Source organism: Gambusia affinis, linkage group LG16 (genome assembly GCF_019740435.1).
Source record: "Gambusia affinis linkage group LG16, SWU_Gaff_1.0, whole genome shotgun sequence".
Lineage (NCBI taxonomy): Eukaryota > Metazoa > Chordata > Actinopteri > Cyprinodontiformes > Poeciliidae > Gambusia > Gambusia affinis.
Window position 1 is genome coordinate 18382026 of NC_057883.1, and position 134529 is coordinate 18516554.

The 134529-nt window shown below is 39.1% G+C and overlaps 8 protein-coding genes across 28 annotated transcripts in view; 3 read left to right on the top strand and 5 right to left on the bottom strand.

Moving 5' to 3' along the window:
* otx2b (orthodenticle homeobox 2b) overlaps positions 1-728 on the top strand; it is a 6653-nt gene extending 5925 nt beyond the window's left edge. Inside the window, exon 4 of the mRNA XM_044143635.1 lies at positions 1-728. This exon is cut by the window's left edge and continues 2133 nt beyond it. The gene's annotated coding sequence lies outside the window, so the exon portion shown is untranslated.
* A 20859-nt stretch (positions 729-21587) lies between these two features.
* tmem260 (transmembrane protein 260) lies at positions 21588-52432 on the bottom strand. 3 transcript variants are annotated; one of them, XM_044143274.1, is made up of 16 exons: positions 52045-52432; positions 47312-47343; positions 45773-45924; positions 34463-34640; positions 34247-34360; positions 33983-34162; positions 33822-33862; positions 32080-32166; positions 30088-30196; positions 29754-29926; positions 28082-28253; positions 26637-26776; positions 25917-26093; positions 23256-23309; positions 22920-23004; positions 21588-21970 (listed from the first exon to the last, which is right to left on the bottom strand). In XM_044143274.1, exons 1-16 carry the CDS (start codon positions 52151-52153, stop codon positions 21710-21712), a joined length of 2064 nt encoding a protein of 687 aa, XP_043999209.1. In that variant the 5' UTR covers positions 52154-52432; the 3' UTR covers positions 21588-21709. The 3 variants fall into 3 exon arrangements, with proteins under 3 accessions (XP_043999209.1, XP_043999210.1, XP_043999211.1); XM_044143275.1 differs by lacking the exons at positions 47312-47343; positions 52045-52432 and adding an exon at positions 45621-45668 and having other exon boundaries at positions 21602-21970; positions 45773-45859; XM_044143276.1 differs by lacking the exons at positions 21588-21970; positions 22920-23004; positions 23256-23309 and adding an exon at positions 23321-24783.
* A 6793-nt stretch (positions 52433-59225) lies between these two features.
* peli2 (pellino E3 ubiquitin protein ligase family member 2) lies at positions 59226-79419 on the bottom strand. Of its 3 annotated transcripts, XM_044143086.1 has the most exons (7): positions 79335-79419; positions 79025-79160; positions 70987-71116; positions 66652-66753; positions 63892-64089; positions 63599-63787; positions 59226-62611 (listed from the first exon to the last, which is right to left on the bottom strand). In XM_044143086.1, the coding sequence occupies exons 2-7, from the start codon at positions 79099-79101 to the stop codon at positions 62033-62035; spliced, it is 1275 nt and encodes a 424-aa protein (XP_043999021.1). In that variant the 5' UTR covers positions 79102-79160; positions 79335-79419; the 3' UTR covers positions 59226-62032. The 3 variants fall into 3 exon arrangements, with proteins under 3 accessions (XP_043999021.1, XP_043999022.1, XP_043999023.1); XM_044143087.1 differs by lacking the exon at positions 79025-79160; XM_044143088.1 differs by lacking the exons at positions 70987-71116; positions 79025-79160; positions 79335-79419 and adding an exon at positions 68853-69028.
* A 5779-nt stretch (positions 79420-85198) lies between these two features.
* Positions 85199-107776, bottom strand: ktn1 (kinectin 1). 10 transcript variants are annotated; one of them, XM_044143021.1, is made up of 35 exons: positions 107624-107776; positions 101836-102509; positions 101466-101621; positions 101262-101375; positions 100124-100254; positions 99878-99982; positions 99655-99795; positions 99457-99563; positions 98970-99114; positions 97762-97858; positions 97486-97670; positions 97310-97399; positions 97163-97200; positions 96975-97065; positions 96169-96237; positions 96025-96062; positions 95846-95936; positions 95664-95732; positions 95535-95572; positions 94723-94813; positions 94511-94617; positions 94325-94421; positions 94207-94247; positions 94024-94114; positions 93267-93353; positions 91114-91203; positions 90924-91010; positions 90761-90850; positions 90591-90683; positions 89395-89478; positions 89149-89232; positions 87236-87319; positions 87055-87147; positions 86864-86974; positions 85199-86127 (listed from the first exon to the last, which is right to left on the bottom strand). In XM_044143021.1, the coding sequence occupies exons 2-35, from the start codon at positions 102500-102502 to the stop codon at positions 86098-86100; spliced, it is 3732 nt and encodes a 1243-aa protein (XP_043998956.1). In that variant the 5' UTR covers positions 102503-102509; positions 107624-107776; the 3' UTR covers positions 85199-86097. The 10 variants fall into 10 exon arrangements, with proteins under 10 accessions (XP_043998956.1, XP_043998951.1, XP_043998955.1 ...); XM_044143016.1 differs by having other exon boundaries at positions 100124-100257; positions 101262-101378; XM_044143020.1 differs by having other exon boundaries at positions 101466-101624.
* Positions 107777-108694: 918 nt separating this feature from the next.
* msh4 (mutS homolog 4) lies at positions 108695-118398 on the bottom strand. 2 transcript variants are annotated; one of them, XM_044143026.1, is made up of 21 exons: positions 118338-118398; positions 117600-117818; positions 116792-116863; positions 116537-116700; positions 116350-116460; positions 116144-116259; positions 115363-115536; positions 115102-115274; positions 114947-115014; positions 114768-114842; positions 114614-114678; positions 113718-113887; positions 113497-113633; positions 113250-113353; positions 112681-112805; positions 111306-111506; positions 111100-111218; positions 110850-110978; positions 110454-110628; positions 110282-110370; positions 108695-109173 (listed from the first exon to the last, which is right to left on the bottom strand). In XM_044143026.1, the coding sequence occupies exons 1-21, from the start codon at positions 118396-118398 to the stop codon at positions 108976-108978; spliced, it is 2745 nt and encodes a 914-aa protein (XP_043998961.1). In that variant the 3' UTR covers positions 108695-108975. The 2 variants fall into 2 exon arrangements, with proteins under 2 accessions (XP_043998961.1, XP_043998962.1); XM_044143027.1 differs by lacking the exon at positions 118338-118398 and having other exon boundaries at positions 116792-116926; positions 117600-117722.
* Positions 118399-118459: 61 nt separating this feature from the next.
* On the top strand, positions 118460-120255 carry vcpkmt (valosin containing protein lysine (K) methyltransferase). 2 transcript variants are annotated; one of them, XM_044143029.1, is made up of 5 exons: positions 118460-118719; positions 118831-118944; positions 119037-119109; positions 119790-119909; positions 119989-120255. In XM_044143029.1, exons 1-5 carry the CDS (start codon positions 118460-118462, stop codon positions 120091-120093), a joined length of 672 nt encoding a protein of 223 aa, XP_043998964.1. In that variant the 3' UTR covers positions 120094-120255. The 2 variants fall into 2 exon arrangements, with proteins under 2 accessions (XP_043998964.1, XP_043998963.1); XM_044143028.1 differs by having other exon boundaries at positions 119769-119909; positions 119989-120254.
* Positions 120256-128129: 7874 nt separating this feature from the next.
* arf6b (ADP-ribosylation factor 6b) lies at positions 128130-130734 on the bottom strand. Of its 3 annotated transcripts, none has more exons than XR_006373269.1 (2): positions 130388-130734; positions 128130-130028 (listed from the first exon to the last, which is right to left on the bottom strand). XR_006373269.1 is itself a non-coding variant. In XM_044143848.1 (2 exons), the coding sequence occupies exon 2, from the start codon at positions 129546-129548 to the stop codon at positions 129021-129023; it is 528 nt and encodes a 175-aa protein (XP_043999783.1). In that variant the 5' UTR covers positions 129549-130025; positions 130388-130562; the 3' UTR covers positions 128130-129020. The 3 variants fall into 3 exon arrangements, 1 of the variants encoding a protein (XP_043999783.1); XR_006373268.1 differs by having other exon boundaries at positions 128130-130156; XM_044143848.1 differs by having other exon boundaries at positions 128130-130025; positions 130388-130562.
* Positions 130735-132634: 1900 nt separating this feature from the next.
* The window catches only part of aspg (asparaginase homolog (S. cerevisiae)), an 18860-nt gene continuing 16965 nt past the window's right edge, over positions 132635-134529 (top strand). For 2 of the 4 annotated variants that reach the window (XM_044143844.1, XM_044143845.1), the window contains exon 1: positions 132635-132913. In XM_044143844.1, the coding sequence (XP_043999779.1) occupies positions 132679-132913 (235 nt within the window). In that variant the 5' untranslated portion in view covers positions 132635-132678. The remainder of the gene's footprint in view (positions 132914-134529) is intronic. The other 2 variants (XM_044143846.1, XM_044143847.1) reach the window with 1 other exon arrangement.

The window sequence follows — 134529 nt, forward strand, 5'->3', positions numbered from 1 at the left end:
AAGGTTGATGAACATCCATTTAACTTTTTAATTAAAATAACGGGCTTTCATCTGCACAAACAGTCTTGTACATAATCCTTTATTCTATTCTGATTCTTTTATATCGTTCATCCAAACTGCCGTGTAATCTTTTTAAAGTAAATCTCCAGGGACTTTTTGTACTATGGCAACTTGTTGAAATGCTCACATTTTTATCTGGAAATTTTACCGGGTAGCATTAGATATATTTTCAGGAGTATCGTGCGGAACATAATGTTCTTATTCAAAGAGTGCACTTTGAACTTACGGAGAACAAAAATAATGGTTATCATAAACTAGTGTAAACAAGGAGAATTTACAGAAATATCCAAGAGCATCCATAATATAAAAACGATTGCTGATCTCAAAAGGAGACATCCACTTCTCAAACAAGAAACGCTGTATTTATTAATTAATTAATTGTCATTAAATATGCTCATGGCTTTTGTTTTTTCCAGCGTACACCACTTTTAAATGTCCGATGCTTATTTCCCCGCCTTAATAATCCTATTCTCATCTTATTGCATATGAACAATATGATAGTAAAGTTGGGTAATTAACCATATTTTTTGAAACTGGATGACGTCAAAATAAGCTATCTCTTGAAAGAGCAAAAATTAAACTTTCAAAATAAAAGATGGGCAATATTTGAAAATACTGGACACTACATTCTTTAAATGAGCTTAAAAATTCATATATTTTATTATATATGTTAATATATATATATATATATATCTTTCATTTCAAAGTTAACTTGTAATAAAACTTTTCAATTCCGTTACGGTTTTAGGTTTTAATGTGCTACCTGAAGCTTTTTATTGTTTCTCCGAACAAGAGTGATTAAATTCGTATATTGAGTGGTTTCTATTAACTTTTCATGTAAAATACGTTCCGCCACTTTATTCAGACACACAAAGGTACCTGGATGATATTTGTTGTGTTGCATTGGTGAGAAACATTTGCTACTCCAACTGAGTTTGTTCTTTTCTCTGTTGCTCTCGAGTCTATACTTCAGACTATAAAGTCCGTCTGGGTTTGGAATCCGTAATGAGTCTGCACAACACTGCAGTGCGCTAATTGTCAGAAGTCCAGCATTCAATTAGCATCCTTGACTTTGCCAGTAATCTCTCTTTCATTGGAGTCTCCGCTAATTAAAAGCGTTTCTTGAAATAATCATCGTTAAAAAAAAAAAAAAAACACACTCTGATTCCACTCCTGCGTGGTCAGGAAAAAAAGGAGTGTGTAGTTGTGTGTGCCAAAAAAGGCTAAATATGCAACAGCCGGTGTGACCTATACCAAAGGGTATAGTAGATTATTTTCAGGTGTTGTCCCACTAATTTATACTACTTTTTTTTTCTCAGTTAATGCGCAACAATCAACCATATAATTGTAACAACTCAAGTCTGTGTTTTAAAGCGCACAGATATGCACCGTTATGGCGCTAAACAATGAAAGTATTGAATTTGAAAACAATAGGTTAGACTGAGACAGGTTTGCATATTCATGAGATCACGTCTGTGCAGTGTCAACAACCCCTTTATACAAATTCCAGGAAGAAGAAAAGTGTTAAATAATAGACTGTAGGGTCGCTTTTAAATGTCACCCTGGAAAACGTGGAAAAACAGGAAAACACTTCAGCACACACAAAAAAAATCTAAAGATGCAAAGTGTGATTAACTCTATCTGGATTCAGCTCTCCTTTTCAATCATTTTTGAACATGCAAAATCCACAAATTCCAACTAAAAATTTTAATTAAAATAATATTAACAAACAACTTTTATCCATAAACATTTAAAAGCTGACCAGAATGATAAGAAAACATTGCAAGTGCTCAAGACAAGATAGGGTAACATATGCACTAGTAACAGACACTCAAAGAAAAAACTTAAAAACTTGAGAGTTATGCTAACAGAGTCATAATTCCAGTCTAATCTAATAAGCTAAATTGGTGATAGTCTGCACCAATAATGTTCCAATTGATTATGATTTTTCTTTCATTTTCTATTTGCATGCTATTAAAAAAGGCAATGCAAGGAAAATATGAAAGTGGATGGTGGGCTAATCTGGAAGTGGACCGATTAGGCCAACTTTGTAAAATACATCCTCACCATTTTAAAATAAGACTGCACTCAGTTAGAAATCAGCATGCTGATTATAAAAAGGTCTAATGTTTTCAGAGTCTATAAGTTAAAATGATTGATAATCCAGCCTTCAAACGTGCTTCATTTACACAATGAGTTTTAATCAAGACTAAAAGATGAAGGAAAGCAGAAGCACAAGATGGAGCGTAATGTTTAAATGGGGATTCCTTGCAAAATCTTACAGGTGCAAAGTTTTTTTTCCTTCTGAGCTGTAATAAAAACCCTTAAGAAACAGAAAAATAATTTTCTGAAAATATTTGATTTAACAATTGAAGTAGTAATCTGGGACAGCTTGTTGAAATGAGAGAAATTAATTTAAATGCTATCAATTAAAACAAGCTCAATTAGATCAAAATGAACTCATCAATCTCAAAGCTGCTCCACTAGCTTACTTTAATGTGCTTTAAGGAATAAACAATCTGATAAAATATCAATAAAAGAAACAGCATGATGATATGTAATATGTGCCAATAACTCATAGGAAATAATATTAAAAAAATAATATTCTAATCCTGCAGTATCCCCTTGAATGTGCTTATCCAGGCTTAGTCAACATTTTTTATTTAAATTATTTAAGTTTGTGACATCATCAATGAATCTGATAATCTTGTCAAAGATTACATTAAAAGGGTTTTGTGCAGCCTACATAATAACAGATTTAGATGTTTAAAAAAAATGAAGTCTAAAGAGATTTGAAGTAAGCGCTGTAAAAAGCATGTTATTTTAATTTCTCAGACTGCTCACACAAATCCACGGATTTACACAGATCCAGAACTGATAATGATACCAGCAGCTTGACTAGCTGGAGGTCTGATGAAGCACAGGGGCCACACAGTCACAGACGTAACAACATATCCTGAAAAAACTCTGAATGTTTTAGGGTTTCCCTTTTACAGCATGCAGTTATTTATGGGAATATGCATGCAACTGAGGAGGCAAGATCCTTTGGAAACACTCCTACACTTAGAAAAAGAAATAAAAAAACTCTCTCCAAATATGCCCAAACATTTGGCTTATGATGTTCATAAGCCCCATAGGACACAGAGGGCTTATCAGTTCATTAGCCACTTGATGGCCTATTTCAAGTCATAGCTGGTGGGAGGAGGCCGATGGATGAGGATATGACCATCCATTACTGAGGCACATTTTTGTTAAGCTATTCAGAGTTGGAGAGGCAAAAAAACCTCCAACCAATAAGAAGATTAGTGGACCTTAGCATATGTTTTAATAAAAAAACAAAAAACAAAACAAAACATGATGTGTGGAGTCACAACTCCAACACATCCATTGATTTTTCTCCAAAACAAAGTGACAGAAATTAAATATACATATTTACAGAACATTTGCCTACTTTTAAGCTATCCTCAAAAAGATAACATCTCAGATGATGTCATTTGGCTAATTTTAAGCATGCCATTTTAAATATTTCTCTGCAAAATGTAAAACCCAGATGTAAAATATTTTGAATAATGGATAACACATTGACCTAATGGTGTTGTCCTATGCTGTGCAACATAGAAAAAACAAATGTGCTAAAACACTTAAGGTGTAATCACCACTAAGTGAAGATTAATAGTCACTAATGCCTGTATAGTCCAAAATGTCCCACAGACAATAAATAGACCACATTTAGTTTCTGGCTGTTGTTTTCAATTTATTTTCATGTTTATGTAATTAACAACATTTGAAGCAGGCAGTCAGTTTTCAGAATTATTTTTCATTTAAATTCATTTTCACAGCCTCCTTTGGTCAATGAAGATGAAGATGTAGCGTGGAGATCTGGTGAGTTTGCTCAAGTAACAGCAGCTTCAATCTGCTGAACTGTTTTAGCAGATGGGGGACATTTGTGTGTCAACATCTATAGGTTGAGAACTTTACACAACAAAGGAAATATTTTAGTTTTTAATTTTATCTTCTGCAAAGAAATGGCATGAACAAAAGACATTTGGCATCACAAGATGGCTTTAATAATGAGACTAGCATGTTGATAGACTCAAAGACACTTTCAGTCAATTGAGTCAAATGTCAAAAGTCAAGGTATTTTGCAAAACAAACAAAATTTGAATACAGAAATATGTAACAACTTCAGTTTTATCACACAGACAGATTCAAAGTTTGTGAGTTCAAATTCAATCCCAGTTATGACAAGATCCAATCACGTTTAGCATTTTGTGCCATCTCAGAAAAATCAGCTGATTGCATCATGTTTCTGACTTCACAGCAATCCATTTTCCTGCGAAGAACAGGAAAGCATGTTCATGAAAATGACAATGACAATCAGTCATTGTCCAAAGTCAATGACTGACTGGATTGAGTCATTGACTTTGGACATTCCTATATATGAAGCATGGTTGTGCAAAGAAAAAAAAAACTCCAATATGAAGAATCCCACAGCAGAGCTTCATTCTGACTAGTGGTTTTAAAAGAAGTAGTTAATGATCAATTCCATCAGATTGTTTTTTTGAATCTTGGTTTATCAGTTTTTCATGTCAATACCTTCACCCCCTACTACCAATTAGACTCCAGGTAGTGTCAAGCGATGACAAAGAAATATTACATTTAGCTTATTTCAACATTTGATTGGCTGTTGTACATCAATGAACTGTCTCAGGGGCAATAATGTAGAAAAAAAAAAAGCAATGGTTTGTGGCGTTTGCTTTTATCCTGCATGCATTAAATAAATGAAAGAAGAAATCTTTGTCGTACAAAAGTTCCAAAACTTGGAGCTTTTGCACCCATGTGACTGAGACGTTTTTTTTGCCAGCAGAACTACATCCTTATTTCTTCTGTAGTTTTACATATTTACTTAAAGGTCTAAGTAAGTCATCCTTAAGTAATTTTGACAGTGTGGATATATGGGGTGACCACTCTACTGTTTCACATTTACACTGTGCAGGAGATCAGATGCTGAACTGTCCATATGTTCTCTAAATGTTTCATACAGAAAAACATTTAGAATATTACATAGTAACATTTGCTTTGGATGATCTGTAGGACTTTGTATCAGGATGCCTTCCACACAGTGAACGTCTTCTCATATTGTCACCCAAACCCCGAATGCTGGTAAAACGTAAAGAATCTCCTGACTGACATAAAATCTTCTCAGAATAATCAAGTCTTATTCTCATACAGCCAATTTGGCAGTTTGAATATCCTCCTCTGATGAGTTTTACCTCTTCTAATCCTCCCCGCACCCCTCCCCAGCCTCCACCTGTTAGTCTGGGTCTGCATGCGTGTCTCCCTCTCTCCTGGGAGCATATGGCTGACCCAGGGAGTCGTTGAGTGTAGGGACAGATGCAGCCTCTCCTCGCCTGTCCACCCCCTCCCTCTCCACCCACCACGACCAGCCCTTCCCTCCAACCCACCTGTTTAGGTCACAGACCAGGGGGATGAGTGGCTGTGCGCGTGCCACACCAGCGGCTTGGCCACCGCTTTGTTATCCAACCCAAGACAAAAGGGTGCTCAGGGAGGCCTGCTGCCTGCCTGGGGGGAACACAATGCCACGATGCTGGCAGGCCTCCGGACCCAGGACCGTCCATCACGTGCCCGCTTTATGCGAGTAAGCGTCAGGGGGCATCTGTTGTGTGCATGTGTGTGTGTGTTTCAAAACTTAGGTATTATGCCAGAGGAGAGGGCAGCACACAAAGAGTTTGGATTGTGTATGAGGTGGAGGGTGGTTACTTAAAAACAATTGCCTCTTTTGTAATTAAATGAGGTCCACACTTAAATTCATTGTAGCTTTTGTTAGAATAACAGTTCATCTTCTGCTGCTAATGAGATTCATATGAAGCTACTTATGCAGATATTTTATTTATGTATGTTCCTAACTGAGCTAGTATTGGAGAAATAAACTGTAAACCTGACGTAGTTGCCCTGAAGACATGCATTCACTCAACATAAATTAGAATAGAAATCCTCTTTAAAATATTAACCAACAACTTCCTTGTTGCTGATTATTTATTGCTTAAATGGGCAAAGGATTTGGTTAATAAATCACAACTGTCCTCTGTGGACACAATTGTGAACCGTTTAATTTTAATTCAAATCTAAATGTTAAATTTCAGCTAAATGCAAAAAAAGAAACATAAATATTGCCTTATGAAAGTATTCAAACACTCTGAATCTTTTAAAATTGTGTCATGTTATGTTCACAACCCTCAACTTAAGAGTTGTGTTACTGCCCAACAGAAAATATGGGCAGTAACACAAAATAAGCAATTGTGCTAATTTTATTGTGTAGTTTTTAGGATGATGTAATGTATGACTTCTTACTCTGCTGTGCTGATATTGTCATATGTCTATGGTTTAAAGGTCATGTGGGGAGGTGTATTACATATAGGCTAAAGTTGTAAATGTTGTAGTGCTTGGTATTATGTATACTAAAACTTGTTCCCATTCAAATGAACAATTAACAAATGCACAAGGAAAATAATACCTAGTTTTAAAATGGTTTCAAATCAAACTTTAAAAGTGTAGTGTTTATTTTCACTCAACTCTGATGCCCAAAAATAAAATCCAGTGCAAACCAAAAACTTTCAGGAGTCACATAGTTGATAGAGTCTACTAACGCATAATTCAATCTGTGCAGCTATTCTGTGAAGGCCTCAATAACAGGATGCCAGTCGTAGTAATCTGGTCTTTATGAAGCTGTGACAATCATCACCCTGAACACACAAATCCCATAGTGAAGCATGGTGGTGGTAGCATCATGTTATGGGGATGCTTTTCTTCCACACAGATATTGATTAGAGTTGATGAGTTGCTCCATTAAGCTAAATCAAAGATAATCCTGGTAAAAAAAAAAAAAAAAAATTCACAACAATGACCCTAAACTTACAATCAGAGCAACAGTTTAGATCAAGCCATATCAATGTGTTACAGCCCTGGTCCAGGCCTGTGTCCATCTGAGGATCTGTGGCAAGATTTAAAAATCAACCTTATTTACATTGTATTGCATGGAAAGAATTAGCAGATTTTGGCAACGCTGTTAGAAAGCTCAAAGGATATGTATACTTTTAAATAGAACATATTGACAAGGTTGTCAAGGTCAATTATTTTTCCAAGCAAATCACATGTAGAAGTTTGTACACTTTCCACATACAGTACAGACCAAAAGTTTGGACACACAGTGTCCAAACTTTTGGTCTGTACTGTATGTCACATTAAAATCAAGAGTCAGTCAACAAATTTATTAAACTTTGACTCATTAAATGGCTTCATAAGTCAAAAAACCCTGAACTTCACAAACAAACGGTTTGTTGCCCTAAGGAGGCCGAAGGCTTCCCCTTGACTGGTCTGCAGAGATTTAATGAACTCCAGTGGAAAAGAAACCCACTCACACAGCAGGGACACTGAGCTCAGGTCACCAAGGTCAAGACATGCCTGTCCAGGTCCCAAGGATCATGACCTCCATGTCAACAGTGAAAAATAATGTAACATAAGACATGATTCAATCTGTGACGGGACAGAGATGGCGTCTGATGACCCTTACCAATCTATTAGATTGAGTCTAGTCACCTTTACTCTCAGTTAAAACCCATAACAACCACATAACTGGCAGATTTTTTATGCCATGGTCCTAAATGTATTACAAACAACAAAGATTTTACTCAACATAATAAATAGGTAAGGTACAGCTAAAGGTTTTTTCTGACAGGAGGAAATATGTTATATGCATACAGTAAATCTTTAAATTAAGCAAATACAAACATCTCATAGTATGTGGCGCTAATGATTCAATAGTTTCCAAAATGAATCATTTGAGTCTTCAGGACCATCTTTTCCTCATACAGAGGAGATTTGAGCTTTCTTATTCTAACACATAAACATCAGCCTTCCTCCAATTCTGATCAGCTTTTCTGTCCTTATTGAATAAAGTCATTGTCACAGCATCATGCTTCACCTTCAATGATGCATTGAGGGTGATGTGCAGTGTTAATTTTTCTCAACACTTAGAGTTTTTGCATGTAGGTCAACAAGAGACCACCATAAAGCACATGTTCAATTAGGCTTGAGCCAAACTTCGAATGGTAACTTCCAGAGTCACCATTGGTAAGGGCTTCAGAGAAAAACTGATTTATTCTTAAATTTAATTACAGAGATGCACTTTGGATTTATAAACAAGGTGACCTTTGAAGGCAATTGGCTTCAAAGGCCTCCTTGTTATTTAGAGGCAACAATATCAATATTTGCAAGCTTGTTGTAATTCTCCTTTCACTTTACAGTTATGCACTGCTTTTTGTTGGTTTATCACCTTAGATTTCAATAAAATACATCAATATTTGTTGCAAGATAACAAAATGTGAAAAATGTCAAAGTTTTTACCACATTAGTGATGCACTGTATCTGACCTATTTAATTTTCCGGTCAAAACTGTATCAGAGTCTTTGATTAAAAACGTTTTTGCTTTGAGAAATATCCATGTGTGTTTTTGTTTAGTCTAGACAGCGTTACATCATGCTGGCAGGAGTGTCTGCATGTTATTGTGTGTATTGTGGCTTACTACAGCGTGACATGCTCTCTCAACAGGCACGGTTACACATGGCTTGTGGCACCCTGACCTACAACTCCCCCTCTTGTTTGTCAGCGGTTGTTTGGCCTACTTTCATAAAGACAAATACAGCCATTTGCTTTGTTTTGTTTTTTGCATTTCCATGAAAATGGAATAAACAAGTGGCAGGGAGGGGACACCTGGCACTTCCTTGTTGGTGGTGGTGTTTTTGTCTTAATGGAAATGAATAAATACATGAACAAAGGCAAAAAAAATGAAGCACTAAATTTTTATTTTTTTTTTTAAGTTAAAATACTCCTAATAAAATATTACTTGTTTTTAAGTAAAATATAAGTAAAATATTCATGTTCTCTTTAGTTTTATTTCAATAAAAAGATGATGTGAATGTTATGTGTCTGTTTAACTGAACTGGCAGACACCCAAACTGAATCAGCCCTCCCGTTTTTAATCAGTCAATGGACAGTAAGGAAGCTACAGTTCATTAATGAGTATGCTTCATAGCCCTTTAAGAGTCCTTAATTAGTGGCACATGACACTAGTCCGCCCACAACTTGAAGCGCCCTGCTGGGAGGAAGGGGGAGGCTTACTGGGGGAGGGGAGTAAGGTCCTACTTTTACAAAAATCCATCTTTATAATATCAATAAGAACCTCTAACCCCTCACGAATTATCAGTTCAACCACTTCATTCAAAGAAAAAAGAAATAATTGTCTGGACACAAAGAACTCGATCAAATAAAATTGATTGGGTCTTTGAACGAGTGTGACAAGGACAGCCTGTGGCAAACACACGTGTGATTGAAACACTTTAAACGGGTGTCAAACAAGCAGGGACATCGTGTTTGACTTAAATTACCAGCAGTCCCACAGGAGGCGTGCAGAAGCGCTCCCCGGGGCCCGGCGTGCGTGCAGAATACAAACAGAGGGATTCACCACTGACCACCGGGTCAGCGCTGGAAGAGAGACGGGTGTTGGTCGCTCCAGTGGGAATTGGCCACATTCCTGCAGCAGCTTTTTTAATTTGCAGGACATGATTCCTCCCTCCCTCCCTCCAGGCAAGCGCAAACAGGACGGAAAACCCTGACAGCCACAGTTGCTTTGACAGTGTGTGTGTGTGTGTGTGTGTGTGTGTGTGTGCGTGTGCGTGCGTGGGCGTAGGTGTGTGTGTGTGTGTGTGCGTGGGCGTAGGTGTGTGTGTGTGTGGTGGAGTGGGTGGGCTGTTGTTGGGTCCCAGATGGAGTAATGGGGAGTTTAGCATCAGGATTACAAAGCAATAGTGTGGCTGTGAATGGAATAGTGATTACCCCACGCTATTTCTGGTTACCTAACGTTCTTCAAGATTATCATTGATTGAATAATGGAAATCTACATCATTATTCTGTTCTTTTCTGGTTAAAATCAAGGAAATCAACAAGTGCATCTCAGTATATTTACATAAAAGTGCATTTATCTCAGTAACATATTTTAAAAAATCTTTGAATTTGAATGATTGCAGATAGGAATATTCAAGGAATCAATCCCTCAAAATATAGAAAATTACACAAGACTAATAAAAATGATCTTAATAAAGAAAACAGAGAAGTTTTTTATTGTAGAAAGGTGCATTATGACGTTTCTCACTACATCCACAGTACCTCAGAAGAGTCATGCTGTAGCTAATGTAGTGATTCATTAGGTCTCTTCCAACCTGGAAGAGGTCTAACCAAATATTAAGTACATGTACTGTAGTACTTGGACATATTTTTCAGAAGACACACATTTCTGTATTAAAATACTTAAGTGTTTAAATTTGGATTTTTACTGAAGACTGTGGTTTCTTATCAACTGTAGGTAATAATCGTCAAAATAAGGAGAAATAAACGCTTGAAATGCAACAGTTTTAGTGGTGTGTTAGCATTACTGTAACGTATAACGTATGTTTTTCAAGTAGGCTCCCCTCCATCTTTCCTCTACCAGGATTCTGGACAAATCAGACACTAGTCTTGCCTCTGAAGTCTACTACCTCCCTTCTTCCTCCCCTTGCAGACAGCTTCCACAGGTCCAGCCCCAGTGCCGTTAGCCGGCTGACCAGCTCAGGCTGATTGAAATGTCAGAGACGACAGCTCCTCTAATTAAATTCTCCAGGTTAATCCCCGCAGATCGCCACACCGCACTCTCCAGCCAGGGCCCTCCAAGGAGACAGGCTGCAGAGGCAACAAGCAAACATTCAGCGATAAATATGATCACAAAAAGTAAACAAATGGGAAAAATACTTGTGAAAAAAATCCCAACTAAACAGACATAGCTTGATGAGAAATTAAAACTGAAACAAACTGTTGAGTGGGCAGGGTTTCAGCAAGATGTGGGCAAACATGTCAGAAGAGGCTGTATGCATAATATTTGACCAAGTATGTTTAATTTTGACTGCAATAAAAATGTCTGAATAGGGAATATATTGTTGATGAAGCATTAAGCTACAAGTTACTTTAACAATAAATTCAGTTGGAGTAAATATGTATGCATGCAACCATATGCCTTAAAGCTGTACAAGAATATTTTACTGATAGGCTGAAAAAATCATCATGAAAAGACAGTAAATCTCATCGACAGAAGAGGTAAATGGATGATGAAGCTGCATGAAAAGCCAGAATGGAGCTGTGGTTTTCTTTTTGCACATGGTGGGTGTGGTGCTGGAGATGTGAGCGTATTACACACTGTGGGCGTGCTGCGTCACAGACACCACGCGCCTGCGTTGTGGCTTCGCTCAGAGGTGTAATGCCTGATTAGGGGATTACAGGAAAGTGCTTCTTTGCAGTTCTGTGAGAAACAATTATTAACATGTTGGTGTCTCTAATCCAGGATAAACACAGCTTTTCAAGAACAACAGAGAGTCTTTCTTTCCCCCCTCCTTAAAAAATTTCAGTCTTTAAACCCTGTAGTCACTTGAACCCCAAAGCCTAACTAATACAGCTGAGGAGACGGGCCGTTCGCGTGGAACGCCATCATTACAGAGGTTCTGCTCATGGCGAAGACACGGCTGGCCAGCAGATCCTTCAAAAACTACGAGGGGAATCCAAATTTAGCTTGGGGAGAGGGAAGCATTGTGCTGAGCACTGCATGTTGAAAGGGCATTAGACTGAAACATGTTCACAGCCTGTAATCTTTTATTTGTCTGTACACTTGTCTCGTGTAATCTGCTTTCTAGTAACACAGAGATGATTTTCTGGGTTTTGACGGTGAACCAGTGGATAATGGAGCCAGGTGGGCTGCCATCCCACTGGGTCAGGTCGGTGCTGCGCTGAATTTTAACGTCTGCGTTTGTCATACATATTTATTTAAGCCTGCTAACCTGACTGCAAGGCCATAACAACAGAAATGCAGATTTCAGTCAGGCATGTATTTCTTTAATCTATGAAACCAGGGTTTGAAATTTGGATCGATACAACAAATGAGCAAAAAGATATAAATTATGTCAGTATCAAAACTACTATTTAGTGCAAATTATATGTGATAAAAGTCAAGCAGGAAGCAATCTACCCACTGCTGATGCCTGAGCCGTTCCTGCACACATGTACTTTATCATTTCAGTGTTGCCTGTGGCTCTGAACTACAGCACATCAAAACAACCTGGAAGTTTCATTTCTGATATCCCTGCCGAAGCTGCTGACTGTCCACAACTGTCCACATCCCCACACTTTGAAGAGGTAACAGCCTTTCCGTGAGCTCCTCCGAAAACACGATGGATCCACCCATGAAATGACTGAATTAATCAGACCTTTATGCAATCTACTCTGAACTGTGGATTAATTGACAGGTCTGAAAGATTCAGAATGCAAAATCCTGATCAACATCAGCTGCACACATGGAGACAAAGAGCAGAGAGAGTTCACACTACTCAAGTGTCTTCATTGGACTTTTAAAATGATTTACAGTCATATTTTCAGGCATTTGTCAGATTTAATTTCATTGTACAACCATGCAGATCCCTTAGGTTTTCTGATAAAACCAAAAGTAAGAAGGAAAAGCAATAGTGAGGAATCATTTTATTATCACAGCCCGGATCTGTGGAGCTTCCTAGAAACCTGAAAACAGCCGAGAGCACAGAAAACCAACCTGAGGTGTTCTTTTAGTTTGGATTTTAGCTGATGTTTAGTTTATTCTTAGTTTAAATCTTACTAAGATTGGTTTACCCATTCCATTCGCAAATTTTATTGCTTTTACTGCAACAAGTTATTAAAATTTATATTTAAAAAAATGCCCTCCCACTGGAAATAGGATATTAATTCTCTAGTTAATTAAATTAATTTGTTCATTTATCTATTTTTCATATTTTTGATCAAAAGGTTTAACACAACCTAAAGTGCTCTATAAACAAGATTTGCGCTCATTGACGTTAATTTTTATTTTTAAACGTATTTGTTTATTCATTTTTGTGATCTTGGTTTCAATACGATGAACATCAGCTGCACACATGGAGTTGTATTAATAAAAACTGATTTATCGGTTGTTCGATTATTGATTATTCTCTGATTGATGTGAGAATGCTCCAGCTCACCTTTCCATGTGTTTCAAAGAAGAAAGAGGGAGACTGCGAGGTGTCCTAAAGGTGCTGATGTTGTGCCCATCTGGCAAGGCTGGGTTTAGTCCTAATCCCAGACTCCTAGCAGAGAAGCCCAGACTGTTGATCACCGGCCCCCCTGCTGCTTCCTCCACACGCCTGACCTCCTCATAGGGTCCCTGGTGCGAGAAAACGAAACATCTGCAGATAAATGCCACAGCACTCTTCAAGATGAGTTTCTTCCTAATTGCTAAAGCAAGAGTTTCGGTTCAAAATGTGTGTCTCAATAGGAGACACAAAACCGTAGAGAAAGCCAGGAGAGGGCCATGACCCTGAAACCAAAATGAAAATACATAACCACACACATGCAAAGCCATATGAAATACCTCATTTATCGCACACATGAACTAAAAATAGAGTAAATATATACACACATAATTACAAAAACATAGACAGATAGGCAAACACACAAAGACACCCAGAAGCAGTCACCTAGCCATACACACCACACACCTAATCACTGATAATCCCCCAGACACACACACGCTCACACACACATACACTGAGCATCATTATGTTTATCACTGTGAACCAGCCCACCGACACCCATCACTCTAATTCCATTTGTCTGTTTAGATTTGTTTTGCTTTAATCCTCCCTTGTTTGTGCACATCTGCAAGCGCTGCAGCAGCGAAGACCCAACCACGGCGGCAGCGACAGGAGCTCGCAGGGAGCGCACTCCCTCCTGACATCCTGCTCCCCCGTAGCTCCAGCCGCAGAAGGGGCAGACAGGCATATCTCCATGCCCAGGGAGGAAGCTCCCTGTCCCAGCCCCGGAGTCGCCGCCAGGCCCGCAGGCCTCCATAATCGCTGCAAACAGTCAGACATCCAGTCACACAGGCTCTTACACCAACACAACATTACAGGCTTTTTACACAGTATTACACCACATCTTATTATCCCATTCAAGTCCCTCTATTAGCTCAATTGGATGGTGGGATTTTCATTTGTAAATTGGGGGGATTTTAGATTAGCTTGTCTGTCAGCGATGGAATGCCCCCTGAGACTGAATTATGTGACCAATCACAAATCGACACAGAAGCTAGCAAAGCATGAATGGACAGTGTCATGCAACAACTCTACCCAGACATAGGTAGAGTAAAAAACTTATCTTAATCTGGTGGAACAATGTTACAGCACTGAACATAACTATCAACCGTGTAAAAATATATATAAGTAAATACATTTCTAGTGGGGCAATTGGAGTGGAATTTAAAACCAATATAATCAACCAATGCAAATACATTAATAATAAAGTTATGTGTTATAAAGTAGAATGACACGAGGAATAAGTATTGAAAGGAAGAAGAAAGTTAGGAGGGAAAATGTATAGAAAGCCAGGAAATCCAACACTATTCAGAAAAAAACCAGCCCCCTGTTAATATAAACTAGTTTCTCATTATTTAACTATTGTAGTATTGGATCCGAATTTAGGGAAGCAAAAAAGCTCTCTGAATATCTTCTTGCTGCAAAACACCTGGATGGTGTTGGTTACCGATATTTTTCTTAATGTTTCAGATGTCTATGAACCCAAAGTGGAAAGAACACTTATTTCAACATAATGCGCTGAGTCACAGTTATCTCCACTCACACTCCCTGCATTAGTCTCCACCAGTGCAGGAAAAGCAGAGTAAACATTGTTTAAATCCTTATAGATCCAAAATCACCTGAAACTGCTTAAGCTGTGGTTTTACGGTCGATTTTTTGTATTTATAGTCATGTCCAATTTGAATTGTATCTAAATAAAGATATATTTTTATGTTACATTCAAGAGAACAGAATCTACTTAACCATCATGCTACTAGCTTCTCCACATGAAAGAGATCTTGAAGTTTTCATTAAAAAGAGTTTAATAAATTTCAGTAGGTCTGTCAAATATTCCCACACTATTGCGCTATATTTTATGTAAATTGATATATGGATTCATTTGTTTGGATTTATTCAATTATATGGATCAATTTAGTTGCTAAAGTTGATGTATTAAATACTTTCTCCCTCTGCAAAAACACAACTAACTGCTAATTATTGATAATCGAATTAATCCTGATGGTTCAACAACACTTGACTTCTAGTAGCTCCGCAGATGACAATACACAGTGTTGGTTTCACATAGCATATAATTTTCAGGTCTAATGGGGAGCTAATAAAGAGATAAATATTTGCTTGTGTACACACCTAGCAGCAACATTATGCAGAACTGATGCTGGTTGGTTGAAAGGAGACGAATGAATTTCCCCTTCTTGCTCCTCAGGCCCTCCGTTCAGATACAGAGTGAGAAAAGGAGGGAAGAGGCACCTCGAGCTAGCCGAGACACCCGGCAAATTATGAAAATGTCTCTATGTGTCCTAAATGGAGGCCGAGCTCTTTAATGTGGCACAAAATTAGAACCTGGGGGAGGAAGTGTGGCCCGCTTGATTGGCGAAACCCCTCCTGGCCCAGTGGAGTACATCACCCCTCCCTTCTCAAAGCACACAAGATATTATCCCATGCCTAGTGGCGCTCTCTTGTACTGGGAAAAGTGGAAGACCCCGGAGAGACCCCAAGGGTTTCCATAAAGGTGTCTAATTTGTCAGTTTACTCCTCAATTATTTAAATAGATCTAAGAAGGGAGCAGAGAATGAGTTTTTTTCCACCTCTTCTCAGTCAAAGCACAGAGAGACCTTTCTCCACGGTAGCCATTTTCAATTACGCTCCGCACCGCTGTCTTTGATATACAAAAGTGCTGTAGCGGAGAGGGGCTGTATCAAATAAACAAATGTGTGTACACAAGATAACAGCGGGAACTTGCGGATAATATTCGGTTTGCCATGAAGAAGTCAAAGTTATTTCACATTTCAAAATTGGCAGATTAAACAAACTTTATGCATGCACACTGAAAGTACACAACACAGTACACATGCGGGGAGGAACTCCAGACTAAAATGTTGAGGTTGACATGCATTTGCACACATCTGGTTGAGGATAAAGGATGTATTGTACTCCTCTCTTAGCGCCTCACACCTCTCCCTCAAATCAGCTCCTCTTACCCAGCAGGAGAACCCACTTGGCAATGCCATCTCCCAGTGAGGAAGACCACTGGAGGTATGCGAGGCCGGCGGCCAGAGATTACCAAGCGCTTGAAGATTGATCCCGGAAAAAAAACTGGATGTGGCATCCCCCAAACCCCTGACCTCTAATCCTTCAGACATCAGCCACTGTTGTTTGATTTGATTTACTATAGGGGAGAGGTTGTGTGGGCTGAGAAGGATGAGGAGGCTGTGAAGGTAGAGGAGGTCCTAAGGTAACCTTATCACTTAAAAGCGTCTGGTGCAGGTAAGCAACAGACTGTGCCCATGTCTGAAAGGTTTTCCATAGAGATACACCATAAAGATAAATATATATATATATATAATAAAACAACATAAAACAGGAGACAGTTGTTAGCTCAGACAAGTCAGAGCTGAGGTTGTAGAGAAGGGAAAACACAAGGAAATGGATGATTGTCATTGCAGTTTGTTTAGTGGGATGATAGTTAAGGAGACCAAACCTTTTTAAGATGATTTTTTTTTCAGGCTAGGGCTCTGTATCAGTAACCAGATGGGAGTAGAGTGAAGAACCAGAAAGATGTGGGGATAGAGGGAGTAAAAGGGAGGATAATTCTGGCAGAAGACATGCTAAAAGCTGCAAAAGAGTCTGAACCATAGATTCACTTACAGCCAATGCTGTAAAGCCCGGTATGTGTTCAGAATGCTCCAGATCTAAATTCATTTGGGAATTTGTGGCAAAACCAAAAAAGATATCTAATCTTATGGAGCAAGAGGTACTTTAGAAAAGAGGATGCGAAGCATGCAGACCGGGGGTCCTCAATTCCCTTTAACTACCTCTACAAGAGGCTATGCAAAGATATGAGCTGTTGAACATTAGCATAGCCACTTAAATACAGAAAGAACACTTGACAGGCCCAAAGTAACCCAAACACAAACAGATACACAATGGAGAGATGTGCAAACACCTGTTCAAATAAACCTGAACACATACCGGGCCTGGTATACAAAGACCATCCACAACACAAACAAGAACATGTAACTGGAGAGTGACAGCAAACTGAAACTTGAGACAAGTCAATCAGGACAACACAGGCTGGAGTTAATAAGCCTATTTCTGGCCAATACACATTGATAAGTTGAGAAAGCAAACATTCCATTCAACCAAAGAACCAATATGACAAAGGTTTTGGAAAATCCTGCAGTTTTGTGAGAAAGAGTAGAATACCAGTGAGCAACCTTTAGCTAAAAATATGTGAAGTTCAGCAGAAGTAATTTGCAACCTTCACAAAGATGGGTGGAACCTGGTAAACATCCTTGAAACAGGTTTCTCATGCTTAGAAAAGGGATCTTGAGGCAAAGTTTTTCAGAGTGTAAGATTCTGTGAAATCTGTTGCCAGCTTAGTATATCATGCCTCTCACACCCCCTATTCTTTTCCCAAACACTAACCAACACACCCGACCCTCCGCCTCCCTCCACTCCAAGCTTCGATCCAGCCCAGCCAGGGAGAGGAGTGGAGATAGGCCCAGTCGCTAAAGCTGTCTTTTCAGCCCCTGCTCCCGCTCGGTCTATCTGAGATACACAGCAAGCGGAGGTGTCGCTTTTCTGCTGGCATTTCGGACAGTATCTACTTATAGACGAGAGAAAAGGAGAAAAGAAAAACAGAAGGGGTATTATCAGGGAGGGATGAGAGCAGCAAAGGCATTTTGTCTTTTTATTCCCCTCCTAAGCCCTGGGCTTTGCTCCCAATCCGATTGGTCGATACGGCCAAGGATGTAAATGAAATGCAAAGAGGAATAAGGCTGGCTTCCCATCTCCAGTGTGCCCCCCCCCCCCCCTCACTCCCCTCTTTCTTCGTTTCACTCCGTCTTGCACTCTGGTTGTTTACGGTGTTGTGTTTCTGCCTCCCCATTCACAGACATGCAGCCGCCCCTGTTTCCGTCTCACCCTCCTCACTCTGCCATGCCAACCCCCCGCCACCACCAACTCTCTCCACCCTGCCTGCTGCATCCCTGTTCACTCCTTGGCTCGGGCTCGCAGCTCTTATCTCTTCAGACGCCCCACATTCCAGCATTGCTGTGGCTCCCTGCCTGCATCCCTGGTCACGGCGATTCCACGGGTTCCCACAATCCTCGGCAGCTTGCTGATTTAGGGTGGGCAACTGACTCTCGGAAACAGGGGAGAAGGGAGGAACGGACGGGTGAGAGGAGAAGAGGGGCAGGGAAGGTGGACAGGAACAGAGCAAAGCAGAAAATAATAATTTCACACTTTCCTTTTCTTTTAGTGTCAAATCTGCTCCGTTTTAAAGACAATAAAGAGTACATAAGAAATGAATCTCTATTCAAACATTATCAGCTTTTTGAGGAGTGAAACTACTGTATTCATGCAACAGCACGTCAAATGTCATCATGCAATCATTGACAGACACTAAACTGACCTGCAAGTAGAAACGGCAGATTCCATCTTGAGAAAACCACTCTTGTACTTGCTGTCTGTCGCTTTCCAGTTGTATCTCAAACAGCTGGAGAAAAAATGCAGCGCTGACCAAGAACACAAACATTAAACGTAAACTGAGGAGATTGATCTGTAGATCACATCAGAGGTCATGCAATGATGCTTCTATATTCTCTCAATATAAAGAATCTAATCTCTATATTCTCTATATAGAGAATATATTCTCTATATTCTTTATTCACTAAAGCTGTATATTCTTTATTTTCACCAAAGCATTTGCTGGGTTTGAGTGGTGTCAAGCCGATCTGAGCCTGCCATCTTGGTGTACTACCATGGTTTACAGCTTGTCTTTAGTGGGGCTTTGAATTCAAGTCAACTCCCAGAATAGATGATTTAAGTAAAATACATTTTTTGTAAGTATTTTTTATGATCTGTAATTCTTCCCAAGAAAGGAAAGGGGAAAAATATTACATCTGAAAATTAGATTTAGTATGAAAACACGTAAGATTTTCTTTTTGACAAAAATAAAAAATATTTGTCATATTTATGTGAATAACAGTACATGCAAATAACTTTTTATTAAATAACTGACAACTGGAAACCAAGATTAGAGAGTTTCCACATTGTGTTACTGTTTTAAGCAAAAACAGATTAACTAAATACAGATGGACTGCACTGTGCTGCAGCTGCTGCCTTGCAGCAAAATGGTTGCGGGTTCTCATCCCGTCCAGGAAGTTTTTTGTAACTCCCTTTTTTTCCCCCCAGCCTCCTCCAGGTCAAAAAATATACCACTTGAAATTGCCCTGACGTAAATGAAAAAGCTGCTATCATATGAATCAATGTGCTCAAGCAGAATCCTATGTACAACAGCAGACTATCTTAATGTATACAAAAGTAAGTCATCAAAACAAGCTGACTGCTAATTTTTATTTCAATTAGAAAAAACTGTTTTCAACCATACTTGTGATACTTCTACTGCCATTCATAATATGGCAGGTATACTGATGTTTATTCTGTGGCGTCTACTTTTATATGTGTATGTTTTAAAATGTGAAGCCTGTTATCGTTTGTCTTTATTTTAAAATAATAGCAAAACCCCTGCTGTACAGCAACTGCTTTCAGGCTGTGATGTGATGTCTCCTCTGGTCCCAAGATAGACAAGTAGTGACTCATGGCAGGAAAACAAATGTTGTACTCCTTACATTGCAGTTCTTATACAGAGATCAGAGTCGGGTAAAACCTATACCAGAAGGTCAAAGCTTTACAAAACCTAGACTTTGGAAACAGACTCGTTATTCAGCACATCTGTAAAAAGAGTCTTGAAAAATTGACAAATTTATTTTTTTTTATATCCTCTATCTGTGTGTTGGCTTTAATAAAAGTGGAGAGCAGCCTATCACACTGTTGATGCATGTCCCTGGAGTTAGCATGAGTGCACCTCTCTAATGATCAAAACATACTGCTTTTCATTGTACCAATCTGTTTATCAAATTTGTTTACGTGCCTCCCTGGCAGCTAAAACAGCTTGAGAGCAGATTTAAGCATGTGTACACGCAAAAATCAACACACAGGCACACACCAACACACCTCTAAAAGGGTCTTTGGCATTGTGACATTTCATATTTCATTTAAATCCAGAAGGGATTAAAGCCCCCTGTTAGGAAGGAAAAGAGGAAAAAAACACTTATTGAATCCATTAGTTTTAAACATTTAAAGGACCATCGAAGACAAACCGATGGAGGGATAGAGGGGTGTGTGTATGGCTTGTAATGTGTACCGAACACTGCATGGCATGGCACGGTGTAAGTCTGCCCTAGATTAAACAACCATTTTAATCCCCCATTTCTGCCCCTTAAATTGGGTTTCCCTCAATCTCGGCCTTGGCATCCTGATGTGAGAAAAAGAAAACTAGAGCAGAAGCCGAGGCAATATAATCTGCATGTTAAAAGCTCTGAGAGCAGAACAGCATAGAGAAAAAAAAAAAAAGACAACAGAATGGATTCAGGATTGATTGAGGTCAGAAAGGCTTCTGCAAGTCCAGCTCCTTTTTGCTGTTGGATAGATGATATATTGTAGGAAATGTGGCTGTGAGTTTTTATGCAAGAGTTATGTTTAAGTAGGCAAGAAATTATCTATCAGGATTTCTCTAGAGTGCATTTCTGACTCAACTGGTAGCATGAAGAAGAAATTTAGCCACTTGATTTGCATCACATTGACTCAGATTTAACACACCATGCAAAAGTCTTGAGCCACCCTGCTCTTCTTCATAATTTGCTTCAAAAGGTTGACTGGTCTTGATCCAGTTTTTTAGAATTTCTGGGGAATTTTGCCACCTATAAACTCCTGTTTAAAATTAATCTGTTCCAAATTTTAGATACCCATCGATCTGTGCATATGTGTATGAATGTATGTGAAATGTGGTTGCAATATGAATAACTCTCATTCACATCTAAAACTAACAATGCATGTGACCCTGAACCTTCTATATTTGTGGTGAAACAAGGTAGTGGCAGTGTCATGCTATGAGGATACCTTTCTACAGCAAGGACAGGGAGTTGTCAGACTAGATGGAGGTAACTGAGTACAAATGCACAATACATTTTCAGATCATTTCTAAGAGATTTTGAAAACCATGCTATCATTTATCTTCTAATTCACAATTTTGCAACACTTTATCTGCCACATCTCAATAAAATATCTAGTTTGTTGTTGCAATATGAAAACCACTTGAGATATGAATGGTTTTGCAAAGCTTGCATCAACTTTGATAATTATGAAAATAACACTAAAGCCTATTTTTTCTTCTTTTTGTTTTGCTAAGGGACAAATTTGAAAAACTCAAAATAAAGTCACAAAATTAAAATTTAATGTAAAAAATACATGATAATTCCCATAACAGTGCACTTTCGTCAAGTTTGGAGCAAGCTCTTGGCATCTGAGCTCCATGAGGGTTTTCCAGGACTCCATCATAGAGTTTGCTTCCGGCTCTGGTGCAGTCTGTCTCTCTCCTTGAGCAGGTGGGAAACGGCTGAGCGTATGGCCGCCGCCTGGGGATCGGTGGGCTCTTTCTCCAGGTAGAGACTAAAGTGTTGAACGCTGCAGGTCAGCAGGTGGTCTGGACTGTAGCCCCGTTGGGCTGAACGGAGCAGCCTCTCACATGCCAGAGCCAGGTTCTTGTCCCAGTTTGGAGGGTAATCTGATTGGGCCTCAACAATTTCTTTATACAGCTGCAAACAACAAAGAGGTGTGTGAAACTAATGCAAACACTATATGTGCAAACACTATCTTCTGTCTGATGCATGTTTAATAAGCAGGGTTTGTACAGTCGTCCCACAGTAAAATTCAAGCACTTTCAAGGTACGTTTTCAAACATTTCCAGCACCATACTTTGAAGATTAACATAAAATGGTAAATGGACTGAACCTATATAGCGCTTTTCCAGTCATTTTGACCACTCAAAGCGCTTTACACTAGAGTCACATGCACCCATTCACACTCACAAACACACACACATTCATACACCGATACGCAGATTGGTGGGGTTAAGTGCCTTGCCCAGAGGCGCATCAACATGTGTCAAGAGGAAGCTGGAATCGAACCTACAACCTTCCGATTGCAAGACGACTACTCTACCATACAGCCACAGTTGCCCATAAATAACACAAATGGACTAAAAGAAAGACTACTATATTTCATTTATTACTGTGACAAATAATACTTTGTGATGGTATTCTGCAGCAAGGATAAGGTAAATTAAAATTAAACAAAATTTGATGTATACACCTGGTCCAAGAACAGAACACAAATTTCAGTAATTCTCTTAAAGGTATAAAATATAAGTTAACCTTTATTTAAATTACACAGATCTATAACTCTTTATTAAATATTAAAAAATAAAGTTGTTGTTTGGTAAATAGAAATAATTTTGATAACTCTAAATAAGCTAAAACAAAATAAGTTTAGTCTAATCTAATTTCAAACAGTGAGAAAAATATCTATTTTTATTAGATGTATAAAAGTATTTGGTTTCAATTTTAAGTAATGTTTTCTAAATTTAGGGTTTTAATCAAACATTAGGCTGCACTTCATTACAAAACTGTCCAAACCTTGAATGCACCTAAATGAAATTCAAGCATTTTCAAGGATCTCAGGCACCCTGAATAAGGTCAGACTCACAGTGTAAGACAGCTCAAAGAGACGCACTTTCCCCTCTCCCTGCGTCCTCTCTGCCAGGTCAAACAGAAAGAAAGCCGTCTTCATCCTGAAACAAAGCACGCCGGCTCAGGGCTAAGTGCTGGATGGATGAGTCATGCAGATCCACGCTCTCAAACGCACCACTACGATGGAGTGATTTATGTAGATGCAGCCACCGAATAGAATGTACATGTAGATGCTCTACCGCACAAGACTGGTTTATGGAGATGTCGTCGGGACCCAGCATGCATCGTGACGCAGCTTTTTATTTGCACTATACTGAGACGTCCATATATTGTGTGAAATGTTTAAACATACCTCGCTTGCCACATCTCCTCGTTAGCAACGCGCTCCCAGGACGCAGGAGGAAAACTGTTCAAAGTCAAGCAGATATAGTTTATTTAAAACAGCTTCAGGCAAAAGTTTATGCACAATTCCTGTAGCGATAAATGATAACGTTGCAGGTTTTAAGAATACATCAACATGAAATGACTGAGCAACAATACCAGCTAACACATTAGACATGGGGTTAAACCACGTCTTTCTTCGCCTTCCCGAGTGCAGACGCTTGACCTCTTTTTCAAAAGAATATTTTAGCAGTAAGGTCTCTCGGCTAATATTTGGCTTGTGGGCATCTGCGGACACGCTTGTAGTGAGGGCGCGGGAAATAATGTCACAGTATTCAGCCGTGGATATGTGAGTGAAAGAAGGGCTGCTGGCAACAGCAACAGAATATGGAGCTTTGACTAATTCCAGTTTTGACACAGTTATTGACAAAATGCAATAAGGAACTCATTATTTTTCATCTTCAGTCTCATTTCAAATGGCTGAGGGCCTAATGTCTTGCACTGGTTGCATTCACAAAGAGGAGGATCGCAGCATGGAGAGTGCTGAACGAAGTCAATGTGAGGAAACCCTGCATGAGTCTGAAGAAGGGAGACCACAGAGAGAAAAAGCAGCAAGCAGATTTATTTCTAAAGATTTGTCTATTTTTTGTCAGCAGCAGCCTTGCAAAAACTACACTTTTCTAATATTTAAGCCCCTAAGAATCTCTGACACAGGTACTGACTGGCTTTATGGCATAAAAAGGTTTCAAAACTGAAAAAAACTTTTCATTTTACCATTCCTGCCGATTTCAAACACATGCTTCGTTTCCACTGAGTGGTACGGCACAGGTCGGTGCTGTACGGTATTTTGTCTGTTTCCATTGTAAAACTGACATGTAATGCAGCACTCCTGGGTCTGTAGGACAATGGTGTGGTACGGTTCGGGTGGAGGCATTTGGGTTAAACACCACCTGCCCAGTCAACTATCAGCTGGATTCGCACTCCTAAATAAAAAAAGAATCAAGCCACACCGACACGCGCCGTACTGCTTAGTAGAAACGAGGACTTGAGTGATTCAGTGTTACCCCTCCCCCACCTGTTGCTGTGGACTACTGATCAGATGGCTGAAAGTGGGTTTCATTATCTTTACCAAATTCAACATGTTATGGATTCATATACAGATTGACATATTTTAAGCAGTGATTTCTGTTCATTTATAATAAATATTATTCCTTCCAATAAATGGAAACCTAAAATTAAATGTCTCAGAAAATAACCAATAAAAAATATTTTAATACAGAAATGTTGGATCATTGAAAACTATACTGCCAATATGTTTAGAATGTGGTTGGAGCTTCTTTTACATAAATTATTGCATCTGTGCTGCGTGGCATGAAGGCAGTCAGCCTGTGGCTCTGCTCAGGTGACCTACGACCTCCAGCTCCTCTCCATTGTGGGCTCTGGTGTCTCTCATCTTCCACAGATTCGCTGCTTGGTTTGGGTCAGGTCAGTTTGCTGTCCTATCAAACACAGCGATGTTATCGTCACTAAAGCAGGTATTGCTTCCAGGTCCTGCTGGAAATCAACATCTACATAAAGTTTGTCAGCAAAGGGAGGAATAGTGTGTTCTGAGATTTAGTGACTTTGGACCACCAGCATCAGATGACATCAAGCCTGAAAAATCCACCGAATCTTGGAAACTTCATACTCGACCTCTGGCACCTTGCATTCTGTGACTTCATCTGGTTAAGTGTCCTTTCATCAACTGAGAAACGGACTTGGAACCAACAAGCAGCAGTCCTGTCATCCTCACTACACCAATTTAATAATTTGTACATGGTCTGATTCGGTCAAAGCTTAACACATGGATGATGTAGCTTTAGTCTCTGATACATCTGTGTGTGATGCTCTTAGACTTTGTGAAACTTTCCCAAAACTTCTATTGGGTTTATTTCACAATCCTCTCAAGGGTGCAGATACCTTTTTATTAAAGCATGTGTTTTCCTTCCACTCAACTTTCCATTAATTGCTTAGATATAGTACTTTGTGAACAGACTGCTTCCTCAGTAATGACTTTTAGAGGCTTACCCTCCTTCAGGAGGGCAGTGGTGAATGCTTGACAATGGCCAGCAGTATTTCCAGTTATGGGGTAAGACGTGCTATGACATATATATCATAAAATAGATGCTTTTTATTGGCTTCATAATATTATAAGCTCCTAAGAAATGTTGTTTTCTGAGAATTTGGGGTTTTCAAAAGCTGTAAGTCATCAAATTTTATAGAAATAAATGCTTAAAATATATGACTCTTTGTGTAATGTTTCTATACGCTTTTTTAAACTTACTGAATAAATAATAAGTAATATCATTTGTTGATGATCAGATTTATTGAGATGGAATCAGGCAGGTATTTTTTGCTTTAGTCTGAGAGCAACAGAGTAACAGACAACATTCCTGTAACTACTATTCAACATGTTAAATTAATTTAGCAGCAGTGGAAATAACTACTGCTTTTTGTTTCAAATAAAAGCAATTAGATCATATCATACAAGTATGTCTGACTTTTTGTGTAAATACAGTGATGCAGTGAAACTGTGGTACCATTAGAACAAACCCTGTGATCATAAACATGGTTTTCTGTTTTTAGTGGTCACCTGTTGTGTGGCTCACTCCAGTTATAGAGGCTGCGGGTGCGTTCTACCCAGCGTTCTGGGTGAAACTGCCTCTGAAGTGGAACCAGGTAGTCACACACACCCAAAGGCCAACGAGAGAAGCTACGTTCCCAGCTGGGATCTCCATCAGTCAGGCCGATGCAGGCAAACACATCCCTCCTATAACAGTGAGGAAAAATAGGTGACTTATATTGAGAAACAATATACATAAGAGTATTTCTTCACATCCCAACACCTTGTGGCCTCACTTTATCCCTATGCTGCTCACCAACCCTGGGGGTTAATCCCAGAGGTCAGTATTACCCCACAAAGAGAGAATATTATTGCCTGGCAAACACTGCCCCCTGGTGGGCTTGGTATTAACCAGACACAAAGCAGTATAAGCAGTTTTAGGGTTTTAGATCCTCATGGGGGAGGAGACATAAGAACAGGGAGCAGCATTGAGTCCAGCAGAGATCCTGAAACCAAAGCCAGCTGATTAGTTGACTTTTGTAATTCATCAAACTCTTTTCCAGCCTTAACAGTTCTGTGGGCTTATCTTCTCCCTGCACTCATGGCTGAGTGGACTGTCCCCACTGATCTCTCCCTTGTTAGATCACCCACTTGTTCATTCGGACCATTGTTACCCTCCCAGTTCAGTCGCTCAATTTAACATCTCGCTATTTAGCTTTTCATGTCTTCCCTATTCTCTCAGAGACTCACAGTTTGTTGTGGGACAGGAACCGCTCGAGACTAAAGGTGTCCTTTTCTTCAGATTGGACCGTGTCCCACCTTCGGCCAGGAAAATGTACTCCAGGAAGATGCTGCCCCAGCTTGGTCACATACCAAGAATATGTCATCATCTAGCAACAAGAAAGATCAACAAATCTTCATAAAAAACCTTTGAATAAGTAGCAACAACAAAGAAAAAGATTACCAAAGTGTTGTTTATTTATAGAGATGCACCAATCAGAGATTTTGTGGATGATTTCCACTATAAATAACATCAAAAATACTTGTTTGATACTTTCTGGATAATTAGAAAATTTAATTATCAGAACAATAAATTTTAATGTAATGATTTCCAAATCAAAGTTTCCCAACACTGCATGTCTATCTGTCTCTCTCCACCAGTGAAAGTCTGTAAATTCAGAAAAGTTGTCCAGGTGATGACTGAAGAGATCTCTCAATAATATAAGTAAAACCAAATTAATAAGGATTTTAGTTCTATTTCAAAATAGAGACAACGTGATTAGAACTTTCTATTGAGCGGTTGCTATCAGCAATCCCTGCCTTTATTCCTTGTTTTTAGTGAACCCTTAACTCAACAGAGAGGCTCCCAAAAGACTGCCAGCATTTCCTTATTCAGCATGTTCCACCATGTTCTTCTTTAAGAAGATGAAACAGAGTAACTTGGCTGAAATAAGATTAGCTTCCTGTTTTCAGTTGTAGTAGCTTGAATAACCAATCAACACATCCATCCCTTTAGAAACTTCTTAGATTTGTTGTGCTTCCTATGACTTCAGTTAACCTGCTTTGTTCAATAATTACAGTGGAAAGTGATTTTTCTCAGTGTGACCTGGTAACCATTCACTGATCAGGACAAAGATTGGATATTTATTGACTGACCATCTATTCAAACATCAGAGATGGTCCAAAAATTTATATTTTTGATTAATAGCCAATTAATAGATGCATCTCAGTTTCTTTATGGTTATCAAAAATTTTAGTAAAATCTCTATGGATGTTTAAACACAGGCACATTTAAATCTATGTTCATGTCTAGGAAGACATTTTAGTAACCAAAAATAATTTTTACTTGAAAAAAGTAAAAAAAAAAAAAAAGACTTGAAAATAGTAAAAAAAAACAAGTGAAAATGTTTTAATTCTTAAAAACTTACATTTTAAAAAATAAAATTTTTGTGCTGCTATACATTCATCATCCAAGATTTCATAAAATCCTCTCTTGCTTGTATACTATTAAATAAGAAACAGCCCTGATTTCCATACTTCAGAGAAAACTTTAAATCTATTTGGTTTGTGTAACTGAAATGACTGTATAAACAATTAAAAATTATCTGCACCGACTCTTTGATTTATACTGTTATCAGAACCATAAGGAGAACAGTTGGATAGTTAATAGAGGCAGCAGACATGGAGGTCCTGACCTCCTGGTCGACCAGGCGGATATCAGGCCGGATGTCCTGGCAGTAGTGCAGGTAGCGCAGAGAGTTTCCTGGCAGGTCTCCTCTGGTCAGGATGAGTGAGTCTTTTGGGAAGGAGGCCAGCAGCTCCCTGCCGAATCGCTCCACCACATCGTTCCTGCTCTGGTCACACTCCCTGAAATAATTGTCACGCATTCAATTCACAAACAAGTACAGCCTCAGAGATCTGTGTTATATATACAGATGTGTACATGTGTGCATGTATACTTTCTGGGTGCTCTAAGGGGAAGTCGTTGGTTTTTACCCTCTACCCCTTTGCTTCAAACAGCACTCTGACTGCCTATCTAATCGTAGGGAGACAGGTTTGATCGGTTTGACAGCACAGGCCATGCTCTCCTGCTTGATCAAAGCTGCTCAGTGATGGCTGTCTGGCACGCCGCAGCGCCGCGCTGGTGTAATCTGCCTTCTCGGACAGCTAACATCTCAGACTGAGCCCTGCGAGTGGAATCTGCATGCTAACCGAGTCTCTCTTTAGCCTTTACCAACAGCCACAGAGGAAAAACCTGACAAGTGGAGTTCAGACCTGTGGGATGAAGTGCAGGAGAAACAAATCAGGTTGACTCAGGAAAAACATGCACCTGGGTAGGGATTTTAGACAGAAGTAAAAGGGGAGTTTTTGTTCTGCCCGAACTTTAAAAAGCACAAGGCTTAAACTTTGAAGTTTTCCACATTTTACAGATTTGTCTTCTACGGGCATTTTAGCTGCAATTAGAGCTGCAAGTCTTTCAGGGTAAGTTTTTATCAACTCTGCACATCTAGATTAGTCTTTTTTATGATCAGCCTCAGTCTGGAATGATGGAGCACATCAATAAATATGTTTTTTATTTTCTTTTAATTTCAGCTTATACTAGATTTTACTTAGGTGTATTTGATTGAAGCAGGCTGAATAAATATGTTTAAACCCCTTTTGGAACCTTTTCAGAGTTTAATTCATGTGTGACTTTACCTCCACTTCTCAATGATGCTCTACTTTGTGTTGATCTAGCACATGAAATCTCAGTAAAATATATTTATTTAGAAAGTTAGTTGTTGCAACTTGATTAAAACTGAAAAAAATTATGGGGCAATAAACCCTTTTTCAAGGCAATGTACTTGTTTGGTTCCAGAGTAACTTCTGCAGCAGGAGTACTGTTTAACTGACAGATAAATGCTCACAGATTGTGCAGAATTAAAAAAGCCTGCCGCTAAAACACAATTACAGCTTGGAATTACTAATAGCCTGTGGAAGTGCAATACAATGCAGCTATAATAATTATGTCCACTGTGATCAGAATCTTTGCTGTTGTAAAATTGGTTCTGTAATTGTCTGCAAACTTGAATGTTACAAAGCTGAACTGGAGTTTGAGCCCCAACAAAATAGGAGAGTTTAACAACGAATCTAGAGGACAGAAGTGATGCCGAACAGCAAACTCTGAAAGGAAGCTTCAAATGCTGACTTTACTTTTATTCTTGTCCTCTTTAACTAAAAGGCAATAAATTTAATCGCTTGTAATGTTTAATCAGGATTAAAGACTGTTATTTCACATCCAATAAAATAAATATTACCCTGTTTCATCATTAGAATATGGCACTGTTACATATTTGTTTGTCTCATAAGTCAATGATAAATGTTAACCTATGGTTGGTGCGTCCCATTTGTCCCAGCAGAGCTAAAGTGAAGACCCAGCCGATGGTCTTCCACAGCCCCCCGTGTCCCAGCCACCTCTCCATCTTACTGTGAGCGTGGCTCAAACCGAGGCCGGCCAGAACACAAACTGCAGCATCGCTCTGGAGCCAAAAACGCTCCACCTGCAGGAAGTCAAACAGCAATTAGCAAACACACATGTAAAACATGCATCAAATGTACTCATAACAATAACATTACATTTATTTAAAGTGCTGCTGCAAAACACTTTAGGCAGCTGATATCTTTCAAATTTGATGTTGAAGAGAGACGTGTTGTTACATACCACTCCAAGCAGTAACGGTCTGCTAATGTCCAGGTTAGCTCTCCATGCAAAAAACAGAGAGTAGACAAGCAGCATTGCAGTCAACAGCCAGGAAACTGAGCAGCAGGTCCTAAACAGGAAACAACCCAGATCATAGAGTCAAGTATATAATCTGCTTTCATTTCCAATAAATCAATATTCACCTATAATGCAAAACTATTCCTTTTTCCCTTCATTCTGTCTTAATATGACCAGCAGCCTGAATGTATTCTTCTCTGATTTTATCAGACAAGTCAACACAAAACATGCATCATTTTGACATGGAATAACAATTACTAATGGTTTAAAAGTGTTTAAAAATGAAAATCTGAAAAGATGCTTTTTTGTTACATTTTTTTAATGAAATCCAATTGATGTCATAAGTAAACAGAGCTGGCCTCAGAGGTTTGTTAAAAACAATTTTGAACAAACAGCATTTTAAAAACCAAAGAACACAACAAACACATCAATTAAAAAAGACGAAAGAAAATAAAACCTCTTAAAGGTTGCAAAAGTCTTGCAAGTGGAGCTGAGGTTTGTTTGTAAAAAAAAATAAAATACAATAATAATAATAGGTAAAAATAATGCATATTTTTTACTTCCGCTTCACAGTTATCCATAACTTATTGCTCAACATAGTGAAATCCACTGAACTACTGAATATACTATTCAATATCATGTTTATCTATCATATTTCTACATTAAAAACAAAAATATTTTTGAAAATGTTTTGAATGACTATTAGTACTAACAAGCTGCTTGCATGTGTTAGCATCCTGAGAGGGGCATGACTGATTTTCTAATGAGCCATAAAGAGCTACTGCCAGCTTCTGAATCACAAACTCATTACAGTAAAAATGTAAAATATACTTAAATTACTAAAAAAAAAATCAGCTGAACCTGAAAAGACTCTTCTCAGTCAGACCAGCAACTAGATGTTGATGGTCTTTTGTATATTAAGCTACTTTTAAAGGGGAAATATTATGCAAAATTAACTTTTTTGAGCTTTACACCATGTTATAATGCGTTTCCCTCATCAAAAACATACTTGGAGAGTTGCCTTGATTCTTTCACGCCTGTTTGAGAAACCCTTTAATCTCCTAAGGCAACCATTCAGCTGTGCCAAACACCTGAGCAGACCTTGCACCACCTTTGTGACACAGCTCCTCCTCATAGAGTAGTCCTCTCCCACCATATTCCCACTCAGATCCTTCAGACTAGCCAGCAGCAATTAGCAAACACCTGCCAAGAACTGTGCATCTGCACATTATATGAGCTACTTCTCAGTGAAACGCTCCCGAAAGAGCAGAGATTTTTAAGGCGTTAAATTACAAAATCAAATTTCTTTTAAGTCATATTTGATGTATATAGCATTTTCTAACAACTGAAGAGAGAATACATAATACTGCCTCTTTAATCATAATTTCCTTATATCTATACAGAGTTCAGAAAACCAATTATTTGCAAAACGACTCTTGGTGCGTAACACAGCACAAACTAAAATTTGCAATGCTTCCCCTTTGGCACTCCGTAGGTTGACCTTGGTCTTCTTCATTTGTTTGTGTGTGTGTGGTTTATTAAAGTGCACCTCAGGGGGAAGCTGAGAACGGCTGGTACCCTGCAGAGCTCCAGGGCAGCACCGGGCTTTTATCAGCACCACCCCACAGACCCCAGCAAAGCCACCCCTGTAATAAATTACTGGATCCCAACACCACGCACACGCACACGCCGACTTACTGGCACACACATTTGAAAATCCTAAATAAATATCAACCCCTCTCAATCTGAATGAGGAGCGTCGTGACAGCCTGACAGCGAGGTGCCTCAGCCTCGTTTTGTGTTCTCCTTTTTCAGGATCAGCGTTTTGTCAGTGGTTTTGTTAGCCATCTTTCACTGAAGGGGATTATATTTTTTTTCATTGAGGAGTGGCTGCTGAGCATTGTGTGTTGTGTGCTGCCATCTTGCTCATTCTACCTGTCCCACAAGGAGAAGAGAAGGCCTATTCCTGCCAGAACCAAAACAGGAGGAGAGAGATCCGCCAGGCAGTGGTCCAGCTGGGCCCTGCACACACAAAACACACACACACGGATATGTAGCATATGATGGACACCAAAGACAAGCTCAATTACCCTTCATGATGCTAAAGTCAAGGACAGCAATTATCAAACCGTATGAAAACAAACTCCCTGGACTGTGTGCTTCCTCTTTCAATCGGATTGACAGATGCGAATGACTGTGTCATCCGTCCCCAGCAACCCTGTCCTCTCCTCACAGCGCCTGTCATTCACAAAGCGCTTGCTCAGTGCAGAGAGATAGTTCCCTGCCTCTTCCTTAATACCCATCTCTATTTGACAGCTTATTGAGTCTCTATATCTCCCAATGAACGCTGTGTGTGATGTGCTGGTGAGTGTGTCTGTGTGAGTGTGTGTCAACGTCTCCGGCGGGTTTACGTCTCCGCAGCGACATGCCTGTCATGTTCGTCTCTTTCCCCCATATTGAAGGTGTGCGTGTCCATCAAGCAGCAGGGGTGATGGGAAAGGGTGGGTGGCAGGCAGAGGGGGGTCTGGTGGTGGGGGGTCCTAAGATGAACATGGAACCCCCCACACACACCCCAACACACCCTCACATGTCCCATCAGTTGGAGAAAAATAGCAGCAGAGAGAAGACTGTAGCGGTGGCGAAGAGCAAAAGGAGGATGTTTATTGGTAGGGGGAAAAAAATACAATTTCTCCAGCTCTGCTGCAATGTTTGTCATCACAGCTTGTCACGGTTCACCACCAGAGCTGAGTGATCAGTTCAAACTGCAAGAGAAACAGAACACAACGTTTTTGGCCCCGTAAGCAGGTTCAGCTCTTTGATGGGAGAGAGTGGAACAGGAAGAACAAAAGCTGCCAGACTGAGCGGCGAAGGAAGAAGGGACTCTTGGCTCTCTCTCGGAAGATTGGCGTGTCTGCAGTTAAACCTGAGTAAAAAACCATAACCATAAAGCATTGAGTGGCTGCGTCCTCCATCTTCAGAAACTAAATGTGCTCTCAGTGTGTCTGAGATCAAAGCCAACACTTTTTACAGTTACTTTTGCTCCATCTTACAAACACAAGTCAAATTCACACAGACTCTACACATGAACCAGAAAAATGTTAATAAACATTTAGCCATATATATGCATATATATATATATATATATATATATATATATATATATATATATATATATATATATATATATATATATATAAAGATGCAAAATGTGAAATTTAAGCATAACAATTTTCTACAATGACTATGACTATAAAATATCTATACATGGACTTGAAGTAACTTGTAAAAACTTTCATTGGCATTGATCTGTGTCACTTTTTGTCACTTTACTATTACAAGTGACATATTATTGGGATTTTATGTGATAAACCAACACAAAGTAAATATATTCTCTACTGGAATAAGGTCAGATTTTGAACCAAACCACTTGACTGTAGCTCTGGCTGTATTCTAAGAGTTTATTTGTTCCAAAATTAGTGTGGATGAGTGTCTAGGATATTTGTTCTGTTGTAACCCTAGAGTGTCAACTAATTTGAACATTGAAAACTGAAAAATGGTTCCCATTTTGTAGTAAGTACTATTTAGTAGGGACATTAACATGCTGGAAGTAAAAGTAAAAAATCACATCAATTACATACTAAGATACTTGATAATTAGGGTAACGTTGATAAACTCACTGCAGCATTGAGCTCAGACTCACAGAGGTCTCTGTCTTTGCCTATAAAACACAGAAAAGTATAGATAAAAACTAAAAGGGCAAATTAATCCAGATTCTACAACAAGATCAAGACGTTTCTTTTTGAAAACATGATGTACAGATTCAAAAACCAGCACGTACAAGGCTAAATGTCCCATACTCTGCTCTCAGCAGATGAGTCAGCAAACCGGAAAGGGTAGTTTGGTCCCCCCAGCTCCAGCGGGCGCTGTTGAGGTAGGACGAGATGGGTAGGTAGAGGTATGGGAAAAAACCAGCGATGAAACAAAATCCCAGAGATACAAGGCCCAAAAAAGACAGCTCCTGTTTAAATTGGAAAATGAAAACTATTTTTGAAGTATTCACAAATATTGTTTGTAAACTGTATGTATATAAAAGTAGTTTTACCTTTAGAGTAAGGAGTCGGTAAAGGACCCAGGGAATGACAATCAGCACATACAAGACCAGAGTGTGTTGGTTGCACAGCCCCAGGCTGCAGCAAAATGCACCCCAATGCGCAATCTGAAAGAAATAATCGCAACATTTCACCAATGTCAGTTTAACGTCCAACACCTAAAGAAAAGGAAGATGACAGATTAGTAAGGATGAGTTTGATAGGACTACCTTCCTCCTCTGCCAGGAGTTTTCAGCACAGTGGAAGCTGGCCATCAAGAAGAAGAGAGCGCCGACGAAAAGGTTGTTGAGGGTGAAGACTTCTGCCACCATCGACCACTGCCAGCTGAGCCTGGACACAGCAAACAGGCCTCCAGCCAGGACCGCACCGGGTCCAGGACCTGTCAACCTAACAATGAAGAAGGGCCTTTAATTAATTTTTTAGACATGTACTCATGAGAGTTTCTTGGCTAATATTTGATCTTGGATTTTGTAAGGCTTTGACCAATTTTAGGCAGAACTGTGATTAACAGGATTAAAAGTTTTTTGGGGGGGGTTTTGTCTATGCTTTCTGAAGTAAATGATCTTTATCTATATTAGGAGGATCTCACATCTTGTTGCTTCCCTTGACATTATTTTCACAGAAGAATGTGAATGGCAGAGACAGGTGTAGTGTGTTCAATAAGCAGAAAAAGAACACCAGTTGGTTTCTTAGTGCATAAATGATAGCTATGAAGAACATTTTGCACTTTTAAGAGTTTCAGAATACTGGTATATTAAAACACACTGACTCATAGAAAAACACTAAATGTGATCTTCTGTGAAGATTTAGTTTAATTTCCTAGAGATTTAAGTTATGCTGAACCACTGTCTAAAAAAGTAAAATAAAAACAACAAATTCAGCAACTTCAAACTGCATACAAATTTTTCAGTGAAATAAGCTCCTACTTCTTTCAGACTAATTTAGGAACCAGCGATAATCTTCCTTCTGCCCAATTTTTGCTTCTCGGACCAGACCTTCAAAAAAAAAAAAAAAAAACCCACACTCGCTGTGGAATGAGGTAATTCATCAGAACTTCGTTCCCAGCAGCCGGTTGATCTCAAACAGAGAAACCACCGTGGTGGAGATAGCACTTTATCCTCCGCTTCTTAAATATAATGTACGCACAAAAGTTTTCCCTTTCCTCTTCTCCTGTGCCGTTCCCATCTCCTCTGCGGTAATTGAAGCAAACTTGGGATAATCTGTCATATGCTAAGACCCACCACTTACTACTATGAGAGACAGAGAGAGGGGGAAGAAATTAAGAGGACAAAATAGTGCAGAAAAGTGTGCATTAAGGGGGGCGGGGGGACAGCGTATGGGATGTAGGATGAAATACAGGAAAAGGAAAGAAAAAAAGTTCATGACGAGAGAAGGGAAAGAAAGGAAAGAAAAAAAAGCAGCCCAGTCCCCAGCATGCTGGCTCTGAAATATGAACAGGCTCGACAATTAGGGAAGTCAGGCAGTATGGCCCTTTCCACTATTGTGTGGAGTGGCTTAGAGTCCTCATCAGCCTATCAGCTAACTGACAGGCAGAGAGCTGCTCTATTCAGCACCGCAGATACAAGCTGCAGGCCAAACGGCTGCCAGGTCCCTTATGACCCCACAATCCCTTGCCGGTGACAGCTTCAAGCTCCATAGCAAATTAGGCGCTCTCACATTACAATCGCAGAAGACAGATTCCATTAACGGTATCTGAAATTGAGTAGAGAGCAGGCCCGTTATCAGACCTGACTCATAAGCACCGCCATTAATCACAAGGCATGATACCATTTATACATTTCCAGCTCTCTGCCTGCCGCTGTGATAGTCAGCCACAAAAGGCCTGATGAGACTTAGGCTAGGGGAACAATGGAGCTTTCTGAGGAAAGCACGGCAAATCAGGGAAAAAAGGAAAGGGAGAGCGAGAGAAGGGTAGGGAAAAAAAACTCCAGCTTGCTGACTACTTCCCATTTTCTCACCCACCCTCTACTATTTTCCCTCTGTGTTCTCTGAATGAGACTGTACAGTATATGTGAGAGTGTGTGCACTTAAAAGGGGGGATGGGGCGTCGAGTCGTGGGTCTTAATAAGAGATAGCAGCGTCTTTCTCGCTGCACCGCTCCAGGAATTAGTTGTAACTTGCAGGAAGGATGAAGAAGGGTGGTAGCGCGAGGGAGGGGAGCAGACGGGGACTTTTGTTGAGGTGCAGAGACCTCCCGCACCCATAATTTTACCTCACTGCATGACAATTAACCCACAGCTCATGGACTTAGCGGGGTAACGGGGGGCTGGTTTAGGGGTATAGCACAGGGTGCAGGGTAGTCATGGGGGGTCCAACAATGTGGTTATTAAACAAAGTCTGCCCATGCTTCTGAAGTTTGTCTGATGGCCACATTTTCCATCCCACACAGTCCTGTTTTCACCTTCTTTCTTCTCTTAAGTGCCCAACAAATCTCTCTGGTGGATCTTGTCAGTCATTAGGAGTGCACTGATGTGAGTACAGAGCAGCTTGTAAATGACCCGTCTGTGTGAGCAGCACCACCTGGGTCCCAGTCAGCCTCCTGGGCGTTTCCACGGCTCACTCCTGCAGGCTGGGTCCTCCCGGGGCTTCTGGGTATGAACAGGACACATCCTGACATGGCTGTGTTCCCTGTTATCAGCAGTCAGTGCAGAGCAGGCTGCTGCTCAGTGACAATGGGCTGACTGAGACTCAGCAGGAAAGTGACAACAGTCAACAATGAGACTATTCTATCAGCAGCGCCGTCCCACCATAAAATGTCTACATCATTTGGGTAATTAACTGAACACCAGATACAAGAAAATCTAAATACAACCAAATATCACCAAAATGCTATTTTATGTAAGTAATTTAATTCAAAAGAGAAACTCTTACAGCAAATAAATTCAAAGCTTAATGAGAGATACATTTTAATGCTTTATTTCTGTTATTTTGATGTGAATATTGCATAAAACCAAGACAAAAAACAGGGTTTCTTCAGGTTTCATCAATTCATGTTTAAGGCTTTTTAAGACCTTTAAAAGACTAATATGAATAACATTTAAAACCTGTTTCACAACTGAAATGTACAAGAGAAAACTGTGTATTTTACATTGTAGTAGTGCCAAGCTTTTTAGCACAGAATGCATATAACATTGCATAGGTTGGCAAGTAGTAAGCCAGCGGAGAAGACAAGTGTTGTCCAGCAAACAGTCGATAAATTTAAGCCTAAACCAACATAGATGCAAAAATAAAAAAGAAAAAATTGCTAACTAGCAAGCAAGGCTATAAGCAGCCAGTTTGTGGGAGCCTCAATCTCTGTTGGTGCAATTTTTTCTACCAGGGATTTCCTTCCACTAAACTTTCCATCAACATACTTGGCTCTAAAAATGTAAGAACAGCAGTTACCTTTTGTAGCTTACCCTCTGTCAAGCCAGCAGTATTTTCCATGATTGTGGACATCAGAACACATTTTTAAATATAGATATTTTTTATTGGCCTTATTTTTATTGGCCTATAATATTCTAATTTTTGAGATTTTTTTCTCCTTAGCAATACATTGTGATAATCAAAATTAACATAAACACTTGTACACTCATTACTATATGTAATGAATCTATAGATCACAAAACTGGCTTCCTAAACTGAAATACATAAATTTTTCAGTGATAAATTTGACGGTCATCAAAAACAGAATTAGATATTTTGCAACGTTTAAAAACACCTAAGTGAAAGGATTCAATTAAAAAAAAAAGTTAAAGTGTTGTAAATTGCACTTAAAACTAAGAACTGCAAAATAAAATATTTTTTTCTTCCCCTCAAGGATGCAAGAAAATCTCTGATTAATCACCTTGAAGAACCAAATGAAACCTGCATGTTAACTCACTCCGTTCTACAACATCGGCCGGACGGGCGCCAGCATCAATCGTCTGCTAAATAACAGCACACAAAAAGCCGACACCAGCACTCTGTAGTGAATGAGGATTTACAATGGAGCTGGCCAAGCAAGCCGCTGTCACACACCACCCAGGGGAGCAGACAATACCACAGCTGTGCTACTGTGGATCAGAGCAGCACTGCTCTCTAACTGAGTAGTGGCAGTGCTGGAAAGGAATCACACATTCCTGAAGAGGGTAGAAAGCCCCGGAGAGGAGGTGGCCAGCTCAGGCTGAGGCCGAGGCTTCCAGCTGGCCCTCGCTCACACACCCCGGGGGCTCCCCTCTGGCCAGGACCCCAGCCAGGGTACTTAGCAGCTATTATATGAAGGGTAAGTGTGTGATGTACTGCTTTGAAGTTTCAAAGCCAAGCAAGACAGACAAACATTTAAATGATAATGTATGTCAGGAAATCAAAGGCTGGGCAAAATCAAAAACTGCAAAGTGTCAGTTTATCATTATTGAATGATGAACTGGTACATGAATATAACACCTTTATACACTCTCATTAACAATGAGTAGCTACAAATTTAGCAAGTTTTCTAGAAAAAAACCTCATTATACTTATTTTTAGGAAATCTATAGTGAGTTCTTAATTCATTTATTTTCATTTATTTCTTTTGGACCATTTGAGTTATTGTCAGAAGAAAAAGATAAATAATGTAGAACTTACACTCAAAGACATGGTCCACACATTTTTAAAATTTTATTACATTTACTTTTTGGTTTTAGAAATGTAAAATTCAAACATTTACCATAATATTTATCTCTACTTCAAGTAAAAGATGACACAAAACATAATATATATTTCTAGATGGTAAACCTGTTTCAACAGCAGCTGAGTATTTACAGTTATTTTTTTAGAACTTTGCCTTTAACTGCTAACTCTATTTAATTGCCATCTGTATCAGCACTCTTCAACAGTAGTTCAATAACATTATGGAGTTCCTCAAGGTTCCATGTTAGGCCAGATTTTGTTCTCTTTTGTATATGTTGTCTCTGGAGTTAATCTTTATGATGTATATTCTATAACATCTTTTCTTATTGCTTAGCGGATAGCAAGCAAATGAGAAGACACTCTATTGTACAAAGCTCTTAAATCAAGGACCAAATAAAAATGCTGAGCCTCAATGAAAATAAAACAGATTATTTTCTTGATGGCATTGATAGGTTTGTCGTCCACCTACCTTAAAAAAACTACCTTACAATGGCTTGTGATATGAGCCGTTCTTGATATTATACTTGCATATTTATTTATCCACAGTAATGTGCCTTTAATTTAATTTCACCTTTTATCTATGATTTAATTAAATAATTATTTTACTCATATTTTTGTTGCTCTCATTGATGCTTACTGTGTGTTCCTTTAGGACAGCAAGAAGTTGTTTGCAGATCTGTTATGTAACTAAACTTAAACCCTGACTTTTGATGTAGATTTAAAATATTTTCTCACAGTTTACAGGTCATTTGAAACATTTGAAAGTTTATTGAAACAAAATAGGATTTTTTTTTTCCTGCAGTACTTATACAATATATTGAACATGAATATATAAATATGTAAAATTCACCTAACAACATGAATATTTTTGCCAATTCAAAACACTTTTTCTAGAATCTGTTTTTTAACACATTTTTCACCAATCCCAGATCCTGGAGCCAATCCCTGCGTTCCTTCTCCTGTCCTGTGTGCAGATGTAAGGCTGAAGGATAAACGAGGGTCCCGGGCTCCTTCCAGGAGAGCGCTCCTAAGCTACAAGTGCATGTAAAATTAATCACCACAATTCTCCACAAACAATACAACCACTGACATGACAATTTCTCCCAGAATGCCATCTTAATCTCCACCCCACACACAAAAATTATGGGAATAATAAAAAAAAAAAAAACAATTTAGAGAAACCCTCCTGTTTATGCAATTCCCTGAATACCATTTCTATTGCTGCGTTTCCAACAAAGTCATTAGGCACACACCAGCAATATATAAATGTTGCTGTATAGATTCCATTAACTAATTCTGGGTGAATTGTAATTGCCGAGTCTGATCTGTCTCTGTGCCTGGTGCCTTATTAAGGCAGCCTGTGGTGGGCGAGGAATGTAATATTGACGTCCGAGACAGACACAATCTCAGGCCCACGGGCGAAAGGAATATTAAACCGCTACTGTATTCTGCTGCCTATCTAGCCCTCCTCTCCGCCACCCCTCAGCTCTATCCTCACGCCGTAGCCAGTAATGAGGAAATAACATCTTCATTAGACATCTGTTTAACTGTATTAGAGGATAAGTCCTGGGGGAACCATTGGTCATGCTGAGGATGGGGAGAGCAGAGGAGGTCTGTTGGACTACAATATGACACATGAGATACAGCAGAAAGAAAACAGAAGGGAACAAAAGGGTCCAGAGGGCTTGGAGTACAGGGGGGTTCTGGTAATACACAGTGACTGGAATCAGCAGGGGTTGTGCTCCGCCGACCCAGATCAGCGATCACCTGGTTGAAAGCTAAAGATCCAGGCTTTTTTTCAGATAGTGAATGTACCATATGAAAAGGTTCCACAGCGCTCTTTTGTGTAGAAGTTGTTACTGAGAGAACAACTTTTTTGTCTAAAACACAAACATTTAGCTATTTCCAGTATAGGAAGGAAGCAAAAAGCTGCAAGAAGCTTCTAGAAAGGAAACTGTCCTGTATTTGTAGATTTTAACTCTAACCAACAATTGTATTTTTGACACTTCAATTTATACACAAAGATTTTTTTAAATGTTTGCATAAATATATGTTATTGAGATTTTAATATGTGGTGTGATGTGACAAATCAATGTAATTAACATAGAATAAAAGACTGGAAAAAAATTTGGCACATTCGATGGTCACTGAGCAATTACCTAGCAACCCCAGCTGAGCTCCAGCACATTTGGTCAGATGGTTTTATTGCTGTATGTGTTGTAGAATGGCTGCTGGAAAAGACAAGTGTTTTGTTGTTGAGTTACTATTCAGAAACAACTTGCTGCATTCTTGTTGGTTGTGCAGGAGGCTCTACTTCTGCTTTTCAAAGATGTACGGTTGTATTATTGCGCATCTCTTTGCAGCCATTTTCACCTGCGAGTGTAAATGTTGACTTAAGGCAGAAGCAACTTATTTGGATTTAAAGTGACAAAAAGGCCCTAAAATAGCTCATTCTGAAAAGAGTTCAAAATAACAGTAAAACCTCATCATCAAGAATGACTTTGTACATAAAATGCCATTTACATGTTTGATTTAGCTCATTGATCTTATCTAACCTGTTCAGGGAAGCAACATAGATCACCTTTAATAGTTTTTAAAAAGGAACTTCCTAAAATCCATGTCGGACGTGGATTTTACAAAATTAGTAACTGGAAATCGGCCTTTATCTCTCAGTGCATCTTTAGAAAAACTCATTTTCTTATGTCTGCTTGGGATAAAGATTTCATCAGAGCGCAGCAGATGTGAGAAGGAGGGGCAGCCTGGTCACCTGCAGGGAGAGGTGAGAAAGGCATCTAACAAAACAAACCTATTCAGCTGTTCACACCAACACGATACACCTTACTCCTGTGGAAAAACAGCCCACCTGAGCGAGGAGAAAATGTGCCATCATGACCATATGGTGAAGGTCCTTATAAGGAGCAGGAGATGGCTGAAAACCTATTCTCCTGTCCACTGAGGCATCAGCTGTGCCACATGGGCTCTCTCTGGAGGGAAAGAGAGGTCAGACGTGCATGCTTCCGCAGGTCTGTTATGTAATCAAGTGATCAAACCAAATGTGCTGATGACTGAGTGTTTTTCTTTGTTTTGTTTTTTTTATTTCCCGATATGATGGGTGTCAGCTCTTAACGCACCCGCTCCGGGTTTCTCAGGATAAGCTCGGGAACGGAAAGAGATTCCTCTCAGGTAGCAGAGATTCAGAGCAGCTTTAGAAGATAAACTGTGAAATGAGAGAGAGCGCGTAATATGGAGCTGTCTGGATTATCCCGCTACGAAGGGTGCATTCCTCCACAAACTCACGGCTGAGACCTGTGGTACTTTACCCAACATTTCTTCCGTGAAAACTCTGAGTGCAATCAATGGTGATTATCATTACGTCCGGCATCCTCAAAGGCTTGTCAGGCCGCGGTGTGAAAACATAAAAAGACATGCAATTTGGCAATCAAACCGCATGATCGAGCCAAGAGGGCTGTAATTGACAAATCAAAGGAAGGCTAAAATGCTGCATTTAAACTTATGCAAGAGAGAGAATTGGCTTCTGAGCCTATCAACTTACATTCCCTCCACATTAACCACGGCAATCTGGCCAACTAATTTAAACTGATACATCAAAGGCTTGCCATGTTGGGTGTATTCCAGACAAATTTCAAGGTCTTACAAATTTATCATTTGATGGAAACTGCCAACAAGTACCCACATTAATTTCAATATTTCTTCCCATCTGAACATAATCACACGACACAATCGTTTGATTGAGGTTGGGTATATTTCTTAGCTGAAGAAAAACTGCATACAAATGTAATAGAAAGAAACAAAAATAATGTTTCTGAATCTAAGTACTGAGGGAAAAGACTCAGAGAATTTGTCACAGAATGATCAGCTGGTCATTTTTCTATTGAAGAAAAGGTCAAAGCAGAGTTTACTGACAGGAACTGAACCCATTTTAAAATTCTGCATTCATCCAGAATACAGGGGTCCATCATATCAAAACTACATAGTTTTCCAGACTCAAATTTCCAGAGTTCTCAGTCCCATCAGTCCATTTTGAAAGTATAAATGCAAGAATTCATTACAGCTGGTTGTTAGGTTGTAGCTCCTTCTTAATATTTAAATAAAGCCTGTAGTTTTCCATACAGCAAAGGAACTCTAAAAGTAACTGGCTTTCTGCAAAAGTGCATTTGACCATTCTTCTGGATCTGTCAATAACTCCCTGGCTAAACAAAATGTTCCACAGAATCATAGCCCAACCTAAACTAGGTCCTGGACAGATAATAACTAAAGCTTTTTATGCTTATTTTTCCAAATTGAAAGCATAGATTATACATTCTCACTTCAGCTTATGTGATGAGACTGTGCTCTGGCTCAAATCTTCTCTATTCCACTGAACCGGGTTGAGTGGAGGGTATGGTTTTAGCTTCTCATAATGACTATTTATTGGAGTATAATCCATAACTGAATCTAAATCCTCAGAGATTACAATAAGGCTACACGCAGAAAGCTAAACATCACCCTGGCATGTTTTCTGCCAATGGAATAAAAAATAAATCAGAACTCGCTCCAATATTGCAATAAATGCATTTTTTATTCTATTGATTATTCTGACAATTAATTAAATATAAAATTCCCACATTCCACAGATTTTTCAAAAATGCATTAAAAGATGCAAATATAACCAATTAAATTTCTTTTTAAATAAGAAAAAATACTTTTCTTTTCTTTTTTTTTACCTAAAATGCAATGACCAAGTTAAGCTAATGCTATGCTATCTGTGAAGTTTTGGATAAAACATATTTACAGAGAAAATATGTTTTCTTTGTATTTACAATAAATTAATTTATTGTAAATACATGCAAAAGGTTTTTTTTCTAAGTGATGTGGAAAAATTACAATAAGGTCACACCTGCTAGTTGTATTGCTCTATGTTTATTCTAAGTACCTGAATATTCCCACCACGTTTTCACTATTTGGGTTACATGTACAAGGTTGGACGTTGTTTTCCCCAGCTGCATAGGAACCAGTCTGTTGCTTCAATCCAAAATAAAATTGCAATGAAAGTGGTCAGAAGGCATTGTTCTTCTCTTAAAGTAAATAGAAGATTGCTGGTGCAGTCTGAACTGAAAGGCTCCCTAATTTATGTCATAGCCTTGCTTTTTGCTGACAAACACACTTATGGGCAAAGCACCACACATCTGGCACCGTCACAATTTAATCTTCGTTTGCTCTCCTGCTGCACGCTCGCAGAAGTTACATCATGCTCCCATCACGAAAGACGCAAATTAGACGCAGAAAACTGGAAATGTTTCGGTTTGCATCAACTGGGACAAAAAAGTAAAATGGTCACACTGAGCCACCACCAACAACGCAATGTGGAAAATGACTGTGATGAGCATAAGGATGATGTAAGGCCAATCACAAGGAGGAAAAAGAGATGCACAACAAACGAATGCATCAGATACTCCTTACATGATGGAGTCAGCATGCAGGCAAAGCTGCATGGTGGGTAGATGACAATGCAGAGACTGTAACCTGTCTTCATGGTTGAGTGAGGGGAAAGGTGGCTGAACAGTAGTGAGAGGGAGGAGCACGGTTAGTGATCCTACTCCCCTCAGACACTGGAGGCAAGAAGGTGGAGATTAGAAATCGTGCCATGTCAGGATTGGGAGCATGCTGGGCAGCACTGGGGCAGGAGAACATGGGACGTCAGGGGAGGGCGGGGCTTCAGGGCACCATAATTGTGATATACATACACACACACGCACCATCACGACGGGTGGTTGATGGGTAAACAGGCAGGGAAGGGCGGTGGGAGGAAAGAGGGCAGCTGGGTTCTGCTGCTGAATACTGAACAGAGGATCAGGGACGCCACTGCATGTCAGTCAGGACCTAAAAATACTGCTCCATGTTACAGACGGCATCAAAAGTAAGCAGAGAAATGTTGAGGTGACGCTTCCATTCAGAACTGGCTAAAGTGTACTTTACAACGCTTTGAAAAAAGATTCAGGAAACTTTTTTGGAGCTTCTCAAATAAAAATGTGAAAAATGTGGCATTTGTATTAAGCTTCCTTTAATATGACACCCCTAAATGAAATCAGCCTCAAAAGTCATCAAATTAGTCAACAAAATCGAAAACAAAATTTGGTTCTAAGAACAGACAACCCACTTAAGTAAATAATAGTTATAAACTGAAATGCAATTGACCACACAGAATAAAAATAATGACCAGGACAACAAACATTAATGAACAAATGCCATTGTTTACAGAAAACCATAAAAAGCTACATTTAAACCAAACATGTGGAAGAAGGTGCTCTGATCAACTAAGATCTAAGTTAGACTTTTGGAAAAGCAATAATGCACATCGCTCCACACACACCATTCCCAACAGAAAACAGGGTGGTGTCAGCATCATGCTGTGGAGAGGCTTTTTTGCATGAGTTTGACAAGATCCACAACAAAGGTTCTGCTGCCAAACTGTTAAGGGATGCGCCAGCAGGACTGCAGATTAAACATGATTGGATGGATGAGATGTTTGTATTTCTATAATTGACTATATCAAACAGGAAAAGATTTTGCTTTTGGTTGTTTTGCTAAAGATGAATCTAGCTCTATCGATAGGAAACTGCATAATAATAAGTTGACTGTACAGATGTAATTTAGAAAGAATAGATATTGTGATATGAAGTAAAAATTTGATTTGTAAATATGTAGAATGCGAGATACCTTCTCTAAGGGAAGAACTCCAAAATTCTTCAGAAATTGTAAAATTTACTGAAAAAGATAAGGAATACATTTACTCTGAGGGGGAAAAAAAAACTAAAATCAATGTACAGTGATGACAAAACCATAGAGCAGTTCAGTATGTATTCTCATACCTGCAGACTGTCAGAGTGAAACAACCACAAGCTGCAGCTCCTAGAAGGCTGCACATAAGGTTGACACTGTGAGCTGGAGACAACCAGGGCAGCAGATACAGAGACAAACGGGCCAAGAGCGTGAAGACTGGATATCCTGGAGGATGAGCCACCTGAGAACGAAATGACAAAATCTTTCATCCAAACAGCTCAAGCTCAGTCAGATTAGCTTGAGTAGAAAAGAAGACAATTTTCCAGAAAGAACAATTCCAGTTATAGCGGGCCAGATTTGGCCCACAGACCTTGAGTTTGACACATGTGGTCTATCACATCTATTAACGTGACAAAATGTCAAGAAGTTCAAGGGGTATGAATACGTAATAAGGCACTGTATGTTGCACTAGCAATCCTTTATAGATAATGCAGTCATATACAACAGAAATAAAGAAAAACTAGCTTGGTATGACGGCTGCTGACTTTACTACTACAGCGCACATCTCCTCCTGCTTCTTCTGGCCTCTTCCCAAGGACAACACAGCTCCCCTGGGCCCGTGATGAAGCACGTGGTGCTCAACAGCCTCAGCCCCCAAGCCACCTAAGAGCCGCAGTCGGTCTCGCCTGGGGGATCTCGGCAATCACAGCAATTAGCCGCTAAGTCTCCTCCACCCAGATAAAGGCTCAGTCATTAAACACAGGCTCATTCCCTGGCACTGATAACACGAGCCATGCAGGCAGGGAGAAGGGACAGCTCCTCACAAATGAGCACAGAGCCGAAAGGTGAAAAAGTGACTGCTGCCACAGTCACCTCGAACAAGGAGAAGTCTCGGTGGGTAATTTCAGCTGTGAAAAAGGGAATAAATCTGAGTGAACATAAAAAGATGGCACAGACTTGAAGATGCATCTAAAGAAATAAAAGAATGCATAATGGGGGATTGTTTGAAGGATGCAAGAAGAGCTACACAACTGATCTAAGTGTCGAGATGTGCAGCTAAAGGCCACTGTTGGAGCAAATGGAAGCGGATCTCTGCAGCTCTGGGGACCATGAGAGGGGGCTCTGGCAGCTTGGGGCAAAGGGACAGCCTGTGAGGCCCTGGGGAGGCCTGAACGGCAGACAGGCAGGCCACACGGACTGCAGCACTAACCGCAGGATTACTGGCATAGTGACACCGACACAGCCTCCCTAAAAGGATCACAGCGGCGTAATAAACTTTATTAAATAATAAAACTTATTATAACTGTTAACCCGATTTAGTTCATTCTTTGCGGCTTACACACACACACAAAAAAGAGGGGTGGATATAATAAGCCTTATACCGTACATAAGGCAAAGCCTACAAAAGCCATCGCCTTACCATTGACTTTAATTGGATTTGAAAAACGGGTTGCAAATTATAGCATTCTCTACTTGCAACTTAGTAAAATAAGTGTATAGAAAAGCAGGGGGAAAAACCTGTGGACTGAAAGTAAATTAATCTGCTTTCTGCCCATGCTTAATTAAACTTCCCTAATGCTTATAAGAGTTAATGAGTGAATTGATTAAACAATACGGCTAATACTTACCCCCAGCTCACATGCGGTGGTGATCAGCTCTCCTGTGGAAGGGAGAAGGGAAGGAAATTAATGTAAACCCAATAATTATTATTAAGAGACAAGTCTGCTCCCAAAGTTTTCCCAAATCAAATACTTGCACTGGGGTTTTGCATTAATTTGCCAGGATCAAAACCTGCAAATCTTCCCAGTGTGACATTTCCTAAGCGGCACGCTCATTCTCTTCATCTTGCGCGTCTCCCCTGATGCCACCCTCCCTTCTTCTGCACACACACACACACGCAGATATAAACACATGCGCAAACCATGAGACTCCCTCTCCAATGCCCTGTCACACAAAGACACACATATGCAGATCTGAGAATAATGCTTCCACTTCCATCCTCCCCGTGCATCAGGGTCCCTTCCCTTCTTCCTTTCTTTCACCGTTCAATGTGCCTCTCTGCCGCTCCCACACTCCCAGTGTCTTAGTGTCTCCTTTAGTCCGTTGGGCACAAACAGAAAAGGCTACGTCGGTGACAGTCACAGAATGAGGTAAGCTTAAAAAAAAAAAGAGCCGGCTGCGCAGTTTTCTGACAAGCTCTGTGTGAGGCGCTGCACAAAGTGAAAAGAAAACCCCTAAAAGCTATTTGAGGCAGCTTTAATGTATCTGGGCGCAAACCCATTTGTGCCAGAATACACCCAGAGCGTTTCAAATTATACTGATTTCTCACCCAATGTTTGCATCTCCCACTCATGGAAATTGAAATTTGGTTCAGATTAAATGACATTGATAAATGCTGGGGGGGGGATCAAGATGGCTCCCTCTACTGGTGCTCCAGGGAAAGTCCTCTTCTCGTCACATTTATCCAGTGAGAGTGATGTTTTGTATCCTTTAAGATTTAGAAAGCATGCAGGTGACGTTTACTCAAGATTTAGGAGTCAAACTACTTCTCAAACTTACCAAAACAGAGAAATGCAAAACCACAAACGTCAATGTATTATTATTGAAATTTTATGTGACAGACCAGCACTAAGTAGTAGGTAAATGAGGTGGAAGGACAATTATACATGTTATTTTTTGGAAGGGTTAAATAAAAATTTTATAAGTGTGGCGTACATATGTATTCAGTATGTATAAGCAGACAGAAGTCACCAAGTTAGAAAATAAAGCCTGCCTGGGAGTAATTTTTAGCACAAATGCTATTTTGGCAGTTCCTGAATCAACCACCCACTAACAAAACATAGTGGTGGCAGCGTCATGCTGTAGGAATGATTTTCTTTAGCAGAAAGGGAAGATGTTAAGAATTGAAGGGAACCAAGTGAACCTCATAAAATGCATACTGCTCTAAGAAAGGAAAATTATGCATCACCAGGGAAGACTTCCCAAGAACAAGCTGCACAACTTTACAGCTTAACAGTAAAATATTTGCATGTATTCATATTTTGAAATGTAAACACAGAATTTATTGTTTCTTTTACGAAATATTAGTGGAAAAAACGTAAAAATTTTTTTTTTAGGTTTTTAGATTTGTAAAAAATATCAATTTGAGTTTTTCCCTTTTAATTACAAGAATCAAAAACAATTACTTTCCTCACAAGAAAAAGATAATAATTGTGTATAATCTCTAAATCGCAGATTTGGACTCGTCTCCAGCTATTTGCCACGAAGAATGTGCAAAAATGTCAGTGTCCAGATGTCCAAAGCTGGTATCTACACCTGTAGTTGCAGTGAAACAAGTTTTTACTCATTATTGACGTCATAAACAAAGGTCATCAACACCTTTCCTGATTTTTATTCATGAAAAATATTCCAAACCATCCAGAATATTCCTTTCACTTTGCAATTATTTAAAATCATACCAAACGTCACTGAAGTTTGTGGTTGTAACCTGACACAATGAGAAAAAGTTCAAGGGTTAGAAATACTTTTCCAAGGCGCCATAAAAACATAAATGGTTATTTCACATGCAAGCAGCTGTAAGTGTGTTTACATATCACAAATAAACATGTGCAGAGCAACAATATCGTCCACAACAGACCTCCATTTTAGAGCAGAATGGCTGAATTTCAGATGGCACTGGTTGCTTCACATATTTTGCAACCCTGCCGATACAGCGAATTACGATGCCTAAAATTCTGCCACACAAGGAGCCCAAACACTTATCAGTCTAATGGACCATGAAGTCAGAACTCCTCCACCTGCACGGCTTAAATGTTTTTACAGCTCAGTTTCACCTGGCATCAGCCGCCAGCTACCAGCCATCATTCCACATCACACTTTCTCATCCTTCATCAGTTTCTCAATTTCACTCATTTTCCCGCAGTAGTGGCACACTTTTACCCCATTCAGCACAGAAACTAGCACTAAGCCAAAACATTCATCTCAGTGCCACAGAGATGCGGTTCTGCAGCCCCAGTACTAAAAAGGGAAAATATTGAGTCTACAGGGATGCAGCACGGGTGCCAAAAGTCTTTGTGATTGTGGAGCATGGGCACCCACATCAGTCTTCCCATAATCCCCATCATTTCCACACTTCACATTCCTAGACAACAGCGTACCCACGGGGCTGCGCTCAAGCCTCTCCAGGGCACATCACACCTAAAGAGATTAGGACACAGAGACGGAGACCTGGAGAATTCGGAAGGGTGTTCAGCTGGCACTATCAGAGCGGGCATCCTGCACCGTCCCTAAACACTGTGGAGAAGGGGCTGGCCGTTTTTTCAAAGACCCTGCTAGACAGCAGCACAACCAGCAGGGCTACTCAGCGCTCCAATTGCCCGCTCCTCTCCTCAGCTCTTTTTTATGTGGTCGAGCTTTCCTTATCCTTTCATTCTCAAGAAACGCTTTCCCTTCTGCAGCTGAGCAGTGCACACCTAACAAGTAGAGTCTTCACGCCTCCAAGTCCACATTTATAAGTTTGTAACCTTGCTATCATTCCTAAATAAATGAATTGTATGAGGCATTACCTCTAATAAAATGCATTTTAGGAATGGTAAACAAAAAATTCTGGACTTCACTTTAAAACATCCTGAGTGAGATGCAACAGAGTTTCAAATTAAATAAATATATTTCCATTACAGAATGTGTCTTTGTTGATGTCACAGGTGTCAATTTTAGCTGAAATAAATAGGCATAGGGACAAAAAATAGAAACTACATCATCTTTCAATTATAGGATTTTACACATCAGTACATAGTAAAACTGATCTCACTTTAAGGTTTAAATCTAAGCGCAAGTGTGCAAAATACACAGCAATTTCTAAATAGTTTTTTGTGAAACAAAAATTAACAATAGACAAGCTGTGTATGAAAAAAAACACCTACATCCTTGCTACTTTGTTGGATTTAAACCATAAACTAGCAGTTAGTTAAATACACTCAATTAATTCATCGTAATTACATTGTTCACCTGAAGGAAAGCAGGAAATTTGACACTTAGTCACTTTCTGCAGCAACACAATGCAAAGGAGGAACGACATTAGAATGACCCACGATAAGCAACATTTCTGCACCAATCAAAGAGAAATCACACAAAAACCAAGTACTCTGTGTCAGGCTGCACAATCAGCATTATGTAACTGGTGTTACACAGTTAGCATGTAAAATGCTAAAATTCAACCAAAAAAAAACAACAGATTTTTATTAAAGATCAAGGGAGGAAGCCACTTCTCGCTAAAAACAATATGGCAGCATGATGTCTGTTCTGCATCTGAATCAAAACTACATGTTTGCTCAAAGTGCACAGCATCACATTTGAGAAAGTATAAACCCATAACATCAGGATAGCTAAAGTTTGATCCAAACTTGGTCAAAACAGGACAAAGAGTCCCAAAACAGCAACACGTTTGTCTTTGCACAAGTCTGGTTGCATCATACCCACAAAAAATTTATTTTATTTGCTATTATGGGTCACAGCTTCAAGAACTTCTGTAGCTAATGTAAAGTATATATAAAAATAATGTCACTGGTCTACTTTTTAGTTGCATTTATAATACAGCAGATGCTTACTGTTCTAGATTAGGTTCAACAATACAAAGCTTAATTTACCTAGATATAAGTAAAAATTTCTGTATGTGTTTTTAAGTTCAAAAATATATTCTACAATAAGAACCTGATCTATTGGATGGATAAAAGGACTTTTACAAGCCAAGTACTTGGCTTTTATTTTGTTTATACCACTAAATATCAACATATTGACTAAATATTTTCTGTTGAGTGAACATATTATAACTTATTAACATTGTTTTACTATCGGCAATTGTTTTATCCTTTTAGTCAGAATTTTCAAGTTTCAATGTAAACAAATTGTAAGCTTTTCTAAACTGTGCAGCTGCCTTATATTTTGAAGTATACATTTTATTGTTTGTTTGGATATACAACTCTTAAACATTTCACATACAACCCATTTAATATAACCTAATGCTGTAAACGATGAAAGATAATTTTATTGTATTTTAACCTAACAGCACTTTAATTATTTAATTATGAGACATAAATAAAGGTTTTTATCCATAGTAGCATACTTCGTAATAGAAACTTTCTATAATCTATATTATTTAAATGTTGTTTGGCTTTTTCTTTATAACTGGAGATTAATAACTTTAGTTAAGAGATCTTCATGACAGACCTATTATTTGAATGAATGTACCTGCAGCACCATGGACAGCACCATCTCAACAAGGCACAGCTCTATTGGCTGCAGCCGGAAAACAACAACAAACCCACGTGACCTCAGCAGCACGAGTTAGCCTGGTAGCACCAACCTGAGTCTCCTCCGGGTACAGTCCTCTGCACACAGGGTACATACACTGCCGTTACAAAGGCGACCGTAGTCCCGGTCAGTATCCAGTCACCCTTCTGTTTCGCAAACATTTTTATGCGCTGTAAAATCCAGGAAGATGTCAGCCGTGTGTTGCTTAGCTAGCAAGTAACACTTAGCATGCCTCCACATTTAGAGCCAAGCATTTTGGCGCATTTCCAGTTGCTAACTACACGACCACACACGAACAACGTGTACCTAAGTTTATATTTTGTCTACATAAATAGTTTTCGTCTTAAACGCATGATCATTAACTAAATTGAGGAGTTTTTGTCGCCTTGGACATAGCATCCGGGGGCTACACCCGCCGTCTAGCAAATCTCGCGATATTACCGAACGGGAAGTAATGAAAGGAAAACTCAGAAAATCTGGTGATATAATCCTATCGCGGGTGGCTCGAGAGGCAGAAATAGCAGCTGTTACTGACTTTACTTCCACTGATATGGAGAAAAATGGTCAATTCATGTTCTGTGTTTATTTATGTTAACTTATTCCATGGTCTTTATAAGAGACTCCAGTAGCAAAATAATTCTTCATGTGTTTAATGTAGTGCATAGATAATTAAAAGATGCCTCATCTGCAATGTTCCAATTACATTTATCGTTTTAATTGTTTCAAAAACATATCTGACATTTTTAAATCAACACTTAAAGGCATCTTTACAAAACATTTTTGCTTAGTCTGAGTGAAAAATTCTGTATTTATTTTTCAAAAAAGGTTAGTTTCCACACATGTGCTCTTTAGGTTTATCATAGAGGCATTCATGTATATTGAGTTTCCATTTGCACTCCTCATCAGTATCATGAAGTAATTGTGCATGCAACATACAACTACCTGAATTTGGTACGCATGTTTGTGTTCATTGTGGGATTTCTTATGCACACAGAGCATAAGAACACATGTTATGCGTACATACATTATGCTCCAAGTCCTACAGCAAGTTGATTGTTGGCGTTGTTAGTCTGCTTTTTCACAACAAGTTTTGATACTGTTTGGGCATGTTTGTCAGATTATCCAAGTGTCCAATTTTCAGCCAGCAATTTGTTGATTCTAGGTGAAATTTTAGAAGGTTTTGCCCATTTATTAGAATTGATGTGTGTACATATTTGAGCCTGCACCGGTAATTTAGATGCTGTGTGGATTTGGGAAATTTCACTAAAAAATTCAAACATTTTCACAAAATTCTTGTATTTAAAAATTCATTGAAGTTGTTTCTGAAATACAAGTCCAGCCTAAAAACCAAAAGTTCAGATTTATCATTAATAAACCAAAATGAATACAATATATGCATGAATATGAAGAATCTATTCAAACATCTGACTAACACAGTATCACTGAAACATTTTGGTTAGTTTTACATATTCATAAGCATTTCTTGACCCACAGACTGCTTAAGAAACAAACATCACATATATTTCAATTTAACTCCAAGCGTTTATTGCAGCTTTTTAAAATTTCACTTTTTTTACTTTATTAATGCTGCATCTTATTACAGTTACTCATTTTCTTTGATACTACACCTGAAATGAGATACTCAATCTCATAAGTGTCTCACAAGCGCCCATATTTCAGAGGTCAAGAGGTGACTGTACGTAAGAAATTGGCCTATTGAACTGATAATAATCCCGGCTCACCATAAATGAGTCTGATCCCCCAGTATGTTGAGCTCTCGATGAGGTGGAGTGGTGTCAGCACCTAACTAACTCTCCGATGGCTCTCTAATCCTCCTCTTCCTCTCGCCGCCACCCTCACTGTCTAATCAGCCTCCAACACACACACATACACACACACAGGCAATGCTCACATCCATCTGACACGCAGAAACCAAGGCACTCACCCTTCCTCAGACGGGGGGTTTGGTGGTGGCTCAGCCCTCTCTTCAGTGTGATGTCACTGCTAATCCACGCTTGGTTATCCGCCGGGCTGCAGTGGCGGCAGAGGCACGTCAGGCAGAGATGGGTGGGGAGGTTAATAAAGCATGCCATAAAGACTTCTATTTTCATTTCCTACATCATATGCATTAATGCTCAATAGAGGGCTAATATAGACACAAACGTGGAGTTCTGATAGCAGAGATAAAACACATTCATCAAGGCCTGTAGCTCCAATTCAAGGCGAAGAGGAATCATTAGAGTCTGCTGGATTAAATCACCCCCCACCCCCACATCCATAACATGCAAGGCCTTTTTTATTGACAGCTTGTCCAAAGAGAGGAATTACCCGAACAGTTGAAACTCTCATTCCATCTGGCACCACACTATTAACATTAATAGCAACTTCATTATTCATTATGTTTTCAGATTGTGTGCGAGGTGTATGATAATGTATGTGTGTGTTTGCATGGCAGTGTGTGTGATTAGAGAGTTGTAATGGTCCAGCTCTGGGGATTTATTGCATAAGATAAGAAAGGGCATTAATAGTAAATCGTGATGGTCCAGTGGAGCAAAACTGTTGGAGAGGAAATGCCGCCTTTGTCGAGACCTTTCTACACTAACAACCAACATGTGGTTTTGTGATATTATTTTAAAAAAAAATTTTTTTGCTAATGTTTCATAACAAACAGAAACAGCGGAGGGATGCATGAGCAAATGGCTTACGAGGCAACCGAGTGAAATTCCATCTATTTGGTTCTGTATTTTCCCCTACTTACCCCATATCTGTTTTAATCTTACCTTAAGCATCCTTGAAATGAGGTGTAATCCAGTTAAGCCCTTTTGAATCTGCTTCAGAGCCATTTTACACCCATTCATCACCCCGCAAACATTCTCTGCTAAACACATGCTCTGGGTCCACGAGCCAAAATGTTCGTATTGGAGACACCAAAAGATTAAAACGCTGCACTATTTGTGAGTGCAAAAAGCCAACCAAACACTTTAAACCGTGCAGCTGAGATTTGTCTCATTAGAAGGTGACAGTGAATAAGCACAACAATTACTCATCACCTACAGTATAGAAGCATATACTATAATGGATTTGACTGTTGGGTCCAAAAAATAATGTAAATTTTTTGTACCCACCAAATCCTAAATATTTGTGTTTCCAATTGCTAAATTTCATCCTGTTAAGTTTTGAGGGCTAATCAATGCTCCTAGCTTCATTAAAAAGTAAAATAGTAATACATTTTTGAAAAACCCAGATTGGACAATGTTTCAACGTCTTACACAGTACTGTTCAGTCTGGTATCTGAAAATGGAAAGTATTTGACACAACTGCAAACCCACCGAGACGTGGTCGTCTGCCTAAGCTTACAGGCTGGGTAAGAAATAAATACACGGTTATCCCTGCAGCAAAATCTGGAACAGGCTGTGAAACTCTTGAGATTGGAGAGAAGGTACATCTTCCAGCAAGATAATAACCCTAAACATACAGTCAGAGTTACAATTTAATGATGCTGATCAAAGGATAAGCTTGTGTTAGAATGGCCTAGTCAAACTACAGACTTAAATCTATCTGAGGATATGTGACAAATATTAATATCATCAACACTTTCCATCCAATCTGATATAGATTTGTCAAAACTGTAAATACGTGGGTGGGCAAAGCACATTAAGTTGAGTTGGTCAGTTTCCTAAAGGGTATGAATACTTTTTCATAGAACAGGTGGTAAACATTGTTATATGTGTGACTGTTTAGTGGTTACATTCACTAACTTGTGAAGGGTGTTACTATTTCATTAATAATAAAGATTAAATTTTAAAACTTTTGCAAGGCTCGATTTGTATCAGCGCAAAGGACAAAATGGCTCCGTCATCTGTGGAGGACTTTTCAAATGTGTGTTTTTGAAAGAGTTAAAAAACACACACATTATCATTCTATTATTGTGGATAAAAAGGTCCACATAGTGAGGCCTTGAACCAGCGAATGAGACTTCAGACAGATTAATTCTCCTTTGTGATCCTGTTCTCATTACAGGAAGCCGGGGACTCAAACACACATAATAACAGGGCTGACTGCTGTTCCTTTGTAACATGTGGCTACCTAAATGATCCTAAATAAGATAGATGACAGGGATACGGCAATTCATAATCTGTGTTTTGCACAATGGAGTATAATAGTCTGTAGAGAACAAGGGACAACACACAGAGCTCACGTTTCCATGGCCCAGGGCAGCACACCTCGTCGAGAGCAATTAAAATGAGAGGATTCAATTTTGTCAAACACCAGGAACCTCAGATAAATCGTGTATCTCATTTTCCAGCGCGGGATACTCCCTCTCATCGGTGCTATCATGTTTGTTACGGTGTTTTTAAGACACAGCTGGCTACAGAGTTGGTAAAACCACCCCCTTTCGCCGTTTATTGCTAATCCCAATAATTTCTGGGAGACACGGTGGTGGAAAAACGTCAGAGTCCGAGTATGCGGCAACTCAACGGCGGCCTCAAACAGGAAATTTAGCCTGAGCAGAAAAGAGGAGGGGGAGAGCAAGACAGCACGTCGCTGCGTGGTTTCCATGTGGAAGAAATCCACTTACATTAACTGATAAAGATTTAATTAACACCAGACTCTGCAATTACTCCATAATTAAAGTCATTTGGCCCCTTGTTTGGATGAGTAGGCAAGACGCCGCATGTACCTCTGTAAGAGCAGAAGACCACAGAAAGGATATGAGGTGCTTAAAGAGGAACCGCTTTAATATTTGAATTTAATGCTTGATTTTCCAAACCTTTGCTCCCCACCATATGTTCTGATGATGTATTCGTTTCTGGTTATTTGTCTTTTATTCAGAAACTCATTTGTTATTCATTGAGATGTAATAAGCTGAGTGGCATGAGTACAAAGCATCATCAAGAACCACATGAAATAGTAAATAGGCGTGATATAATCATAATCCTCTTCAAACAGCACCGCATACAGTTTCTGATTGTCTTATGGTATAGCTAGAAAGAAATATATGGATTCTGAAACGAAACATGAACATTTTTTTTGTCCAATGTTAAGACAAAAACAACAGGAAACCCAGTTCGCTTACAAACAGCGAATACATTACAAGTCTGAAACAGTGAGAAATCAGTAATAACGTGGGCTTGGATTGTATGTGCCCTGCAGAAGATTGTGAGGGGAGCTGAAACAGTCTTACACATTTTATCCTGGATATAATTCCTAGCTCCTTCAGGAACAGAGCTCCTTCACAGATCTAGAGTAATTTATCTGAATTAATGATGAATAAGTGTTTTTAAGATTGCATACTTGTGATGTCTTTAGTCTGTGTTTTTATTGAATTACTTTATGTTTTGTTTCTGTTATGGAGTATAGTGCCTTGTAAATGTTATGTTTTCAATCAGATATAGGACTGGACTTTGACTAAACCAATTTAACATGAATATGTATGATGTTTAGAGCTGCTATCTTTCATTGCTTTCCAGTTCTAAAGATTTTTTACAGCTTTTAACTGGGTTTCTGTTAGAGGTTATAAGATAAGATCTTGTCTCATCTGTTTGCGAAATCCACTCCATATCTTCCGCCATACTCTAAACCAGCGGTTCTCAGTCCTGGTCCTTAAACCCTACTGTCTTTCTGGTTTTACCTGTTTCCCAGCTGCCATACATTGAGTGAATGGAAGGTTGATTCTTCAGCACTGATTGGCCTGCAGAGGAGACGTTCCTGACATTTGAATTAGGCGTGCCGGAGCAGTAATGACAGTACACCCCGAGTGCTGGGATTTAGTGCAATATATAAAAGAATTCTTTTGCTGTTTTCAAAAAGAAAGAATGCTTAATCATGATTTATATCAGTTTTCTGTAAGAATATAACCAAACCACGTAGAAAAAGTAAGAAAAATCCATCCATCCATCCATCCATTTTCTATACACCCTTTGTCCCTAATGGGATCGGGAGGGTTGCTGGTGCCTATCCCCTACTAACGTTCCGGGCGAGAGGCGGGGTTCACCCTGAACAGGTCGCCAGTCTGTCGCAGAGTAAGAAAAATAATGCTGCCAAATTACTAAACAGCCTTAGTTCTTGTGCATTTATAAACAGCAGCATCAGTCCTGCATGCAAACTTTCTCAACAAAAAAGAAAACCACCACTATTCCACTATATTTGCATAACCCTGCCCTGCTTAAGGCAGAGAAGTCACTGAGTGATCCCAAAATTAGCATGCTGTCACCTTCGCCGTCTCTTCTGTCATTCAGGCAAGTGTGCAGGCATGTGAACCCATTTCCCATCTGCTGGAGAAATGTTAATCAGGACGCATGCCACTGCACAGTTCCAGTCCTCTCCCAGCGCCGAACCGACATGCAGTGTATTTAAATCGCTTTCATGTGCCCTTATTATAGGGGGAGATGGAGTCAAATAAGAATGATTGGAAATGTCATTGTCAGCATCTTGTGTTGTTTTTTCTTTTTTAAGGGAATTTAAACATAAAACCGAAACATGGCAAACCTCTATATGTATGCATCTGGCATTTCTTGAGAACATGACAGCAGTTAAACGGGGAATAAAAGCACTCCGTAATTAAATTAGCTGTAGAAGCCTTGAAAATGCAAAAGATTAATCTGTAATACCTTTAAATATACAGCTGACATGCATCTCCTTTAGTTGCGTATTTGCAGGGTTTTTAGTCATGTGCAGATAATTCTCTTTTTCTTGTTTCTAATGTATTTATGTGATGAATTTATGAGCGCATAAAAACTTTCATCTTTTTGCTGCGGCTGTTGAATGCCTCAGGGCGCATTGCCAACAGTCCTATTGTTGAGGAAACAGTGCCCTCCTGTGGCCTCTGTAGGAAATGCGCAGCAAGGAGAACGGATTCTCATTAAACGAAGAATTGTGCAGAAAACAAACTTCAAGAACATTTTTTTTGGCTTATCTGTAGTAAAAATATCCTGATAGAGTTATCAACATGTAGAGCCAGCACTCACAAGCAAGATAGTAGGTACAATGCTCACACAGACGCATGATGAAACACATGTGTAAGTATGATTAAACATTACTGCTGTGTTGGCTGAGTGAACATGGCACAGACATCTGGAGTTCAAAGGCGAGGGCTGAATAAGAAAACCAACAAATCTTCAAATGCACACAGCCCTTTAAATCAGTGGATCAAATGCCCCACAGCCCCCCGCCATTAACCACAAGTATAAAATACAAACTGACAGTCAGAAAAAGAAGCCCAACTCTCTCCTGTTTGTTATTTAAAAAATATTTTTATTCTTTGCAAAGGAGGCATCAGGAGCTTCGGTGTGTTCTATGGCTTGTGTACAGAATTCCTGCAGGAAAAAATAAAAATAAAAAATACAAATTTCATAGAACGAGCCCTTGGGAGAAACTGCAAGCCCCACCCATGTTTACCAAGGAGGAATGTTTGAGGCGGCTACGCTGCAGCTGTTACAGAATACGGTCTCAAGCAATGGGCACAGTGTTTGAGCTTAAAACTGTTAGAGGGGAATGCTACTGTACAGTTCCAGGCTTAGTGCATCACCCTGCGTGGCAGTTACATGAAATAAGCAGAAACCAAAAGGTTTCTTAGTGGTATGAAGTAATGCTGCTGGTATTTGTAAAGAATTACAAGAATGTTTAGATGGTTTCTATGTGGACAATCCCAAATGATGGAAAAATAAACATTGAATTTTTTTCCCCGTAGCGATACCTGAATTAATTTTATTCTTTATGATTCAGCCTGGAAGTTTACTTGAATGCAGTCAACATCCCACCATCTTACTGCTCTACTACAAGCGGAACTGATGAGATTTTCACATATGGGAACAGTGTTTTCAAGCCATTTCTCCCAAATTCTTCTGTGTTAGTTCCTCTGCTACTTTGTTCTGGACGACTTGACAACAACATCATTTACTAAGTTTGGCATAAAGCAGGATTACATTGTTATTCCAGACAGACAGGGTTCCTACACATTCTTCCACTTTAAAACTCAAGAGTCAGATTATCAAATATCAAAATTTCCAGATCAGGTCAGACGGTTGGTCAGATAATGTCTCCTCAAGTTCATTTTGTAACAATAATGGCTTCATTATCTCGAGGTGAAACCTTATGTTCATCTTGTTTTGGTAATGGAAGCCTAAAGACTTCTTGGGTTTTTCATTCTTAGTTTATATTATCATTTAATGATAACTAGACCTTGACCTAATTGTATTCCCACAATAATGTTGCATTATCCCAAAATAAAAATATTGGGGTTTTTTTGTTATAACTGTCAGGTCATCTCATTATCTCAAGATAAAACTTGATGTTCATTTTGTAACAATAACAGTATGTTATCTCTCTATCTTAATGGACCACTCAGCTCATTTTTGTGCTTCATCTGAAAATAATGAGATATTATTACAGTATTGGAAAACACTGAAACACCATGATGTATTAAAAGTTGGATTGTCTGAAACAATAGATAGGTATGTCAACTTAGAAATCAGAACAGTCATGTTAGCAGCTGGTTCTTATCGCATAAAAGTTATTTTATCAAACAAAAATAGGAGATAGCTTGAAAACTCTAAAAATGAAAAATAGAATGAGTTGCGAGGGTATACGACTACTTTCATACATCTCAAATTTACTCCACTTTCTTTGAGCAAGTCATTACAAAATCATATTCTCATAGTCTGGTAAATGGAACACGGATACAATGGTTTTCTATACTCATTTTGCTCCATACTTTTTCACTTTAAAAGCTAATTTCAGCATTTTCACAGTCTTTGGGAGCGTGTAGGAACCCTGCGCTAAGGTACAGAACAGACTTTGCTGTAATCCCAACCTGTCAGTGGTCAGTCATTGCAGATGTTTGGGTTCACAGAAACACTTTGGATCACTAAAACGGTGGCCGTTCCATCTTGCATTATAATCTCACGATGCTACTGAGAACGTGGCCAGGGTTTAACAGCCTTGGATCAGACCCAGTACAGGATAAAGCTAACAGCAGTGCAAAGCTGATCAGCAACATAGGTGTCAGTTGTAAAGCCAAAATGTCACATTTGACTGTGAGCGGGCCTGACATTAACTGAGAAAGCAGGTCATATAATTAGAGCACCAGGAGAAAGGAGTCGGTGGATTCCCACGCCATCATTCTGAAACCCGGTGACCTTCTTTTAATTCCTGCAACATCTCTGCTAGCAGTTTGGGTTGGCATGTGAGGTCATAAGAAGTGGTCGGGGTGAAATGATGCAGGGCCACACAGTCAAACTCACAAACACGCATACACACACCCACACCTAATCACACATGCATTCATCCTCATACACCTTATATATGAAGGAGAAAAATATATTAACATTTGGGTTACAAAACATTCCAACAGCCTCAGTGTAGTAAAGCACACATGGGTTGTCATCTCTTTCTTTACCTTCCACAAAATATATATATATTCAATTTCTAATAAAAATATTCCCACTTTTTTTTTTATCGGGATCTCAGGCACTGGATTTCATCTCTGTACAACTCAAAGTTTGTTCGGTGAATGGAAGCCACTTCTAGCGAGCTACGTGATTTGGATGCCATTAAGAGTTTATAGCCAAGAGGAACGATTGGAGGCATTTCTTATTTATTTATTTATTTTTGGCTATTTGGCCATTAAACCCAAAGTTCCTCCTGGCTTTTCTCCCAGCCAACAGTCCAGCTGTCTGGCTCTGTGAAAGCTCCATCGCATCAGAAACTAAACGACTGTTTCCTTTCCCAACAGACCCAAAGACATCTGGTGGGAGAAATAAGTCATTTGTTTAAGAGACTCTCTGTAGCAATCTGATGGTGTGGCGAAACACCCTGACGATGAAGCCTTCGTAAAAACAACTGGTTGTCTGGACAGAGCACTCTCTCACTCCATCCGAAAATCTCCTAAACAATCTGTAATGGCTCCCTGTTGAACGGGATACACGTAAACGCCCAAAACTGAACCAAACTCATTCCATTTCGAGGCTAGTTTGCACAAATGAAGTACGGGTTTTATCTGATCAGTTTCCCAGAATGTTCCAGCAGCAGGGATCCTCGGATCAGTCCACCGGGCCCTGGAAGATCAGCTTGGACCAGCCCTGAGAGGGGCCAAGCTGCGTGGCACAGAAGGGGCAGGCGGCGTGGAACGCGTGGGTGCCGTGGGGCAGAGGGATCTCCGACCAGTACTTGACCGACTTCTCCGAGCACACGTGTCCACACGGCACAAAGGCGTGAGTGGGCGCGCCCGTGTCCACGTAGAAGGCGGGCTCGCAGCCCAGCCACAGCGGGACGTAGGGTCCCACCACCCGGCACATGGGGCATTCCCGCTGGGTGTTGGGCTCCCGCTCGGAGCGGTGGCCCCAGTTGTGGTAGCCGTGCACGTGCCCGCACGCCAGGTAGACCCACGGCTGCTTGTCCTCCAGAGAGGAGAGGGCCCGACTGCGCTGCATGCTGGGGAAGGCGAGCGTGTTGAGACCCACGGGGCACTGGGGCCGTGCCGCATTGATCTCCTGCCTCAGGGCCTCCAGGTGCTTCTGGGTGGGAGTGTGAAAGAGACCCTCTGCGGTGCGCCAGAGCAGAGTGGCCCCACACAGGTCCACCAGAGAGCCATCCTGCAGTACGTTACTCTCATTCTCCACCTGAAAAAAGGGAGACAAATTTAAGTTCTATAAAATCCTACTGACAAACTTCAGTGTTTTAAACTAGTATTTTATGTGATAGACCAACACACAAACAGCATTGTGAAACTGCACATTAGGGTTGGGCATTTATTGTATCGTGATAAGAATTTAGATGTATTGCTGTCATGATAAATTCCAAATGATGATATTTTAAATCCCCTCAAATTGTCAATGTTGTTTTACAATTTTCTCAGTTCTTTGTTCAATTAGAGCATCAATAAATACCAATAAATTTGAAAATACGACTAAGTGCAGTTAATGTGTGCAGTTTAGTGATAAAAATCACACATCTTTAGTGACGTTCTAACGAGGTGTATTACACAGTTATTCAGTTACAAAATAAATTACCTAATAAAACTTGTTAGAAGTTCGGGACTGCGGTCAATGTTTGCTACCTTTCCTACTTTCTAGCAGAACAATTACTGCAGCCTTTTCTTAGTTAAAAATGCTGTGTAATTTTATTAGAAATCTTTAATTTTTCTGATTGAAGCATGCAATGTTTTCATGAAATAAAGCAAAAGAGAACAATTCATTGAAAACGGTCTCAGAAGTTTACCTAAATAAAGGAAAGGTGTATAGGTTGCTAACGTTTTTGGTAGAAAGTTTTCCTTTTTGTTGGTTTGATTTTCAGTGTAATCTCAGGAACAGAGACAGGAACTTTCTTCGAAAATCATTGATGTCTGTAGTCATGTTTAATGGCTGGGTGCTCAAGTATGTTGAGCCAGACTTCAATGATATCGAAATCAAAGTAATAAACATGGCTAATAGATATCATCATAAAAATGTATAAAACGTCACCTTATCAGCTTAGAGGGTCAAATTTGTACCATTCTTAATCTGCAGGCCACATAAAACTATTCCAAGTGAGCTACTTTATGTTGGTCTAACACATAAAATAAGAATAAAACTTATGTGATACAAGTTTTCAGGTGTATGTATACCCACCAGTTTTCCTGGGGTCTGCGCTGAGCGGGTCTCTCTCAGAGTGTAGACATCTCCGCAAACGGAGATCTCTCTCCAGACGCCGGGCTTGGACTCTTCCATGAAGCCTCCTTTAGGGTGCATTACAAGCACCCCATTGGTCGTCAGCCCATCCATGTGACCATCAGGGTTCTTCCACTTTGCTGCTTTTTCCTGGTGCACAAATAGGATTTTATTACATTAAAAGAATACTTTCATCCCATGAACTGATGTGGAAGTTTACGAGACCCCATAAATTAACAGCAACTAGGAATTACCCCTAGGAAGATGTTTTTAGAGGAGTCAAATCCAGCTGCATAGATGCGAGCGGTGTAGGGGGGGTTGCGCTCGCAGACGACTCTGCAGGCGAAGCGAGAGATGGTGCTCTGGGTGATCTGAGTCTCCTCTCCATCCTGGCCTCCCGCTACGGTGTCAGTAACCACAAAATCTATGGGAGTTTCCGTGGAACGTCCAATCTGCACAACAAATCATTCATCCAGCTCATTAAAACCCTTAATAAAGTTTACAATTTTAAAATGCATTTACCCCTGGAATTATGAATGAGAAAAATAACCATTGAACATTATGAAACTGAGAAATTGATTGTTTTTGAAAGCTCAGCGTCAGCTTGATGTTAAAAACAGGTTTTAAAAGCATTGGGCCAGAGGCATCTTTACTACTGTGTTGCGTCACCTCTCTCTTTACTAAAGCTGGAGTTAACGTTTGGGATGTAAGCAGGCCAATTTACGCAGAAATAAAAGCAAAGTGTTTCCACCATTCTCACTTGATTCAGGATTTCAGCTGCAATCAAATAATCCTGTTTGTTAGCGTCTGAAGGCACAGCAGTTCAGCATGGAACTGAACATTTATCAAACAAACTCGCTTCTCTGCACAACGTGGCATTCTCGTGTGGAAATAAAGTTTTACAACCGGTGTACTTGTTCAGTTTTGGCACTGACCTTCTGGTTACCCATGCTGCTCTAAAACAAAACCAAACAATAACAGAAAATGGCTTTAGGAGAATAAACCGGATAGTTTATGTCAGGGCTGTCTAAGCCTTTTCTCATGTGGGCCCAGATGATCAGCTCAAAAAATTTAATTTTTAAAACCTAAAATCACCACAATATGTTGTGATTTTTTTACCTATTGACAGTAAACTAAGCGCAAATTATTTTAATTGAACAAATAAAGTAGTCAGATTTTTTTAATTAATTTTTTCAGATTAGTAGATCCTAAACTTCAATTGGTTTTGCAAGTTTTCTTTGTGAAATCAAAGGCATCCAGTTTGCTTATTATTTTGGACTTGACTGACAAAAACTGGAAAATGAAAAACACAATGAAAACTGGATCTAGGTCAGGCTTCATTTGAAAACATTTGCTATAGTTTTAGCCACGTTTTAATAGATCCACTAAAAGCAGATTCTGGTGTACGTCAGAGCATCAATCTATGAGTAGACGTGGTCCTGTTCACCATGAGAATAGACAGAAAACTAAAAGCTTGAGAATGATTATCTGTTTGTGTCGCATTTATCATTTTTGTAAATAGGTTTTGATTTAAAAGTTGCTGCAAATGGCCCCTGGGCCTCACTTTGAACTCCCATGGCCTATATTCTCTTGAGTGCAACTATAATTTAAAAAAAATATATTAAATGTTAAGCTATGCAATAAGATGATGTTTTTTTTTTTGTTTTTTTTTTACAGTTACATTACCTTGCAAAATTATTCACACTGCAATGTTACAAAACCTTTCTGATTTTGTGTGTCCTTTACAGTGTGCACAGTAGCTCCTTTATAGGAGTAAAGTTTTATAATAATATTTTGTGGTACTATTACGATAACAATAAAGATACAACTTATATTGCTAATATTCCAACTGTATTCTCGTAATGTTCACTTTATTGTAGTACCAGTTTATTCCCATAATATTATGACTTTATTGTCATAATTTTATTACTTTATTCTTGCAATTTTATTTATTTATTGTGCTTCTTTCGTCCTTTTCTTTGGTCAATAGGCTCTAAATAATCTGTTTTTGTTTCATAAATATGGTAAAATAAATGTTTCAATTGTTTTTGTTTCTTCTAAAACATAAAGATATATAATATAATTCTTTAACTTAACCATAAAACAAGTCTTAAATGTAGATTGTGTGTGTTTTGCAGTTCTAGAAAAGGAGAAGGAACTTGTTGGATGATAAAGGCTGCCAACCCCTCCTCCCAATAAATTCCTAGTAATAATAGACTGAAGTGTTTGGTTGTGAAGTGGTGGAAAAGTTCAAGGAGTATAAATATTTTTGCAAGGCACTCTAACTTCTATTACAGGCCACCAAACGTGAGCTGTGTAGCGACTTTGAGACAGAAAACATGGTGTTTATATTATAGGCCCACTCGTTGAACCCCACCCGCCCGGCTCCTCGGCCTCTCAGAGGCTCTTTTTATAACATGTTACTGACCTGTAGGCGACTGACCTTTTAAAGTTCCTGTCTCGGCTCCGTTTTTAAACGTGCTGCTGCCGTCAGTCTCAAAATTAGCATCCATTTATTAAAAACGCGGTAAGACTGTCCCAGTTTCAGATGGCTTTGTGCTGTTTCAAATAAAACACTGGGAAATCCTGAGATAGTGCTTCAAAAACACATACTAAACAGAAAGATAGTTATATTTTGTGAAATATAACTATCTTTAGTAATATAGTAATATGACTTCATCACATTTTTTTCTCTGAGAACTTCCAAAATCCTTCGTTTGTGAATGCTCTTGTTTTCTGAAACTCATATTGCCCCACTTTCGAACTTTATAATAAAGTCGGCATTATGCATATTTTTGTATTTATATATTGGCTTTCAAAGGTAAGAAAAAAATCTTTTGCCTCGTCATTGAGAGTTTTAAAACACACATTTTAAACATTACTATATCTTTTTCTAACATTATTTTCAAATATACAAGCTTCTAATTAAAACCCGATGATCAGCTGCAGTGTACATGGGAGATTTAGATGCAGCCTCCTTTACAACCAAGCACGTAATTAAACAGGGTGTTCACCTGAAACATGTCTGTGTCTTTGTCATGGCTGTACTCCACCACCACCGTCTGGTGCCTGGACAGCGTGTAGGAGATGCTGTGTTGGCCTTTACAGTTCACAGCCTGAAAGAAGACAACACATTTCAGACTTAGGACACACTGTGCTGCAGTAATTTGGTTAATACACATTTTAGATATGAAGGTTCCAGACTGTTCCATAATCAGACTTTCCAGATTTCCCCAACCTTCTGGTACATCTTACAATGTAAAACACTGGAAAGGCTTTAAATATGGAAGCTGTGAATACCAGAAGCTGAAGATGAGAAAGAAGTCAGAAAGTAATCAACAACATAAAATAGAAGGAAGGACATGTGAAGGAAGGAAAGACAAAATAGTACGTATGACACAAGGACAGAAGGGAGATGAAAAGATAGGAAGAAAGGAAAGAATAAAAAAACAAAACTGACAGAAGTATGTTAGAAAAAAGAAGGACACAATGAAGGCAAGACAAAACATTTTAGGCATGCAGACAGTCTGGAAATACAAAAACTATTTTCATGTTATTTTATTTTCATACTGAGCTAGAACTTGAAAAGACAAAAATCTAAATCCAAATGTTCCTAAACTGCATATGAAGCCTTCATAATAAAATGAATTCCCATCAACATCCTTAGAAACATCCTTAGTGCTTGTCTTAATCCTTTCTTTGTTGTTCATTTTGTTCTATACATCTTTGAATGTTTTGTTTATTTCTCTGTGTTCAAAGATGTTGCCATATAAGTTAATTTTCTTTGTGTTGAGTTTCTTAGTTTATTCTTGTGTTAATGTTCTGTTGATTTACACTCATATTAAAGTCACACAGGTGGAATATAGTCGACTTCTGAAGGCAACTGATTGCACTAAATTTCATTTGTGTGCATCAGGGGATAAAATGAAAATGAAATGAAAACTAAATTTTTTCATTTGTAAAGTTGAAAATTACACAGCAGTGTTTCTTCAACTTAACAACTATGCACCACTGTGAATTGGTCTATTAATTAAAATTCCCATAAAATAATTAAGTTTGTGGTTTTAATGTGGTAAAAAGTGAAAGGTTTCATGGAGTATGAATACTTTTGACAGGCACTACATCTGAAACGTACTACCTAATTCACAAAGAAGTGAATTCTTTTACTTTTACATCTTGTTTGTGGCTTTGACACCAACAGCCACACAGGAACAATGTCACAAAACATCCTTGCGCAATCCCTCCGTCCACTCATGCTAGCTTTACGACGGAGGAAACCAAACCAACTCCAGTATTGAGACACGAACCGTTCAACAAATGAAAGCCATTCAGCGGTGGAGTTGTGCATACTTTTCGTCCTTGTTTTTTCCTCTTTATAGACAAAAGTACAACAAAAATCCTTCCAATTTATTGCACAATATCTTTATTGAATTACCTTAAGTTGCACAGTGCGGTACAAATTCCTGGAACAGGAACAGAGAAAAGCCTGTAAAGTCACACTCCCATGACAGTGACCATAAACTGCCCGCTGGCCCTCGGTTAGCACGAGCTCGCCAAGCGGCTGATCTGCCAGTCAGCGTGCTGAGGGGAGGGCGCGGAAAGGCCCAGAAAGCAGCTCTCACCAACACTTAAACACATGCCACCATCATCCAGCTCTTATCTGCAAATGCCATTTCCAAAACAACCATCCACCCCCATCCCTCCTCCTTTCCTATTTTGTCACGTGCGGGAGGGAAAAAGGGAGAGAGAAAGTGGGTCACCAGAGCCGCAATGCTCTGCCGTAACTTCAGACACAGACGGGGGACAAATGTCATAATCGCCGCAAACAAACGCTGCTCCACCTGTTCGGAAGCTAAAGGAAAACGAGCGCTTACACAAAAAAGAAAGACGAGTAAAAATAACCGTGTTCCCCTCGACGAAAGACGAGTAAAAATAACCGTGTTCCCCTCGACTTGAGTCAAAATAAACTGCAGTGAATTTGAAAGCTGGCAGCGCCATCATGGGAGCTTCTCATTATCTGTCATGAACACCAGCGTGTGCACAGACATGTGAGCGTTCCCGTTCAGCCACCGGGCATTCTCGGTTCATTCGTAGGCTGCGCCGGTGGGGAGCGTGAGCAGCGCTGGCAGACCGCTCCAAACAGGAGAAAAAGATGGCTTCTTTCATCTGACTCCTTCAGTGTTTGATATATTTAATCACTCCATTGGCTCGGCACCTTGTTTGTCTCTTGCAGATGGTTATTTTTGACTGTACGTGCAGCTGGGAGTGGAGGAGGGCTGGCCGACTGCGACAACATCCTCCTCTCGCTCAGCACTAATAATCCCAGGCCTGGTAACAGGGTGGCAAAGAGGAACAGAGGTAAAGAGGAAGAACGTCGCAGCAGTTCCCATACTCAAAACGCCTCCAACATACACCACTTATTGTTCTTTTAAAGCCACAAACAATGCAGCATACATTTCTGAGAAATTATATTCATCACAGTTCACATTGCCTTGCAAAAGTTAGACTTCATCACATTTTCCAGTGTATTTCTCTTAGAATTTATAACTTACATAAAGTAGTGAATAATTGGGGAAGAGAAAGGACAATGATGCATTATTTATTGTTTTTATTTTCCTAATTAGTAAACAGAGTTCACCTGTGTGTAATTAAATCTCAGAATAAAACCAGATGTTATGTGAAGGCCTCAGAGGTTTGTTAGCAGACATCAGTGAACAAACAGCATCATAAAGCAGGGTCAGGTTAGGAAACAATTTCCTACGCTTTGAACATCTCACAGAGCACGGTTCAAACCATCATCTGAAAATAAAAAAAGAGACTGACACAAAAACAAAGCTGCCATGGAATGGCTCTCCACCTATCAAACCAAAGCCGTAGGTCAAGACATCAGAGCAGCTCAGGTGGAGTATCCGCTGAGAGAGTTGCTGTTTGTTTTGAATTCAATAAATTTAGAGTTTATGAGGGAAGGATCCAGAGAAAGTCATTGTGGATGGAGTTAAACGCAGAGCAGCTGCTTTTTTTTTCTTTTTTTTTTAACAGCGATTCTCTTTGAAAACTTGATTGAACTGAATTTTATTTACGGGTATCAAAGTAAACCAGTGGTGTCCAAACTTTTTGTGACCTGGGCCAAAATTGTCAAGTCAAAATTTTTGAAAACCTAAAGAAATAAAAAAATTTTTATTGTGATGTTTTTTTGTTAGCGTGCTGAAAAAATTAAACTTAGTGTTCAATATATTGGAAAGGACAGGGTGGTTGGAGATTTGTAGGAAAAGGGGGTGTGCAAATCATTGTGGCTGAAAACCTAAAAAAGGTTTTTGCATGTTTGCCTTGTTAAAAGAAAAATTTCCAATAAGTTAATATTTTGGAGGTCGACTTTTCTATTTTCTTGGTCTGGAAAATTATTTTTTTGTCTATTTCTAGCAGTTAAAAGAGGATTCAGGTAACTCTCTGAAAACACTTTCAAGACTTTAAGTAAAGATCCATAAGGCCAATGTGTGGATATTAAAAAGTAAACATGTTGTGTTGTCCTCCTTATGTTTAAGGATTTAACTTGTCAGTAAATAAAGTCTCCACCTGCATCAGTCATCTGTGCTGGTGGGTTAAATTTGAACCACTATCAAATTGCAGTTGGGGGCCACAGAAAAGAAATCCAGGGGTGGGAAATTGGCCCAAGGGCCACATTTTGGACATCCCTGGATTACAGGGAGCTGAACTAAATTTTATCACGTGTTATCTCTATAAAGCAGATTGAAGTCCGAGGCTGTAAACTGACAAAATGTGAAAAATTTCAAGGAGTAAAAATACTTTTTTTAAAACCACTGCATCCCAACATTCAGCTATAAAGCTCCATGTCTGTTGTGAAAGGCCTTTCTCCCAAAAAGAAAACCTTCTGAGCTGATACCAGGACTCATGTTACACAAGGTGACAGAAACCTGAACCTGAGAGCCTTTGGTCGGAGAGCTAAAGAGAGAACAAACGTCTGAATAACAGCAGAGAAAAGCAGCTCCTTGTTTAACGGCCTGGCTCTGAAACCGAGACGAGGAATGCGGGAAGGGAAACATGTTATCCTGGCTCTCTGGTGTGAAGAGAAGCAATGAGGCCCAGCTAGGAACTATGGTTATTGAACTGGAAATGTCAACACAATGGTCAGGGCCAACAGCAACGTACATTCAGGTTCCATGAGGGACAGAGAACAGGAAACCTGAAAGACTCTCCCTTCTCTTTAACTCCACCAGATTCAGGAGAAAAACAACATTTCACACCTTCATTCATACATATTTGGTCCAAAATTTACACCATTCACAGTGACAGTGTGTTCATTAAATCTTAAGTCATCTTTTGTTCTGTACCTTGCTATCCTGGGGTGTGTTGAGGATGTGCACGGTGCTTGGCTTAACACCGTTGGCTTTGGTCCTCTTCAAAAGCGCAAATCTGCTTTTCCGTCTACCCCGATCTCCATTGGGCAGAGAGCCATTGTACCTGTCACAGTGGGGAGGTGGGGGTTAGGATGGGGTGGAGAAAAGGACAGCATTCACAGTTATTTTTTTCCCCCTCTGGATAAAAAGCCATTTTTTGCAGCTCCAAAAAGATGTGTGTAATGAGATTTACAGGCAAAATTCTTGTAATCATATAAAAAGTACACATGGAGATTTAGAAACATTTGCGTGCTTTGAATGGGAGCTTTTCCACGCATTACATCACTGGCAATCTAATACACCATATTAGTAATCTAAGCGTCACCTTGGATAATGTCTCTTATTACATAATGCACTCTGGTGATTTCACTGAGTGGGGCTGCGTAAACTGCAGCTAGAAGCAGGAACACATTTTAAAATGCAGAGACTGTGTGGCAAACTGGGCATATTTTAACATAATTACATAGAAAGCTACTAAGGCTTAAACAATTAATTGGAACAATCGTGATTAATCGATTACTGAAATAATCTGCAACTAATTTAGTAATCGATTAATTGTTTACTGGAGAATACAAACACTAAAACATAATATTTTGTGAAAAAACAACACCCTCACACAGTAATTAAGTCAAAGCTGTACAACTAATATATACACTCTGCATTGAAGATAGGAAAAAAACTTTGTCTGTAAATATGTTCTACCAGGAACTCACGTGACAGTTTTAGCTTCACCTGTTTCAAATTCTGTAAGAAGAAAAACTTGTTAAGCATCTTTTTTCTATCCAATTATTAATTGGCTAATCAAAAAAGTAGTCAACAGATGGTGTTAGAAGTATTTTTTTGGCTGCAGATGAATCCTTTTGCTACAAACAATCAAGCATACACTAAAGAAATGATGTTATTGCATTTTACGTAATGAAATGTTTATTTTCTTATGTAAAAAAGGGATTAAATTATTTGTTCTTTTGCATCTTTTAATGTATTAATAAAGTTGTATAAAGAAGGCTTACATGACTAAATGAAAATCTGCACAATATCCCAACTTTTTATGCGATCAATCGATTAATCGTCAGAATAATTTTTGATTTGACATGATTTGAGAGTCTTTACTGAAAACTACAAGCTCCTTGCATCCTGATCCCTTCACACCAGATTCCAGCTTCGCCCCTTCTGTCCAGAGTGAGGCACCTCGCCCAAGCTCCTCCTCAAGAATGGAGGAGCACTTTCCGGTGGGACTGATCCACTTTCTGTCCACCAGCTGGTTCCTACAGCTGGGTCACCCCATGCTTTACTCCCATCCAACACGCAGACCTTCTGCTCACACCCGCACACGTAACCACAGAGCGCTAAACAGCCACAAAGTCTAGCAGAAATATTTACATCCAACGCCCCGACTTTGCATAGCAGTTCATCTGAGGGAAGAGGTTCAACCGGCCACAGCATAATGGGACTCCTCTCGTCTTTATTACAACATAAAGACGACAGAACCTCCTTCGCCTCCTCCCTCAACTCCCTCCTAAGCTGGCCCACCTGTCCCGTGTCTCCATACGGCTGGCCAGGCAGGGAAACACATGGTCCCAGTCAGCACAGTGCACAAAGCTGGCCTGTAAGACAAGCCACCCACAGAGAGCCAGGAAGGCGGATTCTGTGGAAAATGTACAACTAAAGCAATTTTATGACTCTTTTTGTTCATTATTACTCACATTTTTGATAATGTTTGAGAATGTGCACATCAGTCCTAATAGAACCTCTGCTTTTACAAATATAACATTTTTTCTGAGATTTGAACTAACCAATGCCATAGTATTTACATAAAAACTTCAATCTATGACATACAGCATAACTTAATTCACATATGTCAAACTCAATCCCACAGGTCAAATTTATATATGTGGCCCTCAGGACCCTAGAGGATCACACCTGAAGATATTATTTTATAAGTCAAATCAAATCAGTTTCATTTGTATAGTGCCAAATTATACCAAAAGCTGTAATATACTATTTATTTTTAAGAAGTTCTCAGTGACTGTAGGGCTATAGTATTTTAACATTTTATTAATATGTAGTTTTATCAATACCTTCTGCCATAACCGGTCTGATGTGCCTGAAATGAAAATAGTTTGACACTCCTGATCCAGTTGTGTTCATTTAAATCACTAAAGCAAATATTATTTCTATTGCAGCTAAAGTTATACAGCATAGTAATTATAAGACAAATATTTTTTTTCAACAATTTCTTATTGTTTCTAACATAACCTGAAACTGAAATATGGTGGAATGATTTTAAAAAACTACGTTCTTTTCACCTGTCCTTCCGACAGGCATCTTACATCTATTGGGCAAAGTGACTTCAAGACATGAATAAAATTACCAATAAATATTGCATTCCAAATGGTTTCTTAATCTATAGCACACATATAAATAAAGTTTATGCTGCTGCTTTTTTCAATGTTTGATACAAAGACGTAGAATACACAGCTGTCATCACCTGCTTAATGTCCAACAATGTATGTTTTACAGCAACATGTGGGGGAGGAGCAGCACTTTGTTACAAGACGCTGGAATATCATGAAAACCACAGAAATGTCAAACAACTTTAGCAGATTGAAAAGTTTTACTTTGAAGGCCTACTGGAGGCAAGTCAATCCTTGAGGTTTGTTCTTCTGCCATCATTGTTTTGATTTATTGTTTCAATTTTGCAATAAAATTAAAATTTTAAGGTAACACACACGCTGCACTGCGTTAAAGAACCCCACGATGGATGAGAGCAGTTGACAAATATCCTAGATCAACCGTAGAAACTCCCAGCCTAAATAAAGGCCTACATTGTTCAGACATACACTCAGCACTGGCTGGCTCCTGAATGTCTCACACTAAGCATGTATTCAGCTGACACGAAGCTTAGCATTTTCACCATGATGAATTAGACTGAAGAACATAACCTCTAAGTCTGTAATAAAAAGCTCCACAAGCTTTAAATTAATTCATCATCACGTCGTAGAACAATATCATGTCATCCGGGAGCTGCTACCGTCACATTAGCTAGGACAGGCTCTTCAAAGCGGCTCTACCAACTAATTGTGATCACGTTCCCTTTTGACCTGTGCCAGGCAGACGGCGGATTTACCTTCCAATATTTAGCAGCAGGGATTAGAAGACTGTGGCATATCGCGTATCCTCCAGGGCTGCAGTGAGGAGCCAACAGCACCTCCTACCTCTTGTGTTAATGTCAAAGTGTACCGATTACAGAACACGAAGGAGATACGGTGCTGTGAAAAGGTGTCTGCTCCCCTTATAGGTTTCTTCTGTTTTTGCCACCCTTAAGTTTATAATTTAAATAAATCAAAAAATGTAGTCTTTAAATGGTCATTTTATTTATTAATGGGAAAAAGCTAACCAAACCAACCAGGCCCAAAACGTAAATTAACTGCTATAAACCACATTTGTTAAGCACTGATTCGTTCAATCTTTTTAGGCCTGATTATGCCCTGATTTGTAGAATCCAAAACTCACCTATACAGAACCCATTTGACAACATGAAGTAGACATGACGTAGTAAAGAAACTGAAGAACAGGTGAGAAACAAAGTGACACCAATCAGTCTGGAAAGGGTTTCAGTGTGCCTGCTGGATAAAAATAACATAACATGATCGTCTCACATTTACCAAAAAACATCTTAACAACCCCAAAGAGTTGACTGGCAAGACTAAAGGGAACAAGAAAAAATACACACATTAAACCACAGTGGTGGTAGTGTGCAGCAGGAAAATGGGGTGAAACACACCAGCAAGCCCACCTCTGAATTTACTCACACTTCAAAACCATTTAAAAAACATGGCCTAGTCAAAGTCCGAGCTTAAAACCCAACTGAAATGGATTTAAGTGGCATGACCTCATACATACTGTCTGCTTGAAAACTCTATTGTGACTAAATTTAGACAATTCTACAAAGAAGAGTGGTTCTGAATTCCTTAACCATAAAAAAAAAAAGTCTTTTCAATTAAAGAATTATATTTTAAACATGCATTTTGTATTTAGGAAAAAGAGATCTGCAAAAAAACAAGAACTGCAACTGACGATTATTTTAGTACCGGTAATCAATGATTCTATATAGCTTATTCTGGCAATTAATCAATTAGTCCTAGAATTGTCACATTCTACAGAGTTTTCATTTCAGATCTTACGTTTTTTATGCAATAGTAGAAGATGCAAACAAACCCTAAATAATTAAATTCTTCACTTAAACAAGAAAATAAATATTTTATTACCCAAACTCAGCAATATAGTATTCATTTAATGAATTTAAACTGGGTGAAGATAAATCTACGTTTTGGGTAAAATGTATTTTCAGACAAAGGTGTTTTCATCTTAAATACAAAATCTATACATGTTGTAAAGTTTTGGCTTACATACTGCTCTGATTGGCTTTTTTTGAGTCTGCATACTGCAGCTAATGATCAAGCACTAAATTAGTCAACAGTTATTTTAACAACTGATTCATTATGATTAATTTGATTAATCCTTACAGCCCCAAAGAGAAAATAAAACATGTTCTAGGTACTGTACATGTTGATCCAACAGGGTCATAGAGGATGAAACAAAACTAAACACAAACTTTTAAAAGACAGCTTTCTTTTCTGTAATAAGCTTCTGCTTAAGGCGTAATGTATTGACAATCAGTGGAAGTCTGTAACAAAGCTAAGCTGGCTTCTTTTTACTGAGCACCTTTTCATGGCAAAAATGTAGAAAGTTGCCTCAATGGGCCCAGTCTCCGGACCACAATGAACAGAGGAAGCTAAGGAAAAGCAAAGACCGAGTCCTGATCAATCCGTTCTTTCATTTCCAAGATACCCACCCAGCCCCAGCTCCCCCCTTCCTCCGTTCGCTGACCAGCACCGAGCCAATCCCACCTCAGCAGAGATCGGCGGAGATGGCGGGCAGCCATGCAAGTAATAAGAGCTGCCGCGGCCGTGACAACAAGCCACCGAGCGAAACTGCAGCTCAAACAAGCTTTGTGCCATGCTGACAGATATCTCGTCTACCATCGGCTTTATCAATGGGGATGTGATGTCACGGCAGTGATTATGCACCCGTCACATCTGATTCACATATGTGTCTTGATGTCAGGAGGGAGAACAAAAGTCCCGGCGTCAAACACACCACACGCTCAGCCCTGGGTGATAACCAGTCAGCGCTGCTTTTTGTTCTTTACAATAAGCAGGATGGCTGTTGAATGGACAGCTGAAGGCAAAGGACAAAGCCACCCACTCAACTCCCCAGTCTATAACTTTGCTGCTATTCGCTTCTAGTGCTGTAAATGTGAAATTCGAACAGCATAAACTACGAGAACTGTTAATAATTCATGTCAAACTTCGAGGTGAGTAAAAATACTGACCAAAGTCTAATCACTGACGACGCAAAGCATGACAGAGTATTGGACATGTTGGAGCTTGACTATCCAGAATGATGTTTAGAGCTTTCTTTAAAAAAAAAAAAGTATAGTATACTGGTAATTTTCCACAAATCTGGATTGACGTTTGAAGGATTCAATAGTTCTGAAACAAGATACAGCTAATACTGAAATAATCCATTAAGGTTAATGATTAAGAAAGGATTCCGTTGCAAGAAGTCTCAAACTGAGATTCCTTAAACTACTTCACTAGTTTAAGGTATTTCACCTTTTTTATGTATAAGCTGCAGCTTTACTTTTGTCTATGGACAAATTCTTCTTGTTTGGAACATAAAGAGAAGATTTTCCAATTGTACTTTTGCACAATAGTGTCAAAAAAGCATAAAAGAACAACACGTACCACCTTTCAATTCTCCTACACAAACAAAGATACACAATAACACAAAGATCAGACTTTCATACACTTTTTTAGGGAACTGGTACTTTGGGGTAAAAACTAAACTTCCTCTAAAACCTGGCTGAAAATAGCAGCACAGACCTTCTTCTGCCTTATTCCAAAAATAAATATTGCTTTATTTTGTGAGATCCACATTGGAGTTAGTAATAAATCTGAAATAAATCTAAATTAAAATGGAAAAATATGTAAAATGATCTGTTTTTATTGGAAAGAGGAAGACAGCATTTATTTCCACTGCTGCTCTGTTGCTTAATACCAGAAAAAAATCCAGTCACTTTTGGACTTTCTGAGTCCACTTTGGGACTCAGAAAGTCCTTGAAATGGTCTCATTTAAATTACCATCTTTTCTAAATGAGAGAGGAAATTTTACAGGCTTTCTTGACGTTGCCTTATTGTAAACTGTCTGACTTAAGTCAAGTATTTTGGAAATCCTTCTACAAACAATAGTTTGCTGTAATTTTGGCCCATTCCCCCAACCGAACTGATGCAGCTGAGTCAGGTTTGTAGCACAAAACTTTTCAGCTCGGCCCACAGATTCTTCTTAAGCCATGTTGTAACTAACTTAGAGGGATCCATATTCTCACTATCCATTTGGAAGACTTTTTTGTGGGGAAGTTTTAACTTCCTGGATGATGTCTTGAGATGTTACTTCAACATTTCCACAAAAGGTTCTTTCCACATGATGCCATCTATCCTTTCACCAGTTGCACCAGTTCCTCCTGCAGCAAAACACCCACACAACATGATGCTCCTTCCTCCCGTGTAGCTCATACACACAGTTCTCAGATGGCAGATGAATACTGCACCTTCTGCCATCTGGAAATCATACCCAAAGTTCACAATGTTTTTCCTGACATGTTGTCTTTTGAGTTTCCCATTATATTATGAAAGAGAGTGGTGTGTTTTAAGGTCCCTCTTTAAAGTACATCCACAAATGTTCCCCCGTTTATGTCCAATGTTTGGAATTAACCTATTCAAAGTTTTTAAAGTCATGTCAGTATGACGCAAGTAATGAATTCTCCCCTATTGTTCTGGCATTTAGCATACAGAAATGGTTCAGTTAATCCTAACTGTTAATCCTAATCAGTCAAAATTGAAATCAGGCCAGATTTTTATAGTTGATCGGCCATAAAACTGCTATCGCTGCATCCCTAGTACTAAAACTTATCCACTTTTTAATGGCTTTGTGGATGTTCAATCAGGCCCCTTGGGATGAGAGTCCTAGAATCCATAGATTTTGACCACAGGCATGCAATGCAAACTCTAACATACCCCCTGGCTTTGTTTTTAAAGAATTTGATGACTTGTGTCCTGTTAGTGATGACATATGCACAGTAACTTCCTGTCCTCTGACTTGCACAATGTGTCTTTAGAATTTCACAATGAAGATAAAGTTGTACTGCTTACTTGCTTCATTCTCAACTTGATCCTGTCAGGAGTTAAGCATCCAAGGTTGCTCTGATATTAGTGCCTATTTGTGTGGTGATATAATTCAACTAAACAATGCCATGGGGAGTAATTATTAATCCTTCCAGCAGGAACAGACAATGGTGCGTGTTAGAACAAAAGTTGTGCAGGGTTGGGGTTGTAGCAGCCGAAAAGGAAGCAGCCTGGGGGCCTGGGGGTGGAGACCACCGCAACTTCCGAATTCCTGAAGCCCCGTGAATTCAACTTCCAAGGCAGGGAGGAGCGCCGACTGGGGCTGCTGGGAACCAGGCGATGTACCTAAAGTTGTCCTGAATGTGTTTATTATCTAGTCAGACTTTAGTTTCTGTACCCCACTGGTTATCAGGGAGTGAGACATTATCATCATCATCAACAACAACTGGACTGCATATCTGACTGCGCACGTGTCTGCTTTGAGGAGTAACGTGAGCTCGTAAATTTCTAAACTAAGCCCAACGGCCACCCGAGTTAAATCCGACCGACACCGTAAATAAATAAAAAAGAAAAACACACACGTTCATGCTAATTCAGAGTCAGGCTATAGCGGTTCGGCAAAGCGAGGTAGAGGAACATCCGGGGAAACTTTTAAGACACTAAACACTCGTACGCCTGTTCGTCCTAAACCAGTAAATTTAAAAATAAATATGCCATAATCTTACCCCAGCACCACCAACTCCCCGTACTTCACCGGGTCTTTGGACGGGGCGCAGTGTTCCTCCTGGCTTGACGAAAACATGAGGCTTGACTGTGTTAGCTCCACAGTAATAACAGTGTCTCACAAGACTAACAGATTCCCTTTAAGAGAGAAGGAGAACAAAAAAGACACCAGGTTCCCTCACTACATCTTATGACTCTGACATTATGCGTGTATCTCTATCCGATTAAATCCAATTGTCTGTTTGTGGGGAAAACAAGGAAAATAAACTGCTCTGTAACTTCCTGGGCTAACCACAGCAGAGCGTAACTTACTTGGCGGTTGAATCCGCTCTACAGCAGATACAAAAACAGCGAGGAACAGGGCCGGACTGTACCATTCACTTCTGCTTTACTTTCTGTAGGGGGGAACGTCTCAGCAGCTCTGCTTCTTCCTACGGTGAGTCTGCGCAGACATGACTGCGATTTATTATTTAAAGACACAGACGTTCACACCTACTCATGTTATTTTCATGGATTTAATATTGTGGGGATAAAGTGACCAAAGCGTGTGTTTAGTTTTCCATTTCAATCACCGTACGACATCCATGGGTAGAACCATCTGTTATGTAAACAAAGACTACAATCTGGGAATTCTTAAAGGGGCCCCATGAAAAAAATCTACTTGTTTCAACAAATTAATTTCTATCTAATAATTCAGATCAGGTCGTCATTTTATAATACTTGTGAGAACTGATACTTCAATACAAAACCTCCAACAACATGAGGCTCCTACCTTGTAATTCTTGAATTTAGCTCAAACCAATAATCTAATAATCTACCATTTTTATATTTCAGTAACTGAAACAGTCGTTGAAGAGGTAGGGAGGGGACTAAAAATTAGTAGCACTACTTCAACATATTTTACTCAATTAAAATAAATAGTATCCCACCAAGAAATCACTTATGTAAGGTTTAAAAAAGGTTTTTCTTTTTAAAAAATGATGTAATCAGACAGACCGAAATATAAAAACCAGCTGCTACAGACACAGATAGATTTACAAAAAAAATAGATTTTATTTGTATTTCCCTTCTTGTATAAAATATTTAAAATGTAATCACTGAAAACAAAGTGAAACTTAAATTAAATTCCTTGATTGTGTGCAAAACTTGGCACATAATGCTAATTCAGATTTTTATTTTATCCCAATAGCATAAATAGGATTTTATATTCAACAAAGGGGTTTCTAATATTAACTCCTAATAATACTTCAGATGCACACTGTATGAGTAATAATATAGTCTCATAAAAGTATTTTAAGCAGATCTATATTCATATTTAATATAAATATAGATAATGATGAGGGGGCAGCAGTGGTGGGAAACACATGGTGAAAATAATCCCCCCTGGTTTGTTTTCTTGGGGGATGAAAAGATGGCGAAATCAGATTTCCTCATTTTGTTTGTGATTCCTTTGAGCTCTTTAAAACCTCTCTTTTCATAATCAGGGATTTATGGCAATTTTGCTGAAGCATGTGATTGATTGCACAATCAAACACAATGCCTTCATACCCATTGAACCTGTTCACTCTTTCTCCTGATGCAAGCACAAACTTATATGTTTTATTTAGATTTTGTGTGACAGACCAGCAATAAATTTTGCATAATTGGGAAGTAAGAAAAATTGCTTAGTTATATTCATCTCAATCTTACTTTAATACCTCTAAATCTAAGAGGTGTGTTAGAAAACATGAGTAAACAATAACATGAAGGCCAAGCAACACAGCAGGCAGATCACAATAAAGTTGTGAAGTTTATATCAGATTTCTAAAGCTTCTTACATCTCACATACCACGGCTCAATCAATCATATAAAAATTTTAACAAAGCTAATTAAGAACACCAAACCCATTAAGACAGGGCAAGGTGAGCTTTAATGAGATCTAAACTTTATAGGCTACAATGGACAAAGTGGCAGGAAACTAGCATCACCATGAACACACAAATCCCATGGTGTGGAGAGGCTTTTCTTCAGAAAGGACCTGGAAGCTAGAGGAAAATCTCATTGAAACTGTAAAAGACTTGAGGCCGGGGTAGAAGTTCACACCCCAACAGGGGAATGGCCCTAATCCTGCACACAAAGCTACAACGGAATGTTTTACGTCAAAACATATGTTTGTGTTTCACTGGTCCAAAGTCAAAATCAAAAATGGGATATTTTGTGCTGGAGAATTAGTAAAAACTTTAGATGTGCAAAGTTATAGGAGACAGACAACAAGAGACCTGCAGCTGTAATTGCAGTGAAAGCTGGTTTTGCAACATGACAAAATGGGAAAAGCTTTAAGGAAGGGTTGTAAATATGTTTAAGAGGTGGTGTTAAATCAAGTCAAGTTTATTTGTATTGCAAATTCCAGCAACAAGGCAGTTCAAGGTGCTTTACATGATCAAAACATCACACAGTAATCAATTATGAAACAAGCAGCAGACATTACATTTTGTCAAATGTCATCATCAAATTCATCAAGAATAATTATCACTAAATATACATCCAACATATTAATCAATGTTCCAGTTAAAGCCAACTCCTAACAGGTGGGTCTACAGCTTTGATTTCAATAAACTCAGTGTTTCAGCTGTTTTGCAGTTTTCTAGAAGTTTGTTCCTGATCACAAGAATATAAAAACTGAAGGCTGCTTCTTCTGTTGGTTCTGATTACTGGTAAAGTTGAACCACAAGACCTGAGATCTGGAAGGGTGATAAAACAACAACATGTCTTCACTGTAGTTTGCTGCTAAGACATACAGTGATTTATAAAGTAACAAAAGTATTTTAAAGGGTAAGGTTAGTTACTCAGCAAATCTCTGAGTAAGGACTTTAGTATAATGTGCTCTATTTTGCTAATTTTAGTGGGAACATGTTACACCACTACTGAGCTGCATGCCTGGAAATGTTATTTTCACATCTCATATCACTGATTTACTGCCATACACAATATTTTGGAGACTGACTCACTGACAATTTGCTGAAACTACAACTTAAACGAGACTGACGTCTGACATGTCCAGTTGTTCTCACGCCTTTCTGGTGAATGCTCCACTTCCCCACCTTTCTCTGGCAGTCTCGTCAACACGTTATTGCCTCAGTCTTGTTTTCACAAGAACATCCATGGCTGAAGGTGCTCACCCACTGCCTGGGGCCTCTTTGGTGCCCCCCTCTAATTATGGCCCTCTGTTTGAACTGGTGTTCAGTTTCAAAGCGCAATAACACTTCACGCAAAAACAAAAAGGCAGCAATGGGGGTCACTGGGGTGAGTGAAGGTATTTCCATTCCCACCTTCATGCACTATTGGACATTCATGTATAGGAAAAAGAGCTGAAATATTTCATATTTTGCAGTTTTTCTTGCTGATTACCACCACAAATGTCAGAGTTTCTTCTTCACAAACACAAAGCTGAGTTAGGCCTGTAACTAAAGGGCTCAGGGCAACCCCCTAAAGGAGTGGGTATAATGAATGTTTACTGCTCTTTTGTGCCACTGCCTCTTTCTGCTGTGCTTTTCATTCACTGGGCATTGTCTTTGTAAAAGAGCACTGCAGGTTTTGTTTCCACCTCTGTTTGACTCACATAAACACACACAGAAGATTTGGGGGTGGTTGGGGGTGGGTGGGGATCAAAGGCTCTCCGGTGCATACCACACTGATGGAGAGCAGATGCAGGGAGTGGGCTGCTTTGCTGAAGCTGCGCTGGCGTAGCGTGAGTATAAATCTAAGTTTAAGAGGAGGAGTCCAATGTTACCAGGCAAGAAGCATGCAGAGCTGAGTTGCACAATAGAGAGTCTGTGAGCAATGATGACAACAGACTGGTAAAGTCCTTGTTAACATCTGAACTGTTCTTAGTGAGGATTTACTCAACCATATATGATGTCCAACAGACTCATCATGTGTCTACATTTTTGAGTCAAGGGATGACAAATATGTACGTTGTAAGAGTGGAATGCTTTAACTTTCCTCCTTTAACCCCAGTTTTATCACATGTTGCAGGTAACATCCTTTAAATGGACAGTATGTTAAGATGAATTTACATCAAAATAATGTTTTAGCAACTTGAATCTCTAGCCAGTGAAAGGCATTTTCCTCTGTAATGAAGATGTTGTGGGTGCATGCTGCGTCGCATGGTTTCGATCAAAGCAAAAGCCAGTTCTCCACTCAGCTGACTGTAGCATGACAGTGTGGGAGAATGCAAGGAATGTGCTGATCCTGTGTTGCTTGTGCTCTTGACCCAACATCCCCCACCCACCCAAACACCCACCCTCTCTCCCAGTCAGTCAGCACAACAGCCTTGTTGTCTAAAATGCCTTTTTAACATGCAAGACAGCAACAGCTCTCCGTGCATATAAAGTCAGCATCAATTTGACTCACGTGGAACTTGTATTACAGCCTCCAGTACAGTACAAAGCTGTCCATCTGAATTGTCATATGAATCTAATTCACAAGATTAAAATAAGACATAATATTTGTCCCAGATGTGGTTTTCCAACATTTTCTGCATCTTGCATTGGATTTTATTTAGGGGTGACATAGTAAAGAGAATCTAAATAATTTTGACAAATGAAACACATTGGTTTAAGACAGATGTACTGTGGTTAAGCAAAATAGTAAACATGGTATTTTTCAACAATTGTCTCGATTTTCTATAAAAAGGTAAGAGAATTAAAATACAACGACATCAGTAAGTGTCTGAAAAGATTAAAAAGCCATCTCTAAGGCTTCAGGGATCCAGTAAAACAACAGTGACAGCTATTATTTTCAAGTGGAGGAAATCTGCAACATCGATGAACTCTTCAAGAACAGGCTGGAACAAAAATTACTCCAGGAGAGCATTAACAACTCATCCAAGAGATCATAATGAAAAACCTCAAAGCAAGATTTAAAGCACTTCATTCCTCACTTGACTCGGGATCAGTGTTCATAGTCCCATCTCTCGAAAAATATCTTTGTGATTCACAATCCAGCCATTACCTAAACCAGTCTGTCAGTGGTCATTGAGTGAGTCTGGTCAAGACTTCCAGCCAAGCATGCAGACATTCATACTTAAAAGCAATTTAGAGAAACCAATTAACCTAAGAGTCATGTTGCCAACTGAGGGAGAACCCTGGAGAGATTCCAACCAATCTCAAGAAAAACGTGCAGGATCTCAGGACAAGATTCAAACCCACGACCTTCTTGCTGCAAAGCAACAGTGGGGCACCATGTAGCTCAGGATTCACAACACTTTTTGGTAAATATTCAGAGTACAAATGAGACAAAAGTGGAAATTCTTTAAAGATGTGCATCCCCTTAGATCTGGTGTAAAATTACAGGCTCTGTCATTTCTTATGAGTCATGGCACAATGATCTGTCCAATAGAACATCCTATCTGAATGGCTAAAACAAAGCAAAAGTTTAGGTCTTGGCGAGGCCTAGTCAAAGCCTGGGATTGATCGGTTGAGATGCTGTAGTATGGCACTAAGCATGCATCACACACTCAAAACACCTCGAGTGGTTGAATTTGAAAAATTTTGTAAAGCAGTGGCTAGAAATCCTCCACAGGTGTAGAAGACTCACTGCATGTCATCTCAAAAGCAAATACAAATTTCGCCACCAGACACCGCAGACAGTTATCAGTTGGTAGATTTAGACATATATGATATTCAAAATAAACTATTTCACAATTTCACACTACTTCGTGATGAAGGTATGAATAGTTTTGCAAAGATCAGCATGTCAGAGGCTCCATCGTTTGCTGAAGATGTGAAAGGATACCCACAGATAGGATTTAAAACGGCTCTCACTAGGGGATCAGGATTTATCTTGCGATTATTTTGTTTACCATAATTTCTATATTTGCAAAAATGATTAAAACAAAACAAAAAAATTAAGAAAGTGTCTGAATACACAACATGAATTTCTAAGAATTTCTTAGACTTAATGTATCTTTAATTTTGACCTAGAATAACATGTCTGCATGCAAACAGTTTAATGTGTTTTCCAAACTAAATCACCTGCCAGCAAAAAGTACATGAAGAGAAACTTTGGATTTTCATGGTGCACACTCAGAATGTTCCAGCTTGTGACTCAAGTGTCAAAAACATCCTCTCTGGTAATATGCTGCCACCTTGTGGCCAATACAAAGGTTGCAATGGAAAAAAAGAGAAAAGACAAGCTTTATTAAGCATCCCTTTTATTAACATCACCCATTACAAAAAGAACAAAATCTTCAGTGTTAATGGACTCAGCCACAGTAAAGTAAGTGTTGATTACACACAATATGGGACGCTCATTTCTAAAGTGGTTGCAGTTGGATTAAAAACCTCATAAATGTGCCTGGTCTTGTACTCTGTGGAGCTGCAGTAAAGGCGGGACAAAAATATGTCACCATGGATACAGTCACGTAGTGACCCATCTCGCATGCAGAGAGCTCTACTGACTCCCGTCTTTCCCCAGGAAGTATTGAGCCAAGGTACGCATGGAGAAATCGTGGTGGTTTCTCTTGTCAGTGAGCAAATCAACAGAACAGTGTATTTCAGCAGGTCCTAAGTGGTACATTTAAACAATACATATCTTTAAGTTAAAAAGGAAAAGAAACAGAAAACCCCAAAGTTTGTTTTGTTAAGCTGGGAAATTTCATATCTGCCCTCTCCAGACAAAACAAAAATCTACTGTAGTTTTCAAAGGTATGTCACTGGAAATTATACAGGTGGATTTATAACAGAGGAATGGTTGCCACACAGTTTAAATAATGCCAGGGGACATTTTTAAAGTTTGAAGTAAAAAAGAAAATAATAATAATAAATCAATTGATGAAGCTGCAGAAGAGGAGGAATGTGGCTAGAGTGGATAATTGGAGTTTTGGTACCGTGCTTGGAGTGTTAGGAATAAAACAGAACCTCTGCCTGCTCCTGTGTAGGCTGTCAGACAAGAGGTCATCTACAGTACAGGTGAAGAGGACAGGGTCTGGGAGGATGTGAGCAGGAGTGAATGTGTGATGCGGTAGTGAGGAGACTGAAGTTTGCAGGCTGTCTCTGTATTGCAGTCGGTCTGTCTGCGTGGTGGCATCCTCTCGTTATACCTTCTGTTGATCTTTCTCAATCTCCTGGAAGAAGATAAACTGATTCAGGCTGTGCATTCAACTATGCTGTTAGTTGCTGATAAAACAAGAGGATGTGTACTAAGCAACACATCTTAAATCTGACTTTTCATTTACAGAAGGAGCCTTAAGTTCAGCCCGTTTCAGATGGATTTTATATTCAAACTCCTAATTTAGCCATAAGAGCAGTTCTTAAGGATAAGTTGTTTATTAATGTGATTTTTCAATCTGTTTTTGTACTGTTTGTAGAAAAACATTATTGTGAATAAAGTTACTGATAATACTTTGATGATGCACAAGCTCCTTGTCAGTCAGGGTGCATTTACACCAGCCCTGTTTGGTTTAATAAAACTCTAGTCAATTTGCCTAGAAAGTCTGATTTAATGGGTGGGGGGAAGCATCAAAACCTTGGTTTCGGTTTGGTTGATGTGTACTAGAATGATGTTCGGAGGCATAAGTGAATGCAAGTAGACCAGAGACCGCTCCAAAGGCAGGAAGCAGACCATAGCACAGGGCATTCTGGGTAAATACAACCAAAACAAACGCTTGTGTCTAACGTTAGTGGAAGAAATGGCTTGTGGTTTTTCTAAGACAACAGAAACCTGATAGTCTTTTTAGTGCAGCTGATAACTCAGTGGAAAAGTAAAGAATCTGATTTAAAAAAAAATAAGGCCAGTGTGTTTTAGCAGATCTTATTAAAGCTGCACATGCAGTGCAACATTTTGTCAGAAAGGCAACTCACCCCTTGTTGTCCTTTAGCCAATTGCTGGCTGATTGCATTGAGCAGCTGCTGCATTTCTGTCACTGTTTGATTCAGTCCTGCAGTTATTCTCTCCTTCTTGTCAATCTCCTCCTGTCAGACAAACATCAGCTGGTTTAAAGTAGATGCTGAACCACTAATTGTTACCACTACTACTCTTAGAAAACACTTACACGTTGTGATGACAGGCTGCTGTTTTCTATCAGGGCAGTGTTTTCTATTAGTTTTGTGAGTTCACTCTGGATCTGTTCAAGAGACTGCTGGGCCTGAGCGAACAATAATAATGATTATTAGCATTATGAGCTGTGGTTTGACCTGTGTGAGCAGACGCATGAAAGAAATTAGCACCATCACCTTGTACAGGTCTCCAGCTACTCTTTGCCTCTCGTTTTCCTCCTTCTCCAACCTGGACAGCGTCTCAGACAGCTGGGTTTTCAACTGAAGACAGACATTAAGCTGGTTTCTCAGATTACACAAGAAGAATCAAAACAGCAGAGACCCACAGGTGCATCTTAAGATTACTTAAATGATTTGATAGAAAAAGGATTAATCACACACAGAATGACACATGTCAATGGGTAATTTCTATGAACTTTGATGATTTTAGCTTACAGTGGATGGAAACCTCAAATTCAATTTCTCAAAGCTGTGGGAAAGATACCAGTTGTCCAGCAGACGTTCATTAACACACTGGATGAGAGGAAGCCAGAAAAGGTCATCACTAGAAAAGCTAGCTGAACACAGTGCTGTGTTAAAGAATATTAGTGGAAAGTTAGGTGGAAGGAGAAACTGAAAAAAGTGTGGTAGAAGAAAATGTTAATTGAAGAATTTGTAAGTGATTCTGGACTGCAGATGGGGACACATTCAGAATATGGACTACAATGGTCAAATTCCTCGTTTGAAGTCTTTGCTGAGTCAGAAACACCTTAAAGTGTCTTACATGAGCTCAGGAGATTTTGGATTTAATTTGGAAATCAAAAGTCTAGAAGAGTCATTTAATCACAAAATTCTGTTTGTTTTTGGCTTTTCATTAGCTGTTAGCCATATTAATCCAAATGCTGAGAAATACATTAGTGTGCAATAATTCTATATAGTATACTGGTTTTATTTGATTTGATATTCTAATTTATTAAAACCCATGTGTTTGTAAAATATCATGGATATGTTAAAATGCCCATGACGTGGCAGTCTCTTAATGAATGTGTTCAAACACAGAACAGCACTACGTCAGTATGACCTTGTTGCAGCAGAGGAATGATGTCACAATCCAAAAAGTCCAGTTTGTGTAACTCGCACACCGATAAGATGCTTCAGACATTTTAACATTACACACCGACTGATAGTAAAACATGTTCCTCCATGATCTTCAAAGCTAAAACTTTATGATTGTTGTGCAGTTTGATATTCAGATGTCATGTTAATTTCTTCATTCTTTGGCTGCAAAAACTTTGCTACGTATTAGCTCATATGATGTTTGTGAAATTCCAACAGTTGTCAGGAAGACGTTGTCACATCCAGAAGTACTGCTATTAGTCGGAACACTGCCATTACAGTTCAAAACAAGGGGTGGATTTAACACATAATAGTGAAAAAAATCTCCAGCACCAGTTAAGCAACAGACAAAACAGACAAGAATAGTTTGAAGATTGAAGCTTTAGTTAATTACTGCGGTGACCCATTTTTGGCATCTAAAGAGAAAATGTTTAGTGGTGTGAAAAAGTCGAGTAGAATACAGATGTGGAAAAGGAAAGGTTAGTATCACAGCAAATAGAAGGAGGATAATCATTCAGGATCTTATTTCTTTAGTTTTTGTTGTTCAGGATGTTGATAGTGCCTTGCAGAAGTATTCATGCTTCTTAAACTTTGCCATATTTTCTCATATGAGAGCCACAAACTAATGTATTTTACTTGGATCCGAGTTCCTGAACAAATTGTACAATTGTAATATGGAGAATAAAGTTTATATAACGTTATGGGAGATGATTTTTGAACTCAATTTGTTCCAGTGGATTATATTTAAAGGTGTTTAAAGTAAAAGATACTTGATACAAATATATGTAATGCGTGTTAAAAACCATGTCAAAATTTTCCTTCTGCTGAAATAAATTTGCTTGCTAATTTTGCTGGTTTAGCATGTAAAATTCCAACAAAGTTAAAAGTAAACATACTTCTGCAAAGCACTGCATGTTGGCCCAAAGTTACGCAGCAGACAGTGAAACCCAGAGAGGCGCTAAAGAAGCTCTAGCTAGAGGATCATCCATGCTTACCAAAGCCAGCTCCTCATTCTGTCTGAAAGCCTCTGTATATGAGCCATCAAGTCTGGTCTGTAATTCAGTCAACAGATCTTTCAGCTGAAATTAAGTTTGACATGTTGTTGTTTAATGGAGGTCTGTGGGAAACGATCCAGAGTCTAAACAGTCAAACTGGAAGATTGAGGAATAATCTTGTAGCTGCAAAACCCTTCGAATGATCAGAGAGGAACAGGAGGAATGTTCAGTTCAGGTTCTGCTCACCTCTCTCACTTCTGTCACATACGTAGCGCTCTCATTCTCCGCCCTCTCCAACTCGGACTCCAAGTGCTGCTTCTCTCTTCTCAGCTGCACCGCAAACAGAATTACAGAACAATTAAATGAGAAAGTGCACAGAAACTGTGAAAGTTTAGACAACAGAAGTGGACTGAAGTGGATTATCCAAATCTGTTCAGTAAAATGGAGCCAGATTATGTCACCAGAAAGGTCAAAACACAAGTGGATTGTTAACATATGCATAGCCATAATATATCGGTTCATCAATTCTCACACACAGCGTAGCTTGAGTGAGATCCTATTCTTAATCCATAAGGTCTTTTTGAAAAGCTTTTCAAAAAGATTTTTTTATGGAAATTTTGGATCACTTTCCAGGAGACCACTTGTGATCAGACACTGATGTTGGAACAAGATGTTTTTGCTCTATTGATGTCTTTACTCTTTTGAATTTTATTTTTTATCATTTTGGAGAACACAACTCTGGTTCAGAGTCCAGATGACATGCTTTACACCACACATCTGAGACTCAGATAAAAGGCTCAGATGCAACTGCTCGCCATGGAAACCTTTTCCTTGTAGCTTTCTACATGTTGGTCTTCAGCTAATCTGAGGGTTGATTGAAGTCTGGAGATCCAGAGGTGCAGAAAATTGGTGATCTCCACTCACAATGCACCTTGGCATTCACTGACCCTGCTGTGATTTCAAGAGGCCTACTGCTTTGTAACTGACCTGATGTCATTCCCAGTCATTTCCATTTTATTGTAACCCCACAAACCATTCAATGTGGAATATTTAGAATTGACGACATTTAACAACTCCAAGTGGATTCCCACTTATTCCACAGTGGGAATCTGATGCCAAGACTGGAATTTACTGTATGCCTAAGAGTAACGCATTCTTTCACAAATGTTTTTAAAGAAAAAGAGACTGTATATCTGGGTTCTGAACGATGGAAGTGCTCCAGAACACATCAATATGTTTGCTTCTACTTTCATTTTTTCCACAGTTTTTGGGTGCAACAAGAACAGCAACAGTGAAGGAAGCTGTAGATTTTCTAACTTTTGTTAGACACTTTTGTCATCTTCTCGACTAAAGAGAAACAAACTGGGGAAAAAAGGAACAAGCGCATCTGTGTTGTAATCTGTAATCAGTAGAGCACTTTCTTTCTAAGCCTGAATACAAACCTCTCTGACATCTTCTTGTGATTGTTCCAGCTTAACTTTCCAGCGAGACTCCTCCTCCTCGACACTGCTTTGCAGGCGCTGCAGGATGCCCTCCTGTGGACACAGCAGGAATAAGATCTCAGTTGGAGGAAGTTCTCCCCATGACTTCAAGACTCAAAGAAACATCTTACCGTCTCTGCCAAAACCTTTTTGTACGTCTCACAGTCCTTCTGTAAAATTCTTTGGGTTTCCTCTGCTTCTTTCAGTTTCTCAGCTAATTCCTGCAGGATTTATTTACTCATTCAGAATGTAAAAGGATTGCTGGCAAACTTAGGCTTCCTACTTTTAACTTACCTCTGACTCCTGTGATGCTTGTCTAGCCTGTGTGACCAAGCTTTCAGCTACTGCAGTCTCAAACTTCTGTAACCACTCCTGATGGTTCTGAGGAACAATTTGTGGTAAAAATTCAAGTCAAACATGGCAGATGAACAAGAAGATATGAAACAAAATAAATCTGAAGGCAAAAATGCAGCGTTGTCGATACCTGTTCAGAGGGCAGAGACACATGGGGCAGAAGTCTGTGCAGAACATCTCGACACTCAGCCTGGGTTTGTGCCAGCACTGCTTGGCCTTCCTAAAAAGCAGAAAGTACAGAAACAAAAATACAGACAGAAAGAGCGTTGAGAACTATGATGATATGATTCAAGCGATGCGGCGACAGGACCCTCTGCACTTATCCTGATGTAAACCAATCATTTCTTTAATCATTTTCTAAATTAATTTCATCAGTGTTGCTACTAGAATCAACTTGTTTTATCAGATAAATTAAGCATATGTTATCCCATTTGCACCTTTCAGCAGGCCCATGCTTAGAGACCAGGAGAAATATTTTATGGAGGTAAACTGCATTGAGTTGCTAAGAAAAGTGATCAAAGGAAATGCAATTAATTGCAAACTTAATTGAATATTAACTGATATTAAAACTGCTGCATTTCAGCCAGGCCACAAATTGAGTAGGAAGCATTTTGTGGCTGAGCAGCCGACATTGTCGTCATTCTGACTCACTGAGTCAACCAGAAATAATTGTAAAAAAAACCCAGACATTTTATCACATAACCAAAACCATCAACTTTAGTTGTTGTTCAGAAAGTTTCAAGAGGTGCAAGAAAGTCTAATCTAAAATATAATTTGAACAAGAAATAAGAGCTGCCACCAGTGCAGAGCTTACTATGGTGGCGGGAAGGTATGAGACCAAAACGGCCGCTTTTCATGAAAACCACAATCAGGCAGCAGAACAAAGAAGAAAAGATAAATGCTACCCTGTCACGGCAACAGTGTAATGTTGTGACGGGTTAGAATAGATTTGTTTACAATCTTATTTCAAAACGCAAGCAATGAATAAAGAATAGTACTGAACATTTTCTCTATTAACCAGGTGTCTTATCTTAGAAAAATGATTTTTCCAGCAACATGGAGCACAATGTCACAAGGTAAAAGTGACTGGGGGATCAAAACATTTGCATTTTTAGGATCTATATATGGAGGAAACTCCCCAAATTACAGTCCCTTCAATGTCTGAATTACAGTTTTGATTAACTTGATATATATATAACATATCAAATACGTATAGTAAAAAAATAGAAACAGAAAAATAATGAACGCTGAAACCTTTGTAAAAGAGGTAAATTTCTGTTATTTTCCTCAAAGATTTTGTGGCCATAACTAAACACAAAAGTTCAAAGTTTAAGCCTCTCATTATCTTTCATGTTCCTGAATAGGTAAATAAATGATTGTGCCTCCTTAAAAATGAACAAATTAACCCTAAGGTTTTTGATAAATGCAAAAGGAGCCATCACACGTCTGGGCTCCTGGCAATAAGCTGATGTCACCCTCTTTCACTCTCAGCAGTAACACTTAGCAAAGCTGAACAGAACTTGAACAGTCTGAAAATACACAACAGCAACCCAGAAAGTGCCAAAAGTGCCAGGCTAAGACCAGAGAACTAGCTTTTGTTGCATTGTGATGTCTGGGTGAGTGCACTAACCTACTGCTGTAGGAGGATGGTAAAAATATACACACATCACTGCAACTGCAAATAGAAACAGCTATCCGACTGCAAACTGACCTGCGACTACGCAAGGTAAACTTAGCTAAAACATCCAGTTGCACCAGTTTGTCTTGATGGTGATCAGACAGGATTTCTTTGTGAGTACAGGGCTGCTACATATGGATTAAACATTTTGAAAGATTAAACAGAATTAAAACAGAAAAAAACTGCATTGTAAGGAGTCATTTTTGATTAGTTGGCAATATTAGAGAAAACATGCCATGCTTAATGACAAGAAGACAGAAAAAAAACATAAATCTTGAGCTAATGAAATCTAGTAAATGACTAAGTCACTGCACACTCATTGCCTCTCTTTTGGTTTAGCAAAGCTTCAGTAAAATACTGGAAAAATCTGACATGCAACAAGAGGATCGATCAGATTTGGCAGCTGGAATTAAAGCCAATTAAAAATCAGGCCATGAAAAGAGGAGAGAGAGCAAAAGTAAGGTAAACGAGTATGCAGTGTTATTATGGATGATGATGCAAAAAGAAAATATACAGGGTCAATTATGGTAAAACACAGACATTTTGGAGGGGGAATGCATCAGATTGGATCTAGAGTGAATCAGGACTGAGATGAGGTGTCGAACCTTGACAGCTTTGCTGAGTTTTCCTTGAAGCATGGACTCGGTGGCTGACAGAGCCTCCATTGCACTCCAGTTTTTCTCCCGAAGCTCCTGTTTTACAAAGTCAGTTCCAGAAAGATACTACTTTCAGTTTAGCCTCAGGGAAACAAAGCCTGATCCAGAATGATTTCTTACATTAGAGAAAAAAAATCCAACTGCCAAAGGAACAAGAGGAGAAGAAATTCCAATCTTCCTAATGTATTTGTCCCAAATTCCAATAAAGAATATCAAAGTTTTGTGGTTGCAATGTGATAAAATGTGGGGAGGTTCATGAGGTATAAAACTGCATTTACAGAGTTCTTAATGTGAAAATATCATTGGATATCTGTTAATAAACTCTGCTTTATTAACAGAGTTTCTAAAATTCTGAGTCATTCACAATAACAACCAAGCCTGCTGAAACTGGATCCAACAGTGAGAACGACACAAGGAGACTGGAAGCTCTCTTTTGCAATGCTCAGCTTAACAAATCCAAATCAAGGTGAGTCCAGTTATGCTGGACTCCCTAGTTTTCCTTCAGAGCACATTCCAGCTAAGAGATTCTAGCTGATCAGAACAAAAAAAGCAAACCAATTGAGAATAAGAGGCAGTGGAGAACAGGAACTATGGAAATATGCAGTGTTCAGACCTGAGGAGGGGGAACGGTTGGTGGGAACATTCAGAGGACGGGGGAAAAGGTTTAGTGTTAATGAGTTATAGGTCAATGCTACAGGAAACCTACGTTGTTCTTTTTTCTGTGAAGCTCCAAAGCGTCCTTCAGCTCAGTCAGCTCCGCCTGCAGACTGCCCACCTGACTCTCCTTCTCAGACAACCTGCCAAACAGAACAGCCTCTGGTTTTTAAAGGTATTCACTATTCTCGGTATAAACGTCTTAAACCTGAGAGAGTGGCATCATTTCACTTACGCTGCGAGAAATTCAGGGCTTGGTGTTGCAGAGATGGACTGCTGTGTGAATATGACAGAAATGAAAACAAAATATCTTCTGATAGCAGTCATGTTTGGTTTATAAAAACCTTCCTCACCTGCTGTTGTATCTGCTCCACTTTCACACTCAGATCCTTTGTCTTTACCTCCAGCTCAGACTGAAGTCTCAGAATTTCCTGGTCCTTTGCTGCTAACCTGAAGTGCAGAGTTTCTCCATTATGGTCAGATTTGGGGAGAAAAATGTAGAAAAATAGAATTCAATGTAAAGACTGAGGTCAGCTCACTGAGACTGGAGTTGCTGAATCTTGATACCATAACTGGCCATCTCTTGTTGCTCCCGTCTTTGCTTCTCTAACTCTTGTTGAAGAGCAGACAACTGCTGCCGTAGAGTCTGTGAGACACCAGAGGATAAAACAAGCTCAAAACAGGAACAAAACTACACCAATGACAGACGTCTGTGAAAATGCTCAAATTATTGTTCTGGAAAGGCCCATACCTCAACCGTCTTCTCCATGGTGGAGCTGCTGGCTTGTGCTGCTTGTAGACTCTCCTCCACCGATTTCAGCTTCATATCTTTCTCTTGGATCCTAAACATCAGTGACACAAGGACAAAAAAATAACTTTTACAAACCTTACAGAGTCTCCCAGCATTACCAAATACACATTTTTCAACCTTACGATTCAAAACAAAAACAGTAATCTGTTGATTAAGCCATAAAAAAGAGCCAACCCACATGCTATGGTAAAAACCCTCAGGTGATTATTTGTATACAAGTAAATACAACATAGGACTTTTTAAGCTACATCATTTAATGCCAACTAAAAATGTATATTCTATTTCCCTCCATATTTCTATACTTATATTCAAAATGTCTGTATAGTGGAACCGAAGTTAAATTCTTGTTTGCTTGCACAAACTTGGCCAAGAAAGATGATTGCGATAGATCAGTGGCTGAGGTCAACATGTCAAACATCTATTGATGGTTAAAGATATAAAGACTATTGCAAGTGGTTGCGTGCGTTTGCTAGACAAGAGAAAATAACTCTCAGCCTAGATCTCTGGTTTATGCCTACACTTGGTACTTTGGACTTTCTGATAATGATGGAAATGTCACTAGGCCAGATGTTAGTAGGATTGCTGTTGCATCTTTCATGCAAATATTAAAAAGGTTTAGCTACAAAAACAACACATTCAGTTCTCCTGAGATTATCAGAAAGGAATGTGTGGATTAATGGAGCTTTTAAAGGTCAGGAGAACCCAACTCGTTACAAACCAGGAAATGTTAGAATTAACTTGATTGATCTTACTGTTTTTGGAGTTCTTCCAGTTTCAACTCTGATGTAGCCTGTAGTTAGAAAACAATACAATAAACATGTAAAAGGACAAAGAAAAATCCATTGATCATTTTTAAAAAAACAAAATAAACTAGATCTCACCTGTTCCTCCTTCTTTTTATTAAGGTCATCTATTTCACGCCTTAGTGCCTCATTCTCTTCTTTCACAGTCTGCAGTTTTGGGGGAAGAAAGTTAACGTTATGATTTTAAAAAAAACAGGGAAAGAGATCAAAATGTTCACAAATTAAAAACATGCCTGTTCTTTTCCAAAAACTGGCATTACCTTCAGCTCCGCCTCTTTGTTGGCCACTTCAATCAGCCCCTTCTCCAACAGTCCCTCAACTGTTTTCATGTTCTCCTCTTTCTCTTGGACACTGCGGAGGAAGCAGGTTTTCACTACAAATCTTTTGTTTCATAGACAAAAGTCACCAGCAACAAAAATATGTTTTTTTCCACACCCACCTCTTCTGGATCTGGTCCAAGGTTAGTTGGGAAGCTTTCTGAAAGGGGAAGAATCAAAGCCAATATGTTTAAGTGTGTAATAAAGAAGAATAATGTAAGGGGCCTTTAAATGTGTTTAACAAAAAAAACAAAGCAGCAGCTAACCTGTTCAGTAATCTGTGCCTGCAGATTCTGAATCTCCGCCTTCAGCGACAAGTTCTCATTGTGCAAAGTCTAAAAGACAAAACAGCTCCGTGGATTTCTGAAATGCTCAATCCATGAACTTTGTCAAATTTGTCACATTAAACCACAAATTTCTGTTTCCATTGGGATTTTATGTGATAGATCAACACAAAGTGGAAGGAATGATTTCAACATGCTTTATGAAAAGAAATCTGAAAAGTGTGGCATGCATTTGTGTTCAGTCCCACTGAATCAATACATTCAATAATCACATTTAATTCAAATTACAGCTGCAAGTTTTTTGGCATAGTTTCTAGACATGCAAAGCCAATAGAGATAAGAACACAATATGCCTGTCACAATAAGCAATAAATCAACTAGTACTATGATGAACAGGTTTGAAAATTTCCATTTGCATGACTGCTTTTCTCATGTCTCTCTTTCTACCAAAGACTGGATGACAAGTTGTTTCAGTCTAGTGCGTTGGTCTCCATTAGCCCTATTTTTGAAGATAAATTGTAACTCTAAAAAAATATTGATATCCATACATCCTTTTCCTTCCAGTTGTCAATTATTCTCAGTGCATCTCATAATATTCCAACAACCTGCAGAGAAGTTAATGGTTGCTAGATGAAGCAAAGCGTAAAAAAAACCCTAAGAAATGTGAATAATCTTGCAAGGTGAATGTCAACAAAATGTCTTCCCAGCAGGTAGAGAACATTGTGATAAACTGCCTACAGACTAACCAGGGACATGTTAGCACAGGGACCTGGAGCTTTAAAACATACCTGCATGTTAGTTTCTCTGCTCGCTCCGCTGCTCCTCTCAGCATTCAGAGAATCCTCCAGACTCTTCCGCTTCAGCTCTTTTTCAGACAACCTGGGTAGATGTAAAAATATTCAAATACAAAAGATCACTGTAACGATCTCCGATGCCAGCACATTTGGTGCAATACGAGGGTAAAAGACTTGCTTACAGCTTCTGTAGCTCCTCAATGTGGGACACATGGTTGGCCTAAATGGTGAACAGAAAAATCTCATTAGCCTACTTCTGCTCAGAAATGTAGGTTTTAATCTTATTGCTTTCAAAAGAGAAAGAAAAGTCAGGTAAAGATGGCCCACACCTGTGAGGAGATCTGAGCCTGCAGGTTCTCATTCTGGGATTTTTGTGCTTCATTCTGAGCCTGAAGAGCTTTGTTCTCATTTTTAAGTTCCTAATAAAACAAATTGGAAGAGTTATTTCCAGATGACGTGCGTGATTTATTTTCAGTCATATTCTGAATTGGTCATTGGAGCTTACCTGAACCTGGGCCTGCACAGTTTCATCTGGCACGCTACGCTGGGACATCTCCATTAGCTCCAACACCCTCCGCTCCAGCTGCTCTTTGGAGAGCATGGCCTCATTCAGGTTGCTGTGTAGAGTCTGGAGTTCTTTGTTTTTGTTGTTCATCTCCGTCTCGGCTGCCAGAAGTTGGCTGTGAAGGTCTTTTAAAAGAAAAATAGGACATTAAGTTACTTCATTTGAACAGGACTGAGAATATATAAATGTTTTTTGTCTGACAGGAGGTTTAGTGACCTTGCTTAGAGGCCTGAAGTTTCTCTCGTTCAGCGTTGACATTGTGGAGGAAGTTCTGCAACTCTTCCCAGCTTCTCTTGGCATCCTGTAACTGGGCCTAGGAATGACGAGGAATCAAGTAACTTTATAACAAAAGGCATAGCAGAAGAATGATAAAGCATCTCAACATCTATGTCTTTATAAATATTAAGATTTCCAGGATCTCAATGCTAATCTGTTTTATCCAGTCCAAAACCAGGTTTTTATTTGGATCATTGACTGCTGAAACATCCAAATGGGGCCACATTTCAACCATCCAGATGTCGATTTTGGTTTTCTCTGCCAATTTGTGCACAGTGCTACGAGTACTAAATTAAGTTAAATTTGACTCAGTGGTGCCGCTTTTCTTGCAACATTCAGTTAAGGATTTTCTTGTGCCTTGGTGGCTTCAGAGTTCTTCATAAATATTTCGACCTATTTCTCTTCATCCGATCTGACAGTCTGGGTCAAATGAGTCAAACAGACACAGTCAGGCTTTCTAAATAGGGCCACAAAAGGCTTCTGAATCGGCTCTGGTCTCAATCCAACTCAAAATGTATCCACCATGTCTAAAAGCCAGAGCTGTACCAGGAAAACATTTAGATGACTGGTCAAATAAAAAAATGAAATTATGCTAATGGCAACAAAAACTGTGTAATTGAAATGCAACATGCTAAAAGATATTTATCAGAAGATAAGGTGTACTGACCTACTACTTTTAATACTTTTAAACTAAATAGAGATTCTTCTATACAGTCAAAATGGACACCCCGTTCTTTTTTAATTCCAAAATGTTTTTGTATAATCTTTACACTTTGGCTCAAACTCATCTCTAAATGCTCAGGAGTAAGAGAGTAATACCTAATAATAATTTAAAATCTGTGAAACTTAAAGCTTGGTAAACCTCTGAAGTTCACTGCAAAGACTTGTCTGCACCAAGCCAACAGGAAGGGTTGGTCTGAGTATTTTACAGGAAAAAGTCATGTTTATACAAAGCTTCAAACATTCCAGCTTCCTAAGCAAGCAAACCCACCCATCTCAGGTTTTGTTTCCCACAACCCACCCTTGGACTTTTACTACAACTTCCCCACTAATGCTGCCACACCCACTGAAGAGATCTGAAGCTATGCTGCACTCTTCTAGGTCGAGGGACCCTAGAGCAGAAGGTAAACACATCTGGCTTAGCGTACCTCCAGCTGGGACACGTTCTGCTTGTAGCTGACCTCCAGTGACTTCCTCTGGTGTTCCTCCTGCTGCAACTTGCTGTTGTTGTCTGCCAATTCTTTCATCAGGCCGGCGTACTCGGAGCGCAGCTTGTTCAGCTCTGCAGAATTCCTGTCAAGAATGTGATGCAAAAATTGCTCATGGGGCAAAATTATGAGAAACTGCCAAAGAAGCAAATTATCTGCAACCCACTAAAAGCCTATTTCATTGTGAAAAAGGGTAGGATATATTGGATATTTTATACGCAAAGGCAGATCAATACTGATTTCCAACAAGCATATAGGAAAAAACAAAAACAAAAAAAAACACCTACTTGAAAAAACTCTTTTATAAAAAAAAATATTAAGAAATCAAACCGAAAGAAGGAAAATTATTACACACTTTAAAAGAGTGTACTATAATAATTCAAATATTTAGATTCTGACAGATTTGACCCAGAAGTGCAGCACTGACTTGCTCTCCATCTGAGTGGTGGCTGAGCTGACAGCGTCCCTCAGGATCCCGTTCTCCTGCTGCAGCCGAGTGATTTGGGCTTCCAACTGCTCCCTCACCTGCTGAAACTACATACAAACACCATGCAACGTGTTACATTTAACGTCAGTTACTAAATTAAAGCTATTTTACCCAACAGAGGAGAACATTTGGTTTCACCGATTTTTGCATATTCTGTAGCTCCTGGTAGCTGCCCTGTGCTTTGGCCTGCATGCCGCCCAGCTCCTTCTCCATTGCGACTCGCTGGTCTCTCATCATGGCCTCCATTCTGCCAGTTTTCTGTTTCTCAAGCTGAAGCTCCTAAAGCATAAAAAACGAAAGGGAAAGCTCAACAAAACAATCCATACCTTATAAGTGAAGGATTCTTCAGAGCGTTTCTGACCTGACTGAGCTGCTTCACTTTGTCTTTGGCGATGGAGGATTCCTCCTGCAGAGTTACAAGAAGTTTCTCTCTCTCCTGGGCCGCCGGGTCGGGCCTCGCTGTGGACTGGAGGCCACAGTGATAGAGGAGAAGTGAAGAGCAGACAGGGGAAGTTCAGTAATGATTTTCAGGTTTTTCAGCTGCATAAAAATATTAAGACATGCTATTTGTCACAGCTGTGTGGTTTGTGGTAACCAGTGATCTTACTTTGTGCCAGGCATCCAGGGCAGTAGGACTCTTTTCTCGGAGGAGAGCAATCACACTGATAGCTTCTGCTTCTGACAAAGCCAGGCTGGACAGACCAGAAAGCAGCTCCTTCAGTTTCACTTCTGTGTTCCCTGCTAATTCACAAAAAGGTTGCTGCTGCAGTTTATTTATACAATAAAAAGTCTGTAAATGTTTTACAGATAATGGAGCTTTAAACTCTGTTTGACTGAGCTACAAAACCTAACCACACCAACAGATATTAGATTGCAAACACTATATTGAACTTTGACCAACACCAACAGAAGAACTATTAAAGCAACAATGTTATGATGTAAATTATTATAGGAAAAAGAGCTGATCTGACAGTTAAGCACAGACATTGATACGCTAAATGAAAATAAGCTGACGGAATCTGTCAGATCACAGAGTGCTCAATCAATTAGGTTTGAGGAAAGTTGAGTGGAAGACAAACATATGGTTGAAAAATTTGCAAAAAAAGGAATTAGGAAGAGGAATAAATCTATATCTTTAATAGAGAAATTTCAGTCTATTCAAAAATAAAATTCAATCGTATATAACCTCAGAATTTAGCTGCAGCTGAAAAATAAAATCAGCTTTTCCACTACCAGTATATGATAGGGTTCGCTAAATCTGGAAACGTCTCACTGAACCTCAAGCTAGTTTCTCTACTCTTCCTCTTTAATACAGCAGTTCTAAATGAAAAGCAAAACTTTCCTTTGGTCTTAATATCAGACTGGACCACTGAGCATCGGTCCAGCTCTTAGCCAATACTCATCATGCCTCTGGTTTAGCAGTGGCTTAACACAAAGAAGGTAGCAGCTGCAACTCCTGTTCTGGAAAGGTCTGTGCGGTGACTCTAGCCACAGTCGAGTCTTTGGGTCTCTCCTATAAGCTCAAGAAAAGGCTTGTGCGCCTTTCTTTACCAAATGTTTTTCTTCCACTCAGCATTCCATGAATATGGTTAGAGACAGTGTTTTTATAAGCCAAAATTAACAGGAGTCAACACTTGAATAATATCATTCTATGTGAAATCAATGTAGGAGTTTTACTTTTGTAACCTAAACTAATTAAATAAATTTTGCTAGCCACAGCTGGCCAAAAAGGGTAAAACAATTACCTTTATCAGTCTCATTCTTCTGTTTCTTGCCAGATGCTTTAGGTGGCACGTCGTCATTATGAGCTGCCTGGTGGTTGGAGGCTGATGCATCTCCCAAAATGTGGGTTTCCTCTACTACTGTTTAGGGGAGAAAAAGATTAATCTATGAGCCTTAAAGAAGCTGACATCTAACTCAGATAGTGAGATTGTTTTGATCATTTTTACCATGCTCCGTCTTCTGCTTTTTGGCAGAGTTTTTCTTTTTGCCAGTGACAGCCGTCGGGTTGACACCGTCAAGAACTTTGGTTTCGGCCACAGAAGAAGCTTCCTTTTTGCTTGGAGCTGGAGCTTGCTCTGCTTTCACCTCAAGCTGCTGGACGTCTGCTTGAAACGGAAAGAAGATTTGAGGAAACATTTTTCAATCATTTAAGATACAGACTGATTCATCTAATATGGAAATATTAGCACAGTTAATCATGCAGCATATACTGGTTTAAAATCTTTGTGTCAATATTGGGATGTATTGAAACTTTGATATTTACACTCAAGGCTATCCCTTGCTAAGCCAGGCTAAAAACTTCAGTTATTTACTAACCCGACTCCACTTTCTGCTTCTTCCTGTCTTTCTTCTTCCCAGAGGTTTGGGGAGGAGTTTGAGTTTGAACAGGAGCCTGAACAGCTTGGACCTGAACCTGTGTCTCCACCTGAGGAGGAGGTGGGCTCATCCGTTTGCCTGAAGTTGGAGACGTCTCTGTTTTATGGCTGACTGGCTTTGAGTCGTTCATTTCTGACTCCTGTAGGTTGGAAGCTGCTGCAGCAGCAGCTTTGGCAGCAGCCTTGGCAGCCTTTTTCTCCTTTTTCTTCCTCTCCCTTAGTCCAGAAGTAGCCTCTGGAGAGACTGAAACTTCGGCAGCAGGTGCAGGCGGGGATGGATCCGGGGTAATCACAGGTTCAGGTTCCTCCTCTGCCTCCACATTAGAGCCAATGACATCAGTCAAGTCAAAATCCCGCAGGTCTTCTTCAGACTCTCCTCCACCTCCACTGCTTCCCCCACCGGCGGCTTCCTTCTTCTTGCTTTTTTTCTTTTCGTTCTTCTTACGAGAGTCTGGCTTGGTCGGCGGCAGCTTGAGGTCTCGCTTCTGCCGAGCCAGCACCTCATCGTAAGAGGTTTCCTTCATGAAGAGCCAGAAGAAGAGGAACATGAGGGCGATGACCAGTGTGGGGGCCAGGATGAGAAGGTACTGAGAGTCGTAGATATCCATCGCGATTCTAAGGAGAGGAACAAAAAGCACGGTTGGGGTTGGACAGGTGAGACTTCAAATTTCCAACAAGATGCAGGTTACAAATAAATCAAAAGTAGTTTTGAAGTGGATAAAACCTGACAAGGCCTCTAAAATAACCTCAAACCTGTAGAAACCCAGAGGAGTGGTATAGGGCTGAAACGATTGTGATTAATCAACTATTGAAATAATCATCAACTAATTTAGCAACTGATTAATCATTAACTAGAATATACAAACTCTAAAAACATTATTCGCTTAAAAAAAAAAAAAATCTCAAACTCTTCATGTGGCATAATTTTGTTTTCCTTGTTCAAATTCACTAAATTATTTCCCATTTCCTAAAATTTGCATTTTCTGAAATAAAATTGTCTCTCTTACTTAAAATAGGAACCGAGTAATCCATTTTTTTACATCTTTCAATGTATGACTAATATTGTATGTTAAAAAAAAAAAGCTTAAAAGTTTACGTGAAAAATCTGTAGAATGTGTCATTTCTTAAATCCAACTAATCATCAGAAAAATTTATACAATAACCGATCACTAAAATAATCATTAGTTGCAGACTAGGGAGAATTTTGCCACAAACTAATGGCTACAAAAAGCTTTCAGTTGAAGGGCAATTTGCAAAGAAACACAGATCTTAAGATTAGTGAAAGACAGTCTATTTATTTGAGAGAGTGTGTGTAATTTTAAACCCATGTGTGTCATTTCTGATCATCCAAAATAAAAATCTCAAATGAATCATAAAATGTCTATAAAGTACATGCCCATTAAGGCTACATAGAAACCTTAAACCATGCTTTTAGTCTGTTGCACATTTTCATCCAACAGACTAGATTTTTGCTCTTTTTCTAACCATATATAAATCTGTGCTTTTGTATGACATTTCTGTTTGTGCGGTGGGTTGCTGTTTATGCTAAGAGTGGCGAGTGAGAATTGACCTTACCCTATCTTAGCAATATGATCCAATTAGACCACACTGCCCCTGCCAGACAGCTTAATGTCTTCATTACATACTGTAAGTTCACAGAGGGAACAGAGAGAACTGAAAACTATTCTGTTAAAGCCAAAAATGTTAAACAAATATTAAAAATGTCTGCTTCATTCATTCAGACTGAAACAGGAACAAAATAGGTCAATACCAAGCAAACGGCAACTAGGCTAACATTCGTAGACTGCGTTCTTATTTAGCCACTTCCCTGCCGTTCGGCCTCCGTAAGGACAAGCCCCCGCTGTTCTAAACTTATACTGGATTGGATTTGAAAGGGGCAAAAATATACCGACATGAAAGTGTCAGAGGCTGAACACCGCTCCAGCTGCAGCCGGAAACTTCAGTCCTTTATGCCAGGGGAGAGGATGTTCATCTGTTACATTTTATATATCTCTGAGGACGCAATACCCTCAGATGTAATCAATTTAAAATCCACAAAACAAATTCTTCAGAAAAATGTGCCTTTGCTCTTCCTAGTTCCCACTCATGTTCTAGACTCAAATGTTTTGATTGTTTTCCCCCCATCACCTCCTTTTTGGGTTTTGTCAGCATATCCTGCAAATCATGAAAGCATGATGCAGATGTTAGCTTCATATTCAGCAGTGTGGTAAAGGGAAAATTATGCTATTTCAATGCAGAATCATTTTTATGTAAAAATATACACCACTAGATTTGTTATAAATGGTGTAAGTTACACTAAATAGAGATTTCCTAAAAGCACAGAGTGTAGTCTGTGATGAATTTATTATCCCTAAAAATAGTAATCCACAAAAAGTTCTGGCTTAATAATTTTATCCCAAAATTTATACCACATCCGACTCTTGATTTTCATTGATTTTTCTCAAAATTCCAACTTTATTCTCTAATATTACAACTTCATTCTGGTAATTAAATTACTACTACTCTCTAAATTACAGTTTTTCCTGTTAAAACAATGCCAAAAATCTCTTTTGAGGTAGAGAAGCTGATATAGAGGAAAAGGATATAAATAAAGCATCTTTCAAATATGAGAGAAACATAAAAAAAAAGTTAAAGTCTGATAAGTGTTGTGTCGTCAACAGTGTAAAGAGTCTGATGAGAAGTGACCTGAAATTCTACGCAATCCAGTCAAGAGCTGTGGCCGACGTTCAGCATAGGAGTCAGTGTCGTAGAGCAGGCCTTTAGTAATTTGGATTAAGAAGATTACCCATGATAATAGATTTAAGAATAACTTTCCACTGCAGGGCTTCCTGAGCACCGACAGGCTTAGTCTCACAGTGCAGCGCTGATTGTGTTTCACTCCTGCCTCCAAAATCTCTGATCACATTTCACAACAGAAAGAGAGACATATAATTAGGTCTGTTGCAAGCTTAGCTTTGTTTGGCTGTAAAACCAAACTTTTCATTTAGAAAAAAAGGAAAAACCTAAATATTTGCCTGCAAAGCAATTCTAAAGTGCTTTATAGCTCAATCAGATACCTCCTGATCCCGGATTTCAATAGCGGTTTAATTAACTGCTGACTTGGTCTTAGTCGGGACTGACATTAATTTTCTTCAAGGTTTAACCTTCTGATAGTCTGAACCCAACCAAAACAGGAGATTATCTCCTATTTATTCATCCAAATACATGCTCCCTACTTTTAGATTGTTATTCACCTAAATAGAAGAGCATCAAAATGTTTGGTGCGTTTGTGGACTGAAAATAGATGCATTTAAATTAAGACAGGAGAAAGACCTGATTCTTCAGAAACTCAATTGCCAATAGATAATTACAGCTAATTAAAGAATATTTGGGTGGTTGTGATGTCTGGTCCATCAGTGACTCTATGTGGCACATTTATGTACTCTTCCTCTATGAGCTGTTTGCCTTTTAAACTGCATCAACCCAGTGATCTTATTAAGGAGTGTGTAATTTATTTAATGGCTCTCTCATATTCTTACAGTTATAATTTATTATAACTGTAAGTTCACAGAAGGAACAGAGAGAACTGAAAACTATTCTGTTAAAGCCATTCTCAGCAGTGAGAATAGAAAAGTGGAGGAGCCAGTTAAAGTGCTCCTAGATGCCATCCTGGTGAGGCGTTTCAGGCACATCCCAACAGGAAGAAAGGATCCAGACGAAGACCCTGGACACACTGTATGGACCTTCTATAGAAAATATCTTTGAAACTTAACTTAACTCTTTCAAACTGTCAGTAACCCTTAAAGCAACATTGAATGTTGGCACAGAGACAATGGGTGGAGTAGGTGGTGTAAAACTCTAAGGCTTGTTTCCTTTCATTTCCTTCTCACTTTTCCCAGTCCTAGGACTAAGAATGGAGATTTCATGCATTCCCTTATGGAGCTGGAGCCTCGTTCCAGCATCAAAATGAGCCTGGAGGACAAAGCCCTCTCGGGCTGTTGGCTCCCCGGAATCTACCCACTTGGCTGGCCAGGACTCCTGATTTGGCAGGCAAGGATATAGAGGCAAGTCCTGATAACTATCCTGCCTGAAGTCCAAAACAATGCGATGCAACACTCTAAAGTTAACATCTCTGAACTGGCAACAAGCTGCTTAAAAACACTAACTAAAACAGTAGTAAATATTTGCTTAACCTGGGCGTATGAATGAAAATTAACTAAACCAACTGAGTTTTACACAGAAACTATTTTTAAAAAACAACAAAAAAAACAGGATTTTGAGGACTTAAGTTTACTCTAAACATTTGAAAATAGGTCAGTTGCTAAATAAATTTAACTGCCATTTATGTATACTTGTTACTATAGCAACATATGTTTCTGTTACTATAGTAACATTGCATTATTTTGTCATTTTTTTGTTTTAAATAAAAGCAATCACATTATGTTACACAATTTTGTCTCAAATTTTAATGCAGATAGTTTGATACAATTGTCAGACCATGCCTACATACAAACTGGACAGTGTGTTTTAATACACTCATACAGAGACATGAACTCAAGACAGAGAAAAAGCTCTGACAAAATGAGATGATAGATAGATAATGTTCTATCTTATCAATAATCTGGTTCATAAACTGAATGAATCAAAGTACACGGTATACGTGCTTGGTTATGGAGGAAAACATTAACAAATCAGAAGCAGTGCTTTCATTTTCTACTCTACCTGGGCAAAGCAGCCTTGAGAAATAACTTATCAGTAGATAGGGGTCAGATAACGGGAAACAACAAGACAAAACAAACATCTTAGTCAGAATGGAGGAGAATTTCAATTTTTGTGCTTTTTACTTTTCTTAAACTGTCACTAAGTAGATCCTAGTTGACTTTCCAATGAGTCCAAAGTCCCCCTAGCACCAAAGAGGCCTAAATGTCACAAGGACACGTGCAGATATGAAGGGTTTGGCAGCACACATGTCACTCAGTGTAAATACCAGAAATAGTTTACAGTAGCTTAACTTGTCTTTGACACAGGGTGGTGTCCTTTACACCACCTCAGCACTCTCAGGTGCAGTACTAAATGTGCTAGCTTGCTTGGTCATGCTTAACATTAACCGCAGGGCGAGTGATGGCAGCTGGTTCCACGTCAACTCAGAAGCTCCACTCCAGAAAACGAAACAACTATGAAGGTGTCTTATCTTACTGGTGTGATACTTTCTACCCTATGAAATTAGTCACCAGAAGCAGAAAGCAAGAATGCTCACAACCTCACTTCCCCAAAATGTCCTGGCAGGGCTTGTGCTGTGAACCGGACGTGGTCAGTATGAATGACCTCACTTTCTAAATGTTCTTTAAGTTCAGAGGGACTACGAATGAGCTAGCTAACAGAGCTAACTAACGGTTGACCACTATCTTGCTAACTGGTCACTCAAGTTTAATACATCGGAAATATTTGTCACTATAAATGAGCTGACCAAGACAGTGAGTAAGAAGAATAGTTTGGTTCCCACTCAGAAACACTCATTCCTCTTTGGAGGCGTGGACCTGTTCCCTGACAGGCCTCGTACTATCCCAGCCTCCCTCTCTTTAAATCTGACCCGGCGCACTGCTTCACTCTTCCGCTGCGGCCCGTTCCCAGGCCTGCGTGAGAAGCTAAAGAGCAGCTCTGACCGGGACAAGCGGTTATTCGCACTAAAAATGACCGATAACATCTAGGGAATCCGCAGTTGTGAGTACCTGTGGCTTCAGTTATCTGTTTCCGTTGCTAGTGGTTAAATGGCGTTGTTCTGCGTTGACTCTGGCACACTCTCGACTTCCCAGGGCAGCTCCAGCCTGGCTTTCTCCTGCGCTTTCCGTCACTCTCTGCTCTGCTGTTTCTGGTTTGCGGGGGCGGGTCATAAGCAGCCTGATAGGGAGCGCTCGTTTTGTGAGCCGACGTACACCGGCAGAACAAGTCATCATACGGATGTTTCTCGAATAATGAAAATATAATCGAAAATTTAGTCTTTTTTTAGTGTAATTTTAAAAAAAATCCATATTTTTATATAATTGGAATTTTATATTTTTTTGATTGCTACTGTTAATTTTGATGATTATGACTTACAGATAAAGTCTCAGAATATTAGACTACTACACATAACCACTACAAAAGGTTTTGCCACTTTGAGTAATTGGTAAAGAAGCTGATATCTCACATATTATCGAAACAAATTATTAGAGAGTTGAGTAGAAGGAAAAAATCTGTAAGAAAAAGGTCAATAAGTAAAGATAACTACAACCTTGACAGGGTTGTGAAGTAAGGTACAAGTTTGGGGAAGATTTTAAAAAGTTGTGGAGTCATTGCCTCAAGAGGCTTCAAGAACCTAGGCCACATGTGTTGCATTTGTTGTGATCAGTCACTCCTGGGCAAGACAATGCCAAAGGTGTCTTTCATGAGCAAAAGAGAAAACAAACTGGATCACTGCTTTGTTGTTCAAAGTTTTTTTTTAGATAAAAGACAGTTTTCTGTTTTGGATGGGGCTATGGGATCTTTTGGTGTTAGTTCTTATGGTTGGTTCATCATGTGTATGAAACACTGCTGCAATAAAAGAGTCAAGTAAAAGTTTTAATATTTATGTCAATTCTATTCTATTGTGTATATAAGTTTTCTTTTGTTGTTTTTAATTTTGAGGAATCATCAGGCTTATTGCTAATTTAACATTTTATTGCTTTTTTAATTCAGCTTTTGCTTAGATTTTTTTATGTTTATTGCAAATATGTTTGCTCTTATAACCCCCCCCCCCCACAAAAATAGGAAAATATTGGCAATGGAAGATTTTATAGTTTTCCTATAATGTCCATAACAACAAAAACTACTGTATAACCTATTCATATTACTGAATTGATATAATTAGCCAGCAATTATTTTTCAGAAAACATCAAACAATACAGAATATCAGGCAAATCATCACAGTAATATAGCTGCCCAGACAGAATAACTTATCAAATAAATAACACCACAGAATTAAAAACAACACAGTTATTAAATATGTATGGTTTGTCAGTAACAATGAAAGAACAGTTATCTTCCTAAAGAAAGGCAGAGTCATTCATTCCTCCTCTGTGTTACTGAGCCCTGCTGGGGCTGCAGCCTGCAGCTCCGCCTCATACTGCTTCTTCAGTCCTTTCAGATACATACGCAGGCTCTCCGGATCCAGTCTTGAATTTCTGGCAGTCTGCAAGAGGCGAGTTGCCAGGTGGTACACAGCTCTCTGTCTCTGCGTTTCTGGATCAGTGGGACGTTTGGCCTGAAAGTGTCAAACAGATGCTAATTTTAGTCTATTCCTAAAATTTATTATTTAAAATTTCCAGTTATTAATGTCATGTCAGAAAATTACTGTTAGCATTGGGGCAGTTTAATGTCAGCCTAAGTGGCTACATATTATACTTACACACTTTTAACAGCATAAGTGCAAAATCTTTATAGAATATGGTGGCAAATATTTTTACTAGCATTCCATCCCATGAGGTTTTACTAAGTTTCTCACTCGACAATAGATGTTTCGCAGAGATCAACACAAAATATTTAATATTTTTGAAGTGAGAGGAAAGTGATACATGGCAAATAAAATTGTAAAAAGTCAGATGTGCATCTGCATTCAGACAATTTTAATAAAATCAAATCCAGGTGACTTCTAAAGGCCACAACTGCCTTCAGAAGTCACCTAAAAGAGCCCATTTGTGTGGACTTTATTCCTGACATGTCACTGTGTATTTAGTCCAGCAGATTAAAATGAAAAGAGTATGACAACTGCAATCCTACCAAGACATGGTTGTCCACCTTAACTGATAGACCTGGGCAAAAAAAGGCATACATACACATACCATGTAATAATTTAAAATGAACATCCTCCTGAACACACAATCCCTATTTTGAAACACGGTGTTGGCAGCATCCTGCTGCAGGGATGCTTTTCTGTATCTGGGATATAGAATTGTGTCAGAAAGGACATTAATTGAGCTAATTCTAGAAAAAACCTGATGCTGTTAGGGGATTGGAAAAGATATTGATGTCTGAATCATCTGCCTGAGCTTGAGCTGTTTTCACAGAATGGGTCAAAATTCTTATATATGCAAGACTGGGAAGACTAGCAGCTGGGTTTGCAACAAAAGGTGGTTCTAAAAACTTTAGACTCAACGCAGATTAAAATATGCATGTCACAATTATTGGATTTTTATTAGTAAAAAAGTTCTTCTCCACAAATTTGCACTAGATTTTGTTTTATTTATTGTATAAATTCCCCATACAAGAGAGAAGTTTAAAGCTGAAACACATTAGACAGTTTCAGGGGTATGAATAACTTATTACAGAACTATCAGAACAAAATGTCTAAATCTGATCTTTATGAACATTACCAGAAGCTGCTGGCTGACTTTACAGGCAACCAACTTCGCCTCTTGGATTATACTTGGAGGAAGTGAAGTAATCTCAGCTGCTCTCAAACCTAAATCAGAAAAAACAGGGTTCTGTAATGACTTTCATATTAAACTTTAACAAGACTGTCCCTGAAATACACCAACTGTTTACCGTATTGTCTTTCTTCAGAGCATCCCCGACTCAGCAAATATGTATACACCACTTGCTCAGCACCAGAGTCTCTGTTGCGTGTGTGCTGAACCTCCATGTGCTGGTTTTCCACGTTAGGATAGAGAGACTCCAGCTGACAGAGCTCCAGAAAGTGTGTGGCAAACAGAGTGAACGCCTTGCAAAGAAGAGGAAAAACCGGACACACCTTCAGGTTCAAAACACCTATTATGTGGGATGTCTCTGTTTGTTCTGCTGCTTTACATTCACCAAGATGGTGTATCACAAACTATTACCTAGGAGATAATTGGCTAAGAAACAGCAAAGGAATCTGAATGATCTGGTTCTTAATTCAGAAAGGGTAGTGGCACAATTCAACTATACTGGTGCATTTTTCACCTTTAGGCCAAGGAGGAACTCACAAACCGAGTGACAGATTCCAATGCCTTCTTCAGCACTAGTGCCACGCCCCAATTCATCTATAATGGTCAATGACCTGTCACTCGCATTGTGGATTATGTAAGAGACCTGGAAGAAACAAAAAGTGTTAGAGATTAACCCTTCCTTTTTATATCACATAAAACAATAAAAAAATCTGTGAAATCTTTAAGCAAAAAAAAAAAAAAAAAAAGCCAAAAAGCCCCTATACCTCCTTCATTTCCAACATGAAGGTAGAAGAGTTGGTTTCAAAATCATCATCAACACCAATTCTGGTGAAAATCTGATCAGCGATGCGGAAAGAGGCATACTCAGCTGGGACAAAAGAGCCTTGAAGAACATAAACACAGAAGTCATGACGCAAGATTAAGCTAAGTGCACGGCACAATTTATAAGGTTAGAATATAAGCTGCTGACCTATTTGGGCCATGATCTGACACAGCGCCACCTGTTTGAGGTATGTAGATTTGCCGCTCATGTTTGGTCCTGTTACGATGACAAAGTTGCTGCCCTCGGAGATGTAGGTATTGTTTGAGACAGGCTGCTGTCGGGCCATTCGCTCCAGGATGGGGTGACGACCTTGTTTGATGGCCAAGGTGTCTGTAAACTCTGGACGCACTGGCGGCCACAGCAGAACAGCACAATCACGTCACTTTTGTCTGCTGTTTTGTGTTCCAGGCATATCAGTGACAAGAACAGCAAAATATTGTAAAAGCATTTGCAATGTTCTAAATCCATCGGCGTATTTAAATAAATGCCTGATTAGCCACAAGATGGTTGTAAAATAAGCCACAGTATCATAAAACCAGCCATTTCTGTGTGAAAATATGCACCGGTAACAAACAGTTGGCGGCTGCAGTTGTCTCTGCAAATACAGCACATCAGTGAGGGCTTATGTAAGAAGGGTAATCTGAGTACAAGCTGGCTTGGACAGAAGGGGGGCAGGCAGTCAGCATGCATCAATGGAGAGACAGTTTCAGACAGCTGAGGGCCAGCAATTGCCACCCACGTGGCTGATGGGGGTGGAGCCGCATGCGAAAAGAACCAAGCCCAGCAAAGAGTCAGGCTTAGTAGAGCAAGCAGTTCATGGCGGTCTAACAAAGCTACCTTCCTCTAGACAGCAGATCAAACCTCATGGAGGTAACACTGAGTACACAGCACTGGAAAAGTAGCAATACACTATGAACATTTTCACATTTTGTCACTTAATGATTTTAATCTGCAAACTTTTATCAATCTTATTTGGATTTTTTTTTTAACAAGACCGTTCCTTGCTATGACAAGATATTTTAAATTATAACATGAGGAAAATGCCTTGTTACACTGGCAGATTATTTTACTTATAGCTAGTACTTCTTCATTATTGACTTAAAACAAGATCCTATATTGTGCGGAGAAGTTATTTGTTAGTTTTGTCTTATTTCAAGTGGTCTACAATATTTTCACTAGGTAAGTGGCTTGTACTTGCACATATCTAGACTACAATCACTGCTTACAGAAGGTAGGCTGCCATTCGATCAGAGCCACCAAATGACTGATATAAATGGAGCAAGGGTTTGAACCAGCAACCCATCAGTTGTGGGACAAAATCCCTACCTTCTGAACCACTTTCACTGTTTTAGTGTCATCTACCAATCTGCCAGATTTGTGGAGTGTTAAACTAGTTTAACACAAAAAATCTCAATAAAATACACTGACGTTTGTCTCTTCTATGTGACAAAATGTTAAAAAGCTCAAGGTTTATACATCATTTTGCAAAACACTATCATTAATGAAACTAGTTTCCACTTACCGTAGTCTGAGATTGTGCATGCATTGGCCAGCGAGAGCAACATGTCCAACATGGATACAGTGTCAGAAAGTTTGTACAGGCAGTGGATGTGCTCATGGATGGTTGTAAGAAGTTGGCATATAACCCTATTGAAACACAGATAAGGAATAAAATAAATTTTACCTCATAAATAGCACCCTCTAGTGGACATTTAATGATGAAGACGAGCCTCAAAAGCTATAATGTCAGTTTTCTCACTAAAACATTCCAGTTGGGTTGCTGGTTATGGTTTCAGTGACTAAAATAAGTATTGTTTTGCTGTGAGAAAATTGCTAAAGGGTCACTGGCACTAAAAATGTAAAACGTTTCAGTGAAATATTTCAAAGCTCTGAAAGGTACAGTAATTTTTTACAAAGGCATTGTTGGATATAATGAGATAATGAATTTACTAATCATAACCTTATATTTGATTTTCTTTAGGGAAGAACAACCCTAGTAGAAAAACATATATGTTTTGAATTAAAATTAATCAGTGTGGTTAAAATTGGTTATAAAGTTGTTTGTGAAAGGATAGATAGTTGTCTTCTCACACATAAGACATGTGGAAAATTTCCCTCAGCGCTTCATCACAGCGACCATTCATCTTAATCAGGTCTGCAGTGGTAAAGCCATAGCTGTTCTTCTGCTTGGTGACCTGAAATAGAAGATTTTCAAGAAGCAGCTTTAGTGATTACTGAAGTTAGTTTTGTTTTTTTTACTACTGAGTAGTGCTCCACTGTCTGCTTCTGTTTCTCCACAACCTAGTCTGCTTGGGGAGTGTTTTTAAAAGGATGCAACCTTGATGAACTCTGGGGGTAGTTTGCCCTCTGGTAAGACCACTCCATCCAGCTTCATCTGGATAAAGAACCCCCGGGTCGTACTGAAACTAGTGCGCAATGGAAAGCCGTATTTCTCCCCCAACTTGTTCACAAGACCTATACACAGCAAAGGGATGGACACAAAGCCATCAGACATGGATGCATCATCCAAATGATGCAAGAGAATTTTTACTAAAGAACCTGCAATGTCGTCTACAATTTCAGTGTAAACTCTGCGTGCGATGTCGAGGAACGCATTGATGTTGGGTCGCACTGCGTAACACTTCTGGGTCCGCATGTTCAGGCTTCCTTTTAAATATGTGGTGTCATAATTTACCACCGTCTTGATCTGCTCGAGGATTATGTCAAATCTGTAGGAAAACAAAATGCACACAGTTTTTAGAAGGCTAAGCAAGGGACAAATGTATTGAAACTCCTGACAAACATATATGTAAACCTGAAAGGGCTACTTTATTCCAGTATCATTCCATACTGTAACATTTAGAAAAATCCGGCCTTCAAATCGGGACTTGAACTGAAACCCTTTTATTTAGTCAGATGAATATTTGGAAAAGTACCTTACAACCATTGTTAAGTATGGTGGAGCATGTCATGCTATGGGCATTTTTCTATTAAAATAGATCATCAGTGGGTTTCAACACAATAAGCCTACACATCTGGCTAAATTAGCACATGAGTTATTCTGACTCATGAGACGATGAGGTCATATTTTATTGCAGAATAGAACCCAAATGCGGGCAGCAGATAAGGAAGATGGAATCTAAGGGATATTTAGATTCACTAGGAACAGGTGCACAAGCTTACAGAAAACTAAAGATGACACAGAGAACAAAAAACCCAAACAGACAAAAGTGAGCGCAACAAGGTAGCATGATATGCTTAATATGTATCAGCTGTGAGAGAGCACAGACTGAGGCCCGGATGGTAGATGGTAAAAGATCAGTGTAATTAGTCAATAGGGGTTGAATGTTTATTATTTTAAGGATATTTACATATCTTTACAGAGGGTGCCAGTTGAAGTAGTTGGTTTAGTACATATTTCCAATTTGAATTTAAAGCATAAAAAGCCTTTTTACCGGTTGTCCTCCAGCGTTGCACTGTATGCCTTTAGCAGAGCTGTACTGCAGGTCTTTAACACCTCCTGTTTCATATGTGCAATATTTAGTTAGCTTTTTAAAAATATGTATATGTATATGAATGTTTATTGAATGATGATCAGCAGGTACAGACCCTTAACTGTGGCACCAGATCCAGTGTGTGTTTCAGCTGGATGACATGCGTAATCTTAGATTCAGCAGCTTGAGCCTGCAGGATTAACAACGTACCACTAATGAGAAATGCATAAAACGTGAGCAACAGAAAATATAAATCTATAGACCATAAAGCTGTGAAAACCCCCCTGCATGCACCGTTTCCTGCTTTGGAATCTGAACGAGCACGGAGAGCAGCCGGTCAATGTCCAGGAAATGACCTATTGCTGAGGGGGAAAGAACACACATTGTTATGCGTCATCTGTATTTGTTAAATTTGCATGTATGATTTAATAAAAAGGTGGCTCCTAAACCATTCTTTAGGCCAAAGAAGAGCTCCTCATTTTGCAGCAGCTCCTGAATGGCGTCCAAACGTGTGGTTATAGTATCCACATCAAGAAGAGGCTCCAGAATATTGGAGCGCAGCCTCCTTGCTCCACCAGGCGTTTTCGTATGGTTGAGTACTCCTAAAAGAGTATAGTCGCTTCTGTCCAAAGGCAAACAAAAACGGACTAAAAGTGCGTTCTGTTATTATGTAAAGACATCGTGGTTTTGCAGGTGCTTTCCTCTCTTACCTGTTGTCTCTGTTATTAACCACCAGCTCCAAGTTAGCTGCAGAGGCTGAGTCGATCATAGCCGTCTGTTCACTTCCCTTAAAGATCACTTTTAGAGACTTGGCAGCATAAAACGAGCTCTGAATGAACTCCAAGTATTTCAGCAAAGCAGCTGCCGTTGCTAGGCAATAATACCTAAAATGGTAATAATATTAGGTAAACAAAAACTTGCAAGGTTATAGCAGAGTAACAGTGCCGGTCAGGTTTGCATAAACACATCGACAGCATGAATGTCACATTTGTTTTCAGCTTCACGTTATGCTTTTTTGGGGTTTTCAAATTAGTAACAGCTTCAGTAAACATTTGAAAACAAATGTTTTGCATAAAAGTTTCAATTTATTTTGGATTTTTCAAATGTACACACCCCAACTCATACTTTGATAAATACCCTTAAGTACTAGAGAAATAAAAGTTGGATGGCACAAAGACAGATTTTAAAAGTAGTCCATACATTTTCAATAGTGTGGATGCTGTGGCCATTTCCGCAGACATGTTAGTGTATTTTGCATCCTCCATAATCGGTTTAAATGAATGTTTGAGACAACCGTCGTGCTCAAACACCAAACGTCCTCATTTTTAAAATTCATTCAAGGTGTTTAATGTCAACACTCCACATAAGAACTTTTCAAATTAAATGTAAAGAGCTCAAAATTTATATGACATTCATGTTAATGATTAATGAAGAATGTATCCAAACTTCTGACCAGTATATTTTCATGTTTTCATGGACTTTGCAGCTTACTTTGCTTGCACCTCCATTAGAACAGTGCCAAATTCTGGAGCACAGAGCTGCTGTATGTACTCCAGCCCTTTCTTCTCATTATAGTACTTTCTCTGAATTGCGGTGAGATTTACACCCTGAAAAACAAAACTTTAACGTACTAAAAATGATTGATAGATTTTTATTTTTGAAAAGAATGTATTAAAGATTTTATAATGTTTTTATACTGGAAAATTCTCTGTGATGAGCTTGAAGAGTTTTGTCCTTTTCCCCTTCTCACTGGCTGTATCTGGCATCAGGATTTCCATCGGCATCAAGATGTGAAGCCTGGTTATAACCTTCAAAGAGAAAAATAAACAACTCTTTGTGTGTTTCATGTCTTATAATCACCCAGGAAGAAATTAATAGGTTTACCTTGGCATATGTCCCTGTGTCTGCAAACTGAGAAAGTACGAGTTCTGGATATTTTAAGTCAATACTGGCCATGCCAATTTCTCCTCTGGCCAAACCTCGCCCTTCAACTACCGCTACTATCACGGAGGCACCAGAAGTTGTGGAAACAGACGAGACACTTGTTCCTGTCAAGAGTGTCCATTTAGAAATCAGCTCAAAAGGGATTACTTAATATAAAGTTTATTTCAGGAACTCGTGGTTGTGTAAGGTGTTAACCTGTCGGTCCTGTAGATCCTGGTGTCCTCCTGAGTCTTGGTGTTCCTCCAGGAAAGCGAACAGAGGAAGTGTCTGAGGAAGACATAAGAACTGACAAGGCTGGTCATCCCACCCTGACGCCATTCTGGCACTGACCTTCAAGAAAACCGGCATGTCAAAAACAAAATTTATCTTGTGGGACCAATCCTACTCTATACTATCAGAAGTATAGAATAAAATCTAATATATATTTTATTAAATATCAATACATATTTTTTATATTATATAAATAAAATCTGAATTTCATAACACATAGACTGTAGATATTTCTGCTTTAAAAATGTTCACATGAGTAGAACTGCTTCTTTTTGTCTCATTACAAACGGGCAGGTTGGGCAAGAAGAGCAAGAATCAGACCAGCAGCTAAGAGGCAGCTCTGGAGGAGCTGCAGAGATCTATAGCTCTAGTAGAAAAATCTGGAAGTAAGTACAGAACAATTCTGGAAGACAGCCTGGTACCTGGTATTTTGCAAAAGATTTTAAAGTGGATGGAGGCTTGCCTCCCAGCAGAACAATGTCTAAAAACACGCTCAGAGCTACAATAGGATAATTTGTAGAATGTCTGTGTGCAAGCTCAGACCAAACGCCAATTCTGTGGCAAGACTTGAACATTTCAGTTTAAGTTTAGGAAACTACGTATCGTTTTGTATTTAGGTTCAATCGCACAAGATACAAATAAACTAAAGTGTGGCTGTAACCTGACAGTAAAAAAATGCCAACCTGTATGAATATTTTTACAAGACGCTGTATACCCTAGTTTTTAAAACCACCTGAGGGAATTCCTGGCTGTGATGGAGCATGACTTGAACTGGGAGTGTTAACATCTGAACTTCGGTAAGGCCGAGCGGAGGAGAGAGATGCAGGACAACAGGACGAGGCGTAACCGGAGGCGGTAGCTTCCTTCAGGCCGCTTCGGCTACAGGATTGTCCAGGGTCTGAGGTCTCACTGCCGGTTATCTCCTCTGTGTTGCTCTGATACATTTTAAATTCTCACAAGAAAATTATAGTGGTTAAAAAAGTCCGAACTGTATACTCTTTATATGTTAAAATCTATTTATCAAACTTAAACAAACAGTACAGAGAGGATTTAATCATATTTCAAGCAGTTAGCAAAAATGGCTATTCTGAGACACAACGGAAGTTAGCATTTGTGCATGAGGCTATCGCTAAATGAAAACTTTATTTTAAAAAGTTCTCTCGCGTATTTCCATAAAAGCGTTTAACTTTCCAAGCAAGGTAATAAATGCCTGGGCAGTATTTGGTTGTAAAGAGAACGTCTATCGTTTCAACAAGATTTATATCTCGTTGAACCGAAAGTTTGTTTTGAGAAAATAAGAAAGGTTGTACAGTAAAATGTCGGTTCCTTGGCCCTGCCTAGCGGGATGTTTAACTTTAAGAAACAGATTTGGAAGCTGGGGAGTCAGAGTTATTCCCATTATGTATTTTTGAGAAATATTGGGTGCCCCAACCGAGTGAAAATGCAGCTACCGAATATTGTATCTCCCCACCTCTTTGGCTGCTGTGCGCGCTCCCGACACAAGGGGAACAGTTTTTTTTATAGGGGGACATAATTTCGCACAGGACCGGAAGTTCTCTCAGTCATAACATAATCACTCCTACTTTGTTCAACATGGCGGGAGCAGAAATGGACAATAGCAAGTATTTTGTAAGAGAAATCGAAAAGAATAACGGATGCGTCTTAAGAATGAAACAGTGCTACATAGGGGACGTTGGTTGTGTCGTCTGGGATGCAGCCATTGTTCTTGCTAAATATTTGGAGACTGAAACGTTTTATGACCCGTCGATAGGAGTTAACGTGTGGTGCGGCAGGACTGTGGTGGAATTAGGTGCGGGGACAGGAGTAGTTGGTCTGATGGCAGCAACACTCGGGTGAGACTTTTTTTTTTTCTTTTTGTAAATCACCCTCGCTCCCTTAATCTTTCAGATTTGTGTTGCATCTTCATTTACTTGTATATATATTTTTTCTTACATTTTCTACAGTGCTCATGTCATAGTAACAGATCTGGAAGATTTGCAGTCCCTCCTGAATGTGAATATTCAGGAAAACCAGACACTCATTCAGAGTGGGTCCATATCTGCCAAGGTACTAAAATGGTTTGTACTTCTGTTTAATATTGCAGTGGATTGCTAAAATGTTTACGAGCTGCATATTTGGTAAACTCTAACCTGTTTCTTTGCTTTTAAAGGGGTGAGGATGTGTCTGAGCTATTGCCTCCTCCACATTACATTGTCATGGCAGATTGCATATATTATGAACAGGTATTGCACAAACTTTCTTCTACTTATTCTTTTATGAAATGGATTCAATTAAACTGTGCTTTTCAAATGTGTCACTTTACAACCACTAACTTCAGTTATTTCATGTGGATTTTGTCCACATATTCAACTCAAGGTAGTGCATAATTATGAAGAGGAAATAATACAAATAAAAATCAGAGAAGATTTAGACGCATTTGTATTTGGCCCTCTGCACTTTTGTACCCCTGAATAAAATTCAGTTACGTCAGTTTTCTTTAGAAAACACAAGTAAAGAGGCCCATGATAAGAACTGGAAAATCAACAGGATAGGCAAGACTAGCTGTTGATATGGCAACTATTGCAAGTGTACGGTTAAAGAAAATACCTACCAGAAGTCACTAAGGTCAGCAAAGAGTAATATTGAAATCTTTACGTCAAAGATCTGAGACCAGGGTAGAGGTTTGCCTTGCAGTTGGATAGCAAACATAAATATGCAGTCAATAGATTGTTTAGTTTAAATCATATTTATTCATTTGCATTGGTCTGCCTCATAAGATTTTAAAATATACTCTGTGGTTTGAAAATATAACATGATAACAGGAATGAATACATTAATAAAGCACTATAATAATAATTTGGAGTCTATAAAATGTATTCTTTGCTGTATTCTTCATTTTAAGACATGGTTCAATCCTACACAGTCTATAGGTCCGCTGGTGGAGACCTTGAAGCAGCTATCTGGACCAGAGACCTCCATTATCTGCTGCTATGAGCAACGCACTGAGGGCGTTAATCCAGAAGTGGAAAATAAGTTTTTTGAGGTATAGATAGAAAAAAAAAAATTTTTTCTGCTTAATATCTGTGATGTCTGATTTGCTGCCTCGCTTTTTCATTTTTCAGTTGCTGCAACGAAATTTCATCTATGAAACAATCCCTGCTGACAAACAGGACCCAGAGTTTAGCAGTCCCGACATCCATATTCTGCATATTCGAAGAAAAGACTGATTTTATAGCATGAAATTTGTTTTTCTAGTAAGATTTATATCATTGTGAGAAAGATTTCTGACTGTGGCATTTAAAAAACTTAAATAACCATTTGTATTTTTTAAAAATGGTTTATATTTCAAAACAGGAAGTTTTTAGGGTATAAAAATAAAATACTCTGGAACACTTATCTCAGCCTCTTCTTGATTACTCAATTGCTGGCAACAGGAAGAGGAAATTAATAAAACAGATCCTTACCCATTATGAACACTGGGGGGTGGCAAATACTCAGCTCCATGAACCAAGATTATTTTGTGTAAAACTTTGTGTTCACTCAAATATAAACAGTTTCCTTCATCAGCACATAAATAATGTCATTCAATTAACATCCATGTGCTGCATCAAGTAAGTAAAAAACGTACAATTTAACAATGGAAGGTTAAATTGCATGGTTTTGTAAAGCAAAGTGAGCACTACTGGGTTTTGCCCCCATATGAGAGGAATTCTATTCAGAGCTCCAGATTAAGAAGATTATAGCTCTTATTCAACCGTAAAACCATGGAGCATGCCCCACACGCTCTCACAGACACGCAGGGCCCCCGGCAGCATTTCTTGCTTTGTTTACACAGTAGGAACTGTAGCATGAAGAGCATGGGTGGCCTAAATGAAAAAATGCAGCTGGTCAAGGGAAGTTTAAAAGTCAGACAAAATACCTTAATTACCGCCTTGCTTGAGACACAATTAAAATGAATTGGTTTTATCAGTAAGAAGGCAAATTTTCAGTAAGTTTTAAGTAATTCAGTCCAACAAATGAAACAGGTAGAGATTCTTTACATCTAACTTATTCCAAGCCTGTTCTGTTAATTTCTATGTTTATTTTTTACAGGTAATTTAAATTTAAAGTTCAGTTCCTCTGAAAATTACAGTATTATTTTAGACCAATTAACGCATAATTGATATACTGTGATCTATGCAACCAATGGAAAGACTGCTGCAGACAGTTATTGACAGGCTTTACAAGAGAGGTAAGCTGCACTGCCAAAGAAGCTTGCAATTCAATGAAAAGTTGAGTAGAAGGAAAATCCGTGGCTGAACATAGTAAGCAACTTAAGGGCATCTCCTACAAACAAGGCTGGAATCAATGCTTCAGTTGATAAACTAAGGAGAAGAAGAACTTGACTGTTTCAGATGAAAGTTTACACAGTCGATGATTTAGAGAGCCATGTAATCTGCTTGTTTTGGTTCGTCCTGATATATCAAGCTGTGAATAGTGAAAAATACAGAGTTTCCCTTGCCTAAATTATTGTATCTGTCTGTAGGAAAAGTGGAAAAAATTAACTGCTTATGTTTTAACATAAGGTTGCTGTGAAAGGAGGAGTTCTCTAAAGTTAACCTGGCTTTCTTAGACAGTATACAGTGTGCTATGCTATATATTGTATTATATTTAGAATTTGAATCCATCTATATGAATACATTGAAATTGCTTTTGATAGGATATTGTTTGGATTATAATTTACGAAATGAATCTGATCTGTTTTTGAGAGTTGATAGAACATAGAAATACTGATTTTAATTTAATTTTACTAATCAGTTGAACTATAATCACTCTCTGTGGCCCTTCATTCTCCTTTCACTTTTTGTCCTGCAGCACTTGGACAGTAATCAGAATGAACTTTATCTTAAGGTCTTTTTTAGGTTTGAACAGCTAATTGATTTAAATCATAGCTGGTATTAAGTCACTGTTCCCATGTGTGATGGAGACAGGTCTCAGACAGTCTTAGAGATTGTAGAGGGTAAAGCCAAATTCCACTTGTTCGACTTAAAGCTTTTCCATAAAAAAAATAATAACTTTGTTTTAAATTTTGACTAAGAATAACTAAAAAAGGAAATATATGCTTTTAAAAATTAGATAATTGGGCCTGTACCAAATGGAAACAGAGGAAGCTTTACTATAAATGATGACAATAACAGAGAAATGCTGATGTTGCTATTTTGTGAGGATTATAGTTGCCTTAATGCTATTCTTTTTGTGGGTCCTCCTTGCAACAAGACACAATGAGGCCATTTCCTACCAACAGATGGTGCTATTATGTTCTCAAACTAAACTCAAAATATTTCTCACTTTTTAAAATGTCTGTTCATTAACCATGATATGACATTAAAATATCTGGTTTTGTGTTTACAAACAGTTTTTACTGCTCTATGAGAGATGAACTGAATTGTAGCCAAAATTCAGTGAAAAAGCCACATCGCCCTGTGTGGCGTGCTGCACTCTGCTGCATCACAGCCAAGTGACACAGAGGATCCTTTGTGTCACCATCATCATCATCACGCTGCCTGGAGCCAAGAGACACTGCTCCAGAAAAAGTAAGACTCATTTTCTCACTAACTCTTAGGGAGTGGCTCAAGAATAGACATCAAACTGGGCTGCTTAAAAATAGAAAAGCTGCATAAATGGTGGAGTCCTCTGGTCCTGCAAAAGGTGCCGAAACACCTCTCTCTGCACACACACACACACACACACACATTCCACTTCTACCTCATACAAAACTGAGTTCACTGAACTCAAGGCTGCACAAACAGACAACAGAACTCACTTTTTTAAAGCGGAGCATGTGACCTCTGTTATCTCTCAGCACAACTTCCAAAACCCTTTTGGAATGCAGCAACACTGAGCATTTTGAACCACACTTTCACAGTTGCATCAAATGGCAATGAAATGCTGGAGAACAACTGGTTTTTAGTGGAAACATTGCTGCTTCCCTCCTCTCTCTCTGTTCGGGTGATGTTAGGACAGCTGTGCTACAGTTGGGAGGGGGGCAAGAATCCAGCTCTGTAAGGATACTGGGCACGCATTTCCATTCCTATTAAAGCATTAGTATTGGATCATTCATTAACATTGCTTAAAGGCTTTTTGGAGTCCAGACCAGGGTACATATGGAACATTTCCCTGAGTCATTTCTTAACTGTGGAGCATATGTGAGCAGCAGCACCAGACTTGCCATGAATTAATCTTTTTCTCCACCTCCTAACAAGCAACATGTGTTGTTTCATGCAGAAGCATCGTCACAACACTGATTTGGCACGTATGAGAACTGTTCAAAGGAAGCGGTTGAGGTTGCATCACATGGATCTTCAGTCAGTGTGTGCAGCTATGGGGGTGAATGACTTGTGCCTGTGCTCCTGTGTCTGATGATAAAATCACCCTCCCTTGTTTCTGTGAAAACAGATGCTCCGTGACAGAGGTTGGTGATCTGTGTGCTGCCTGAACAAGCACTGGCCAGTTCTATTCACCAAGCAGATTATCGCAAAGGAGAAACGACTGATTTTTTTCTTTTTTCGAAACACATGCAGTTGTGGTTTTTGCAATAAGGAGATTCAGAAAACTGCAACCTGCAACACTATTAATCATACCTTCCCCTCCTATCCCTGAAGTAACACCATTCTCACACATGAATGCAAGCTATAATCCTTTGTTTTTCTGGTGTGTGATTGCAGTGACAAACTAGTTTAAACTATCTGTGCCAACCATCTATAGATCTTCAGGAGCACCCATGAATTTATCTAGGAAATTGAATTACACTTACACCAATGATTTTAGCCGAGTTAAATAGAATTTGTGGCACAGGTAGTGCACACTCTGCTTCTATGCACATTATGTATGGCGCTACACACAAATTGAAAATGTCAGGTGGAATTGTAACAGTTCAAAATAATTTTCTGGTTCTCTGAGTTTGTAATTTGGCCACAGCAAGCAACCTTCAGCTGCACACATGAATGGAATGTGTTTTGGACAGCTGCCCGTTGTACCTTGGACTTCACTGTCCTCACATTTTCAACCTTATTTGGCCACCAGAGCACAGCTCATAATCAACAATTTCAGGGAAAAAATATATAAGCGAGTAAATTCAGGTCTGAAACCACTGCAGTCAAACAAACCCAAGTTACACAGCCATTACTGAAAGAAAACAGTGCATCAACAGAGCCTTGCTAAAGTATTCAAACTCCTTTTTCTAACATTTTGTCACGTTCCAACAACAATGATCCTTAATGTATTATTTAAATCTGATCCAGTGGACAAAACAAATCAGTGCATAATTATACAAGTGACAGCAGATGCAGCTGACAAATCTTCCCACAGCTTGAAACAGACTACTATTTTGTTTTTGCAAAATAGCTCTATCTCAGTAAGAATTTATTTATTCAATGCAGGAGCATTTTACAGTTTTCTATAACTGTATCCCTGACCTGTTGTTCTATTCCTTAGTCTTCAAGATTATTCATAATGTTCTCTTGTAAACGTCTGAGGCCTTCATAGAATTTCACCCAGTGACACTCTACTGACGGATCCATACTACTCCTCAATGTATCCTGAATGAAATACTATTGTACTATTGTAACTGAAACAATACTATTGAGAAAAATTAAGCTTTACGTTGACTACTTTAGCAGTGTTCAAGCAGCAGCAGGGTTGAGATAGCTCTGCAGTCTGCTTGGGTATGGAAAAATGATTTTTTTTTATATGCAGAAACATTTCCTTCCACTTTCAAATTATGCTCTACTTTGTGTATCCCAAAAGAATACAGTAAATTTTCTGGTGTTAATGTGAAAAAAATCTGTTAGAGTTCAAGGGGTGCTTATACTTTCACAAGGCACTTTGATTAACGCCAGTTGCTTTCAGGGGAACTGTGCCCTCAGCAGGAAACCAAACAGCTTTCTGCCACTTCCGCACCTGTTTTAAACTGAGCTCTGTGTGAGTTCATCATTAACTACACAATCGAAGAGTCTACAGAGGGTGTACAGGAATTCAAAAGTGGACACAGGCAGCAGTTTCACAACCAAGGACAACTTTAGTGTCTATAAGGTTAAAAAGAAACCAAATCAAGCTGTAACAACAGCAGTTTGGAGTATCTGTTCCCACCAGCCATTTAGCTAATAAATAAACGGTTGTAATGATGGTGCTTGGCCTTTATGGGCACGAATGCCCAAATCCTACAGTGATTATCCAGGAGGGTGTGTCTGCTAAATTGTATGCTAGCATTAAGCCAACAATGACTATGTTCGGGAGGATTATTCTCAAACTACCTGCAGAAATGCTGCTCTACAGATGGAGCTCAGAGGAAATGAAGACAAGTTACTTAGACAAACCACACCCCTGTGAGCCACAAAGACAGTTCAGGTTTAGCCTGTAATCGTGGGAGGGATGCAGTTATTTAACAACTCTGGAGCCATTTCACTTTTTCCCTGAAGCTGACTAATAAGTTGGAAACAATCATTGTGAAACAGTGGAAAACATGTGTTGTTTGCTCCACACTTAGAGACTGTTCTCTTTTAATTATTTCCATGTAGATTTGAAAACCTGATAGGAGACTTATAATACCAAATTTGGCACTGTTTGTGATGTCAAAGACACTCATGCGTAACTGCAGAGATCCTTTAACCTTCTGTCATAGAAACAAGCCCAACAAACACGCCGATTTTAAACCTAAGACAAATTAGTCACATATTCACATGCAAACAAGTTACATAAGAGCTTAAGCCCTTAGTTTGTGAATTATGAAAGGACTAAACTATGTGCCTATTTTCATAATCATGTTGCTTACAGCACTTGTTTTTTATGTTGATGTAGCAGCATTGATGTTCGGCCTAGCACCTCATTATTGCAAGCAGTGAAGGTTATTAGAAGAAGCTCCTCATTACTGAGCTTCCTACTTCGACCTAAAAGCCGTTTCTGACCTTTCCTCCCAGGAAGTGTGTGGAATTCCAGTTGAGTATGGAGGGAGTTGACAGAAGGGCAGGAGGTTTTATCTTTACAGAAGGGAGGTCATTAAAACCTGCGCAGTTTTTGTCCTCTGCCCTCGGGTACTAGTGTTGCCTATAAAGCTTTAAGGATCATATGGTTGTAATAAAAGGTGGAAACCCAGATGGTTAATTCAGGCATATACTGGAGGCTTCTGTCCTATACAACGGGCTTGACTTGTAGGCGATTATATAAAATTTTTTGCAGTTTTTCCAAAGGAAGTCATAAGTCTCAGAGTCTTTAGAAGTCATCTATGTCACCTGACCAGCCAGACAGAAACCTCTGTGGAGCTAAAACAAACATCCTGAGGCATTTAAAACTATTGCTAGAGCAAAAGATCTTACAAACAACAAGTGCAGTCACTCTGACAACAACTATGACTCATCAAAACAGTATTATGTCTGATTGCCACTCTACAACTTACATGTACTGTATGTTTTAGCTTCAGAATATAATCCAGGAAATAGCTGTGTTCAAATTGCATTATAAGTCATAATAAAACATTGTGAAAAATTAAAAGACACTACTTTCACTTTGTTTACTAACATTGGAGCATAATGTGCTCTATTTGACTTTAGTCTTACTAATTATACAAAATCATACAAAACATATTACACATATGTACATTTATTTAATGGTTTTCATGTAGCACATATGATTAAAATGTACATTTATTTGCCTTTCTGCTCTTTAGAGCCAATTACCAAAGTTATCTGCTCTGACACATCGTACAGTTGGCCTCTTCAAATAAATGCCCCTCATTTATCGCAAATTGCGCTTTCAAAATAAAATGGTGATTGACAGAAATTTTAAGTGCACAACTGTGTGTTTTTAGTCACTAGAAATATCTCTAATCAGCTGGATTTGTCTTTCTTACAAGCAAAGCAGTGTGTAGCAACAGGCAGGGAAAGACCAGTTCTGGATTACCCTTTGTTCTCTGTTATCTAATTAGCAGGATATTAAACCTTACAAATAATATAATGGGAAAAAAATTACCTAATTTGCTTTTATTAAAAACTTTTTTTTATGAGTCAGATAAATAGATATGTTTAGGTCTTAGTGGTATTATCATTTACATACACATTATTTAAGCAACACTAAAAAGAGTTGCTGTTTTTGTGTATATTTTTTAAACAACTATTTTTTCAGTTCAAACCATGGTGCTGTGGTATTTTTAAAGGTTTCATATTGTGTGGATTGCAGCAAAACCAATTCGCTCCAAAGAGCTTTACACTGCAAACTTAAGTGTTACAGATTTGCTTTGTGAAGTCACGTCTCAAGCTGAGGCACACTCAGGAAGTTGCAACTGACAGCTCAGCACCAACATGAAACATTGAAAAAGAATTCACAATACAGCTGAATATCAGCATGGCCCATCCAACTTTTCGTGCAAAGTTGCGTGCACTTCTCTGTTCTAAGAAAAAAAGAGAGAGCAACTGGACTTCCTGTTTTGCACATTTTCACTGCTGAATGGGGTGTGAACTGAGGCCAACTTTAAATCTGAGCATGGATGTTTAACTATTCACAAAGACTTGGCCAAATGTGCCTCAAACACTAATTCCCTACATCTTTATATGTTCTGTATTCTTTAGATCACTACATAACAGTTTCTGGAAGTTTTATCCTGAATTTCAGACATAACAAAGTATCAATTTAAAGACTACATGAGTTGCAAAAAAATTTATAGAAATTATATTTATCTTGCTTAGATACAATTGAAGAATTGGCTGAAAGGTTGCTGCACTTTTCCCTCAGTTACAAGATGGCCAAATCTGGATGTTTTCTGCTTTTCCATGCGAGTCCAGTCCCTTCACATCAATGTTACACAACATCTACACCTAGCTTCAGAAGAATTCCTTAAGAACTGATCTTAGCACAATGTTTTCCTACCGTGGTCCTCATGGCACACTGCCCTATATGTTGTAGGTGATTCCCTGCTTCAGCACACCTGATTTCAGTTGATGGATGATTAACAGTTTGGACTGCAATCCATTTAACATGCAGGGCAGTGTGCCTTGAGGATAAGAATTGGGAAACACTGTCTTAGTCAACTATTTAAATCTTTCTCAACGTCAAATATGAAGTCTTACGAGATAGCAGTGGAGAGTATATCACAAATATTTTCTTTGCAGTTGCTCTAAGCATATAATAACCAAGTTGTAGCTGAAATTGACTGTAGCTGAAACGTTTGCCTGAAAGGTTTAAAAGCAAGACCCTGCAACTAATGAACCAACAAATGAATAAAAAAACAGAGAGGTAAGATTTAAAATCACTTTTTTAATAAGACATTACAATGACATTGTTCTGTACATAGTTCCCCCAGTCAAATAAGAAATAGGCCCTGCACCACAGGCTGTTGTTCAACATCTCACTTCTTAACAGCTTTCTGTTCTGACTGTGCCAACAAATGGACTCTGATGTTGGGTTAATGTACTTATGTACTCATGCTACAGATATAAGCTATCATATAATGTCCCAATACTGAGACTTTTCAGCTGTCGTATCAGATTGTGAGGTCAGAGCTGAGGTTATTGATGGCCTGTTTGTTTAATACTCTGCACATTATAGTGAGACATGACATAGGTCAATCAGTTAACTAGAAAAGCCCACGTAATTGTATTTGGGGTAAGAAAATGTGTTGCGACATGTAAACATGGGCAATGTTTTATTTTTCTTGCATTTACCCCAGTTCTTTTTAATACCAGAGAAGGAAAACTATAAATCACAGTACTGTGTCCTTCAAGTAGGCTACATGACAAGTAAAGAGCTCAATGTCAAAGTTTATCCCAAGAGAGTCAAAAGGACTGTGAAACATCTCAAATCCATGAATGTCCTCAAGAGAAATAAGATAGAAAATAGAAACAAAAGAACAGGCAAAGGTGGTGATCTCTGTGGCTTTGACCTTAGAAACCAGTTAACCCCATTTTTTATCTCAAAAAGCCCAAGCAATAAAGAATGTGATATATGCCTGCTACAGAACATAAGCAAACTTTAAACCGGCAAACCCAGTTAAAGATAAATTAGTCAAAAGATAAATGTAATAAAAATAAATTGAGATAATCAACTTTTTTTAAGCATTCTCATTTTGAAGAGTAAATTGTTACTTGCAACATTGTAGTTTTGACCTAAAACAGTCAGCACCCAATCATTAAGACTTGTAATTTGAAGTTAACCATGTCAGACCCTCATACAGTCCATCACCTGTGGTCGCACAGGAGGGCTGAACATACCAATTCCTATCTCTGATTCGGGTCAATCCGAGCTTCTCTTGGATTTCATGTGGCTTCATGGCATCTGGAAGGTCTTGCTTATTGGCAAATATCAAGATCATGGCATCTCTCATCTCGCGGTCATTGATGATGCGATGAAGTTCCTGTCTCGCTTCGTCAATGCGATCCCTGTCTGCGCAATCCACCACAAAAATTAAGCCCTGGGTCCCTGTGTAGTAGTGTCGCCACAGGGGACGGATTTTGTCCTGGCCTCCTACGTCCCAGACGTTGAACTTGACATTTTTGTAAGTGACAGTTTCCACGTTGAAGCCAACTGTGGGGATTGTGGTCACAGACTGTCCCAGTTTCAGTTTGTATAGGATTGTTGTTTTTCCAGCAGCATCAAGTCCAAGCATTAGTATTCTCATCTCCTTGTTGCCGAAGATTTTTGACAGCATTTTCCCCATTTTGAACTCTTGAGCATAAATACTTTGTTCCCAAGGAGAAAATATGATAATGTTTTGATGGTCACTTGGAATGCAGCTCACAGTTCAATATAGACTTACTAGTGAAACCATGAAGTGAATGGATATTTTGTTTACTTGGGAACAAAAGTCAAAAATATACACACATGCTTGACTTTTCACCTGAAAGTCTGTCTGGATCTTGTTAAATGCAGGGGCATTTATATTCAGATAATGTCTTCTTGGCCTACACGCAACATGACACGATCAGACTAAGAACTTGGCAGTAGCTGTTGCAGGTCGTTCATTGTTCAGTAAAAATGAAGATAAAGGTACAGGCCGCGATGACTGGAAACTGCAGAGAAGATTCACTGTGTGGGTAAAAAGGACCTCCAACAAAAGCCGCGATACTTGAAGAGAATTTCCTCTGGTGTTAGGATGTGGCGGTCCTCCTCACCGGGTGCGCCCTTGTTCTCTCCACTGCTGTCGGGGGGAGAGAAACATGAGCTTTACGTCGGGACACTTCACCGCGCTACTAGGGAATAACTTCGTAAAATATATCCCTGTTTGTCCGTGGCCAGAAATACCCCGTACGCGAAACTCTGGTCACGCTGAAATGAGATTTAGGGGGAGGGTCAGACATGAAAAATTAGCCAGCTATTGCTAGATTGCCTGTTAATACAGCTAGTTAGCTCATTACCTAGCACGCTAAGCTAAGTAGCTAACAGCAGTTAGCTGCAGTCAACTAAACAAATCAGGGCAATAAACGTGTGCTACGATGACAATATGATTAGCGACACATTTTAGAAGAAGTAGAGGCCTGTTATAATCAAGTTACTTACCTGTTTTTGTCCTTCAGACTCGATAAATTGACTCAGCTCTTGCCTTCCTCCTTTAACCGGAGCTATCCGCACTACCGCTGCTATAACGGAAAGGTGTGGAACTGCATCAGGGGCCACTTCCTCCTGTCGGCTCCATTCAGCTGACAGCCCTCGATTCCGCCTCCGTCTGTCAGACGCTTCTTTACATGCCACACTCACACAATGAATATTATGACGACAAAAAAGTTATATTTTGGTAATTCCTTTCAATAAGTACAGCTCACATCCAGAAGATATGTTTTTAGAGCATTTATTTCTATTGGTTTACAAGCAAATTTAAGTTTTTCAGGGATTAGGTTTACATTGTATTATCCCACAAACAACCATTCCATCTGAATGAGACATAGGTACGGAAGAGGATTAGGGCCACCGAAAAAAAATTAATAAATAAATAAATTCTGAGATCTCAGAATTCTGACTTTAAAGTCAGAATTCTTTTTTTTCGGTGGCCCTAATCCTCTTCCGTACATAGGCGATCTGCATGTGTACACAATTATATTTATGAATATTACACACTATAATCCTTCCAATGATGCTGTTATCTACTGTTATATATGGCCTATGCATATATTTATAACTATTTTCAGTCCACTTAACTGTCCCCTGATGCATGGAAACCTAACTTCTCAGCCCATTTTGGACAGCTGCCTAGAATCATTATCTTATGATCATAATATGGCCATAACATAACATTGGAGTATTGAAAGATTTTCTTTGGCTTATGTAATGGTAAGATTTGGATCCTGGGATGTTTTTACAAGCTATAAAATAATTATTGTATAGCTGTAAACCAGAATCATTAATGCAGAAGTACAGTATATCACATAGTCTTTGTGTTATAAATACATGCACTGTGTTAATTTTGGTTTTGGAAATAAATGCCAGGCAAAAACGACTTCGAGTAAATTCCAACTCATTGGAATGCATCCTTTCAAATATGATATAATGCAATTTTACTATGTCTTTTCTATAGTATCTATTCAGATACAATATTTAAGGTTTCTTTCCATCCATTTGTCAGGAAAAGCCTTAGAAAGTAAGAAATGGGTAAGAAAAAGTATTCTGTGGAGACTATGGTGTTTCATCTTGAATACAAAAATGTTTTGGATCTCATAAATGAAAATATATCTTTGCCAGTTATTGGTAATTATAAGAAGAGTAACATCTCCCCCTAGCGGCCAACGGCATGTAACCAAATTGTTAGTGCAATCTGAGACAAGAGAGGTCAAGGAAGGAGATCCAGAGTATCACATTGAACCAAAATAGTATCAAAGTGTCTTCCTTAATGTTTCGGTAACCTGGAATGAAAAAGGCAGTCTTTGTTTATCGAGTGTGCTCCTCAAATGGTAACTAAACCAATTCATATGAAGGAATTCCCTGCAAGATATTTTTAGCCTTACTGTTTCTCGTCCAACATCATGACGTTCCCAACAAGCTTAACAATATGTGAAGTTTAACACCTACGAAGTCAGTATAAGGGTGTATAAATGTATATATTTCATGTCTGATGCAGACGTTTGATAATGTTCAACACTACAGGTTGGTTTCTAAATAGGCAACAACAGAACAGAGCATAGCCATGAGACGAATCATCTGGACCTCTGCTTGTAGTCAGTGAAATATGACTGAAATTATTCTTAGAGTTAAAATTAATGACATTAACTATCAGCCTTGAGAACAGATATTTATTTATATATTTTATTTAATCTAAGAGCTATATTTTAATAATTCTACTGGGGGTGATTGGATGCTCTGCTTAGCAAGAGAAGTCTGAACTTTTGGGTCTTAGTTTTAGGAGGCAAATTCACTCGTTTTGTTTGTTACCTGGATGGTTGACCGCCACCAGGACATGAATGAGTGTGTGTGTGTGGGTGTGTGTGTGTGGGCGTGTGTGTGTGTGTGTGTGTGTGTGTGGAGAGAAGGTCGGGCAGAAGAGGTATTCCTAGAGCTTATGTTGCCCTGGACGAGAAGCCGGCTGCCTATGTCACCTATTATATCAGGACACCGCCACTGATGTATAAGCCAAGCTCACATTGATGACGTCAGAATTGATCCCCATCCTAGTCTATCACATCTCTGTGAATTATAGTAGCGAAACTAAACATCATTAAAATAATCGGTCCGCCCGGTTTGCATTAACACTAACAGAGATGGAATCCGCGGCTCAGGAGGCAGGGCTCTGACGTTTACTATAAGACCACTTATCAGCTTCAACTGGCGGATTTAAAGGGGCAGCGCCACTTTAAGGCATCATGGCGGAATACAGTCGACCTAACACTCTCGGCCGGGCTCTGTCTCAGCCGACTCTTATAGAAACAAACGATGTTTCTCCACCTAACGTTCAGCTTCACCCAAGCCGAAGGAGAAAGCTGTCCAGCTGCAGCTCGGTGGAAAACCTCGACTGGGTGACTTCACCTTGCGGGAATGAGTCTCGGGTCCTAGTGATAAACACCGGGGGGACCATCGGGATGACGCTACATGATAAAGGTATATGTGATGGACTGTGCTCCCAGTTACTTTTAACTTTACTTTTAAGTTTCGCAGTGTCTGTCTGAAGCCCACATCTGTTGCAAATAACTCAACATATGCATAGGCTGGCCTGTCACATGTTGCTGGGAACACGATGCAAGGATTACTCTATGCTTCCCAACAACTGACACGTGGATCCTAAAATAGACACATGAGAAGGAACACTTAAAATAAAAATTAATCGAAGTAAAAATGGACATTTCTTAATATATTTTCCACCTCAAACGAAAAGAACGTATTTGTTTGCAATAAAGTTGTATTCATTTGGAGCAGTTATTTATTAGGGTTGTATTTTACGTTGAATTGAAGTTTGTAGACCTCAGAGAATGGCACCCTTTTCCCAGGATACAGTTGGAACAACATCACCCTTCATAAATCAGTAACCTCATGCTGACGTGGTATTGTGCAACATGTAGAGATGCAGAATAACATTCAAAGGTCCATGTAAGGTTAGGCATAAGTAGTTTATTTTCCTTGTTATTGTTGGGCAATAACAAGGAATTGGCTCCATCATTGTGAATGTAAATAGAAAGCTGGATAATTTAGGTTAGCCTCTATCTACAACATCTGATAGAGGAACAGAAAATTACTAAATTATAAAAGTAAGCTTAAAAAGAAAATAGAATTAGTTCCTGGGGGCCAGCATAATCTAGGCTTTTAAACAAGATGGAAAGATTGCAGCTCGTAATCTAGACTTGATTTGCATGATTTTATGCTTGACTTGAAAATAATGCATGATTTTCATTTTAAGGTACATTTGAAGTACTGTTTGAAATGATCTGAGACAATACTTCAAATGGGTTTGGTACATCTATATAGTTAGAAGTGAAATTTGCATCTTTATTTGTCCCACAATACTTAAAAATAATTAGTTTATGACAATTTCTATGACTTAACCTCATAATTAAGATTTATTTAAATTTGTTCTTTCAGTTTGTATTAAAAGAAACACTTTAAAATCGTATTGTTTACTCTACAGTGCCCATTTTCAAAACGGTTCCATACAAAAAGCGTGATAGTTGTGTTCTCATCACGCTTATCTAACGTACCTCCATTCTGTTCTTTACGCAAATGTCGCAGTTTCAGCTAACTATTTGCTCTAAATTGTGAAAAGAAGCAACTCCTTTAAAAGCGAAGCAAAGTTTTGTTGAATGTAAAATGAGGCAACTAAAAAGGAGCAGGTAGATGTGAAACAGCTCTGTGTGTTTCATTGTTTGAAAGGAGTGGTATTTTACACCATGACTTACATAAAATCTGTTTAAATCTTTCTGAAGCAGATATTAGGGGTGCACCAATTTATTGGACAGGCAATTTATGGGTGCCAATTTCCTTAATTGTGGGAGATCGGTGATTAGCTGATTTTTACATGTGAAGTTGATCTTATCCACCGATGTCATCAACCTCGGCAAAGGTCTAAAAATCAGCCACTGGGCTTTTCTTTTCTCCTGTGAGAGAGGTTTGACTGACAAACTGGCCGACCAGGACATGTCTGCACATTTACAGTTAACAATAGTCACTCCATTTTTTTGTCAATTCAGCAACTTTCTTGATATATTGAGCAACTTTTCAGACAA

Bases quoted from the DNA above. Each gene is read 5' to 3' on its own strand.
- msh4 (XM_044143026.1), bottom strand. From the start codon at position 118,398: ATGTCCCCCTATAAAAAAAACTGTTCCCCTTGTGTCGGGAGCGCGCAC. The intron at 111,219-111,305 runs GTCAGCAGCTTA...ATGTTCTTCAAG, and splicing joins TCAGATCATGGCCCAAATAG to GCTCTTTTGTCCCAGCTGAG. The intron at 110,979-111,099 runs GTATAGGGGCTT...TGTTTCTTCCAG, and splicing joins TCATGTTGGAAATGAAGGAG to GTCTCTTACATAATCCACAA.
- ktn1 (XM_044143014.1), bottom strand. From the start codon at position 102,502: ATGGATATCTACGACTCTCAGTACCTTCTCATCCTGGCCCCCACACTG. The intron at 99,983-100,123 runs GTAAGATCACTG...TGTGGCCTCCAG, and splicing joins CCCTGGATGCCTGGCACAAA to TCCACAGCGAGGCCCGACCC. The intron at 97,400-97,485 runs GTAAGCTCCAAT...TTGTTTTATTAG, and splicing joins CTGTGCAGGCCCAGGTTCAG to GAACTTAAAAATGAGAACAA.
- arf6b (XM_044143848.1), bottom strand. From the start codon at position 129,548: ATGGGGAAAATGCTGTCAAAAATCTTCGGCAACAAGGAGATGAGAATA.
- vcpkmt (XM_044143028.1), top strand. From the start codon at position 118,460: ATGGCGGGAGCAGAAATGGACAATAGCAAGTATTTTGTAAGAGAAATC. The intron at 118,720-118,830 runs GTGAGACTTTTT...CATTTTCTACAG, and splicing joins CTGATGGCAGCAACACTCGG to TGCTCATGTCATAGTAACAG. The intron at 119,910-119,988 runs GTATAGATAGAA...TTCATTTTTCAG, and splicing joins TGGAAAATAAGTTTTTTGAG to TTGCTGCAACGAAATTTCAT.
- peli2 (XM_044143086.1), bottom strand. From the start codon at position 79,101: ATGTTTTCGTCAAGCCAGGAGGAACACTGCGCCCCGTCCAAAGACCCG. The intron at 66,754-70,986 runs GTACAGAACAAA...GTCTTCTTTCAG, and splicing joins ACACACCCCAGGATAGCAAG to GCTGTGAACTGTAAAGGCCA. The intron at 63,788-63,891 runs GTAATTCCTAGT...TTTGTGCACCAG, and splicing joins CTAAAAACATCTTCCTAGGG to GAAAAAGCAGCAAAGTGGAA.
- tmem260 (XM_044143274.1), bottom strand. From the start codon at position 52,153: ATGTTTGCGAAACAGAAGGGTGACTGGATACTGACCGGGACTACGGTC. The intron at 34,361-34,462 runs GTAGTCCTATCA...TATTTCTTTCAG, and splicing joins ACTCCTGGCAGAGGAGGAAG to ATTGCGCATTGGGGTGCATT. The intron at 33,863-33,982 runs GTACGTGCTGGT...TGTGTTTTATAG, and splicing joins AGTATGGGACATTTAGCCTT to GCAAAGACAGAGACCTCTGT.